The sequence below is a fragment of the Aotus nancymaae genome, unplaced genomic scaffold (genome assembly GCF_030222135.1).
Source record: "Aotus nancymaae isolate 86718 unplaced genomic scaffold, 86718_ANA_hifiasm-v0.15.2.pri h1tg000006l, whole genome shotgun sequence".
Taxonomy (NCBI): domain Eukaryota; kingdom Metazoa; phylum Chordata; class Mammalia; order Primates; family Aotidae; genus Aotus; species Aotus nancymaae.
In genome coordinates, this window is record NW_026988417.1 from 51399398 (window position 1) to 51543576 (window position 144179).

The 144179-nt window shown below is 39.5% G+C and overlaps 1 protein-coding gene across 2 annotated transcripts; it reads left to right on the plus strand.

The window, feature by feature from the left end:
* The first annotated feature begins 5466 nt into the window (after positions 1-5466).
* On the plus strand, positions 5467-88499 carry CEP135 (centrosomal protein 135). 2 transcript variants are annotated; one of them, XM_012441173.3, is made up of 26 exons: positions 5467-5581; positions 8626-8783; positions 9600-9790; positions 11025-11192; positions 14342-14483; positions 17181-17265; positions 20989-21117; positions 22017-22232; positions 26412-26477; positions 28306-28444; positions 31268-31491; positions 37393-37545; positions 38792-38944; positions 43453-43530; positions 48850-49001; positions 53046-53161; positions 53235-53389; positions 61698-61753; positions 65663-65831; positions 67290-67400; positions 67680-67865; positions 73548-73757; positions 75259-75461; positions 77147-77251; positions 80450-80563; positions 86752-88499. In XM_012441173.3, exons 2-25 carry the CDS (start codon positions 8671-8673, stop codon positions 80550-80552), a joined length of 3423 nt encoding a protein of 1140 aa, XP_012296596.2. In that variant the 5' UTR covers positions 5467-5581; positions 8626-8670; the 3' UTR covers positions 80553-80563; positions 86752-88499. The 2 variants fall into 2 exon arrangements, with proteins under 2 accessions (XP_012296596.2, XP_012296597.2); XM_012441174.3 differs by lacking the exon at positions 5467-5581 and adding an exon at positions 6652-6749.
* The last annotated feature ends 55680 nt before the right edge of the window (positions 88500-144179 follow it).

Consider the following 144179-nt stretch of genomic DNA (forward strand, 5'->3'; position numbering starts at 1 on the left):
ACATTTTGTATCCCCTGTCTGTCATGAAATTCAAAACTTTTACAGTATTCTAGTCGGTTGCTTCCTGGGTTGGGCTACACACAGAAGGTCATCTAAATATTGAAGTATGCTTCCATTTTCCAATAGTAAATCTCTTAGATCCATTTACAGGGCTCAAGCAAGGAAATGGGGGCTATCCTGAAAGCCCTGAGGGAGTACTGTCCGTGTGTATTATTTTTCTTTGGTATCTGGATTTTCCCATTCAAAGGCAAAAAGGTACTGAAACTGAAACTCTGGGGCCAGAGGAATGGAAAAGAAGGCATCTTTCAGGTTTAGGACCAAGAACCATTTTGCATCCCCTGGCATCTCATCCAGGACAGTGTATGGTTCTGCCACCAATGGATGGATGGGGATAACAGCTTCCTTGATTGTTCTAAGATCCGGTACTAGCTGATATTCCCCTGAAGTTAAGATGGGTAAAATGGGAGTATTGCAAGGTAAATTGCAAGGCTTTAAAAGTTCATGAGTTAGCAATTCTTGAATTATAGGTTTTCAGCTTGATTGGATACCACTTTCAGTTTGGAAAATAGCTGGAGTCTTTTTAAGCTGTATTTTGCCTGGCTTTGCCATTTTGGCTTTCCCTGGTTTCCCGTTATACCAAGCTAGTGGGTTAACCTTTTTGTTAATGTGGTCTGGGACACTTTACTTACCCAACCATCATCAATCCTGCAATGTTCATATTGTAGTAATTCCTCTATTTTAACCATGACCTCTGCCTTCAACAAGGGGACTCAGCAGCTTGGTATTACTAGAAGCTCCTATTGGAAAATTTGCTTCTCAAATTGACAAGTTAAAGGAGGAGTAAAGGATCTCATTTTTGGCTTCCCCTCCATTCCCATAACATTCATGAACTGGGAGGAAAGTTTTCCTGCATATGCAGTAAGGACAGAGCAATTTGCCCTTATATCAAAGAGAAACTAAATTTGGGTGCCCATGATATCCAGAGTTACCCAGGGCTGCTCAATAGTAATGATGATATTCCTGGACAGGGACAGTAAGGAAGGCTCCAGGTCACTTCAGTCTTCATCTAACTCCTCCTTTTAGACTGCCAGAGTTTTGACCAATTAAGCACCTCGGTGGGAGCAGGGGGAGTCAATTTACCAGTGCCAAGGGTCATGACTGATGCCTTCACATTGATGGCAGAGCACGGTGGGAGCTTAGTATGATCCTTTCCCCAATGCCCAATCCTTTCTCTTTTTTTGCACTTAAAGCAAGAGCCTTTGCTAGCATTATCTTTGTGGCCCTTTGTGTTTCTCTTGGATGCTTTTTGGGCATTCACGGCATCATGAATGACAGCTGCCATAATTCTGGCTTGCTGTTTTTTACTTTGCTCCCCTTTCCCTTCCTCCAGTTCACAATTGTTGTACACCATAAAGGTGGTGTCAAGGAACTGGTTTTGATTAGTCTGGGGTCCCATTTGCAGCTTCTGGAGCTTACATCTAATGTCTGGGGTAGATTGACTAATGAAATACTGTCCCATTAATATCTTGCCTTCAGGAGAAGCAGGATCTAAGTCTGAATATATTTCAAAGGCTTCTTCTAGTCTACTATAAAACATGGGCCAGGTGCAGGGCTCACTCCTGTAATCCCAGCACTTTGGGAGGCTGAGGCTGGCGGATCACGAGGTCAAGAGATCGAGACCATCCTGGCCAACATGGTGAAACCCCGTCTCTACTTAAATACAAAAATTAGCTGGGCATGGTGGCACGCGCCTATAGTCCCAGCTACTTGGGAGGCTGAGGAGGAGAATTGCTCGAACCCAGGAGGCAGAGGTTGCAGTGAGCCGAGATCGCACCACTGCACTCCAGCCTGGCACCTGGCAACGGAGCGAGACTCTGTCTCAAAAAAAAACAAAACAAAAAACCATGGCTGGATTCTCTTCTTTCCCCTGAGTGATCTCCCTAAGCTTATTATAGTTTAATGTACTCCTTTTTTCATTCCCCTCATGGGTGCCTCAAGAAATTTAGTTTGATTATTCATTCTCATGGGGGTATTATATTTCCAGTTGGGTTCAGTAGTGGGGACTGTATCTGCTCCCAGTCTGTTGCCCTGCAGGCTACATGCAAAACAATTCATCAGTGTCCTGGCTAGCAGCCTCAAAAATTAATTCCTTTTCCAGAAGTGTGCAACAGGTGGACAAAATGAATTGCATGTCTCTCCAAGAAAGGTTGCAAGCCAAAGTCAAAGTCTGGAACCCATCAGCAAATTTCTTAGGGTTTTCTGAGTAACTGCCCAGTTTTTCCTTACATTGTTGGATATCAGTTACTAAGAAGGGTACCTATACTTTGTTATGACCCTTGGTTCCTGCCACTTCTCTGAGAGGTAACAGGGCAGGTGGTATCATTGAATATGGTGTTCCTAAGCTAGTATGGGAAGGGTTTGCTAGGACCCTTGACTCTTGTCATTGTTTTGAAGCTTAGGATGTATTTATACCCTATAATCCTGGATTATAGGGAGGTGGCTGTTGTTTGCCCTGAAGATATGTACCCCTTGTAATAGAGGGTTGTCTACAGTGTCCGGCTCAGTTTTAGGAGTTTCTTTCTGTGGAGAAGTATTGGGGACTTTGAAAATAGTGGGCTTTTTAGATATAGGGCCATGAAGGCTTGCACATATGGTATCTCTGACCATTTGCCTTGTCTCTTACAAAATAGATTTAATTGGAGGATGGTGTCATCATTGAGACTTCCATTGACTGGCCATTGCTCTTGACTCCCTAGCTGAAATTGAGGCCAAATGGTGTTACAATAAAATATTAGGCATTTCTTTCACAGGTTTTCAGGGTCAAACTGATTATAATTATTGAGGATGCAGCTGAGAGGGGAGTCAGGCAGGACTGAAGGAGTGGTTCCCATGACTAATCTGTGGAAAAGAAGAAGGGAGTCTCAGTCAGGTGCAGTGGCTCATGCCTGTAATCCCAGCACTTTGGGAGGCTGAGGCGGGCGGATCACGAGGTCAGGAGATCGAGACCATCCTGGCTAACACGGTGAAACCCCATCTCTACTAAAAAAAAAAATTAGCCGGGCGTGGTGGCATGCACCTGTAGTCCCAGCTACTCAGGAGGCTGAGGCAGGAGAATTGCTTGAACTCAGGAGGCAGAGGTTGCAGTGAGCCGAGATCGTGCCATTGCACTCCAGCCTGGGTGACGGAGTGAGACTCCATCTCAAAAATAAAAAAAAAAAAAAAAAGAAGGGAGTCTCATAGGTTCATGAGTTTACATCTAGAGTCTCCCTTTAGGGTGTCCCCTTTTGAAGGATCTGGACTGTAATTTTGGTCCATTGGGGCATCCCCCAAATGGACATGTCTTCTGAGTGCCACACATCTCTAGCCTTAGGTGGGCATCAGTGCCACTTGAAGAAGAATCCTGCCATAATTGATGACCTATGATAAGTTTCCCTTTAGTTCCTGGGTTTAATCTTTGGCTTTTAGCATCCCTGTAGCTGGCCAAAACAGTTTCTTTCCAAATGGTTTCCTTAACTATTGTAGTAACTATAGTTTGAAGGGCAAGGAATTGCAGACTGCCTAGTTTAAATTTGTTATCAGAGACTGGCCTCTCAATAAGGAAGTAGAATGTCCTCTGACTATGTGAGATAAACCAGGCACAGTGATTTCCCCATGGATCCATTGTGCAATTTATGCAATGATCCAAGAGTCTCCACCAGGAGTTTTCTTTTAGCACCAGATCCACTAAACTAAAACAATCTAGATCTGGTCCCTCACAGAAGAAGCAGGGTACTCTCCTTATCCAGGTGGTGGGCCCTAATCGTCAGGCTCATGCTAGCCCTTGGGCTCTTCATAGTCAGTTATCTACTGCCCTGGCCCTTTGGGTTTGGGGTATATCTCTAGTTGGTCTAAACATGTTATCCAAACACAAAAGAAGAAAAGAAAAAAAATCAAAACAAGCAGCAAATAATGTAATATTATAGCCACACAAACATGCACCTCACCATTGCAGGGATTGATCTTACACCCCATGGGACCTATTTGCCCCATTCCCCAGTCAGGTTATCTTGTCACCAAAGTCCTCAAGTGTCCAGCACCTTTTTGGCTATTAACTCCCCAACCCATGCCAGCAAAAGGCAGCTTTAAACCAAAGCAAAAGAGCTGAGGAGAAAAAAAAGGAAAATAAAAACTCCCAGTTCTTCTGGGCTTACCTCCTGACTGGCTCACCAAAACGTTATCGGATTGGAAGTTGGAGTTTCAGGTTCTTAGTGTTATGAACAAAGAATTGGATGAGACACACAAATAACCACTCTGCAAGATTTATTAAGCAAAGGATGTTCCAGAGAAAGGAACGAGCTGATCTTGAAGTTGTACCAGCCCTGGATTAATATAGCATTTGTTCTTTTATACTCACTTCCTACTCTTCCTTGACTCTTAGGGAGGGGATTTCCTGTAATTGTCATATCCGTTTTCTTGTTGTTTTTCTCTCTTAGTGCGCCTGCGCATGTTTGCCATAATTTTAAGTGTAGGTATGATATGCATTTTGTATGTATGAGCTTTAAGGAGCTTATTATAATAAAAGGTTATCGTAAGGACACGTTTTGCCCCGAATGTGCTCCTCTTCCAGGGATTGTCCCATTCCAGCTTATACCAGATTTGTTTACTGCAGAAAGGGTTGGTAAATTGCTTCAGCTTCCCTATCAAGTGGAGCCTTATGCCTATTTTCCTGAGAAGGGGCCACTAGTCAGTCTTCTGACTTCCTTTCCTATTCTCCTGTCTCAGAAGGCCTACTTGGGAGAAAAGTAAACAGGAAAGAATGGAACTCCTGATCATCTGGGAAATTTTTAGGAGAGAAAGGGAATTTTAGGGATTTACTAGGTGTTTTCCATCTGTGCGTGGACTATAAACAGTTTATTTCCACTGACAAATGTTTTGCTGAGTAAAATAGTCTCTGACTCAAGGAATTCACAGTTGGGGGCGGCAGGGAGAGACAGATCAACAAATGATTGTGTTTTGATGTATGAATTCTATGGTTCTACACAGAGCCTCAGGGAGATACGATTGTGGGACAATTAATTGCATTGGGTGGTTGTCAGGAAAAGTTGCAGGGACAACTTGATATCTGCCTTTGGGGATTACGTGGTGAGCAGGTGTTCACCTTGCAGGTGAAGGCTACTCCGCTACAGGGACCAGTAATTGGGCGGCGTTTTCGCCCCGCACGCAGCAGGAGATCCACACATCTGGCCGACAGAAGGAAGAGGATGCCCGCTCAGGCATCAGTTGAGGTGTGGCGTTTGCCGGCCGCGGGCACCGACCTCCAGGGGGCGCCGTGGCCTCGCGCTGTACGGGCGTTGCATTTCCGGGCACCAGGGCGCCGCCACCGTCGCCGCGCGCGTCCCCGCCGCGCGCCGCGTATCGTCCGCCGCTCCCGTTACCGAGGTAACCGCGGCGCCTCCTTCGTGTCGGCCGCGATCGTCCCTCCGCGCCATTCTCAAACTATTCTAGCGTCGGAGCCCGCGGCTGAGTGGAAGGAGCTAGTGGGGAACTCTAGGCCCGAGGGCAATGCAGCTGGAGGCGGAGGGAACGGCGGCTGGAGCTGCCGGTGAGTCCGGCCGCGGAAGCGAGGGGGCCGCCGCCGCCAGTAGTGGCGGCGCCTTTGCCTTCCGGGAGGTCCCCGCGGGCCGGATTCGGGCGCTGCCTGGAGGCCGCGCGGCCGCCAGAGGAAGTGGGGCTGGACCGGGCCCGACCGGGCGGGGAGGGACGCGAGGACTCTTCGCACCGGCCCCGCTTCCACACCCGCTTTCCGTCAACACCCGACGGTAAAGTTGCAAACCGGAGATTGGCCGGGGGAGAGCTTGGGCCCGGCTCGTCACGGAGCGTCAGTGTGGGCCGTGCAGACAGACTTGCTGTTGACCAATGGATCGATTTAAACATTAAAATGCCCTGTCAGCGTAACAATCACCCACTCTCTTTGTAGCAAAAATGTCCCAAAGCATAGAACGACAGCTTTTACTTAATCTTTGCCCAGCTCCTTTGAAGCATCACCGCTGCTTTTCAGCCTTTGAGTTCAATAAGGAAGGACTCCGAGATAACCACAGCTAACGGGTTCCTTTGTTGTCGTTTGGGATTTCTTGTTTATGTTTTTAGCTCCTGTGCACACGTACATACACACAGCAATGTTTTTGTAAAAATTAAATGTACTGGTTTTCAGACATCAACCCCCAGAGTTAAGTAGATGAATACTTCTACACATATATGTATGGGGGATCCCCCCTCCGCAAACCTAACCTTTTATGTTGCTTCTCTGGAAACTTAAGAGTAATAGCCTCCATGTCTGGATGGGGATTATGTGGGAGGACAGTAGTTCATGGGTGAGACTGCCTAACATGTTTTTGTCTGGGAGGATTTTAATCTGTCCTGAGGCCCTGGTATGATTTATTGATTCATATTTATTCTCATTGCCTCCCCGCCAAAGCAGGATATGAGGAGGTATTATCTCTGGGTAACTGGACTTGGTAACAAAGAGGGGAAATGTTTGAGTGGTGCACGCCCTGCAAGTTTACACCCTGCTAGTAATACATATGGATTTGTCAGGTGTATTTCTGATGTCTGCAGGAATTTCCCTGAAAACCCTGCGTCACTTAGGTGTCTCTTGTGGAAAGAACCTAGGAAATCCATGAGGAAGCCATTTAGAAAAAGTTAACAAGAGCAAGGAGAAAGATTTATAGAAAGGAGTAACCAAGGAGAACGACTAATTTAAAAGTGATCTGGTAAGTTGAGGCAGCATGGTACAGAAACCAGGGTGCCGGGCCGGGACTTAGAAGACCTGGTCTCTGATGACCACCCACCTACTTTGTGGCCCCGTGGTTTTGGAAGAGTTAAGTAGGGATGATATCATTGATCTTTCTCCCTCCCAGGGTAGCTGTGGGGTTCGATTTTTACATGTATGCTCATGCATGCAATGTATTTTTTATATATTGTGGAGAACAACAGATATAAAACAAAAGTTTTATGTGGTTTAGAATTATGACTATCATGACTACAGTTAGCAAAGTTTCGAAAGAAATTAGAAAAGAACAAAGTTTCGAAAGAAATTATCTTTGGGCTGAGTATATTGGCTCACACCTGTAAACCCAGCACTTTGGGAGGCAGAGGTGGAGAATAGCTTGAACTGAAGTGTTGGAGACCAGCTTGGGCAACATAGCAAGACCCTGTTTCTAAAAATGTAAAAATTAAAATATATAAAAAAAAGAAATGATCTTTGGAAAAGTCCATTTTAGGGCAGATTGATAGGAATATATTCATAAACATTAAAAAAGACAAAGACAGACTTGTACAGAGGTACTTTTGTCTTTTTTTTAAATTGAAGTGAAATTGACATGGTGAGACAGATCTTAAGTGTACTATTTGAAAAGAACATTATGTAAATGTATACACCTGTGTAATCTCTACCCCAATCAATGTAATATTTTCATTACCCTAAAAGGTACTCTCTTAACTCTGACAATCGCAACCGCTTCACCTCCGCCGGCAACTACTGTTTTAATTTCTGTCCCCATAGTTTAATTTTACTTGTTCATCAACTTCATGTATATGGAGTGATACAGTGTATGTCTGGTTTCTTTTGCTCAAATAATGTTTCTGAGATTCATCCATACCGTTGATGTGTATCAGTAGTTCCTTTTATCCTTTAGTATTGCATTGTGTAAATATAGTTTATCCTTTCTGCTGTTGATGGGGGTTTAGGTTGTTTTCAGTTTGGGTCTACTATGAGTAAAGCTCTTGTGAACATTCTTGTAGAGTCTTTTTTATTTCCATAAATACCTGAGAATAGAATCATAGGGTTACAGCCTAGAAGTATGTTTAACTTTGTAAAAAACTGCCAGACTTTTTCCAAAGTGATTTTATATTCCTTTCAGCAATGTGTGAAGATTCTACTTGCTCTAGATCTTTGTGACATTTGCTATTGTCGGTCCTTATAATTTTAGTCATTCTAGTTTGGGAGAAATTGTACCTTGTTGTTTTAATTTGTATTTCTGTGATGACTACTGTTGAGCACCTTTTCATATGATTATTCCCATTCAGACACCTATGCGAGATGTCTGTTCAAGTCTTTAGCACAACAAAGTTTTAGTTTTAGCCCAAATTAATGTTATTATTGGGATGTTTGTCTTATTATTGAGCTATAAGAGTTCCTTTTATATTCTCTATACAAATTCTTTGTGAGATATTGTGAATATTTTTTCCCACTCTTTGGTTTGCCTTATTTTCTTAATTGAGTATTTTGATGGGCAGACATTTTACATTTTGATGAAGTCTAATTTATCAAATTTATCTTTTATGTTTAGTGCTTTTAAAAGAGGCCTATCCAAGAATTCTCTGCCTACTTCAGGCTTAGGAAAAATCTTTGTTTTCTCCTGGAAGCTTTATTGTTTTAACTTTAACATTTAGTTGTATGAGGAGATATTTATTTTAATCCAGCAACAGAAATATCGTAAGCATCGATTTTAAATCTGAATTTTCCAGAAGGCTGCCTACCTGAAGAAAAACAAAAAATAATTGCTTCATATTAAAAGAATTTTTTCTTCTTATTGTGAAACAACAGTTACAGCTATAATATAACGATGTTTTATTCTTTTCTCTCAGGACTTTAATTTTTGGAAGTGAATACAACTTATTTTGGAAGACAAGATGACTACAGCTGTAGAAAGAAAGTATATTAATATTAGAAAAAGACTGGATCAGCTGGGATACCGCCAGACTCTGACAGTGGAGTGTTTACCTTTGGTAGAAAAACTTTTCAGGTAAAGACAAAAATACAGTTTTAAGATCCCTAATCCACTTACCTTATTTCTGATTGAACTCATGCTTCAGTAAAGAAAAGGGTAGATATTCTAACAGGCTTTAAACCATCTGAAGCTCATCTATTTTTTCACTGTCCTCAGTCCAGACCTTCCACATTGCAGAACTCTAAAGGTCACCACTCATGCTATACTGTTCAAAGTAAACGTTTCTGAGGGTTTTCTCTGTGAATAGAATTATAGTCTTTTGGGTATCTGATATAGTTGAGAGACAATTTTCCCTTAAGTTCTTTTTTTCCCCCTTAAGTTCTATGACTGCTTCACTGGTCTTCAAATACAGTCATGCATAGCTTCATGACGGGGATAGGTTCTGAGAAACGTGTCATTCATTAGGTGATTTTGTCATTGTACCAAATCATAGGGTGTGCTTACACAAATCTAGATAGTTTAGCCTACCACAAACCTAGGCTATATGGTATATATCCTATGGCTCCTAGGCTACAAAGCTGCACAGCATGTTACTACACTGAATATTATAGGCAGTTGTAACACGATGGTACCTATTTGTGTATCTGAACATAGGTAATCATAGAAAAGATACTGTGTTGTGCTACAGTGTTACAATGGCCAGGATATCATGAGGCAATAGAAATTTTTCAGCTCCCCGTTATGAATTTTACAGGACTACTGTCCTTCCTGTATGTGGTCTGTTGTTGACCAAAATGTTATTATGTGGCACATGACTCTTTAGAAATATGTTTTTAGTTGTTAGAAAGTTAATGAAATGTTTCCTGGTATTTAAATTTTCTGTTCTTTTAGTGACTTAGTTCATACAACAGAGAGCCTTCGGCAATCAAAATTATCTGCTGTGAAAGCTGAAAAAGAAAGTGCCAATTTTGATTTTGTTTTGGAACCCTATAAACTTGAAAATGCAAGATTGAGTAGAGAAAATAATGAATTGTACCTAGAGTTAATGAAACTGAGAGAACACTCAGACCAACACATTAAAGGTAAGTGAAAACTTGGTAATTTTTAAAATGCAATGTCTTTGTCCTTTTTGTTTTATATGGAGGAAAGGCTAATATCTAATTTTAAAGCGATCAATTAGAAAATATGGTAGTCCTGCAGCTGGATGCTGTGTGCCTGTAATCCCAGCTACTCGGGAGTCTGAGGTGGGAGGATTGCTTGCGCCCAGGAGTTTGAGACCAGCCTAGGCAACGTAATGAAAACTTGTCTCAAAAAAAAAGAAAAGAAAATATGAATTAACTGAGCGTGGTGGTGCATGCCTGTAATCCCAGCTATTCGGGACGCTGAGGTAGGAGAATTGCTTGATCCCAGGAGGTAGAGGTTGTGGTGAGCCAAGACCACACCACTGCACCTCCAGCCTGGCAACAGAGCGAGACTCTGTCTCAAAAAAAAAAAAAAAAAAAAGAAAATATGATAGTCCTTCTGCTAATATCTCCTGAAATACTGTAGGGTATGTTGAAGAGTTCCTGAGAAGGAAAATAAATGTGCATTTTATAGCTATGATAGTCTTCACTATATGTGGATTAAATTTTTAGAATTAAAATTGCCATAGGGAATATTAAATTGGAATTGAAGAAATGTTCTTGAAACAACTTTTGTTTTTCCCTTACTGAAAATAAAAGTAGTAAATGAGGTGAAAACCATGTATCATGCTGTTTTTGTTTTTGTTTTGTTTTTAAAGATGGGGTTTTATCATGTTGGTCAGGCTGGTCTTGAACTCCCAACCTTAGGTGATCCGCCCACCTTGGCCTCCAAAGTGCTTGGATTACAGGCATGAGCTACCACGCCCGGCTGTATCATGCTGTTTTATAGTCAGTCTTTGAGCTGTCAAGTAGAATAGGATGATTTGAAAGGTAGTAGGGAAAAGGTAATTATATGGTTATCTTAGTATGAATTATTCTTATATTCAGTAGAAAATTTTATCTAATACATGGTGTAAATTCAAAATCCTTTAGCTTCAGACCCAATTTACTGGAGCAAGAGCTGTGATGTACATTAGGCTCAACAGTAGCTGAAAAATGAATTTCTTTTTGTGCTTAGTGAGTTAATTGCAGATTTGTTAATAATAGTAGAAGAAGTAATAGGCTTCAGTTAAAGCATTCATAAGAAGCAGGTGGAGACTTTTAAGTTGATACGACTTTTTGTATTTTGTGAAATGGAAAAACTTCATGGATTTCTTGACCTTTAAAATGGTCTTTGAATCTTTTTCCTTGTAAGAGTTGAAAACTTCATTGAAGAAGTGTGCACGTGAAACATCTGATCTGAAATTTCTAAATAACCAATATGTTCATAAACTCAAACTATTGGAGAAAGAGAGCAAAGCTAAGAATGAAAGAATTCAACAACTTCAAGAAAAGAATTTGCATGCTGTAGTACAAACTCCAGGTAAATTGATTCCTTCTCAAGACACATTGTACACATTTGATCTTTTAAAGATAATAAAACTATTGACTAAAATAGGACTCGGATTAGATTTTCATGCTTAGACTTTAGTGTTTGGAAACATATATTGAATAGACTATAAACTTCTTGATTTACTTCTAATGATCCAGGTAATAGTTTATACATGTGCTTAGAAATGTATGTAGTATTAGCTACTTAGGTACAAGTACTCTGATGCCCAGAGCTTTCTCTAATCAATATTTTAAATTCTTTTTTCTTTTACTATTACCATTATTATTTTAGTTGTAAAAGTAATCCATACTTATTAAAGAATTTGGAAATTATGTACCTTCTTAATTTATTTTATTATTTTTAGCATTATGCTCAGTAGTTATAGAGCAAGTAAAAGAAATGATGGGGCCAGGTGCAATGGCTCACACCTGTAATCCTAGCACTTTGAGAGGCTGAAGTAGGCAGATCATTTGAACCCAAGAGTTCGACACCAGTGTGGGAACATGGTGAAACCCCATCTCTACCAAAAATACAATAATTATCTGGGCATGATGGCACAAGCCTCTGTAGTTCCAGCTACTTGGGAGGCTGAGGTGGGAGGATTGCTTGAGCCTGGGAGGAGGAGTTTGCAGTGAGCTGAGATTGCACTGCTGCACTCCAGCCTGGATGACAGAGTGAGACTGTCTTGAAAAAAGAAAAAGAAATGATGGGCCATATCCAGAGTTGGTGATTGTTCAGCAGGTATGGGTTGGTGGAAGAATCTCCAATATTAGTGACAAAATCATTAAGAATCTGAACCATGGGATCAAAATTATGGAAGTAAGTGAGTCACAGGAGGCTGCTGGATTATGAGACTAGGTCAAGATGGAGAGATTGAGGAGCATGGTGAGGACCAAAAGTAATTTGGTTGCTATGAAGGTTGCAGTCAGAATGGAATTTTGAAGTTGAAAGAACTAGAAGCCAACAGTTCTGAGTGATGACAAAGGCCAAAGTGTTGTCATGTTATTTTGTGCCTGAAGCTGAGTGAAGAGGAGACTTCTGAGAGTGGACAGATTAGAACTGCGAAGCCAGGCTTGGGGAAGACTCAGTGGAGCATGAGATAGTGTAGGAAATGAGCTGGGCACTGGGACTGTGAGCCAAAAGCAGAAGAGATGGAGAAAAGTGGGAGTCAACCTTGGAAGTTACTAGAAGATTAAGGCAAAAAAAAAAAAGGGGGGATAATCAGGTTTCCTGAGGAAAGAATGGGATAGACTCCAGAGAGATTCAAGATGTGTAATCAATATGGTGACTAAATGTAGATTTGGGAAGCACAGGAATTCTCAGACTTCTCTTTCGAGTGAATGAGTAGGTGGAGGATGATACTATTTCTTAAGTTAGAGAATGTGGGAAGCAGAGCAGGAGTCCACTTTTGGATGTGTGGAGTATGCTATACCCATGAGACATTCATGTCTAAATTTTTGGTAAACAGTGTGGGATATGTAGATCTGTTCTCAAAAGTGTGGGCCTGGGCGGAGATGCAAATTTGAGAGTCATTGGAGTCTCATGGTAATCGAAGCTATGTGTGTAGTAAGAATTACCAAGTGAAATTATGTAGACTGAGAAAAGAGGAGACCCAAAGTCAGACCCTAGGGGAATTGGTATTTAAGGGACTGGTAGAAGAAGACGGTTTTTGAAAGAAACTGAGGAGCCACCAAGAAGGAAAACCAGGAGGTAAAGAAAGAAGCAAGTGGTTAGCTTTGTTCAGGTCAAACAGGTTAATTAAATACTTTTGGCCCAGTTTTCTCATCCTTAAAACTAGAGGTAGGAGGGGCCGGGCATGGTGGCTCACACCTGTAATCCCAGCACTTTGGAAGGCCTAGGCTGGCGGATCACGAGGTCAGGGTTTCAAGACCAGCTTGGCCAACATAGTGAAACCCTGTCTCTACTAAAAATACAAAAATCAGTTGGGCGTAGTGGCTCACACCTGTAGACCCAACTGCTTGGGATGCTGAGGCAGGAGAATTGCTTGAACCTGGGCGGCAGAGGTTGTAGTGAACTGAGATCGTGCCACTGCACTCCAGCCTGGGCGACAGAGCGAGATTCCATCTCAAAAACAAACAAACAAACAAACAAAAACTGAGGTAGGAGTATACATAATTTGTTAGAATTTTAATGAGACAAAATTGTGTATTATGTTTGCTCTTCACAAGGATCTGCTAGTTTTTCAAATACATTTCTAATCTTGGCAAAATCCTTAAAAAGATAAATTGTCCATGTATTTTGGCCAAGATAAGATAAATCTAGCCACAAGAAAATATAGTCCTACTATCTGTAATGATTAAGAAAACATTCCCTCCTAATTCAGATTATAGCACAGCTTTATATTACAAATGACATTCCATTCATTATATTCTAACTTTGCTACTTACAATTTCAGTTATCTGCTATGTTGATATTACTTAATAAGCATGTATATTTTAGTTCTCACTGCCAGTTTTCTGCTAGTGATAATTTCTTGAGCTCATAATAGTGAACGCCACAGGCACATTCAGTTTTTAAACTTGCCAAAGTCTGATCCCCATCTAGTGGACAAACATAATAAGCCTGGACATATATGCCAAGCATGCAGGCATATAAAACTTGTTTGAGGCCGGGCGCGGTGGCTCAAGCCTGTAATCCCAGCACTTTGGGAGGCCGAGGCGGGTGGATCCCGAGGTCAAGAGATCGAGACCATCCTGGTCAACATGGTGAAACCCCGTCTCTACTAATACAAAAAATTAGCTGGGCACGGTGGCGCGTGCCTGTAATCCCAGCTACTCAGGAGGCTGAGGCAGGAGAATTGCCTGAACCCAGGAGGCGGAGGTTGCGGTGAGCCAAGATCACGCCATTGCACTCCAGCCTGGGTAACAAGAGCGAAACTCCGTCTCAAAAAAAAAAAAAAAAAAAACTTGTTTGATAACCAGGTCTTGTTGAGGTTTTTAGGAATGCATTGTTTAGTTAAAGATCGGAGTGGATATTTACATATTGATGGAGAAAATATTTTATCAATATGTAATATGAACTGCAGACACACTTTATAACCAAAAGGCTAACCTGGAATATTTAATTCTAAGACATGGTTTTGTTTCTTCTTAATTTTTTAAGACACTCATTCTTTTTAGGTGGCAAAAAAAGAAGTATTGCTTTCAGGCGCCAGCGTATGCAAATTGATGAACCGGTTCCTCCCTCTGAAGTCAGTTCATATCCAGTTCCGCAACCAGATGACCCTTACATTGCAGACCTCCTGCAAGTGGCTGATAACAGGTGCATTAAATAATTCTTTGTTGGCTTGAGTTAATTGAGCACTCAATTAATTAGCTGTATGTTTCTTGATGGGAATGCTTTTTGTCTTGTTAACTATTGTCTCTCCAGTGTCTAGCACAGAACTTTGCACAGGCACTCAGTAAATACTTTCAGATTGACATAAAATGTTTTTACTTGTTTTGAAACTTTGATCAAATAGATCATATATCTAAGATTTCTGTTCATACTGGCTTAAAAATAATTTAATGCCATCAAGGACTTGTTTCAGTAGAGCTGCTTTGACATTTTGTGTCATCTCCAAGTAAGAGGTATCTTTTACAGGAATCTTTATTACTTCAGATTTATGTCAAATGCCAGTTAAATATGAAGAGATTTGTAACTGGATTTGAAATTCACTTTTTTTTAATGGTTTCTCTAGCTCTGCGTTTATATTTCCTTACATTTGCATCAGATATAAATTCCATTTAATTGAAACTTTATTAAGCCTCCTAGGCAAGGCACTGTGTAAGTGTTCTGATGATATAAAGGTTTGAAGAAGATGGGTGTTTTTGCTTTTGAGAAGCTTGTAGCCCAGTACTAGAGATGAGACAAGAGAAGTTCACAAAATGCAATTCAGATAATTATAAGAGGCTCAAAGGAAGGGATGAGTACTAGTCTCCATGGTAATAGCTGGAGAAGCATTTGAAACTATGGAATACACTAATGGAAATAGTTTATGCAGGTAGCTTTTTATTTTTTAAATTATGCAGAGAATGTTCGGGGGGGAGTAATTAATCTCAATAGAGCAATTTAAAAGAGTGCGTTGGGACCAGGTGCAGTGGCTCATGCCTGTTATTTCAGCACTTTGGGAAGCCAAGGCAGGAGGATTGCTTGAACCCATGAGTTTGAGACCAGCCTGGGCAATATAGTGAGACCTTGTCTCTACAGAAAATTTAAAAATTAGCCAAGCATGGTGGCATGCGCCTATAGACCCAGCTACTTAGGAGGCAGATCGTTTGAGCCTAGGAGGCAGAGGTTGCAGTGAACCGACATTGAACCACTGCACTCCAGCTTGGGAGACAGAGTGAGACCCTGTTAAGCTACTGATGATGATCTCTTCACTCAGTTGTCACACAGTATTTTTTTTTTCTCTGAAACAGAGTCTCACTCTGTTGCCCAGACTGGAGTACAGTGGCACGATCTTGGCTCACTGCAACCTCAGCCTCCTGGGTTCAAGCCATTTTCCTGTCTCAGCCTCCTGAGTAGCTGGGACTACAGGCACCTGCTACCACATCTGGCTAATTTTTTGTATTTTTATTAGAGATGAGGTTTTACCATGTTAACCAGGATCACTTGACCTCAAGCGATCCAATTTTTTGTATTTTTAGTAGAGATGAGGTTTTACCATGTTAACCAGGATCACTTGACCTCAAGTGATCCCCCTGCCTTGACCTCCCAAAGTGCTGGGATTACAGCCATAAGCCACTATGCCTGGCCAATATTTTTATATAGTTATTTGACCTTAACAGGGAAGTGTTTCGTTCTTATAATCTGAGACTTCTCAGACAATGTGTTATTATTATTTAGGGAATTATTTGGGATGCGTAAGTGACATTAGTCTCTTTCAACTGTCCTATTTAATTTATATATGCACATTTTGTTTGTATTCAGAGTCATTCATGCATTTATATGAGTGCAGTTGCATACATACTCTTCTCTTAAACCTAGATTAATATAAAATGTTGGTTCCAGTAACAGCAGGTACAGGCCGTATATAGCCTCATTTACTCCACCCCATGGAAAATCTTTTAAAAGCAGACCTGGGGCTGGAAGTGCTGTGGTTATGCCTGTAATCCCAGCACTTTAGGAGGCTGAGGCGGGAGGATTGCTTAAGCCCAGGAGTTTAAGACCAGCCTTGCCAACGTGGAAAAACTGTCTCTACAAAACATGTAAAAATTAGCCAAGTGCGGTGGCATGCGCCTATGGTCCCAGGTACTCGGGAGTCTGAGGTGGGAGGATTGATGGAGCTGTAGAGGTTGAGGCTGTAGTGAGCTGTGATCGGGCCACTAGATTCTAGTCTAGGTGACGAAGGGAGACTCTGTCTCAAAAAAAAAAAAAAAAAAAAAAACACCAGACCTGGCTTCAGACTTTGTCCTTCCAATATGAAAATGGATTGTGTCATATTGTACCTGTACAACTGAAGTAATTTGGACAAAATCTTGATTCTGTTAGAATTAATAAGTTCTAGAAGGAATAGGTTTTTTGCTGTAGTTACACATGATCTTTCTCTCCAGGGTTTCAAAGTAGTATTAGACAATAGAAGGTTAGTTAGGATAAGAAAACACATTTTAGTTTCTTATTTCACTTACTAAGCCTGTAAATTTCGGAGTGAACTCCCAGTTTTCTTAACTTAAGAATTGGCAGCAGTACCTCAAAGCATTTTCCTGGGGATCAAATGCAATAGTGAGGTGTGTCTTGCATGATGTATCTGAGTTTCAAATTATTTACTACTCAGTTTTTAATCTATTCTTAAAAACCAACTCTCCATGATGATGTACTATATTTTATGTTGATTTGAGGACCCTTTGGCACAATACGCTCTATGTCTTAGAGAAGCTGAAAGTATAGAATTTATGAAGGAACACATCTAGTTTCATTTCTTATTATTTTGTATTTCTTCACAAAAGTATATTGGCATTAATTTAAAGTGCTTTTCAGGATTCAAGAACTTCAGCAGGAAGTGCACCAGCTACAAGAAAAGTTAGCAGTGATGGAAAGTGGGGTGAGAGATTATAGCAAGCAGGTAGGATTTTTATTTACTTGCATAGCAGAGATTGAGATAGGTATGCTGTGATTGTAAATAGAATTGGATTATATTTGATATTACCAAAACTGAGTTTTTACACAGCTTTTATCTTTTTCATCAGGTTTGTTAATAGAGTTCATAACTGGAATGGCTTAGGTGGTTTTAGAGCACTTACTTAGTCCATTCCCTTCACTATTCATTGAGGTGAATAGTAGTTTTTTGTTTGTTTTTTCTTTTAGTTGAATCATTTATCTCCCCAAATATAATTTTCTAACCATATTACATTTTTCATCTCAGGAGATATTTTATTGAAGTTTTTATTGCTATAACCATAGCAAGTTTTGTCTTTTCATAATTTCTATTGGTGTCTTGGCTAAATTTTCATCTGAGTAATTACAGGCTTGTTTTCTTAATATGTTTCCTGAAGGTTAATTGGGTAACACGTTTTTCATTTTCTGCATATGACTGCATTTTTATTTATGAGTGATCTGCATGCACAAATATAGATGTAACTTAGATGTTGGTATAACTAAGTCTGTAAAGTGTTTTGAAGATTATTTGGATAAAAATGGAGTTAAAGGAAATTGGCCAGACATGGTGGTTCATGCCTGTAATCCCAGTACTTTGGGAGGTCGAGGTGGGTGGATCACTTGAGGTCAGGAGTTCAAGACCAGCCTGGGCAACATGGTGAAACCCCATCTCTACTGACAAAAATTAGCCGGGGTTGTGGCGTGTACTTGTAATTCCAGCTACTCAGGAGGCTAAGGCAGGAGAATCACTTGAACCTGGGAGGCAGATGTTACAGTGACCCCAGATCGCAACACTGCACTCCAGCCTGATGACAGACCCTGTCTCAAAAAAAAAAAAAGAAAGGAAATCATAATGTCAACCAAAAAACTTACTTCATGAAGAGATGTTGAAAATATCCAATATGCACATGAGTTTAGTATTATTGGCATTTTGCATTTTATAATTACACTTTCATTTATTCTGGGTACTTTATGAACAGAAAGTTTTTACCATCTCTGTGAGGTGGCTGAAGTGTTTGGAGAAAACAGCTTGACCATTCTGATTAAAGCCACCAATTTATTATGGTTCTCAATCTTAGTTGAGCTTACTCTGCTGCCTATCAGTTATTTGTCTTTTTTTGCTTGAGTTTATTCTGTTTTATTCAGCACATATTCCAGGTTTTGCCATTTTTAAGCTGTCTTCCCAACTTATAATACTCATCTTCTGAGAATGTCACCTTGTCTCAGCTTTCTATCTCTACCTTTAAAATGAGCCATATTTGCACTTAGGCTGTCTTAAGACTTAGTGGGCAGGGTATTGTTCTTCTTACTTAAGGCTGAGTTGCCTGTGCTCTTGACCCCACATCCTCTTTTCTCCTTAGGACCTTACTTTAATCAATTGTTCTTTTTTTCTTTACCAAGTAGGTATATAACCACTTTGCGAGCATTAATTAATTTAATCTTCATAGCAATCCTATGAAGAGGTACTACTCTTGTCATAACTAACATCTCTTTTTTTTTTTTTTTTTTTTTTTTTGAGACGGAGTTTCGCTCTCGTTACCCAGGCTGGAGTGCAATGGCGCAATCTCGGCTCACTGCAACCTCCGCCTCCTGGGTTCAGGCAATTCTCCTGCCTCAGCCTCCTGAGTAGCTGGGATTACAGGCACGCGCCACCATGCCCAGCTAATTTTTTTTTTTTTGTATTAGTAGAGACGGGGTTTCACCATGTTGACCAGGATGGTCTCGATCTCTTGACCTCGTGATCCACCCGCCTCGACCTCCCAAAGTGCTGGGATTACAGGCTTGAGCCACCGCGCCCGGCCATAACTAACATCTCTTTAAAAAAAACTCTTTTAACTATCTCTCCCTCTTGAGGATTCCTTCTCCCTCTCCATGCAGACTTCTCCAAAGACTGTCTTACTTGATATCTCCATTTCTGTCTCTGTTTCTCCACCTCTTGTTCACTCCTTAACCTATTGTAGTCTGTCTTCCGCACCCACTACGTGAATTGGTCTAGTTAATGACATCAATAACATTAATTGCTAGATCCAAAAGGATTCTTACAGGCTTTATTTTCTTGACCTACTCTATGGTATTAGATATTATTGATAATTCTTCTTTGAAACTCTTCCATGACTTCATTTTTTTCCAGTTTTCTTTTTTTTCAAGCCTCTTATAACATATTTTTTTGGCTTTTTTTCACCTGTCCACTCCCTGAAATATTATTTTTTTCCTGGATTCTGTTTTTGACCCCTTCTCCTCTTCTGTTTCTCTCCTCAAGTGTTCTCATCTGCTGTCTTGGTTTAAAATATTACTCCTGTATGTTGATGAGTCCTCCATCTCTCTCTGGCTCAGACTTCTCTGCTGAACTCCAGACCCATGTACCCAACTTCACACTGGGCATTTCCACTTGGATGTAGTCTTTCTGTACTCATATGCCTTATACTGAACTTGTTCTCTTCTGGTTTCAACTTCCTATATTCTCTCCTTTGGTTGGTAGCATCAGCATTTGCCCAAGTGCACATTCTGTAGTCTTTCTAGATCTCTTTCTCTTGCCTTCACATACCACTCACCAAGTTCTGTCATTAATCCTGGCTAAATGCTTCTTAAACTGAATTCTTCTGTTCTATCCTCTACCATTGTTTTATTTTAGTCATTAATTGTCTCTTATGTATTCCTGCATTAGGTCTCCCTGCCTCTGGTTTTATTCCTGTCAGTTTCATCTTTTAGTCCAGGGTAATCATAATTAGTTTCCACCTGATTCTTCAGACATCTCCAACTACTAGGTCTGATGTATGTTACATCCACTCATACTGAGCTGTTTATGCGGTCTCAAACATACCATGTTGTTGTTACTTTTTGGTGTGTTTGGAATGTTTGTTTTTTATTTATTTATTTTAAGAAAATCAAAGCTTGGGCCAGGTGTGGTGGCTCACGCCTATAATCTTAGCACCTTGAGAGGCTGAGGCGGGTGGATCACCTGAGATCAGGAGTTCGAGACCAGCCTGACCAACATGGTGAAACCCCATCTCTACTAAAAATACAAAAAAATTAGCCAGGTGACATATGCTTATAGTTCTAGCTACTCAGGAGGCTGAGGCAGGAGAATGGCTTGAACAAGAGGCAGAGATTGCAGTGACCCGAGATCATGCCACTGTACTCCAGATGGGTGACAGTGAGACTCCATCTCAAAAAAAGAAAAAAGCAAAGCTTAAAAGTGTGAGCTTTTCCACATTCTTACATAAATAACAGATAATTAAATCCACCCCAGTTTCCTATTTTTTTTAATATCAAGGTTCAGTAGCAACCTACTTTTCCTAGTATGTTACACTTACTCATTTATTCTATCAGAAACTGAAGTAGTTCAGATTCAGTTCCAGTACTTGAGCATGTATGTAATCTGCTAGGAAATTTCTTTTTATATAAACATTGTTAAATCTTAAGGGAAAAAAAATACAAAAACCTAATTAGGAAGAATCTATGTAGTAAAAATAATATGAAAGATATATTGACAGTACTTCTGTTGACATTTTCTATGTAATTTATTTTTGTTCTGCATATATGCATATAATATATGGACATAAATATGAATGTTAATCTCTTGTATACATCAGAACATAAGAAAATATATCCAAAGAAATGTTTGTTCAGTGTTAATCATTTGTTTACAAACCAGATTATTTGAAATGACAGCATGACTTTATATTTTCAGATTGAGCTAAGAGAACGAGAGATAGAACGATTGTCAGTTGCTTTGGATGGTGGTCGCTCTCCTGATGTCCTCTCTCTGGAGTCTAGAAATAAGACCAATGAAAAGCTTATTGCTCAGTTAAATATTCAGGTAATGGCTTTTATAATTATTTCACTGAATGTATATAATGGTGTTTATAATAAACACTATATGTTTATAATGGTCTATTGGTTTGTAAAAGTGGTAGGAGTTGTTCACTGAGTTATTATTTATAATAGGAAAAATTTGATAGAACCGTGGTATTCAGAAATAGGGTGGAGTTGTTGAAAAATCATGTTTTTAAAGACTATTTAATGAGGCAGTAATTAAGATATACCATAACATTAACAATTTAAAGGAAGAGAATAAACTCTGGGGACGTGATTGTCAATTTGGTTTTAAGAAAATGTATATATGGACTTGGAAAGAGAAAGCAAGCAGAATATACCAAAGTATGCTAACAAACTTATCTTTGTGTGGTGGGATATTCTTCTTTCTGGTTTTCTTCTTTGTTTTTCAAAACTGTTATAAGTATGTATTTCTTTTATAACATTAAAAAATTAAACATGTATATAAAAATTAACTACCTAGCTTTTATCTACTTACATAGTAGATTCCTTTGCCATGCATTTGACCTAAGGCTGAAAGAGCAGCAGAGTTCCATACAGCATGACCCATGAACTTTAGAAATTTTGGTATGACGGAGCTGCCTGGGCCACAGACAGAATTACTATATCATGATATTCTTGTCATATAGAACTCTGTATTGGGAAAAAGTTCACACAAATTTCTTATCCTTTCTATGCTTGAAAATCAAAGCCGATGGATATATACTTTCATCAAATTTCACATGGTTAGTTTTGCAAATAATATAAGTTTGCAAATATAAAATAGCTGTAGTTTTAATCTTCAATATCTCTTAAAATACAGTTTTTTAAAATATTATTTGTAAAGTCGGTGTTTAGGATAATTTTCCAATTTATACACCTTAAATTACAACTCCAATTTAGGTTGACTTTCTTCAACAAGCTAATAAAGACCTGGAGAAGCATATACAAGAGCTCATGGAAACCAAGGAAACAGTGACATCTGAAGTTGTTAATTTAAGTAACAAAAATGAAAAACTCTGCCAAGAATTAACTGAAATAGATCAGTTAGCGCAGCAGTTGGAAAGACATAAAGAAGAAGTGCTTGAGACTGCTGATAAAGAGCTTGGGGAAGCAAAGGTAATGAATGATATGTGTAGGTTGTGAGAGTGTTCAGTAATTCTCCTAGCACACAGTGAGCTTGAGCCCTTTTGATATCTGCATTCAGGTTTTTGGTTTATTTTGTGTGTCTCTTTGTTTTTTTGCTTTGGTAATTTAGGGTTTTCTTAAGTGTTGTTTACACCCTCTAAATGATTGTATTTTTTCTAGTTTGGGTGTCTCTCTGAAGCACACCTATTCTTAGGATGGATCTCCAAACTCTAGTCTGTTTTCCTTCAAGATTTTTATCTCCGTTCTTTTTTGTTTTATTTTTTTTGAAGGAAAATTTGTATGGTTTTAATTATTTTTGTTTACAGAAAACTCTACAGTGGCAAGTTCTTTAGCCTTTGCTTTTTCAAGGCTTGGCAATGCGAGCCACAGACTTGGGACCCAGGACATTGCCTCCCCAGTGATGGTGGATCTCATCATATCTGTCACTGTACTTTGTCCTAATAGCTTCCACCAGCTTAGCCAAAGCGCCTTTGTCTTCCGAGTTAACCTGGGTGAAGGCGACAGTGGTGCAGGTCTTCCTGTGGACTAGATATCCCAGTCTTGCCTTCCCTTTGATAATACAGTAAGGGACTCCCATTTTCCGACACAGGGCAGACAAGAAGACAGTCAGCTCAATGGGATCCATGTCATGTGCAGTCATCACCAGCTGAGCTTTCTTGTTCTCCACCAAGGCAGTGATGGTGTTAACTCTTGCTCGAAGGACAGGTGGTCTCTTAGTGGGGACGTCCCCTTTGCCAGCAGCTTTCTTCTTGGCCCGGGCCAACAGCCTCCACTTCTTCTCTTGCTGTGTCTCTGGCCTATACTTCCGGGCCAGCTTTAGCAGCTCAATAGCTGTTTGGCAGTCCAGGGCCTGGGTGAACTGGTTAATAGCAGGAGGCACTTTCAGCCGCTTATAAAGGATGGCTCTCTGCCACTGCAACCTGATACAGTGGGGCCATTTCACAAAGTGGGTGAGGTCTCTTTTTGGTTGAATGTCCTGTCCAATGCCAAAATTCTCTGGCCTTTTCTCAAACACGGGATTGACCACTTTCTTGGTCTCCTGCTTCTTCACGACAGCAGGGGCCGGAGTCACCTTCTTCCCCTTGGCCTTCTTTCCTTTCGGCATCTTGGGCGGCGGGAAGAGAGCTAATCTCTATCTTTTATCTCCACATTGTGAGAGAGCTTCTGAAGTTTCCCCTCTATGTCATTTTTGCTCAAGAATCTTTTTTTTTTTTTTGAGACATAGTCTCTGTCACTCAGGCTGGAGTGGAGTGCAGTGGCGCGATCTGGGCTCACTGCAACCTCCATCTCCTGGGTTCAAGCAGTTCTCCTGCCTCAGCCTCTGAGTGGCTGGAATTACAGGTGCCTGCAACCATGCCCAGCTAATTTTTGTATTTTTAGTAGAGACTAAAATCTACCATGTGGGCCAGCCTGATCTCGAGCTCCTGACCTCAGGTGATCCACTCACCTCAGCCTCCCAAAATTCTGGGATAACAGGCGTGAGCCACCGCGCCCAGCCTGTCTTTTTTTGAGACATGGTCTTGCTCTATTGACTAGGCTGGAGTGTGGTGGCACAGTCATAGCTCACTGCAGCCTCAACCTCCTCAGGCTTAAGCAATCCTCCCATCTCAGCCTCCTGAGTAGCTGGGACTACAGTTGCATGCCACAAGGCCCAGCTAATTTTTTAATTTTTTGCAGAGACGGGCTCTCACTATGTTGTCCAGGTTGATCTCAAACTCCTGGGTTAAGCAGTCCTCCTGCCTCAGCCTCCCTAAGTGCTGAGATTACAGGCATAAGTCACCATGCCTGGCCACCGAGAATTCTTTAAAAGTATTTTTAAAACTATATATGTCCTTGCACATTTTCAAGTTGGTAATTATAATAACATTTTTCATCTTTTAAGTTTAAATGCAAAGGGTGATATTTCCATTCTATTTTAAATATAATATCTTAAAATATAACTATCAAATTGTTCTTTTAATTATAGCCAGTAAAGTCTAAATGATCCTTTCTCCTTAAAATTTCCACAAAGTTTTATCCTATTTCAACTAGTTTTACACCTGAAAATTTTTTCATGATCACACTATCATATATCTGTGCAATAAAAAGAACAAATTTTAAAAGAATGAATTTTTTAATTTAAAAATATTGTCAGCCTATCTAATGGGGAAAAAAATAAATTTTTAATTTTTAAAAATTTCCCATAACTGTAAGATTCAAGGTGTTAACGTTTTTATCTGAATAGTATTATCATTACAATTATTAGTTATCAGAGTGTTAAAGTGACAAATATACCACAAATGTTGATATTTATGAAATAAAAAAGTAAAATTTTATTGGGAATACATCTATCTCAGAGTGTTAAAGTGACAAATATACCACAAATGTTGATATTTATGAAATAAAAAAGTAAAATTTTATTGGGAATACATCTATCTTTTAATGAAATATAGTGGGAGAAAATAGTGTCTTATTTAAAGCCGTTAGCCAGCCCCAATATTCAGATTATCTTTTGATCTGGTACTCCAAAAGTTTTTTTTATCTTTAGACAGTGCACTTTTGGGGCATGAATGAGATACATGCCCTTCTTTGAACATTGAGAGAAAGGCAGCTATAAAAGAGAGGGTAGGAATGCAGAACTCACATGATACTTGGGCCACAGACAAGTTCTTAAGTAGATCATTTTTAAGAAGCACTGAATATGCAAATTAAAGATTCAGATGCTGATTCCTTAAAACTATGTACATACCATAGTTTTATATAATACTTGGAAAATGTTCATTTTATCCCAGGAGTAAGTATAATCCAGTTTGAAGACCACTGCTTTACATCACCAAATTGATTTTATATAGTGCCATTTCTACTATTTAGTGGACTAGAAAATTACCACAGTATTTAAAAAACCGTATATGAAAGGCCCACAGCAAAGAATCATACTCAGTGGTGAAAAACTGGAAGCTTTTCCTCTAAGATGAAGAACAAGAAAGGATTCCCATTCTTGTCACTGCTGTTCAGCCTAGTACTGGAAGTCCTAGCCAGAGCAGTTAGGCAAGAAAAGGCATACAAATTGCGAAGAAAGAATAAAATTATCTCGATTTACAGATGACATAATTTTATATGTAGAAAGCCTTCGACATTCCCCAAAAACCAGAACTAATAAACCAATTCAGCAAAAATGCAGGATACAATATCAACGCACAAAAATCAGATGTTTTTCTATATACTAAGAATAAACTATCCAAAAAGGGAGTTAAGAAAGTAATCCCATTTGCAATAGCATCAAAAAGAATAAAATACTTGGAAATAAACTTAACCATTGAGATGAAAAACCTGTACACTTGAAAAACTATACAACGTTGCTAAAGAAGTTAAAGAAGACACAAATAAATGGAAAGACATTCCGTGTCAATGGATTGGAAGACTCAGTATTGTTAAAGTGTCCATACCACTCATTTAGTGCAACACCTATCAAAATCCCAGTGGTGTTTTTTTGCAAAAATAGAAAAAACTTCTAAAATGCATATGGATTCTCAAAGGACCCCAGACCACCAACACAATCTTGAAAAAGGACATAATGAGTGCAGTTTAAATTCTGTTTTTGTGGTTTCAGTTTCATTGCAACACTCCTGTATCTCATTTCTCTCTTTTTCCACCACCTTTTGCATCTTCTATGCTTGTACACACAGCATACTAAACACAGCTTCCCATGTCCCATTGCAAATGCTCAGAAATAACAAGTTGGCTCAACAAAATATTCCTATAGGGTCATAATATTTTGATCCTGGCATTCGGCTCTCTCAGTGACAGTATAGATGGGATCCAGGTTGGTAAAAGCAGGTGTGGAGAAAGCAAATAGGAAATTCAGGAAATGACAGTGCCATAAGATTACTCCAAAATCTGAGGCCCAAGGAAGATCCTACAAGATGTTCAAGTGGCCTTCTTCAGATGTTACAGGTAGGCCCCTGTAAACATTCAGGATACCAAAGATTAAAGAGAAGCCGCAATTTTACCTCTTCATTGAAACTGATTGTTAGGGATAAGGCCTCAGATCTCACTGGTAAGAGGGAATGTGAAATACTTGCAAAATGACTTGATCTTATTTGCATTGTGACTTAGTGATAAGTATTCTTAGACTTTTAAGTATATACCTAATAGACTTTTTATTCCTAGAAAGAGATTAAAAGAAAGCTCTCTGAAATGCGGGATCTTGAAGAAACAATGGCAAAACTTCAACTGGTAAGTTTATGTCATGTTGAATTGCCAGCATTATCATTAAGAAACTTTTTATGCCTTATTTTATTGCTCAGCTCTTGATAACCACTAATCTACTTTCTATTTCTATGGATTTGTCTGTTCTGGCCATTCCATATAAAGGGAGTCATATATTTTTGTGTCTGGATTCTTTTACTAAGCATAATGTTTACAAGGTTCTTGCCTGTGGTAGCATGTATGAGCACTTCATTCCTTCTTATGGCTGAGTAATATTCTACTACATGGATGTGCAAGTTTATATTTTTATAGTTCTTTAATCTTATGGATAGTAGGTGCTAAAATTTTACATTCTTGTAACTACTTTATGACTTGACTAGTATTAACACCAGAAATTAATTACTTGAAATATTTGTTGATTATTACAAAAGGCACTCCATCCTCATTTATTTATTTATTTATTTATTTATTAGAGACAGGGTCTTGCCTTGTCACCTAGGCTAGAGTGCAGTGGCATAATCATAGCTCACTGCAGCCTTGACCCACTGTGCTCAAGTGATCCTCCCACCTCAGCCTTCTGCATGGTTAAGACTACAGGCATGCGCCACCGTGCCTAGCATTTTTTTTTAGTAGAAATGAGGTCTTACTATATTGCCCAGGCTGGTGTTAAACTCCTGGGCTCAAGTGATTCTCCTGCCTCAGCCTCCTAAAGTGCTAGGAGTGCAGGCATGAGCCATTGTGCTCAACCCAGTCTTCTTTTAGTAGCTTTTTTGATAATACAAACCATTTTCCTAGTCACATTTCTTGTTCTGGTAGTCTTCAAATGACTAAGGAAGTGGTCATTCCAACAGAAGCCTAAATATAACATACAGAAAAAGCACATAGTCCTAAAGTCTGGAGCTAGCAGAAAGAGTGTCTTGCTTATAGGTAGAAAGCAAGTAGTCGCCCAAATGATTGAGGATTTTTAAAAATATCCTGTTGAATTGGAAGAGTTTTCTCTAAGATTGGAAAGAAAGGTAAATACTAATTTCCAAGTTCTTTCTTTATGTATACTTTTTACACAGTCTAGCTGGAGTGTTCTGGTGGCATATGTCAATTTAAAAGGAAGCATGAGAGCAAGGGATTTTTGCTGTTTGTTCACTGCTAGTTGTATGTGCACTAAATGTTGGATGTGATTCATAACACTTGTCTCAGAACTGTGACCGAGTTTCACTAGTGTTGGCTGACAATAAGAGGTTGCCATGTTGCCATACTTTCTTACTTTTCTTATTTTTTCCAGTAATACAAGATTCTATGTATTTTTAAGATAAGGATGATGATATTGATAGTCAGCATTTATTAAGTACTTACCATAGGGACATACTGGTTACCATCGAAAATACTTCATAACCATAGATTCATCCTTGCCAGTGAATCCTTAGTGTCCTGGTCTTATCCTTGTTGTGCAGATGAGACTGAGAGAATAACCAGTATAGTTACAGATACACTGTATGTGGTGGTCTTAAAAGACTTTGTCTTACTACTGCTCTCTTAACCATGAAAAAGCTCTAATTTTTTAAATCATGTAAGTACATGTTCATTTAGAAAAAAATAGGACGACATGCCAAACTAGAAGAAAATAAAATCTAATAATTCTCCCATCCACAAAGAAACATTATTGATATTTGTGTTTTATGGTACCTTCAGCTGCAAACAATAATTAAGTTTAATTGAAACCATATATTTGACTAATTGTTTGCACACACATGTAAGTTGCTGTTATATAAATATGCTTATAAAAATCTATTTTACTTTTAAGTATGATAGTATTTTATAAAGATGTTAGAAATCTTAATTATGGTATTATAATTTGTAGGAATTGAACTTATGCCATAAAGAAAAGGAGAGACTGAGTGATGAACTCCTTGTAAAATCAGATCTAGAAACTGTTGTTCATCAGCTTGAACAAGAAAAGCAAAGACTTAGCAAAAAAGTCGAAAATTTTGCAGTTACAGGTAAGATGTCAGATTTCGATGACTTAAAAAATGATTGTGATTTCCTCTTGATGTATTGTTTTTCTTAATAATCATTCATTCATTCAGTCATTCATTCAATAAATATTTGTTGAGTGTTTACCATTAGCCAGAAAACATAGTAGATACTGTAGATACAGTAGAAATCTTTCCCTCAAGGACCTTAGAATTTTTATGTTTTGACTAGTTTATACAGGGAACCCTGCTTGAATATTTTCCAATAGAAATGTGTACTTCTTTGAGACAGACTAATAATAGAATTAAATAAGACTAAAGGGAAGGCTATTTTGATAGTGGAAAATTGAAATACAGAATCTTTTCAAGGAAATGCAATTGTGTTATCTTAAAATACACACACACACACACACACACACACACACAATTGAGATAGGCTAACTTTCTGCAGGTACCAGCCCTAAATCACTTGGCATAAGGAACATAAGAATTCATTCATTCATCATTTTGACCAATGTTTATTAATCACCTGCTTTGTGGGTGTGTGCCAGGCCCTGTTTTGACTGCTGGGGTATTTAGTGGCAAACAAAATGCATAAGGGCCCTGCTCTTGCAGAGCCTTTTTTTCTTGTTAGGGAAACAGACTAGTGGCACATAAGTGAAGAAGCTAATTTTAGTTGATAAGAGATATTAAATTAGAATGGGAAGATGTACTAGAGATTGAATGAAGTGTTCAATGACAAGACACCAGCAATATCAAGATAGGGGTCTAATTTTCTATGCAGAGGAAATGACAAGTGCAGAAGCTTGATGCCATCAAACGGTGTGTCTTAGGAAGTGAAAGAAAGCCAATGTACTGTATTAAGAAGAGACTCTATCCTAGGCCATGTGGCTAATCTATTTGACCTCCTCTCTACTTACTAGCTGTGTAGCTTGAACGTGTTACTGAAGCTCTCCGTGCCTCAGTTTCCCTATTTATGGGGCTAATGATGACACCTACCCTGAAAGGTTGTTTTGATCATTAAATGAGTTGATATGTTAAAGTGCTTAGAACCATGTATAAAAGTCTAAAGTATACTTCTTTTGATAGCTATGTGTGGCCTATCATTTGAGCGTAATCCTTTAGCTGTCTCAGACTCTCATTTCCCTGTGTTTTGGGTGCATCCTTCTGCCAGATACTCAGCCATGGATGAGCCAAACAATTAGCCTTCTACACTTTTACACATGGGCAGCTGTTTGAGTGTGCACTAGGCACATTGAGAGCACTGTAAATTAGATGGTCCTGAACCTCAGCAGGACACTCAGTGCCATATCTTACATTATTTCTCTTAGCATTTGATCTTCCATTCTCCATGGGGAATATTTTGAATTGTCAGTAAACTTGTGAGTCCCATTACCCGCCTCATTCTGAGTAGATGATCCTACCTCCAGTTTTCCTAAAAGAAGGGACGCCATTGCAGGCATTCACTCAGTCCTCTGGCCTCAGATTAAAAACCTGTGCATCTTCTTCCTTCCTATTCAGTCAGGAGTGTCCCTCTTAGGAAAGACCAGTGGCTCCATCTATTCTCTGGGTCATAACTTCTCTGATTTTAAAAACCTTACAAATTAATGATCTCCTCTCCATAATTGTAATTTTGTACTGTTTTTTCCCGTTGGCATTCAGACATGCTTACTCTTCATCAATTTCTTGTTTTTTTTTTTTAATTTTTTTTCTTTTCTTTTTTTTTTGTTTTGTTTTTTTCTTTCATCCTATTGAGGAAAGTTCTTCACCAATTTCAATACAAAAACTTTGACTCATTCCTATCCAGCCACTCTTCTCTTCTCCTCATAGCTTCAGCATCTTGAAAGGTCATCCATACTTGCTGTTCTGCTTGATCACCCACTACCCCATAGCTCCTCAGTCCACTCCAGTTGGCTTCTGTTCCCACCTCTTCAACATAATTGCTCTTGTTAAAGTCATCATTCACCTCCGTTTTGCTAAATGCAGTGGATACTTTTCATTCGTTTGCTTATTTGACTGCATTTAACCCAGTTGGCCATTCTTTCCCACTCTCCTACTTTCTTTTTACCTCTCTGGTCATTCCTTCTTGGGACAAATTTGCCAATTCATCCTCGAGTTTGCACTGCACACTATCCTTTTGTAGGTTTTATCCTACTGCAGTTAGAATAGTTGTTCAGCCTTGGCTATGTTTTTCATACTTGTATCCTTAGCTAGTGCTGGGCATATAGTAAATGCTTAATACATATTTGTTGAATGAATGAAAGAAGAGATGGGAGTAAATCAGAATACCTCAGGAAAATCATTCCATGCCTCAGAGTTGCAATGAACATAAATTAAATTAGGTTCAACTATGTGAAATTGCCAGTATTTGGTTACTTTTGACTCACGAAGAGGCAATTTCTGTGGTAAAAGCTAATAATAATATTTATTTGAGTTATTTTACTCTCTTTGTATATGTGTATGCTGTTTTAAATTCAAGCTTAATGTTAAGTTTATATTATGATTGTTTATAGATATATTTTCTTTTAGTGCATTTTCAGATCCCGGGAAAGTACCATGTAGTAATTTATTGCTTCATTTTGTAGTACTGAGTAGTACCTACCTTATAATAAGACAAAAGCAGGGGCACTTGGACCTATTGGACTTTATTTAAACTTTTAATTTTTGCTTTTTTTAAATTTTTTCTTCTGAATATTTACCTCTTCAATAGATTTAGTACTTACAGGTGATACGTAGAACAGTTCATGATTTCTAGTATCTCTCATTCTAAAAGTTATTAATATAATTTACTTGACTAATCAACATTACATATGCAACACTGTTTTAAGAGTTAATCACTTTAATTTGCAGAAAGAGAACTTACTTTGGAAGTTGAGAGGATGAGACTAGAACATGGAATAAAACGTCGAGACAGGTCACCTTCTCGTTTAGATACATTTCTGAAAGGTATAGAAGAAGAACGAGATTATTATAAGAAAGAGCTAGAGAGACTCCAACATATAATACAGCGAAGATCTTGCTCTGCAAATTATAGCGCACGTGAAAAAAGTTCAATATTTAGAACACCAGAAAAGGTAATGTCCCTTTATAAGAGTAAGCGATAAGGCCAGAAAGCATCTTTTTGAATAAACTTAGCTGGTTTATTATTATATTAAATGTAACTTTATTCATTCTTGCTTTGAAAAAGTTCTGATTTTGATTTTTGTTTTCTTGCATGGCCTGTATTTTAGGAACGCAGCATTAATTAGGAAAATTACATAAGAACAAACTATAACATATTGATTACTGGAAATTAAGGAAGGGCTGAATAGCTGAGTTATAGAAGAAGTGTAGTGGCACTGGGCTTCCAGGACTCATTGTTGGATATTCTCTCTCTTTTTAGAGTTTACTTTCTTGTTTTTTTTCTGAGACAGTGTTTCACTCTTCATTGTCCAGGCTGGAGTGTAATGATGTGATCTCGGTTCACTGCAACCTCCACCTCCCAGGTTCAAGTGATTCTCCTGCCTCAGCCTCCCAAGTAGCCGGGATTACAAGTGCATGCCACCACACCCAGCTGATTTTTGTATTTGTAATAGAGATGGAGTTTCACCATGTTGACCAGACTAGTCTCAAACTCCTGACCTTGTGATCTGCCTACCTCGAGCTCCCAAAGTGCTGGGATTACAGATGTGAGCCACTGTGCCCAGGCATAGTTTGCTTTCTATATCAGCTGCATTTTCTCTCTCATAGCAGAGTGGTTTTATATGCATTGCGGACAACATGGTTTCATATCATTTCCAGCCTTGGACCAGTTAGGAAGGTGTGTTACGTTCTGCTGACCAAGCATCTTCTCTATTAACTGTGCTAGGGGAGATAGATAGAAATGACAAGTGGGTGCTGTGCAGATTGTTTTGTACAGATCGATTGTTTTGCAGATTTCTCTGCAACCATATTTGGAAATTGATGATCCAAAAATGTTCACTTTATGTCATTTTCTAGTTGCATCTCCTATTGTGTGTATTAAAGTTGACCATGATTCATGAGAGATTAAAATTTTAGGTCTTAATTATTTTTAGTGTTTTGTGAGTATCATTTGAGTTCTTCAGATATTCCTTCTTTTAAGCTTTGGAGTTCAGGAGTCTTGAAAGGCTTATGTGACTTTACTTTATCTACATACTAGGTAAAATTAGGGGAAATCTGGGAGTGGGGAATAGCCCATTAAAACTCAAAACATTTGGTTTCAGCCTTGGCTGAATTTGCCAGTCTGTCATGTTTTCCCTCAAGCTCTTGTGTCCATTGTCAAACAGTTTTGTCTTCTGATTAGACTTCATTTTTTAACCTCATAAGCTAATGGCTGAATTTTGATTTACAGTTGTCAGTATAAACACTATGCTATATTATCTATTATAAGAATGAGGCCAGGCATGATAGCTCACACTTGTAATTCCAGCACTTTGGGAGGCCAAGGCGGGAGGATCACTTGAGGCCAGGAGTTCAAGACTAGTCTGGTCAACTCAACGAGACTCCTTCTGTACAAAAGAAAAAGTAAAAAATTAGCTGAGCATAGTGTCAGGCACCTCTAGTACCACTTACTGGGAAGGCTAAGAGAAGGAGATTGCTTGAGTCCAGGAGTTCAAGGGTACAGTGATTTACAATCTCGCCACTGCATTCCAGCCTGGGCGACCAAAAAAAAAAAAAATTGGTGGAAAAATGCAAAAAATGCAGTATAAGTTATTAGTAATTTATATGTTGCTGAATTTTTTTTAAATTCCATATGTACTTAGGACTCAGGAAAAGTAAGTGACTGAATTGATCATTTTTGTTTTATAGGGGAATCTCCCACAAAATGATCAGTTTAATCAAGTATGATATACTAAGGAGATAAATATCTCAGAGCTTTTAACCAAAATATTTGATTCAGTTGCTCTGTGTTGGATTCACATTTGAAAGACAAGTGTGTGAGAGATATTGGTAAGGCACTAGTAAAATTAGGTGAAATTTTTCTCCCCCTCAACTTATTTACATTGTCGAAGTTATAATGGTACCTGGTGTAGACAAAGAATTTATTTTCTAGAGTTCAGAAAAGCAGGGTGTTCAGAGCATTTTAGAGTCCCAATAATAAACTGCAGGCATGATAGAGGATAGTGGGTAAATATATGAATGAAATAGGTGGAATGTAAGACAGTTGCGAGTACTGGGAACTAGGAAGTGCATTCCCCACCTAAAATTAGCTATTTTATTTTACTTTATTTATTTATTTATTGAGTCTGTCACCCAGGCTGGAGTGCAGTGGCACGATCTTGGCACACTGTAACCTCTGCCTCCTGGGCTCAAGCCATTTTTCCACCTTAACCTACTGAGTAGCTGGGACTATAGGCACATGCTACCATGCCTGGCTAATTTCTTTTTTTTTTGAAACAGGGTTTTGCCATATTGCCCAAGCTGTTCTCAAACACCTGATCTTAAATGATCTGCCTGCCTTGGCCTCCCAAAGTGCTGGGATTACTAATGTGAGCCATGGTGCCTGCCATAAAATTAGCTGTTTTAAACATGTTGAGGAACATTTGGTTGGCAAACAACAAAGACCATTCTACATCAGGATTTAGTACTAGCTGGGTTTTCAACCCCTGCTTTATGGCAAACTTTTAGGCACAGTTGGTTAGGATTGTAATAACTCAGAAAAAAATTGACACTTTTTAAAAAAAATTTTTTTTTTTTAAGACGAGGTTTCACCATGTTAGCCAGGTTGGTCTCGAACTCCTGACCTCAAGTGATCTGCCTGCCTCGGCCTCCAAGAGTGCTGGGATTACAGGCGTGAGCCACCGCGCCTGGCGACACTTTTTAATATCAATTCTCTATTGCCTGTGTAAGGTGGGTACTGTCCCCCTCACCTTGTATTCACCCTGGTTCCCACTGTGAGTTTTGAGTATGGTGTAGGCAGAAGTGCTTTGCAGTTGGAGCCTAACACAAGTTGCAGCTCCACAAACTGACTTTATGACAATGGAGAAGTTACCTAACTTCATGGAACCCTATTTCCCTCATTTACAGAGTGGGGAAAGTGACTACAACTTCTTGTAAAGACTAAATGAGATAATTTGTTGGTTTTATTTTTAATTGACAAATAATATGTTTATTTATAGAGTACAATTGGATGTTTTGATCTAGTATACATTATAGAAAGATTCAGTCTAGCCAATTAACATGTCTATTTCCTCATCAACTTACTGTTTTTTTGTGGTACGAATGTTAAAAATCTTTTAGCAATTTTGAAGTATACAATACGTTATTATTAACTGGTTACCATACAACGCAATAGGTTACTAAAACATTCCAGCCAGGTGTGGTGGCTCACTCCTGTAATGCCAGCACTTTGGGAGGCCAAGGCAGGTGGATCACGAGGTCAGGAGTTCGAGACCAGCCTGACCAACATGGTGAAACCCCATCTCTACTAAAAATACAAAAAAATTAGTTGGGCGTAGTGGTGCATGCCTGTAATTCCAGCTACTCAGGAGGCTCAGGCAGGAGAGTCATTTGAACTCAGGAGGTGGAGGTTGCAGTGAGCTGAGATCGCACTCCAGCCTGGGTGACAGAGTGAGACTCTGTCTCAAAGAAAAGAAAAATTCCTCCAGTCTAACTGAAACTTTATGCCCTTTAATCAATGAGATAATTTGTATAAGTATCCAGTGTAACACTTGGTTACCAGTGAATGGTTTCTTTCCTTATATTTGCTGGTTCAAAGCAAATCAGTTCTGGTAGAAAATTAGAGTCAGTCAAGAGATAAATACCGAGTGCCTGCTCTGAACGAGACATAGAATACAGAGAATACAGAGGTGAAGAAGACAGTTCCTATCCTTGCAGCCTTCAGCACACACGTGTGTGCATGTGCTTGTGTGTGTTTAGGGGACAGTGAATGGAGTAGTAAAGGGTGTTATTCACAATTATTATACATTAACAATAACAGAAATATGTACACCAGATATACTTAAAGAAGAGTTAGTTTCTGCTTAGGAAGTTCAGTCAATAAATGTTCACGGAACTCCTGTTTTACTGGGTACCATACTGGACACTGAAGAGGTAATGAAAAAGACCAGTTTCCTTCTGTGGCCCTCATAGAGCTTAAATTTTAGTAGTACAGACACACATGAAACACACGATCATGTAAACAACTTTATAACCTCATTTATAATGTGTTTATGAAGAAAGTACAAAAGAGATTAAAAAATACTGTAAGAGTATATAGAAGGAGATCTAAATTAGATTGAAGAATCTAGAAGAATTCATTGGAGAAAGTGACATTTAAGCTGAGACCTAAACAGTAATAAAAAAAATAGACTGTCAAATCTTTATTTATTGAGCTTTCCTTTTCTAGAATCTGTACAGACTCCTTTCTGGAAGATTATTTTGTTTTGCTTTGAGAGAAGGTCTCACTCTGTCCCTTAGGCTAGAGTGCAGTAGTGTGATCATAGCTCACCGTAACCTTGAACTCTTGGGCTCAAGTGATCCTCTTGCCTCAGTCTCCCAAGTAGCTAGAACTACAGATGTGTGCCACTATGCCTGGCAATTGTTTAGTTTTTTGCAGAGGCAAGGTCTCGCTCTTTTGCCTGGGCTGGTCTTGAACTCAAGAACTGGCCTCAAGCAGTCCTCCTGCCTTGGCCTCCCAGAGTGCTAGGATCACAAACATGAACCACCACACCTGGCCGAGACTTTTTAAATGTAGATATGGTTATGTTACACAGTTTCTTTTACGGTTACCTTGGTTAAGTCTCAAAATCCTAATCTGCTTTTGTACTATAAAACGTCTTGTCCTTTAAAGTGTTTAGATAACTAATCCTATCCATCGTGCCTTTGTTTTGCTTGTTTAACCAAGAGATTACTTATTTCCAAATGCAGGTGAGAGGAACCTCACAGATATCTATTATTTACCAAATCTATGTTGTATGTGATATTGGCACAACAGATATTGAATAATAAAGGCCAGGACTCTTTTCAGTGTGTCATATTATTAAATTAGCCCTGCTTGGCACATCTACATTTAGTACTTATAACATTAAGATACCATAGATCCCAAGTCTACATTTATTATCTTTTTTTTAAAATAGGAAAAAGACATACACATTTATTTACACGTGTGTGAGGAGAATCAGAATGCCCTCATCTTTATTTTCTACCACAGTGATGAAGACAGTGACTCTTTTGAATTGTACTAAATTGTGGGCATCTTTTGAATTGTACTAAATTGTAGAAATGTTGGAAGTAGTTGCTTATTCAGTGAATATTCTTAATATACACTGCCTGGTAGAAATATTTACATTCATTTGACTGTATAAATAGGCCTCCTATAGGTCTGAAGCTGAGACAGTTGGGAGTTGGTATACCTGGGGTATTAATTTAGATTCAGTCATAGAAAACACTGAGGAAGGTACTAGGCTGTTACAGTTACCTGTACTGGGTGAGCAGACACACAGATAACTTCCTGGCCCCTTCTCTGTAGAAGATAAACTAACTAGTGGCTCTAAAAAATTACCAGGCATCAGAATCGCTTTGATGGCTTGGTAAAATACAGTTACTTGGCTCTGCTCTGAAGTTTCTGACTGAGTAGGTCTGGGTTGGGCTCCAAGCTCCAAAATTTGCATGTCTAACAAGTTTTTAGATACTGCTGCTGCTTCTGGTCTGGGGATTACACTTTAAGTACCACTAGTATGAACAACTTTGTGAGAATAAAAGTTGAAGCATCTCATGGGATCTGATCAAGTCATACCATTGGTAGCTGAGTCTCTTCTGGGAACTTGAAGGCCAGGAAATTTGCCCCAGTACTGCCAGTACTCTCATCTGCTCTCATCATAGATTTTTAAAACTGTGTTCCTTAATTGCATTAAAGGCACTTGTGTTCTTTTTGTCTGGTAGCATCTTTCAGTCAGTGTCATCATCAGTATCCTGTGACAACCATGTAGTGATGATTATAACATGATAACTTTTGTTTTTTAATTCTATTTCAGGGTGATTACAATTCAGAAATTCATCAGATCACAAGAGAAAGAGATGAACTTCAACATATGCTAGAAAGATTTGAAAAATATATGGAGGATATACAGTGCAATGTTAAATTATTGACAGCAGAAAGAGATAAACTAAGTGTCTTATATAATGAAGTAAGAAACTTATTATAATTAAGCCAATAGATTGTATAGAACCAGTTAACTATAATGGAGCTGGTATATATCCTTCACATTACTATAATATATGGACCTGTGATATTGCCTCAGAATTAAAATTAGCAGTAGTAGTTTCTACTATCATCCTGTTTCTAAAACAGATATTTCTCTTATTTTTCATATTTATTCTTTCCCTTTTCTAGCCTATCTATGTATCAGATCAGTTAGAAAGTCTCCTTTTTTTTAAAACTACCTGGAACAGGTCTCAGCCTGACTCTGAGCCAAATTTATGCTTAGAATTCAGACGTGTGGGGAAATGTCTATCAAAACAGTGGGTAGCACCCACTATTTGCATATTTTGGCTATTTAGGACTTAGTCTGTAAATACTGTACTCTAGGAAGAGGGAATTGGTGTTCAGCTTGGCCCCATTAGCAAAGACGCAGTTGTTAGAGAGCAAGGTAAGTCTGAGCGAAGCATGGTGTCTGTCACTCATATTTATTCACATACCCATCTCCCATGAAATCCTGCTATTTTGAGAAGGGAAGGAGGCATGCAAGTTAAAAGGTCAAGTTGAAAGAGTCACTTTTTTGAGTTTTTTCGGGGGATTTTGCAGTGTCAATTGACCCACTTCTGGGCTTTCCCCATCGCTGGCTTACATTTCAGCTTTCTTGGGTCTGCCTAGTTAATTCTACTTGTCTGTCTGCTGTCTAGTTTCCAACATTTTGTGGCTGGTGCCTCCCTCGATCCCTTTGTCTTTTTTTATAATTCTTACTATTTTAATCCTTTTACTCTCATTTTGTTGGGATTTGGGAAGAGAGTGAAGGTAGCATGTGTTCAGTATGCCTTTTTAAACTGGGAACATAGCCAAAGTATTTTTTATCTGTATCTTTTACCAAAGTGCCCTTTTTTTTTTCTTTTTTTATACAGAGTCTTGCTCTGTCGCCAGACTGGAGTGCAGTGGCGCAATCTCATCTTGGCTCACTGCAACCTCCACCTCCTGGGTTCAAGCGATTCTTCCACCTCATCCTCCCGAGTAACTGGGACCTCAGGCACATGCCACCACAACCGGCTAATTTTTGTATTTTTAGTAAAGACGGGGTTTCACCATGTTGGCCAGGATGGTCTCGATCTCTTGACCTCATGATCTGCCCACCTCAGCATCCCAAAGTGCTAGGATTACAGGTGTGAGCCACTGCGCCCTGCCAAAGTGCCTTTTTGATTTATTTCTTTTAATTCTTTAAGGCTCAGGAAGAATTATCCACCCTAAGACAGGAATCCACCCAAACCACAACATCCCATAATATTGTTAGTCTTCTGGAAAAGGAAAAAGAACTTGCATTATCTGACTTAAGAAGAATTATGACAGAAAAGGAAGCTTTAAAAGAAAAATTAGAGGTAAGAAGATTGACATGTTTTTGAAAGGTAATTTGTTGAGAAGAAGAGGTATTTGTATACATTTTCCTGTGAAGTTACTATTCCAAATCCAGACCACTTTGTTTGTGTATGGCCTTGGGTTAAGAATGGATTTAGAAGAATATTTCATTGTTGATAAAGTGTTACTGGAATACCTTGCTCGATTGTTTATGTATTATCTGTAGCTTCTTTTGTAGTATGACCCAGAAAACCTAAAATATATACTGTCTGGTTTTTTAAAAAGTTTGCCAATCCCTGAACTTAATAGGAAGTTTCTCATATGGGAAGACATTATCTTTGTTTGTTTGTTAGTTTTTTGGTAACAGCTTTATGGAGATATTCACACACTATATAATTCACTCACTTAAAGTATACCAATTCATTGGTTTTGACTTACAATGGGATTACATTCCAGTAAACCCATTGTAAGTAAAAAATGTAATGGGAAGGGAATGCATTTAATACCCCAATAAACCCATTGTAAAGTCTTACATTGAAAAATCTTAAGCCATTGTTAAGTCTACATGCTCCTTAACTTATACAGGGGTTATGTCCTGATAAACCCTGTAAACCAGAGACTAGCTGTATACTCACAGACTTGTGTAACTAACCATCACCACAGTCAATTTTAGAGCATTTTCATTACCACAAAAAGAAACTCTGAAACACAGTAGCCTCACTCCCCATTTCTGCCATCCCCCTCAGCCATAGCTGTCTCTATGGATTTGCCTACTCCGGACATTTCATATAAATTGAATCATTCAATATGTGATTTTTAAATGTCGGACTTCTCTCATTAGCATAATGTTTTCAAGATTCATCCATAAATAATGTTGCTAGGAACTTATATACAGCTTTTTGTGTGGATATATATTTTCATTTCTCTTTGATATATTCCTGGTCATATGATAAGTCAGTCTTTAACCACTGCAACCAAGCTGTTTTTATTCCAACCAGTAGTGAATAAAGTTTCTAATTTCTACATGTTCTCCCCAATACTTGGTACTATATACTTTTATATTACAGTCATTCTGGTGGGTGTGAAGTAGTCTCCATTGTTGCTTTTTTTTTTTGAGCTTGTTTCGCTCTTGTTGCTCTGGCTAGAGTACAATGGCGCAATCTTGGCTCACTGCAACCTCTGCCTCCCGGGTTCAAGCAATTCTCCTGCTGCAGCCTTCCAAGTCACTGGCATTACAAGCATGCCCCACCAAGGCCAGCTAATTTTGTAATTTTAGTAGAGATGGGGTTTCACCATGTTGGCCAGGCTGGTCTCCTACTCCAGACCTCAGGTGATCTGCCGGCCTCGGCCTCCCAAAGTGCTGGGATTACAGGTGTGAGCCACTGCGCCCGGCCCTCCATTGTGGCTTTGATTTGCATTGCCTTGGAGCTAATGATGTTGAGCATCTTTTCATATTCTCATTGGCCATTTTTATATCCTTTTTTAGAGAAACGTCTGCTCAGATTCTTTGCCCATTTTTAAATTGAATTGTCTCATTGAGTTGTAACATTCTTTATATATTCTAGATACAGCCCTTGTCAGATATGTGATTTGCAAATACTTTCATTCTGTGGGTCATTTTTCACTTTCTCAGTGATGTCTTTGAAAAACAAAATTTTTTAATTTGGATGAAGTCCAATTTATCTATTTTTTTCTTTTGTTGCTTATACATTTGGTGCCATATCTAGGGTCAGTACTTTATAGTTTCTTTTATAATCTTCAAAAATATAAGTATATTAATAATATAAAGCACTTAACAATAATTAGCACATTATAAGTACTAAATTCTATTATTATAGAGTCCATAGTTTACTTGCAATCAATATTATTGAATTAATGCTTTGAAAGTAGCAGCTAAAATTAGAAATAAAAACATTTTAGCATTATAAGCATAGTCTTGATGTCACAATGTTCAGTTAAAATTTCACCCTAAATATAACAGTTTAAGAATACTTTTAATTGGAATCTTTTGGAATACTGCCTTCCAGAAAGCATTTTCTTATAAAAATAAGTGTTAGAATTGCCAAATGGGAAACTTCTGTGCAGTATGGCAGCATTCAGCACAAGCTACTGACTTATCCTTTTCCATATCTTTTGAAATGACCAAAGAATGTAAAAATAGGATTTTTAAAATGCAGTAGTACTGAAAGCTTGGAAAAAAACAACATTCATATTACCAGAATCCTTCTGGGTTACAGGAGGCAGGATTTTGTGAGTTTACAACAGATCTTTTACTTAAAAATGTAACTAATCTCAATCCTTAAACCTCTTCCAATGTTTCCCATTATTCCACTGTCTAACCGGTTGTCAAATCCAAGCATCATCTATCACTAAGAGCTCCCTGAAAGCTCATATCTATCTCTCAGTTACCAAGTCCTATAAGTGCTATCTATCTCTTGAATAATATTTAGCATGTATTAAGCCCTTCCCGTGTGAGAGGCTTTGTTCTATTAAGTGCTTTTTACATGGGTTGTCTTAGTAAATCTTCACAATAGCCTTTTTTTTGAGGGGTGGTCTCGCTCTGATTTGTTGCCCAGGCTGGACTGCAGTGGCTCGATCCTGGGTCAGTGCAGTCTCCGCCTCCTGGGTTCAAGTGATTTAGTAGAGACAGGGTTTCATCATGTTGGCTAGCTTGGTCTAACTCCTGACCTCAGGTGATCCGCCCACCTTGGCCTCCCAAAGTGCTAGAATTACAGGCATGAGCCTCTGCACCCAGCCTGTAATAGCCTTTTTTTTTTTTTTTTTTGAGACAGAGTTTCACTCTTGTCACCCAGGCTGGAGTGCAGTGACTCGATCTCAGCTCACTGCAACCTCTGCCTTCCAGGTTAAAGCAGTTGTCCTGCCTCAGCCTCCCAAGTAGCTGGGATTACAGGCATCCGCCACCATGCCCTGCTACTTTTTGTATTTTTAGTAGAGACAGGGGTTTCATCATGTTTGCCAGGCTGATCTCCAACGCCTGACCTCAGGTGATCCACCCGCCTCAGCCTCCCAAAGTGCTGGAATTATAGGCATTAGCCACCTTGCCCAGCTGTATTCAGTCGGTACTGCTTACAGATGAGATCTCAGTTACAGTGAGTTTAAATAACTTGCCCAAGGTCACCCAGCTATGAGTTGCAAGAATCTGGCTTCTGGGCTCATGTTACTTTTCTCTTGAATTTGTTTACTTCTTTCCATTCCCCTGCTTCCATCCTGGTCTGGTCATTGTTCTCTCTCACCTGCATTATTGTATTAATGGTCCCTGTTCTAATCTTGACTCTCTCAAAACTGTATTTTACACTGAAGTCAGAATTATCTTTCAAAGATATTAATCTGATCATATCACTTCCTATTTAAAATCCATTAATTGTTTTTGAGGACTTCAGTGATTGGCCCTTGCCTACCTCAAGGTCTAGCTTCTTTCCCCTAAACTCGTCTACCCTGTTCACAAGACTCCAAGCTTAATGGACTTTTTCTTGCCTCCAACCTTCTACATAGACTATCGAAAGATTCCTTCACACCTTCCAATATTCTTGTCCAGCTAATTTCCATTTATCCTTTAGGTCCAGGTCAAACATCATGTCTTTTGATAGGAAATGAACCCTAGAATCTGGATTCCCTTTTGATATTTTGGCATAAAGTTCCTTTTCCTAGCAGAATATTCATGGATTTTATTTTGAACTCTTACTTAGGTTTTGTCTTTTCTACTGGGCTCCAGTATCTGTGATGTCAGAGATTTTATCTACTTTACTCACTACTGTATTCCTGATACCTTACTTGGTGCTTGGTATAGAGTATATCCTCAATACTAGTTGAGTGATTTCATAAATACATACAGTACAGTGACTCGACCAAATGTGTTGATGAAACATCAGATGTGTCTGTTTCTTTTTAATGAATAACATGGATGGAAATATGAATCCATGCTAGAAAAACTCTCAGTAAACACCAAATTGTATTGTTTATTTTAGACTTGGCAGCAGTAAGTTGGGTAAAGTTACAGAAAAATAGTCCCTGTGTTTATACTGTTGACCAGCCCCTTATTCAAACTCGCATCTCTTACATGGCCCTGTAGTATTCTGTTTCCTGTGTCTTTCTAATCTAGTCTTGTCTTCCTTTGCATTCTGTTTCTCTTACATCTCTTCCTGTGAGGGCATACTCCTGAGCTTTTTATTTAACCTGCTGGTTTTGTCCTTTTATAGTTGTGCTATTATGGATTAATCTGTATAAATCTTTATAAATGAATCCTTACCAATCTGTGTCTTCTATTACAATCACACATGGAGGTAAAGAGTGTAAAAGATGAGAAACCTATTGTGCCTTTTTTAACCAAAAACATCACTTTTGTAAAACATCTAATGACTTTCTTTAGAAAGTAATGTCTTACTTTCTAAAACATTTCTGTGTTTTATGAAAGGACAAATACAACATAATAGAACTGTAGACATGCATTGCTTACTGTGATGGTTTTGTTTTGTTATCTGATACAAATGAACATTTTAACATTCTTTTTCAGCATATTGAGGAAATGGATCTTTATGGAAAATCAGAATTAGAGAAAACTATTGAACATTTGACATGTGTTAATCATCAGGTAATGTATCAAACTGGATTTGGGGTATATTGTGTTCTATAAATAACTATGTCAATTACAGTTTTAATATGCTATTTTTAAGTTTTTATTTTTATTTTTTATTTATTTTTATTTTTTGAGATGGAGTTTTGCTCTTGTTGCCCAGGTTGGAGTGCAGTGGCGTGATCTCAGCTCACTGTAAGCTCCGCCTCCCAGGTTCAAGCGATTCTCCTGCCTCAGCCTCTCGAGTAGCTGGGACTATAGTCGCCTGCTACCATGGCCAGCTGATTTTTTTTTTGTATTTTTAGTAGAGACGGGGTTTCACCATGTTGGCCAGGCTGGTCTCCAACTCCTGACCTCATGATGTGTCTGCCTCAGCCTCACAACATGCTGGGATTACAAGTATGAGCCACCATGCCCAGCCTAATACACTGTTTTATACAATTATAATAGCTGGGGATGGTGGTGCGAACCTGTAGTCCCAGCTACTTGGGAGACTGAGGTGGGAGGATCACTGGAGCCCAAGAGTTAGAGGCTGCAGTGAGCCATGATGATGCTGCTGCACTCCAGCCTGGGCAACAGAGCAAGACTACAACTCCTTACAAAAAAATTACAAAATAGTATGCTAGAAAAGTTGTATAACAGCAGTTAGGAGTGTATACTCTGAAAGCTGATTATTTGGGTTCAGATCTATCTTTGTCTCCTATTACCTGTTGGCAAATTACTTCACCTTTCTGTTCCCTGATTTTTTTATTTGTAAAATAAGAATAGTATTAGTACTTACTTCTTAGGGTTTTGTGAAAATTAAATTAGTTAATACATATAAAGAACTTAGAAGCATTCCTGGTACATTGTAAGCTCTTAGTAGGTATTAGCTATGATTATTGCTATTTTACTCTTAATAAAAAATCATAGGCCAGGCATGGTGGCTCATGCCTATAATCCCTGCACTTTGGGAGGCCAAGATGAGGCAGGTGGATCAATTGAGCCCAGGAGTTTAAGACCAGCCTGGTTAAGACCAGATAGGTCTTACCCATCTCTGCAAAAAATTTACAAATTGGCTAGGCATGGTGGCATGTACCTGTGGTCCCAGCTAGTTGGGAGGATGAAGTAAGAGGATCACTGGAACCCAGGAGTTCAAGACTGCAGTGAGTTGTGATCACACCACTGCATTCCAGTCTGCGTGACAGAGCAAGACCCTGTCTCTTAAAAAAGAAAAAAAAAATCGTATAATACAGACATAGAGTAAAAAGAGAAATTTACTTCCATTTTTTATTACTCTCTCTAGAGATAGGATTTTTTAACAATTTGGTATATTTTTGTTTTTATAATTTCAACTTTTATTTTAGATTCAGGGGTACATGTGGGGTTTGTTATATGGGTATACTGTGTGATGCTATACAATTGATCCCATCACCCATGTAGTGAGCATTGTACCCAATAGTTTGTCAACCTTTGATGTGTTTTGTTTTAGCTAGTTTCTATTACTAAGCCTTCACTGTTTTAATTTATTTGCCTTCTATTTCTGTCATCTGGATTGGTTGATTTGTCACCTCATCCTGGACTATATTTTCCTGTATCTTTGTATGCCTGGTAATTTAATTTTAGATTGGATGTCAACCATTGTGAATCTTACCTTCTTGATTATTAGATAGTTTGTATTACTGTAAATACTCGAGGTTTGTTCTGGGATACAGTTAAATTACATGGAAGTAGCCTGATCCTTTAGTCTTGCCTTTAAGCTTTCTTAGGTGGGATCGAAGTAGCACTTAGTCTTGGACTAATTTTGTTTCACTACTGAGATAAAACCCTTTTGCGTATGCTACCTGTTGCACTATGAATTATGAGGTTTTCAAATGACCGATGGGCACAGGAACTTTTCCTGGCCCTGCATGAGCTCTGAGTATTCCGTCTAATTCATTCATGATTGTTTCCCTGGCCTTGGGTAGTTTTCTCTGTGCTGAGCTCTACTCAGCCAAAGACTCAAAGGGTACCCTTTATAGATCTATGGAGCTCTCACTCTTTGCACCTCTCCTCTAGTATCTGTCCTGCAAACTTGAGGTGCCTTGGCCTTCTTTGACTCTGATGTCTGTCTTCTGAACTTAGGGCAGACCACTGGGTTCCGTGTGGATTCCTTTCTCTGGGCCACAGTCTGGAAATTCTCTAAGCAATAAGCTGGAGCAAGTGTAAAGCTCATCACATTTGTTTCCTGTCTCTCAGAAGTCACTGGTCATCATTGCCTGATGCGTAGTGTCCTGAAAACCATTGTTTCATGTATTTCATCCAACTTTTTAGTTATTTCAGGCAGGAGAGTAAATCTGGTCCCTATCACTCCAGCTTGACCAGAAGCTAAAAACGGTAATTAATAAACTGGAAAATACATCTGAAGAAAGTATTAGAAGTCATTGGAAAGAAACTCAGAAAGTTAAAATGTTGGAGAATAGGGTGAGAAGATCTAATATGCTGACTAATACTTAGAGCTCAAGGAGGATATAATAGAATGTGGGAAAGGCAGTATTTGAAGAGATAATGATTGATGATTTTCTAGATATGAAAACACAGGAACCCTCTGATTTAAAATGAACTTCAAAAGCATGACAAATCCCAAACAAGATAAATAAAAAGAAAATGCATACAATTTTGGTAGTCATGAATAATACAAGATATCTATGGATACATTTACAGAATCTTCATAGGAAACATTATGCAACCATATTGAAAGTCGTTAAAGAAAGCCTAAATAAGTGGAGGATTTTATCAGGTTTATTAAAAAGATTATAAAAATAACATAAATTTTCCCGAACTTGGATCTATAGAGTTGAAGTAGCTCCAGTTGAAATCCCAGGAAGGTTTTGTGGGGGCGAGGGGGAGTAATTGACAATAGATCTTAAAATTTATGTGGAAGCAAAAAGCCAAGCATCACATAGAAAGTTTAAAGAACAACATGGTGCTAGACTTGTCCTCCCAGATGTGAAGCCTTCAGAGTCATAGTAAGACATAATAGGCCAGGTGTGGTGGCTCACACCTGTAATCCTAGCACTTTAGGAGGCTGAGGTGGGAGGATCACTTGAGGTTAGGAGTTCAAGATCGGCCTGGCCAACATGGTGAAACTTCATCTCTACTAAAAATACAGAAATTAGCCAGGCAAGGTGGCATGCACCTGTAGTCCCAGCTACTTGGGAGGCAGAGGCAAGAGAATCACTTGAACCATGGAGGTAGAGGTTGCAGTGAGCTGAGATCGTGCCACTGCACTACAGCCTGGGCGACAGAACGAGACTCTGTCTCAAAAGCAAAAAACAAGCAAAAACCCTATGAGCCAACAGTTCCCTTTCTGTATATGTACTGTTGATGGAGCTCAGCAAAATATGATCTCCAGGGCATATGCAGCTTCCAGTCTGTTTTTGCATCACGGCTTTGCTAGTTTATTTACATATTGTCTGTGGCTGCTTTTGTGATATGATGGAGTTGTGGTAGGGCTGAGAAAACTGCCTTTTTTCTTGTAGATTTTTTTTCCTTAGTTAGTAATCGACTTTGTTTTGGTTTGCTTTGCTTTTTGTTACCTGGTTTTCCTTGAACCTATTGCTAAATTTTGTCAGAGTTCCAATGTCTCTGACTTATGCCTTTAAATATGTTTTTAACGTGAAAACACTAGTTTGAGTTTTTTCATCTAAAAACCTCACTTTCTGAGCTGTGTATTCTTATTCCTGTACTGTCTTTTTAGCAATTCTTTCATAGGGAGGGGAGATAAAATATGTGTGGTCAGTCCACACTTTTAACTGGAAGACTTACATTTATTACTAATATTTGTTTTAAAATTTAAATATAGGTCATTTTTCCATCTAGAATTTATTTTTTATGTAAAATAAAGAAGAAATCCTGCTCCGTTTTTTTCTCGAGTGGTTTGTCCCTACACTTATTTATTTATTTTAAAGAATCAGAACCTTGCTCTGCTGCCTAGGCAGAAGTGCTGTTGTATGATCATAGCTCACTGCTGCCTCTAACTCTGAGGCTCAAGTGATCCTCCTACCTCAGCCTCCCTAGTAGCTAGGACTCCAGGTATACCACCATGCCCGACTGATTTTTTAAAACGTTGTAGAGACAGAATCTTACGATGTTTCCCAGGCTGGTCTCAGACTCCTGACCTCAAGCAATCCTTCTGACCTCAAGTGATCCTCTTGCATTGGCCTCCCAAAGTACTAGGATTACAGGAGTGAGCTACCACACCCAGCTCCCTACTCATTTTTTTAAGTTTATCCTTTTTCCTACTTCCCAAAAACTTGCTGTCTTTTCTAAATTTATATCTGTACGTGATGTTTTTCACTGTTTTCACTTTCATATGTTTGCTTGTGCATTTGTATGTGAAATCTTCATTGTTTTAATTGTAACTTTTTTTTTTTTTTGGAGACAGAGTCTCACTCTGTCACCCGGGCTGGAGTGCAGTGTTCCGATCTCAGCTCACTGCAACCTCTGTCTCCCAGGTTCAAGTGATTCTCCTGCCTCAGCCTCCCTAGTAGCTGGGACTGCAGGTGCACGCCACCACACGTGGCTAATTTTTTGTAGTTTTTTAGTAGAGATGGGGTTTCACCATATTAGCCAGGATGGTCTCAATCTCTTGATCTCGTGATCCACCCACCTCGGCCTCTCATATAATAACTTTATCATTTGTTTTGATATCTTATAAAGCAAGTATACTTGTATTTTTTCCAAAAAGATTTTTGTTTTTTCTTTTTTTTTTGTAAATGAATTAAGAACCAAATCTAGGCCATTCTCCTTTTAAAAAAGGATCTATCAGTATTTTTACTGGAATTCCACTGAATTTACTATTATTTGAGGAAAGTTTAATACGTTTATAATATTGTGCTCCCATCAAGAAACATCATGTGCCGTTACATTATGTCAGGTTATGTTCTGTGCTCTTCAGGAAAATTACTCTGTTTCTTCGCATAAATTTTGCCCACTTTGTGTTTGAGTTACAATGTTTTGTGCTGTTTTTTTTTTTCCCCCTCAATTCAGTCCTATTTACTTATTGTGTTTTAGAAATTCCTCAAAATTTTCACTCTGCTAGTGGTTTCCCTTCTGGTGTTTCATTGCTGTTATAGATATATTCTTTTTTCTTTTTGCTTTTTATTTTTTGTTTGTATCTTTAATAGTAGTGAGGAGAGAGAAATTTTATGCTCTTTCTGACTCCTAGAACCTAAACTGTACACATGACTTATAAAGTTTTTTTAAAAGTAAATATATTTTCTTAGTTTTCTTCCAGAAATATTATTAGAGTGCCTAAGAAAAATATAATTAATATATTAAGATATATACCTATTATTTTTTAAATTTAAATTATAGCTTGAAAGCGAAAAATATGAATTAAAATCTAAAGTGTTAATAATGAAAGAAACAATAGAGTCGTTAGAGAACAAATTAAAAGTCCAAGCTCAAAAATTTAGCCATGTGGCTGGTGACTCATCTCATCAGAAAACGGAGGTGAACTCACTTAGGTAAGTCTGTTCAACATTTTCTAATTTCATTTCTGGCAATGTGTTTGTGGTTATATAAAGTTTATAACCAGGGCATTTTTGACTGGACCTTTGTGCCATAGTTTTGGAAGTTGGTTTGCAGCAGACTCACCTGGGAGCTTTCGAAAAGTATGAATTTAGGGAGCTGATTTCTGGAGGTTCTAATTCACTGAGAATCTACTGGGGTAGGTTTCGGGTATCTGTATTTTTCAAAAGAAATTTCACAGATTAATATGATTGCAGGCAAGGTTTTTCAACCTCCTTCCTTTTGAAATCCTCTTAAATACTTCAGATCATTTGTATTCCATAGTGTAAGATTGCTGAAAATTACAGAATTGTTTATTACCTATGTCATTTTCTTTCTCTTTCTTGCCTCTTTCAAAGAAATGTAAAGTCAGAGAATTTATCTATTTTTAACCTTTTCTGACTTAGAAATTTTTAAGTAGGGAGGTGAGACATATGACTAGTATTCCTTTTAGGAAGCTAACTCTGGTGGAAATACGGAACATGGATTTGAAATCTTAGAGACTGATGGCAAATAAAGACCGAGGATCTGGACTGAAGCAGTGGTAATAAACTCAGAGAACAGAGATCAAATTTAAGAAATGCTTCTTACATAAAATCAAAAGGTTTGGATAATTAATATGGGGCTGAGAAATACAATAAGTAGAAGATTTACCTTAGCATATTGGGTTATTAGTCATTAATTAATTAAGAATACAGAAGACTCAAGGAAACAAAAGACAAACGAAGCTTTTTTCTGGTCAGGGTAGCTGCAATAAGTAAAAGGATACTGAAGGTCGGAAGAAGGGGACCACTCTGAAGAGTCTGAGGAAATACCTCTCTAATTACATTTGCAGTCAGAATTAGAAAAAGATTTTCACATGTCAGTAAGACGTTATATCTGTGAAACAGTCATGAAACAGTGACAACTGGGGATCAGAAAGGATTATAATAATGACACTTTTAAAAAAAGATTAACAAATTAAAACTGAAAAGTTAATGAATGGCATTGGATATTGCAGAAACGTCAGTTGGTGAAATAGAAAACAAACTAATGAAAGTCACCCCAGAACTCCAAAAAACAAAAAGAAATGATGAGAAAAAAGACATAGATCCAATATACAAAAAACTAGGAATCACAAAAGTTTACAGTAAACAGAGTGAATGTGAGAATCAAAGGAATTAGGAAAAGAAAGGTCTGAGGCTGTAGTTCATAAGGGTTCTGATTAGCTAATGACTTAATGAAATAAGACCAAGAGCTGGCTGTGTCTAGTTAATTAAGGAATACTACATTAGTAACTCATAAAGAGCATCTCCAGTTTTGCTCTTTTGCTTTTTTGACTATAGTTTTGATAGGTTAGACCTCAGGAAGATCTAAAGTAGATACTGCTTTTTTCTTTTCTTTTTTATTCAAGAGGAGAGCCAAATGGACTAGTATCTCCTCTGGCTCATGTCTGGATTCAGCTCCAAAGTACAGATAACATGGTATATTCTTGTCATCCAGAATTTCACTTTTGTGTCCAGCTGACTGGATCTAGCATTTAATCCATTTTTGCTTTTCCTTGAGATTGTAGCTGAAACACCTTTTTCCCTCACACGCGGCTTTTTCCAGTCTTAGAAGGCAGAACTCTCATTGCCCTCTCTTGGATAACCTAGGCTATAGCTCCTTTGGAGTTCTATTTCTTGTACTAATACTAATATCCTTTTCTCTTGTGAACTCAGTCTACCTCTTCCTTCACCTAGGAGTAATTCAGTCACTGTGCCATTGTGAGAATTTTTGTCTACCTTTCTACCAGGTTACCTTATATAACCTGGGGATATGGCATTATTTCATAAATTTGTTTTGCTCTAACAGAGAAATATGACTTGTCTCTCAGGAAAGTGTATATCAATCATATTCTCTGTATCAGTAAGTATTGTTAGAACCATGAGTTGAAACCATCGAATCCAAGTCCAAAGCAAAACCAAAGACAAACCATAATAGCCAGCACTCTTGGGAAGCAAAATCATGTTATCCGAACCTCTTGCCACTTTCAACATGATTAATAGAGCTCTTATTACCCCTTTGATGACATCACATTCTCTTTTCCTTGACATAAAGACATTTAAGAAGCTGAGACTTAGGGCCGGGCATGGTGTCTCATGCCTGTAATATCAACACTTTGGGAGGCCAAGGTGGGAGGATTACTTGAGCCCAAGAATTCAAGAGCAGCCTGGGCAACATGGGGATATCTCATCTCTGCAAAAAATAGAAAAATTAGCCTTTGGGAGGCCAAGGTGGGAGGATTACTTGAGCCCAAGAATTCAAGAGCAGCCTGGGCAACATGGGGATATCTCATCTCTGCAAAAAATAGAAAAATTAGCCAAGCATGTTAGCATGTACCTATATCCCCAGCTACCTGAGAGACTGAGGCAGGAGGATTGCTTGAACCTAGGAGTTCAAGGCTACAGTGAGCTGTTATCATGCCACTCTACTCCAGCCTGGGCGACAGAGTGAGACTGTCTCAGGCAGGTAAGGCATATGTTCCTTTCCATTTCCCTGAGGTACCTATCTTCTTTTTCCTTTCCTGCGTCAAGCTTTTTTCACCAAATTACCAACAAACAGACTTTTCTGTATCAACCATAATCTTTAATTCTCCAAATAGAGAATCTTTTGTCTAGGTTCTTTGTCTATTGTCAGAGGACATAATATAAAATCTCATTTTTAACCATGTCTTAAATTATTGTCATTCCCTTTAATTGCGTCGTTTGATGAGATCTGGCATTTTATACCCCGAATCAAAGCTACATAATACTGTAAGAAAGCTTCTGTCTACCCAGGAAGGATAGTTTCCCAGAGCATGCTAGCCAGTCTTTAGAGCTGAGGTCAACAGTCTTTTTTTTGTAAATAGACAAGAGTCAATATTTTAGATCAAACTTATCCAACCCACCGTATTTCGTTGTTATTCTGTTTTGTTTTGTTTTGTTTTAGGCTTTCAGCAGCCTGAAGTCATGGTTTTTAGTTTCTGTCTCTAGTAATAAGCAAAAAAGAGGGATGAGAAAGACTTTACTGGCCCAACCAGAAACAGAACCTAAGAACCCATGACTGTATTACTCCCTTAGACACCCTGAGACTATGCAGGCTACATAGTTTATGCCACACCTACTTAACACTGCCTTTGTAGCCTGAAAGTAGCCCCAGACAGTATATAAAATGAAGTAGTGTGGTTGTGTTCTAATACTTCATTATAGACACTGAATATTTGGATTTCATATAATTTTCATATGTCACAAAATAATAATTTTCTCTTGAAAAAATTTTTTCGTAATTTAAGCATGTAAAAACCATTCATACTACTCAGGCCTTACAGAAATTGCCATCCGGCTGTAGTTTGTCAACCCCTGCTCAAGGAAAAATTTTTTCCAGCCCAGTTGGACAACTCGCTTTTCTCAATCAACCCCTAGTAAACATCCTTATGCCTCACAACTGCCAGCTATGAGGCTCTAAACAGTGAGAATCCTGCAGCTGAAAATACTGTCAGACTGTCTTCAATTCACCTTAATCTTTATCTGTGTATGTTCAAAACCAGAAGGTATACTCTTATCTAGGATCAAATAAATGCTGTAGCAGATTTTCCTGGAAATTACCCATAAACTCTAGCCAATATATATTAGTTGTTTTACTAGGATTTCTTTAGATGTATTCAGAAAACCAAATGTAGTCTCCCATGGGAAGTATTTATTTGTTAAGGTAATTGATAACCATTTTATTTTACTTTACTTATTTTTGAGACAGGGTCTCACTCTGTCAGGCTGGAGTGCAGTGGCACAATCATGGAAGACGGAACCATTTTGAAGAAGATTGGTAGACAGCAGGAAATAATAATATATAATGCCATTGATTATACTGGAAGAGCTTTAATATAAAAAATAACAGAAACTTTAAAAATAAGACCTCAAAATATTTTTAAGACATCTCGTTTTTTTAAAGTGTTTCTACGAGCGATAAAGAATACCATTTGTTTTTGTCCACTGATTCTTTAGGATGGTGAATGAGCAGCTACAACGGTCACTTGATGACTGTCAGCACCGACTTTCCATAAAAAGGAGTGAACTTGACTCAACCCAAGCACAAATTAAAATACTGGAGGAAAAAATAGGTAAATGTTTTAAAATTTTCTTTCTGCAAATCCTAATATACTTTGTCTAACAAACATTTCTTTTCATTTATAGATGAACTAAACCTTAAGATGACTTCACAGGATGAGGAGGCTCATGTAATGAAAAAGACCATTGGTATTATTGATAAAGAAAAAGACTTTCTCCAGGATACTGTAGATGAGAAGACAGAAAAGATCGCAAATTTGCAAGAAAACCTAGCTAATAAAGTATGTGATTGTTTTATATAATTTTCCAGCATCCAAACAGAAAAGGTTATTTTGTTTGTTTGTTTTTGAGATGGGCTCTCACTCTGTCGCCCAGGCTGGAGTGCAGTGGCATGATCACAGCTCACTGTAGCCTCTACCTCTTGGGCTCAAGCGATCCTCCCACCTCAGCCTCCCAAGTAGCTGGAACTATAGGCGTATGCCACTCTGCCTGGCTAATTTAAAAAAAAAAAATTTGTGGAGATGGGGTCTTACTATGTTGCCCAAGATAATCTCAAACTCCTGGACTCAAGCAGTCCTCCCACCTTGACCTCCCAAAGTATTGGAATTATACGCATGAGCCACTACTCTTGGCTAGAAAAGATTATTTTATTTTCATATATGCATTTCTTTTTTTAAAAAGGTTTATTGACTTTTGGTCTAGTGTGGTGGTTCATACCTATAATCCCAGCACTATGGTAGGCCAAGGCAGGAGGATTGCTTGAGCTCAGGAGTTCAAGACAAGCCTGGGCTACATGGTGAGACTCCATCTCTATCAAAAATAAAAAAAATTAGCCAAGCATGGTGGTGTACACCAGCTCTCAGGAGGCCGAGGTGGAAAGATCACTTGAGCCCAGAGGCAGAGGTTGCACTGAGCTGAGATCATGCCACTGCACTCCTGCCTGGTGACACAGCAGGATCCTGCCTCAAAAAAAAAAAAAATTAAATACATAAAAATTTATGTACTTTTATTGGTACATATGAGATATACATATTTTTGGGTTACATATAATAATTTGAGACATATAATCAAATCAGGGTAATTGGGATATTTATCACTTTATTTTTTTCTTTATGCTAGGAATATTTGAATTATTCTTTTCTAGCTGTTTTGAAATGTACGCTGGATTAGTGTTAACTAGTGTCACCCTATTGATATCTTATCGAATACCAGGTCTTATTTCTTCTAAGCATATATTTGGTGCCCATTAATTAACCTCTCTTCACGTCTCCTCCCTCTTCCTTTTACTGGTCTTTGGTAACCACCAGTCTGTTCCCTGTCTTCATGAGATCCACTTTTTAGCACCCACATTTGAGTGAGAACAAGCAATGTTTGTCTTTCTGTGCTTGACACGTTTCACTTAACATAATGATGTCCAGTTCCATCCACGTTGCTGCAAACGGCAGCATTTCATTCATTTTCATGGCTGAATAATATTTCCTGTTTATGTATACCAGGGGCAGATATTTCTTTGATATATTGATTTCCTCTCTTTCAGATGTTTACTCAGTAGTGGAATTTCGGGATTGTATGGTAATTCTGTTTTTAGTTTTTTGAGGAACCGTCATACACTATTTTCCATAGTGACTATACGAATTTACATTCCCACCAGCAGTGTACAAGAGTTCCCATTTCTCCACATCTTCGCCAGCATCTGTTATTCCCCATCTTTTTGGTAAAAGCTATTCTAACTGGGGTGAGATGATATCTCATTGTGGCTTTAATTTGCATTTCTCTGATAATTAGTCATGTTGAGCATTTTTTCACATGCTTTATGGCCATTTGTATGCTTTCTTTTGATAACTGTCTATGAAAATCTTTTGCCCGTTTTTAAATTAGATTATTCAGAGTTTTTTTTGCTATTGAGTTGTTTGAGCTTCTTGTATGTTCTTGATTATTAATCCCTTGTCAAATAGATAGTTTGCAAATATTTTCTCCCATTCTGTGGGTTGTCTCTTTACTTTAATTGTTTCCATTGCTGTGCAGAAGGTTTTTGGCTTGATATAATCCCATTTGTATGTTTTTACTCTTGTTGCCTATGCTTTTAAAGTCTTATACAAACAATATTTGCCCACACCAGTGTCCTGGAGCATTTCCCCAACATTTTTTTCTACTAGTTCCATAGTTTCAGATCATAGATTCAAGTTTTTAATCCACTTTGATTTGATTTTTGTATATGATGTGAGATAGGGGTCCAGTTTCATTATTCTGTATATGGTTATTCAGTTTTCCCAGCACCATTTATTGAAAATACTGCCCTTTCCCTATTGTATGTTCTTGGCATCTTTGTGGAAAATGAGTTGGCTTTAAATGTGTAGATTTATATCTGGGTCCTCTATTCTGTTCCATTGTTCTGTGTGTCTGTTTTTGTGCCAGTACCATGCTGATTAGATAGCTATATGGTATATTTTGAAGTCAGTTAGTGTGATCTCCTGCTTTGTTCTTTTTGCTCAAGATTGCTTTGGCTATTTGGGATCCTTTGTGGTTCCAATTTATTTGAGGATTTTTTTTTTTTTTTTTTTTTTGCTATATCTGTGGGGAATGTTGATTGTATTCTAAAGGGATTACATTGAATCTGTAAATTGCTTTGAGTGGTACAACATTATTACTTCAATCCATGAGTATGGAATGTCCTTTTTTTTTTTATGTCTTCTTCTATTTCTTTTATTAGTGTTTTATAGTTTTCCTTGTATATATCTTTCACATCTTTAGTTAAATTGATTCTTAGTTATTTTATATTATTTGAAGCTATTGTAAATAGAATTGCTTTCTTGAATTCTTTTTCAGATTCCTGTTGGAGTATTAAAATGGTGTTGATTTTTGTAATCTTGATTTTGTATTGTACAGCTTTACTGAATTTGTTCATTACTTCCAACAGTTTTTAGTGGAGTCTTAAGGTTTTTCTAAATACAAGATTGTGTAGTCTGCATACAAAGCTAATTTGACTTATTCTTTTCCAATTGGATGCCCTTTATTTCTTTCTCTCGACTAATTGCTCTGGCTAGGACTTCTGGTATTATGTTGAATAAAAGTGGTGAAAGTGGGCATCCTTGGCTTGTTCCAGATCTTAGAGGAAAGGCTTTCAAGTTTTTCCCATTCTGTATTATATTGGCTCTGGGTTTGTCATATATGACCTTTGTTATTTTGAGGTATTTTCTTTCTGTACCATTTTTTGAGGGTTTTTGCAATAAAGGGATGTTGCAATTTACTGAATGCTTTTCAGCATCTATTGAAATGATATATATGGTTTCTGGCTTCTGTTAATGTATCACATTTTTTGATTGTGCATGTTGAACCATCCTTGCATCCTTGGGATGAATCTTACTTGGTCATGGTGAATGATCTTTTTAATTTCTTTAAAAGGTATTACCAACCCAAATGCCCATCAATGATAGACTGGATATAGAAAATGTGGCACATATACACCATGGAATACTCTGCAGCCATAAAAAAGGATGAGTTCATGTCCTTTGCAGGGACATGGATGAAGCTGGAAACTATCATTCTTAGCAAACTAACACAAGAACAGAAAAACACACTGCATGTTCTCACTCATAAGTGAGAATTGAACAGTGAGAACACATGGACACAGGGAAGGGAACATCACATACTGGGCCCGTCAGGGAATGGGGAGCTAGCGGAGGGATAGCATTAGGAGAAATACCTATTGTAGATGACAGATTGATGGGTGCAGCAAATCACCATGGCACGTGTATACCTATGTAACAAACCTGCATGTTCTGTACATGTATCTCAGAACTTAAAGTATAATAATAATTTTTAAAACACCGTGTTGTACACAATAAACATGTACTAATCAATAAAATAAAATAAAAAATTATTTTTTAAAATGAATAAAAATATTGTTGAATTTAGTTTGCTAGTATTTTGTTGAGGATTTTTACATCTGTGCATCAATGATATTGGCCTGTAGTTTTCATTTTTTGTTGTGTCTTTGTCTGGTTTTGGTATCAGGGTAAAGCTGGTCTTGTAGAATGAATTTGGAAGTATTCCACCCTCTTCAATTTTCTTGAAGAGTTTGAGCAGGAATTGGTATTATTTCTTCTTTAGATGTTCGGTAGAGTTCAGCAGTGAAGCCATTAGGTCTTGGACTTTACTTTTGTAGAAGACTTTTTATTACAGCTTCTATCTTATTACTTGTTACTGGTTTGTTGAAGTTTTCTATTTCTTCATGGTCCAATCTTGGTAGCTTGTAAGTGTCCAGGAATTTATCCATTTCTTCTAGGTTTTATAATTTGTTGGCATATGATTGTAATTGGCTTTCATGATTCCTTGTATTTCTGTGGTCACAGTCATGTCCTCTTTTTTGTTTCTGATTTTATTTGTTGAGTCTTCTCTTTTTTTCTTAGTCAGCCTTAAACGTTTGTTGATTTTTGTTTATCTTTTTTAAAAACCAACTTTCTGGCCGGGCGTGGTGGCTCGTGCCTGTAATCCAAGCACTTTGGAGGCCAAGGCGGGTGGATCACTTGAGGTCGTGAGTTCAAGACTAGCCCAACCAACATGGTGAAACCCCGTCTTTATAAAAAAACAAAAACAAAACCAACTTTCCATTTCATTGATCTTTTGGATTGTTTTTTAGTCTCAATTTCATTTATTTTTGCTCTGATCTTTATTCTTTCTTGCCTTCTACTAATTTGGGGTTTGGTTTATTCTTTTCCAGTTCCTTGACATACACCATCACTAGGTTGTTTTTTGAAGTCTTTTTTTTTTTTTTTGTGACAGGGTCTCACTCTATTGCCCAGGTTGGAGTTCAGTGGCAAGATCATGGCTTATTGGAGCCTTGAACTTTCAGACACAAGCAATTCTCCTACCTCAGCCTCCTGATTAGCTGGTGCTACAGATGTGTGCCACCATGCCCAGCTGATTTTTAATTTTTTTGTAGAGGCGATGTCTTACTGTGTTTCCCATGCTGGTCTCGAACTCCTGGGCTCAAGTAGTCCTCTGGCTCTGCCTCCCAAAGTGCTGGGATTATAGGCAGGAGCCACCATGCCCAGCCTCAACTTTTTTGATACAGACATTTGTTGCTATAAACTTCACTCTTAGCACTGTTTTTGCTGTATTCCATAGATTTTGGTACATTATATTTCCCTTTTCATTTGTTTAAATAATTTTTTATTTAAACAAATGTTTAAATTATTAATTGCTTCTTAATTACTTAATGAGAGGATTGCTTGAGGCCACAAGTTTAACACTAGCCTGGGCAACATAGTGAGACCCTATCTCTACAAAAATAAAAAAAAAATTACCTAGGCATGGTGATACGCACCTGTAGTCCCTGATATTCAGGAACCTGAGGCAGGAGGATCACTGGAGCCCAGGAGTATAAGACTGTAGTGAGCTATAATCACACTATTGTACTTCAAGTCTGGGTGATAGGACAAGACCCAGTCTCTAAAAAACAAACAAACGAAACCAAGCAAAACACCCACAAAGAAAAAGCTCCAAAAAATTCTACACTTTAACTCTGTCTCTCTCGCATTCTGACTTTTAGTTGTTAATTTACAAATTTGTATATTGACTATGTCTTAATAGGTTGCTGTAGCTGTTCTTTTTGGTAGATTAGTTTTTTAGGCTTCATACTAGAATTATAAGTAGATTGTATACCACAGTTATAGTATAAGAGTATTCTGGGGTTGTCTCTGTATTTAATTTTACCAGTGGGTTTTATATCTTCAAATGTTTTCTTTTTGCACATTAGCGAGTTTTTTTCTTTCAAATTAAAGAACTCCCCTAGCATATCTTATAAGACGTGCCTGTTTGTGGTAAATTCTCTTAGCTTTGTTTATCTGGGAAAGACTTTATCTCTTTTTCATATTTGAAGGATACTTTTGCTGGATAACATATTCATGTATGGCAGTTTTTTTCTTTTAGACTTTTGAAAATGATAGTCTACTTCCTCTTGACCTGTATGGTTTCTTTTGAGAAGTCTGTTTCTAGATGAATTGGAGTTCCTTTATATGTTATTTGCTTTTCTCTTTCTACTTTTAGGAACCTATCTTTGTCCTTGGCCTTGGAGAGTTTTTTATATGCCTTGGGGCAGTCTTTTTTTGGATTGAATCTAGTTGGTGTTCTCTGACCTTCCTATACCAGGAAATTTATCTTTCTTAAGTTTTGGAAAGTGTTCTGTTATTATTTCTTTGAATAAACTTTCTACCTCTTGCTCTTGCTCAGCTCCCTTTTGAACACCAGTAATCCTTAGGATTTGTATTTTTCTATATCTTGTAGGCAAGTTTTGGTCCTTTGTATTCTTTTGTTGTTGTTGTTCTCCTTTGACTGCATAATTTCAAATAGCTTGTCTTCAAGCTCACTGATTCCTGCCTCTGCTTGATCCATTCTCCTGTTGAGATCCACCAATCAGTTTTTCAGGTCAGGAAACAGATTTCTCAATTCCAAGATTTGTTTGACGTTTTTTATTATTTCAGTCTCTTTGTTAAATTTCTCTGATATGAGCCAAGTGTGGTGATGTGCACCTGTGGTTCCAACTACGTGGGAGGCTGAGACAGGAGGATCCCTTGAGCCCAGGTGGTCAAGTCTGCAGTGAGCTGTGATTACACCACTGCATTCCAGCCTGGGCAACAGAATGAGACCCTGTCTCAAAAAAAAAATTTTCAAAAAAATTTTTATGATAATTTTCTGAATTTATTTTCTGTGTTATCTTGGAGATCACTGATTTCCTTGATATCTTAATTTTGAATTCTTGGCCAGAGAGCTTAGGTGTCAGTGTCTTGTCAGGATCAGTCACTGGTTCCTTGCTTTGTCCATTTGGAGAGTTCATGGCTCCCTGTTTGCTGTTGTTTCTTGTGGATATATGTCTGTGTCTTTGAAGGATTATTTATTCCAGTCTTCTCTGTCAGGCTTGTTTTTTGTTGTTTTTGTTTTTTTGAGACAGAGTCTTGCTTTGTCACCCAGGCTGTAGTGGAGTGGCGCAATCTCAACTCACCACAACCTCCGTCTCCTGGGTTCAGGTAATTCTCCAGCCTCAGCCTCCTAAGTAGCTGGGATTATAGGCACGTGCCACCATGCCCGGCTAATTTTTCTATTTTCAGTATAGATGGCGTTTCACCATGTTGGCCAGGCTAGTGTCGAACTCCTGACCTCAGGTGATCCATCTGCCTCAGCACTGGCCTGGCTTGATTTTTTGATTTTTTTTTTTTTTTTTTTTGAGATGGAGTCTCACACTGTCACCCAGACTGGAGTACAGTGACGTGAGTTCAGCTCACCACAACCTCCGCCTTCCAGGTTCAAGTGATTATCCTGCCTCAGCCTCCTGACTAGCTGGGACTACAGGCACCTGCCACCATGCCCAGCTAATTTTTTGTATTTTTAGTAGAGACAAGGTTTCACTATGTTGGCCAGGCTGGTCTTGAACGCCTGACCTCATGATCCACCTGCCTCAACCTGCCAAAGTGTTGGGATTACAGGCATGAGCCACCATGCCTGGCCTTGTTTTGGTTTTTATTGGTTATGTTTGCTTAAAGATTCTTCAAACTTTATTGAATTTCTTATACTTTTTTTCCTAGGTCACTCTCCTTTTTGTCACTAGATGGTGGCCTAGACCCCTGCCCATCTGGGATGGGGGAGGTCCCAAAGGGGATGTCTCAGCAGTGTGGAAGGGCTGGCTAAGGGTTTGTGCCCACAGGACCTGTGGAATGTACCTCCTACAGCATGGTGTTACTGAACTAAACTCTGATTTGGTGTTTGGCCAAGTAATAGAGAAGAGTTTCCAGGGATGAGGAGGTGCTCCTGCCTCCCCGCTTTGTCTCTGGCTGTCCTCAGGGATAGGTCTCCCTTCAGGTATCCATGATGTTTCCTGTGTGTTGAATCATGGAACAGGTCTCCTGCCAGATTACCCAAAATAGTAGAGAAAGTGGTTATTCACCTCAATCTCACTTTTTTCAGTGTAGAAACCATGAGTTAGGGGAGATTCTCCATGCACCTGGTGCCAGCAGATTGGGGGAATGGGTGTCACAGATGTGAAAATTTGATTCTCTTACCGTCTGCTCGGAGGTTTTTTACTTCTCTGTGGCCCAGGAACTGACTCATCCTTGTATTTGAGTCCTGGGATAGTGCTGATGATAATGTTAGCATTGTATATTTATTTTTTGTTTCCTTTGTGAGGACTGAGGTCAGCTTGCGACTACACCACCATTTTAGAACCAGAAGTTTCCCAAATATGCAATTATTATTGCCCATGTACAAGTTTCTAAGACCCAGGGCCATGTTTTCTAACATGTTTAAATGTAATTTTTTTCAAATAATATTAATCTTCCAAATGTGATTTTATCTATTTCTAGAATGTGATTTTATCAGAACTCATTAAAGCAAACTCAAGAAAACTATTCAAGGGTAGTCAAAACATGCCAATATGTGAAGTACGACTGGGACATGGAGATGTTTCCTTGGAGCTTTGTTCTAGGAATACTTTATATAATTGAGCGGCATATTTGACTCTGTGAATATGGCAAGTTATATAAATTTAGCTAAAGACATTTTGGTTTAAAATCTGACACATTTTTGTAATTTCTATAGGAAAAAGCTGTTGCTCATATGAAGATAATGGTCTCAGAGTGTGAATCATCTATGAAGTAAGTCATTAATGAAATTACATCCAGCTTCTTAAGAGATTTTCAGTGAATACAGCTTTATCTGTTCAGTAGCAGTTCAGCAATAGGAGAATTGCCCTTTCAGTTTTCCCATTTTTGCCAATGGCAGCATCATTTTCTCCGTCTCCAGCTTGAAAATATGCTATCCTCTTTAACCTCTCGTTTTCTGTCATCCACATCTAAACAGTTATATCTTATTAACTATACTTCTACATACCTACTTATTCCTTATTTTTACTATAATTACCCTACTTGGAGCCTAAGCAGTAAAACTTGAATTACTTTAATAGCCAATCTTGAATTTATTCTCCTTCTAAACCTATCTTGAGCGCTGTCATAAAATTTTACATTTTATATCTAGTCTCTCTAGACAGATTATAAGCCATTTCAAGTAAAAAAGTCACTTGTTATATTTATTTTACATACCCTTAAGATTTTATATAGTTCCAAGATGGCTGATCACTAGCAGCTCAGGATTGTAGCTCTCAGTGAAAGTGCAGAGAACAAGAGGACACCACACTTTCAGATGAATTTTTGTTGCTCACGGACCAGGAGATTCCCAGCGGAGGAGCCCCATGGGTCACCAGAGCAACTCTTGCGGCCAGCGCGGTGGTTTTGCTGGCGCCTTGGCGCAGCAGTTCTTGGTGCAGAGTGAGTGGGACTGGGTCCCTTTTTGGCCGATGTTGTTTGGAGCTCCGGGAAGACAGAGTCGCCTATTCAGCTGATTGAAGGACGGACTCAAGCAGAGAGCTAGACTGGAGATTCCCGGGCAGAAAAGCACCATCAATCTTAACACTGCTCTTTTGGCTGGCGTAGTGGATTGCTCAGATTTCAGCACTGGAAATCAACAAGTTGGACGTCCACTCAGAGACCTAATTTGAAAGTCGGTAATTACAAAGACGACAGGTGGATAAATTTACAATGATGGGAAGAAACCAGCTTAAAAAGGCCGAGAATTCCCAAAATCAGAATGCCTCTCCCTCCACACAGGGAATCACAGTTCCTCATCAGCAACGGAACAAGGCCTGATGGAGAGGGCGTTCCATTAACAGAAGTAGGCTTCGGAAGGTGGATGATAAGCAACTTCTGTGAATTAAAAGAACGTGTTCTAACACAATGCAAAGAAACTAAGAACTTTGAAAAAAAGTTTGATGAAATCCTAACAAGAATAGACAAATTTAGAGAGGAATGTAAGTGAATTAATGGAGCTGAAAAACACAACACGAGAACTTCACGAAGTATGCACAACTCTTAACAGTCGAATTGATCAAGCAGAAGAAAGGATATCAGAGGTCGAAGACCAACTTAATGAAATAAAACAAGAAGTCAAGATTAGAGAAAAAAGGATGAAAAGGAATGAGCAAAGTCTCCAAGAAATATGGGACCATGTGGAAAGACCTAATCTACGTTTGATGGGTGTACCTGAATGTGGCGAAGAGAATGAATCCAAGTTGGAAAATACTCTTCAGGATATTATTCAGGAAAACTCTCCCAACCTAGTAAGGCAGGACAATATTCAACTTCAGGTAATGCAGAGAACACCACAAAGATATTCCTCAAGAAGACCAACCCCAAGGCACATAATCGTTAGATTCACCAGGGTTGAAATAAAGGAGAAAATTCTAAGAGCAGCCAGAGAGAAAGGTCAGGTTACCCACAAAGGGAAGCCTATCAGACTTACAGCAGATCTCTCAGCAAAAACCCTACAAGCCAGAAAAGAGTGGGGGCCAATATTCAACATCCTTAAAGAAAAGAACTTTCAACCCAGAATTTCATATCCAGCCAAACTAAGCTTCAAAAGCGAAGGAAAAATAAAATCTTTTGTGAACAAGCAAGTACTTAGAGATTTCACCATCACCAGGCCTACTTTACAAGAGCTTATGAAAGAAGCACTACACATATAAAGGAGCAACCAGTATCAGCCTTTCCAAAAATATATCAAAAAGTAAACAGCATTAACATAATGAAGAACTTATACCAACTAATGGGCAAAACAGCCAGCTAACATCAAATAGCAGTATTAAACTCATATATATTATTAACTGGATAAAAAGCCAAAACCCATCGGTATGCTGTATCCAGACCCATCTCACATGCAACGATACACAAAGACTCAAAACAAAGGGACAGAGGAAGATTTACCAACCAAACGGAGAGCAAACATAAATAAATAAATAAAAAGCAGGAGTTGCAATTCTCACCTCTGATAAAATAGACTTTAAAGCAACAAAGATCAGAAAAGGCAAAGAAGGACATTACATAATGGTAAAAGGATCGATGCAACAAGAAGAGCTAACGATCCTAAATATACACGCACCCAATACAGGAGCACCCAGATACATAAGACAAGTTCTTAATGACTTATAAAGAGAATTAGCTTCCCACACAATAATAGTGGGAGACTGTAACATCACATTGTCAATATTAGACAGATCAATGAGATAGAAAATTAGTAAGGACATCCAGGACTTGAACTCAGACCCAGAACAAGTAAACTTAGTAAACATTTATAGAACTCTCCACTTCAAATACACAAAACACACATTCTTATCAGTACCATATCACACCTATTCCAAAAGTGACTACATAATTGGAAGTAAATCACTCCTCAGTAACTGCATAGCATTTCATAGGTTTAAATGAAATACTGGTTGGCTGCTTGTTTGTTATTTTCTTTCCTTATTCCTTCTTGTCTCCATTGTTAAGCACAATTATTGGCATAAAAGAGGTTTTCAATTCCCATTTTTAGACTGCATTCTAGCCTGGGCAATAAAGCAATACTCCCATTCTCTCTCCCTCTTTCTCTTCCTCTTCTTCGTTCTTTTTTTTTCTCTTTTTCTTTCTTCCTTTTTTTCTTCTTTAAAAAAAAAAAAGAATGTGTAGCAGCATCCCCGGCTTCTACTCATTAGATGCCAGTAGTAGCCACTGCGTCCCAGTTGTGACAATTAAAAATGTCTCCAGACATTGCCAAATATCCCCTGGTGGGTAAGGTGGGGGGAGCACACATAGTAGCCCCTGGTTGAGAACCACAGTTGAGAGTATACCTGGCACAGAGTCAGCACTATCTAATATTGTCTACTAACTGGCTGACCTTTCGCAGAGTGAGGCCATCTCCGGCTTGCTCAGAATGCCTGCCAAACCAGGACATTGGCACCTGGGTCAGGGCTGAAAATGCCAGAGGAGAGAGCAGAACTTTCAGTCCCCATCCTTAAGATCAGAAGCCAGCACTGTGCAAACATAGGCTGTGGAATCCAGGCTCACTGCTTTGAGAGAGCTGCCAGCCTTCCCCAGCAGGCAGGAGCCACCTGAAAAAAAAAAACAAAACAAAACATTTTATATATAAACATTTAGTAAATATTTGCCAATTGAATCTATGCTTTACTGTTTGTTTGTTTTTGAGACAAGATCTTACCCTGTTGCCTAGGCTGTAGTGTAGTGATATGATCTTGGCTCATGGCAACCTCAGCCTCCCCAGGCTCAGGTAGTCTTCCCACCACAGCTTTCTGAGGAGCTGAGACTACAGGCATGTGCCACCACACTCAGCTAATTTTTAAAAATGTTTCTGTAGAAACAGGGTCTCCCTATATTGCCCAGACTGGTTTCAAACTCCTGGGCTCAAGCTGTTAAACTTTTAACACTTGACAGTTTTCTGTGTTTACTTGACTGTTGGAATAATACATTTTTTTACTTTATTTGCGTATAATTCATTATTGGTAGACCTCTAAAATATCTATTCTACCTAATTAACAAGTATCTTAATGCAGCAGTTACAATTTCTTATAATCACAGTATATTTGTATTCTAAGTATACTTAGACTATAACAGTTTTCTTTTAAATGAACTAGTTTTTTAAAAATTTTCTTCATTATTTCCACATCACTCATTGAACAGCCAGCTAAAGGAAACATTGACTAATCGAGATCGTGAGATAAACAGTCTCCGGCGCCAGCTTGATGCAGCTCACAAAGAACTCGATGAAGTAGGAAGATCTAGAGAAATCGCTTTTAAGGAAAACAGAAGATTGCAAGATGATCTGGTTACAATGGCAAGAGAAAACCAAGTATGAACATAATGCATAGATTTTGGTAGTTTTATGCTATTTAGTCATTGTTTGCTAAATATTAAAACTCTAAACATTTTTTCTAAAATTTAATGATATAAATATAAGTGACATAAGTAATTCATTAAGGACAATGGTGTTTATCAGGGTATTAAAAAATGTAGCTTAGGTCAGGCGCGGTAGATCACACCTGTAATCTTAGCACTTTGGGAGGCTGAGGTAGGTGGATCACTTGAGGTCAGGAGTTCAAGGCTAGCCTGGCCAACACGGTGAAACCCCATCTCTACTAAAAATGCAAAATTAGCCAGGCATGGTGGCATGTGCCTGCAGTCCCAGCTGCCTGAAAGGCTGAGGCTGGAGAATCATCTGCACCTGGGAGGCAGAGGTTGTAGTGAGCCAAGATTGCACTTGGCTCCAAGATTGCACTCCAGCCTGGGCAACAGAGTGAGATGACATCTAAAACAAAAGTAGCTTAGAATGCTGCTAAATATCACAGGGTGTCTAATGGGTGCAACTGGTCTTTTCACAATTTTGTTCTTTGTTGCAAGGAAACGTAAAGCTGGGAGCATGAAATTCTTTATGGCAGAAATCATTGTCACCTTACTGAGTGAGGACATCAGCGTCACTCTCAGAGCAATGTTTCTGTGTTTTGAAGACTTGGGATAGGTTTTAATTATTTGTCTTCTGTCGGCTCTGAAATACACCTGTAGATAAATGAATAAGTGTTTTGAAATGGCAAATACTGAAAGGTATTAGTTATGTTCGTGCTATTTTCTTAAAAGATTGTACTGAGAAAACCAGTGATTTTCCTGTTTTAAATATTTTATGTTTTATAAAAATAATTTTCAGTATTATTCAGCATGAAGCATATTGCTGAAATATGAAGGTTTTTTATTGTCATCCCCTGACTACAGCTAGCCCTTAGTGTAAATGCCAGATATATATGATATATTATGGGAAATGTGTGATAAAGTTTGGTTAAAAAGTCAAGATCAGACCAGACGTGGTAGCTCACGCCTATAATCCTGGCACTTTTGGAGACCAAAGTGGGAGGATTGCTTGAGCCCAGGAGTTTGAGACCAGCCTGGCCATCCTAGTGGCACCTCATCTCAGAAAACTAAAAAAAAAAAATTAGCTGAGCGTGGTGACTTGTGCCTGTGGTCTCAGCTTCTCAGTGGGCTGAGGTGGAAGGATTTCTTGAGCCCAGAAGGTCAAGGCTGCAGTGAGCTATGATCATGCCATTGCACTCCAGCCTGGGTGACAAAATAAGACTGTGTCTGGAAAATTTTTAAAAGTCAAGAGCAGCTAGGGAAAATATGTGAAAATAACGCTTAGGAACAGTTTTCCTTTTTTCCTACTCTATCTTATTCCCCAATTTAAAAGGAATTATTTGAGTATAAATAAAATTCATTTGGTGTGGTGTTCATTTTAGATTGTCTTTAATTTTCTGATTTGTAGGAAATCTCACTGGAATTGGAAGCAGCAGTGCAAGAAAAAGAAGAAATGAAGAGCAGAGTTCATAAATACATAACAGAGGTGTCACGATGGGAGAGCTTAATGGCTGCTAAGGTAAAAAACATTATTTAGGTTGGGTTTAAAACAGGGTTTTTTAACTTTTTCATGTTTATTTATTCTGTCTCTCCAATTAAATATTAAACATTTTAAAGTAGAGATCCTGCCTATTGCCTTTTTCTGTTTCCCCCATAGATCTTAGTGTGGTGCCTGCTCAGATATCTAATGCTTCCTAAATTAGGACAGAATGCTCAGTGTGTATATATGTTTATGACATGGGTGTTCCAGTAAGTGACAATTACTAATTTAGAAACAATTTTATTATGGTTTAACCAGGAAAAAGAAAATCAAGATTTGTTAGACAGATTTCAGATGGTTCATAACCTTGCTGAAGACTGGGAAGTCAAAGCCCATGAAGCTGAGGGAGAAAGCAGCTCAGTTCGACTGGAACTTCTTTCTATTGACACTGAGAGGAGACATCTTCGAGAAAGAGTGGAACTGTTAGAAAAAGAAATTCAAGAGGTAATATATTTATTTGTTTTGTAAAGATATTGTTTAGTGAAACAGAAAACAACAAAGATACTTTTTTTAAAATTTATTTATTTTTTTTGAGACAAAGTCTTGCCCTCTCACCCCAGACTAGAGTGCAATGGCACGATCTCACTGCAACCTCCGTCTCCTAGATTCAAGCAGTTCTCCTGTCTCAGCCTCTTGAGAGGTTGAGATTACAGGCGTGTGCCACCACGCCCCGCTAATTTTTTGTATTATTAGTAGAGACCACCACGTTGGCCAGGCTGATCTCAAACTCCTGACCTTGAGTGATCCACCTGCCTCAGCCTCCGAAAGTGCTAGGATTACAGGCATGAGCCACCGTGCCCGGTCTCAAAGATACTTTATTGACCTGAAGTTGTAAGCATTGATAAAATCAAGTTGTGGTAAATTTCTATCATTCTCATAATTTGCATAGGAGCCCCATTACTTTTTTTTGTAGTAAAAGATAACATACATCAAATTTCCCATTTTAACGCTTTTTAAGTAGACAGTTCTGTGGCATTAGTACACTCACAATGTTATGTAACTATCACCATTATTTGTCACCCTGCTTTCTATCTCTATGAATTTGATTACTCTAGGTACCTCATATAAGGGGAATCACACAATATTTGTCCTTTTGTGACTGACTGATTTCACTTAGCCTTAAGGTTTACTTTACCTCAGGGTTAATCCATGTTGTGTAGCATGTGTCAGAATTTCATTCTTTGTTAAGGCTCAGTAACATTTCCTAGTATGTATGTACCACATTTTTGTTTCGCCATTCATCTGTCAGTGAACATTTGATTTGTTTCCACCTTTTGGCTGTTGTGAATAATGCCACCATAAACATGAGTATACAAATATCTGTTCAGGTGCTTGCTTTCAGGTCTTTTGGATATATACCCAGAAGTGGAACTACTGGATCATATGATAATTCTGTTTAACTTTTTGAGGAATAACCATGTGATTTTTCCATAGGTGCTACACCATTTTACATTTCTACCAGCAATGCAGGAGGGTTCCAGTTGCTCCATATCCTTGCCCATACTTGTAATTTTTTGATTTTTTATTTTATAAGAGCCATCATAATAGGAGTGGAGTGGTATCTCATGGTGGTTCTGATTTGCATTTCCTTAACAGTTCTGATGTAGAACATCTTTTCATTTGTTTATTGATGAGTTGTGTATTTTCTTTGGAGAAATGCTTATTCATATCCTTTGTTCATTTTTTATTCAGAATGTTTTAAATTGTTGTAGAAGTTCTTTATATATTCTGGAGATTAATACCTTAGTGTATATGTGATTTGCAAATATTTTCTCCCATTGTGTGGGTTGCCTTTTCAACAGTTTTTGATGTACAAAAGTTTTTAAGTTAAATGAAGTCCAATTTATTGTTTTTCTTTTGATGTCTATACTTGTGGTGTCATATCCAAGAAATCACTGCTAACTCCAATGTCATAAAGCTTTTCCCCTCTGTTTTCTTCTATGAGTTTTATAATTTTAGCTTATATATGCAGGTCTTTGATCCATTTTGAGTTAATTTTCACAAATAAGCTTTTGTCATAAACACAGTCTGATAAAAATCTCATAATGCAAAATTCAAGTTCAGTTAAAATGTAGGGACCCTGGGTTAAATTGATATACAATAGTTGGCCATTATTGTCATTTTTGTTTTGTTTTGTTTGTATAGTTTCATAATCTTTATCTTTCAGGGGAAAGTATTGACTATCTGTAGCAGATAGAATTATGGCCTCCAAAAAGACATGTAGAGGTACTAACCCCCAGTCTCTTAGTTGGAAAAAAATGTCTTTGCAGATGGAATCAAGTTAAAATGAGGTCATAGTGGATTAGGGTTAGACCCTAAAACCAATGGACTGATGTCTTTATAGGACAATGGATATTTGGACTCAGAAAACACTGGAGAGAACACCATGTGACGATGGAAGCAAAGATTAGAGTGATCCGTGTAGAAGTCAAGGAATGTCAAGGACTGCCAGTAACCATCAGAAACTAGGAGAAAGGCAAAGAACAGATTCTGCTTCAGAATCTCCAGAAGGAACCAAACCTGCCAACACCCGAATTTGGGACTTCTAGCCTCCAGAATTATGAGAGAATAATTTCTATTTTTTTTTAAGCCACAAAATTTGTGGCAATTTGTTACAGCAGCCCTAGGAAACTAATACAGATTATGGCATCAGAAAGTGGGTTGCTGCTGTAACAAACACCTAAAAATAATGAAAGTGGCTTTGGAAAATTGGATGATGAGTAGAGACCGAAAAAGTTTTGAAGTTCTTGACAGAAAAAGCCCAGATTGCCTTGAAGAGATCATTGGTAGAAATATGGACATTAAAGGCAATTGTGATAAGACTCAGAAGAGGGGAGAGCTGTAAAAAAAACTTCTGTCATTTACAGAATACATGTATTATTGTGAATGGATTTTGTGGGGAATACGAATGTTTCCTCTGGTGATGTCTCAGACAGAGTTGAGAAAAATGTTAGTGGACACTGGAGAAAAGATGTTACTTGTTATAAAGTGACAGAGAACTTGGCTAAGTTACAGTCTACTGTTGGGAGAGAAGTAGAACTTGTAAGGGATGAACTTGGACATTTAGCTGAGGAGACTTCTAAGCAAAGTGCGGAAGAGACAGCCTGGTTTCTCCCTGTTATTTATAGTAAAATGTGAGAGGAAAGAGAGAAATGGAGGAAGGAACTGAAAAGTGAAAAAAAAACAAGACTTGAAGCCGGGCATGGTGGCTAGCACCTGTAATCCTAGCATTTTGGGAGGTTGAGGCAGGCAGATCACTCAGGCAGTCCACCTGTGTCCACCAAAAAACTACGGGCAAAACCCCGTCTCTACAAAAAAATTAGCTGAATGTGGTAGCAGGTGCTTGCAGTCCCAGCTCCTTGGAGAGCTGAGTTAGGAGGATCGCTTGAGCCCAGGAGGTCAAGGCTGCAGTGAGTTGAGATTGCACCACTGCGCTCCAGCCTGGGTAACAAAGTAAGACCCTGTCAAAAAAGAAAGAGAGAGAGAAACTAGGACTTGATGATTTTGGAAAATTCTTAGCCTCTCCAGATAGTGTGCTCTGGAGTGCGGCAAGAAAAACTTTTGGTGAAGAGATTAGGTATGTGAGTCATGAATCCAGTTAGTCATCTCAGCAGAATCACTGCCAGCTTTGATTGAAAGAAACAGAAATGGGATGAAATGAAGGAAGGCTGTTGGACTTCTGAGATCTTACTAGCAGAAAACAGACCAACAGAGCTAATTGGCTGCAAGTTCACTTTCAAGAAAAGGACAGAATGACTCTAAGGGTAGCTCGGAGACCAGCAAGGCCACCACAGGCAGCTCAGAGGCCGGTGGGGCTGTAGCTACCACCACAAGCCCAGACATCACAGGTCCAGAAGATGGAGCTACTGTCTGTCTCCTTGGTTTCAGAGGGCAAGGCCACTGCCCATGTGGGACTAGAAGATGGGACCACCCTGGCCAGCTCAGAGGACAGAGCATCAGAGCACCAGAGAGTCAAGGCACAAATGGCTATTCTTGGGTTTTGAAATCTAATGGATTCGGCCTCCTTGGTTGCAGACTTACTTTGGACTAGTAACTCCTTTATTCCTTCTATTTTCTCCCTTTTGCAGTGGGACTGTCTGTTTTATGCCTATCCCACCATTTTATTTTGGAAGCAGTTTACTTGTTTTCCAGTGTCATAGGTCTGTAGATAGAGGAAAATTTTGTCCCAATGTGGTCCATATTCATATTCTCACCCATATGTGGTTCAGATGATGCTTAGATGAGATTTTAGGTTTAGAGTTGATGCTAGAATGTTGGGATGGAGTGAATATATTTTGTATATGAGAAGGACATGAATTTTGGGGGATCAGAGGGTAGGTAGAATTGTGTCCACCAGAAAGACATGTTGAAATCCCAACCCCCAGTATCTGTCAACATGACCTTATTTGGAAACAGGGTTTTTGCAAATGTGAACAAGTTAAGATGAGATTGTGCTGGATTAAGGCAGGCCCTAACCCAGTGAGTGATGGATTACAAAGTCCTTCGAAGTTGAGGGAAATTTAGATACATTATGTACAGAGAAGGCTATGCGAAGATGGAGGCAGAGATTGAAGTGATAGGTCTACAAGTCAGTGAACACCAAGGACTGGCAGCATCCACCAGAAGCTAGGAGAGAGGCATGGGACAGATTCTTCCACAGAAGCTCTAGAAGGAGCCAACTCTGCTAACACCCACATTTTGGACTTCCAGCCTCCAGAACTGTGAAGGGATAAATTTCTGTTTGTTTTTTTTTTAAACACCGCCATTTGTGGTAGTTTGTTATGGCAGCCCTGGGGAACTCATATTCTATCTCTAAAAGTTTTTCTGTTAAGAGGAGTATAATAACTAATTAAAGGAATGCTTTCAACCTTCAAAAGAGTTTTTCAGAAACTATTCTCAACTAATCTTTATTTTGTTCTTTATTATTATTCCTGTTCTTATGTGGTATATGAAATTGGTTTTTACTAAAGTATAAATTGGCTTTTACTAAGTAAAACAATTTCACAATACAATACTGAAGTATTATATTTGTTTAGGGGAGCTTTTATTAATGCACTAAAAAGCTAAATACTTTTCTGCAATTGTTGAAATTGATTAAATCTTCACAGCACAATATTAGATTTTCAATGTGGATCCATGGACCTTTTTTTTTTTTTTTTTTTTTTAGAAACAGGGTCTTGTGTATCGCCCCAGACTGGGGTAGAGTGGCTTGACCATAGCTCACTGCAACCTTGATCTCCTGGGCTCAGGTGATCTCCTGCCTCAGCCTCCCAAGTAGCAAGGACTATAGGCTGTGCCAGCATGCCCAGCTAATTTTTGTATTTTTTTGTAGAGACAGGTTCTCACTGTGTTGCCCAGACTGGTCTCAGACTCCTGGGCTCAAGTGATCCTCCCACCTCAGCCTCCCAGAGTGTTGGAGTTGCAGACGTGAGCAACTGCCCTAGCTGTTGTAATAGCCTGTTGAAATAACTTTATTTTTCAAATGCAGAATTCTTCCCCAAACCTGGAAGTAGAGTTTATATCAGTTTGTATTTATCACTCATAATTCAAATTGTGAGAAATTTCAAATGTGGATTCTTCTAGAAAAAAAATCTTTATCAGTATTTGAAATTTTTTTTATTTCGGTTATTAAAATATCAAAAAGTTATATACTATTTATTTAAGTTAAATTTAAATGACTTCAGGTATTTAGTTTTGAAGTAAACCCCATTTTTGGAATTTAGGATTTAACTAAAGACAGTTGGGGAGTGATATGTGTGTATGTTACTTTTTCTTGAAATGGCATTATTATAACAAAGATACTTTATAAAAGAAAAGTTTAATGCAACTTCAAAAATCCCTCATATTCACAACACCCTGACACAATAATTTTCTTTTTTACATCTTCCAAATATATAAATATATACATGAGGTGCTTAATTATCATGATTAATAATTACACACAATTCTTTTTGTTAAGCATTAAATAGATCATCTTTAAATAGTAGGCAGCTTCCTGAGAGTAGTTTAAAATAAGCAAAAATTGGCTGTCATATTTTTCTAAAGTGGGGTTGTTGTCTGCAATCTCAAGTTCTTAAAATTATTGGGTTATTTTAACTTTTTACTTGTTTCTTTTTATTTTTTCAGCACATAAATGCCCATCATGCTTATGAATCTCAGATCTCATCAATGGCAAAAGCCATGTCTCGATTAGAACAAGAGCTGAGACGTCAAGAAGAGGAAAAAGTGACAGTATTAAATGACTTGTCATCTCTTAGAGAACTTTGCATTAAACTTGATTCAGGCAAAGATGTTATGACCCAGCAACTGAATTCCAAAAACCTTGAGTTTGAAAGGGTAAGAAAGAGAAATTGTCTTGGCAAATTGTTTTATTGAGCCCTACTCTAATTGTTTTACTTTACCATTTACCACACTGTACATATATTTGTTTCCTTTTGGAGTAGTTACTTTTTTTTTTTTGAGATGGAGTTTTGCTCTGTCGCCCAGGCTGGAGTGCAGTGGCATGATCTCGACTCACCACAACCTCCACCTCCTGGGTTCAAGCGATTTCCCTGCCTCAGCATCCCAAGTAGCTGGGATTACAGGCACCTGTTAACACACCTGGCTAATTTTTGTATTTTTTAGTAGAGATAGGGTTTCACCCTGTCGGCCAGGCTGGTCTTGAACTTCCGACCTCAGGTGATCTGCCTACCTCGGCCTCCCAAAGTCCTTGGATTACAGGCATGAGCCACTGTGCCTGGCCTAAAGTAGTTACTTTTGACTACAGGATTTTGACAACCAGATTTGACTACTTGATTTTTTGCCAAGATTTCTGTGGCAAATGTGGTGATGAAAGTGAGTTCTATTTTGGAATAGATGGCTATCTAGGAGATTATGAGTTTTCTGATTATAAGTTAGGAACATATCCTAATACATTCTTTCTTTGTTTGAAAGTAAGACTTGAGGCCAGGCACGATGGCTCATGCCTGTAATCCAAACACTTTGAGAAGCTGAGCAGGCAGATTGCTTAAACTCAGGAGTTCGATACCAGCCTGGGTAGTATGGTGAAACCCCATCTCTACAAAAAATACAAAGAATTAGTCGGGCATGTGGTGTGTGCCTATATAGTCCCAGCTACTTGGGAGGCTGAGGCGGGCAAGGTTCACTTGAGCCTAGGATGTTGAGGCTATAGTGAGCAGAGATTATGCCACTGCACTCCAGCCTGGGCAAAAGAGTAAGACACAGTGTCAAAAAAGGAAAAAAAAAAAGAAAAAAGTAAGACTTGAATGAAGGATTGAACAGTTCAGTGCTTTCAAAGTAGAATATTTTTCTCAATAAAAGATCTCAAGGTATTTAAATCTTACTTAATTAAACAAGTCTATTTAGCTAGAATTTGCCACTCCCAAATGGAGGCATTACTTTAAATAACCGAGTGTGTGTTTTCTAACATGGATGTTTTCAATTTTCATTCATCTAGTAGTATCTTTATTTTCAGGTACTGAGAAGCTACAATACTGACTTTATTATGTAGTCAGAGTAAGCATATTCAACCAGAAGGGTCTCATTGCCCTTATGATTTTATGTTAATGACCTTCTCTTGACAAGGCAGCATGACTGAAAACTATTTGAGGGTTGGAGTAGATTCGATAGCCAAATAAGCCCATAGTAAATATAGCAAAGATTATTTTGAAAATAAAGTGTTTTTCTTATACTTAAAGAAATGGTTCATAATCTTTAACCAATACCCAAAGTGAAACAAGTGATGGATGAATAGTTCCACAGAGCCATATTGTCCGATAATTTTTTCAGAGTAAATTTAAAATTGTACTGAAGTAATCTTACTTTGTTTTTCATATAGGTTATGGTGGAATTGGAAAATGTAAAGTCAGCATCAGACCTGTTGAAAAAACAACTGTCAAATGAGAGACATACAGTTAAAAACCTTGAATCATTGTTGGCTACAAACAGAGATAAAGAATTTCATTCTCACTTAACCTCCCATGAGAAGGATACAGAAATCCAGCTACTTAAGGAGAAATTAACCCTTTCTGAAAGCAAATTGTAAGTGTCTTATGTCAACTTATGCTAAGAAAATTGCTTGTGAAGGACAATTTTTAAGTTTTTTTGAAGTGGAAGAAAGGTTAAGAATATGAAGGGTAGGCCAGGCACAGTGGCTCATGGCTGTAATCTCAGCACTTTGTGGTAGGCCAAGGTGGGTGGATTGCCTGAGCTCAAGAGTTGAGACCAGCCTGGGCAACATGGTAAAACCTCGTCTCTACTAAAAATTCAAAAAAAAAAAGAATAGCTGGGCCTGGTGGCGCACACCTGTAGTCCCAGCTACTCAGGAGGCTGAGGTGCTAGAATTGCTTTAACTGGGAGGTGGAGGTTTCAGTGGGCTGAGATCACACCACTGCACGCCAGCCTGGGTGACAGAGCAAGACTTTGTCTCAAACAAACAAACAAAAGGAATATGAAGGGTAGTACAAAACCAAAATATTTGTGTCGGGGTCACCACCTGTGGGGGTCTGTCCTGCAGACCCTGACTCAATGATAGATGACTAAAGTACACTGACACACAGATATTATGCTTTGCCAGTTCAACTGAGTGTGTCCAGGCAGCTTACGGGCACCCTAGAGAGTGCTGTAAATAGTTGTGACTGCTGGCCTCTCTGGCCTTTATTCAGCACATGTTAAGTGACAAAAACTCTGAGTGAACACCACTAGAGAGAAGATTAAAGGACAGGTTCCAATGCCCAAAGAAAACACCATTAGTGGGTAATATTCCTGATCAACCTTCCCCTGACAGAGTTATCCAGGATGATCAAAGGTTAATGAATAAACAAGTTAGTTAAGTAAACCCCCACATTCCTTTGTTTTACTCTAATTTATTTAACTAAGGGGACAAGGCTGCCTTCAGCTAACAACTATAGAAAAAACCCTTAGGCCTTCCAAAAAGGTTTGAAACTATATTCAGTAACTTTCTCTAATATTTTTCCCTTAATATTTTTACCACCACCCTGAGTGAATCCCCAGTGTTTGGCTTCTATGTCTGCTGCTTTTGGAAATTCAGGAGACTGGCTCGGGAGAAACACTGTGTTGGGACGTGCAGACCTGTGTATCTTCACTACACAGGTGGTATCGTGGGAGTGAATGGGAAGAGAAACGTTAGGAAAGCGCCTACATTTGAGGAATGAACAAAGGAGTCAGTGAAGGAGAGTGCGTTCTCAGGAGAAGAGGTGGCTGTGTCTTCTGCTGTAGATTAGGAAAAAGACTCTTAAAAGGCTGTGAGATTTGACCCACATACGTGTATTGATTACTTTGGGAGAGATTGATGATATCATATCTTTAGAATAGAAAGATTTAGACATATTTATAGGAAGAGAAAAGGAAACCCAGGTTAGAGTACACATGGAAGAATGAGTTTTTGAAAGGTACTAAAAATATTAATATTTCTCTTTCCAAGGCAAGAGTCAAGAAAGAAGACACTTTACATCTTGGTGTTACAGTTTATGTCTCATTCAAATTAGTGTCCTTAGCATTGCTTTAGTGCTTAGTACATAATAGAAGTTCAGTAAATGTTTCATAAACTAAATGAATGAAAACGAAAACGTGACAGAAGCTCTAGAAGTTTAGAGAATTCATGTTGAAAGGTCTTGATCTTCTCTTCATTAATTTTAAAAACCCACAACACTTGACTCTACAAAACACAATATTTATTTCTTGACTTTTTAAAATTTGTTTTTAAGAACTAGTCAAAGCCGGGAAAACACCATGCTTCGAGCTAAAGTGGCACAGTTACAAACAGATTATGATGCTCAGAAAAGACAGATCTCAACTGAGAGATACGAACGGTAAGACAAATTTTGTTTACATTTGACAGTGTTTTTATGTGTTCTCTATCGTACTTCAAAAAGTATTTAATATGGCTTGCAAAAAGCAAACTTTTTTAAAAGCTGATACATAAAGTACATTTCTTTGGTAATTCTTCCTTTTAAAAAAGGCAACAAGTATTGCAGAAGATAACATCCCTACAGCAACTAAAATAGCAAGTATTACATAGTGGATGCTTTATAAATATTTATTGAATAAAATTGTTTAATAATCTGAAAAATAAAGTAAAATAGCAAGTATTGTGTAAATATTTCCTATAGCATTTCGCAGGGCAAAATTAGAGCCCAAAATTATTTCAAAGAATATAAAGAAGGAAGAACAACCCCTACACGGGCTCCAGAATGTATGGTTCAAGTAGGATGCTCCAAATACAAATCATCATAGAGGTAACGCTATTGATGCAGCAGTTAGCAAATGTGGGCCAGACACTACATAAGTGTCTGATTAATCCTACCAGCAAATCTGTTATTATACCTACATTATAGGAAACTGAGATCACATAAATAGTAAATGGTAGGACCAAGATTAAAACCTGTACCCATAACCTCTCCAATATATTCCCTATACAGCTTAGTAATTTTCATATTCACTTATATTTTGGTTCATTTGCTTTATGCTGAAAAATTTAATCCCCAAGCATTACAAACCCGGAATGAGACCTGGTTTAAGAATTAAAACCGAAGTCTAACTTGCAAATCAGTTGCCAAGTTACTTGTCTTCCATTACTCTTTCCTACTATATTAATACCATAAACATCTGCATTCCTGAGATTTCATTCTCAAATAGTGGTCAAATTGCATGTTAGATCAGTTTTTGAGTTATTCTTACCTATTTACATCAAAACTTTTTAGTGATGTGCTATTTGAAGTATAGAGACAATTTGCTATGAAATAAATATTTATGATTTCAAAAAAAGGCCTGGTGTGGTGGCTGGTACCTGCAATCCCAGCACTTTGGGAGGCCAAGGCAGGTGGATTTACTTGAGCCCATGAGTTTGAAATCAGTGTGAGCAACATGGTGAAACACCATCTCTACAAAAAATTTTTGAAAATTAGCTGGGGCGTGGTGATGGGTGCCTCTAGTCTCAGCTACTCAGGAGACTGAGGTGGGAGGATTGATTGAGCTCAGGAGGTCGAGGCGCAATGAGCTGTGATCGTGCCACTGCCATACATCCTGGGTAACAGTGAGACCCTGTCTCAAAAACCAAACAAACAGAAACATAAGTCTTAGATAGCAGCAGTGATGTGAAGCAGGATTGTTAATTTCTTATAATTTAGAAGATTTAGTTTTCTAGTGCTAAACTGTACATATATAATGATTTGTATTTCTTAATGATAACTTAAATTCTCTGCAAATTAAAAGTCCTAAATCAAGCTATTGCCCAGGGTTATAGACCTCTCCACAATTCCTCCCCTTTTTCCTTGCCCCTAGCCCTCAATGAAACCTTGAGCCTCATGACCATGTCTTTCTTGCACCTTACTATCCAACTACATCATGCATTCTCAATGGTGCAATATCACCCCCTGACCTCCAAGGGAAAAAAATATTTCTTGGGGATAGGGGATAGAGGTGGCAAAAAATTTTTGGTAGTTAGTAGAATAGTTTATGTCCCTCCAAAGGGCCACAGGACATAAGGAGTGTATTAAAATTTCACAAGGTGGAGGGATAATCTGAGAAGGCAAAAGTCTTTGAGAGAGTAATAATAAACAAATCTTGAAAAGCACTGAACTAATTAGAAATCCCAGATACTGAATAACTCAAGGCAGAAAGAGTCTAGGCCAGAGACTATGAATAGCCCACAAAGGATATGGCAACATAATCCCCATTCTGGGTGGGGACAGACCCAGACACAGGGAAGGAAAACATGATAGAGAAAATAGATTATTTCCAATCTAACTTTTGAGGCAGAAAGACGGAAGAGGGCAAGATATATGTGCAAGACGATATGGTAGGCCTGGCATGGTGGTTCATGCCTGTAATCCCAGCACTTTGGGAGTCTGAGGCAGGAGGATCACTTGAGGCCTGGAGTTCAAGACCAGCCTGGGCAACATAGTGTGACCCCTATCTCTAAAAATATTTTAAAAATTAGCTGGGCATGAAGGTGCGCACCTGTAGTCCCAGCTCCTCAGGAGGATAAGGTGGGAGGATCGCTTGAGGCCAGGAGTTTGAGCTATGATTGTGCCACTGCACTTGAGTCTTGGGCAACAGAGCAAGCCCCTATTTCCAAAAAAAAGCATAGGAGAAGAACAAGTAAACCTAGCTGTGGGGAACATCAAAGTATAGGCAGGAGAAAAGGATCCAGTAACAGAACTAAGGAGAGGTCATCTAGGTAGAAAGAGAACCAGGAGATGTAGTGTCATGAAAACCAAGGGTGGTTACTAGCACCAAGTCCCATAGAAAGGTCTAGCATGTAGGCATTTAATTAAACAGATTTGTTAGAATTTTTTTAAGGATAGAGAAGAAAATTAAATTTTTCTGTAAGTTCTACCCTCCATAGTCACCATTAGCCTTTTTGAGTTTAACATCTCGCCATCTCGTGTTCGTGTGTGTCTCTATGTGTTCAGTTGGTGTCCTATTTATTTTCACTATATATATATAGTGAATATATATAAATATATAGTGAATATATATAAATATATAGTGAATATATATAAATATATATAGTGAATATATATATAAATATATAGCGAATATATAAATATATATAAATTTTATATATATACACATAAAATTTATGTATATATAGTATATGTATAAATTGTATATAATTTATATATATAAATTTGTATTTATATTTATATAAATATACATATATATTTATATATATGTGTATATATATACACAAATATATGTATACACATATATACACACATATATAGTGAGCATTTTGCTTCTAAGGTATTATTTTAATGACAGCCTGCTATTCTGACATGGTTATAACAAAATTGCTTTGAACAGTCTCTTATAGTACATATGCTTTTAATTGAAATCTTTTGTCCACTACTTAAAAATCGTACAAAGACATAGGATTCAAGTTTAATAGTAATACTAATTAAGTAATTTATAACAAATTAGCTATTAATTCTTATATTTGTATACCACTTTTTGATTTTTCCTGATGCTTCCATATATCTCTCTTGTTTGATCTTTACTAACAGAGAACGAGCAATCCAAGAGATACGTCGACATGGTCTTCCTACACCACCCCTTAGTTCTACTCTGAGGTCTCCTTCACATTCTCCTGAACATATCAATGTGTAGTCATCAGAAAGGTACGTATGTAACACCAAGGACAGGCAAAACTAATCTGTGGTTGTAAAAATTCAGAAAGTAGTTTTCTACATCAGGAAATGAAAGATTGCCTGAAAAGATGTTCAGGAGAACTTCCTGGAGTAATGGAAAAGTTCTATATCTTGGTGATAGTAGTTATGTGGGTTATATACAATTGTAAAAATTCATAAAACTGACCATTTACAGTGTATGCATTTTTTTTTTTAAAACATCGGGTCTCGGCCAGACACAGTGGCCTACACCTGTTATCCCAGCAATTTTGGAGGCTGAGGCTGGAGGATAACCTGAGGCTAGGAGTTTGAAACAAGCCTGGGCAACATAGTGAGACCCCCATCTCTACAAAAAATACAAATATTAGCCAGGCTTGGTGGCACACACCTCTAGTCCCAGCTATCAGCTACTGGCCGGGGGATAGGGCAGATAATGGAGGCAGGAGGATGGCTTGAGCTCCGAAGGTTGAGGCTGCAGTAAGCTATGATTACACCACTACACTCCAGTCTGCATGAGTAAGCAAGCCCCTATCTCCCCCGCAAAAAAAAGACAGGGTTCTCACTATCTTGCCTGGGCTGGCCTCAAACTCGCGGGCTCAAGCAGTCCTCCCACCTCAGCCTCTTGAGTAGCTGGGATTATAGGCTGGGCCATGCATTTTATTGCATGTAAATTATACCCAAATTTAAAAAGAGAAGACAAGGCCGGGCGCGGTGGCTCAAGCCTGTAATCCCAGCACTTTGGGAGGCCGAGGTGGGTGGATCACGAGGTCAAGAGATCAAGACCATCCTGGTCAACATGGTGAAACCCCGTCTCTACTAATACAAAAAATTAGCTGGGCATGGTGGCGCGTGCCTGTAATCCCAGCTACTCAGGAGGCTGAGGCAGGAGAATTGCCCGAACCCAGGAGGCGGAGGTTGCGGTGAGCCGAGATCGTGCCATTGCACTCCAGCCTGGGTAACAAGAGCGAAACTCCGTCTCAAAAAAAAAAAAAAAAAAAGAGAAGACAAGACATCTACAGCATAACGTTAAATGACAATATGAGCTATCACAGGGTTTTTTTTGATGAAGGGCCAAATTCAAGCTGCAAGTAATAGGTAGTCGAAGTGTAGACAAAGCATAGAAACAGGAGTGCACATGGCACAGTAGTCCCAACCTGGCAGGAAGGACAGGTTGTAGGGGAATAATGAGGGAGAAAGAAGTCAAATGGATGGATCACTGGATATACGTATGTTCAAGCTCTAGTAGATATGGCAAAACTGTTTTCCAAAGTAGTTGTAAAGAGCTAGGATGCATTTGACTGAGGAAAGGTCAAAGGGTTGTGCTAATTCACTGGAGTTGGGAATGAATGGGAAAGAAACATGAGTCAGACTCAGGCTTTGACAGGTAGTAACTGTGAAAAATGCATACTCATTGACAGAAATAGTTATGCCAGTCTTGTTTAAATTGATGCATTTCTTTGCTTCTTTTAATAGAAATATATGGAAGATAATTAAACATTTCCTCTGACTCAGAATCCTCATTGTGAACATTAGTTATGTGCTATTCTTTAACATACTGATGCCCTCATGTTTGTAGGGCCTAGGTTTAAATGATTCCTGATTGCTCTGCTTTTGCTTTTGTGTTTGATTAAGGCATTTATTTTTCTCTTTCACTTAGGACCACTTCTCAGTGTTCACTGTAGTCACTGTGTCCTTGAGTTGCTGTGTTATTTTAATGTGATCAAGTGGTGGTTCACCTTCCTGTTATAAAGCCTTGGAAGAGTGACAGACATTTTTTCGTATTTGATTTACAGCTGCAGTTTAGATCAGGGGTTGGTTGGTAAACTAGGATCCGCAAGCCAAATCCATACCACTGCCTATCTGTGTAAATTAAGCTTTATTGGCACACAGCCACACCCATTTGTTAACAGATTGTCTAAGACTGCTTTTCTGCAGTGGCAGAGTTAAGTAGTTGCAATAGACCTTGTGGCCCACAAATCTAAAATATTTACTTCCTGTCTCTTCACATCATGTAGCTCTGGAAAAATTCAACTCTAGACCTGTGAGAAAATAAGAGTGAAAGGCAAAAAATTCCTTGGTTTTATTAAATTAGGCTTGACCTTGTAGAGTCCCTGAAAGAGTATTGGGGGCTCCCAGGGACCCCCAGACCACACTTTAAAAACTGCTGATATAGAACGTAGATTCCAGCAATCCCTGAAGCTGTGATGAATTAGATACTGCTTTTGTTTTTTATTGCATTTTATTTTTTTTAGAGCCAGGGTCTCACTCTGTCACCCACGCTGTAAGGATGTGGCATGATCATAGCTCACTGAAACCTCAAACCCCTGGGCTCAAGCAATCCTCCCGCCTCAGCCTCCTGAAACTGGGACTACAGGCACGCCACCACACCATCACCACTATCTAATTCTAAGATTTTTTTTATCTCCCCAAACAGAAATTCTGTACCCATTAAACAATAACTCTCTAATCTCCAGGCCTCACCTTCCCAGCTCCTAGTAACTTCAAATCTACTTTTCTGATCTCTATGAATTTGCCTATTTTCGATTTTCATATAAGTGAAATCATTTGTTCTTTTGTGTCTGGCTTATTGCACTTAGAGTAATATTTTCCAGGTTCATCCATATTGTAGGATATGCCACATTTTTTAAAATCCTTTCATCAAGACACCTGGGTTGTTTCTACCATATGGTTATTGTGAATAATGCTGCTGTAAGCATTCTTGTGCAAGTATCTGTTTTAGTCCTTATTTTCAAATCTTTTGGTATATACCTAAGACTAGAACTGCTAGGTCATATGGCAATTCTGTCAGACTTTTTGAGGAACTGCCAAACTGTTTTCCACATGCTGTACCATTTTACATTTTCACCAGCAATGCATGAGGGTTCCCATTCTTCATATCCTCACCAACACTTGTTATTTTCCATTTTTGAAAAATACAATGATTCTAGTCCATGCAGAGTAGAAAAGTTTTATAACCATTAACAAACTCATAATTTATAACTTTGTAATAATTTACAATTAATTTTTGAAGTATATTAATGAGATTGTTATTTAATAATCCATTTCCACTCATGTATTCTGAATATTGTCACCAAAACTAATTTTAAGGGATTTCCCTAAGCACTCAGAAATGAATTGCTCAAGGAAAAAAAAAGAATTGCTCAACTATAAAATGGCATCTCAGATTAGTGTTTCTCTGATAGTTAAAATATACAATGCAACTTTTATTCTTTCTTTTTTGACTATTATATCTAATACATGCTATTTGAGACAGGAAAAACCAGAAGTGTGTTTCCGATTCTCATATACCACTCAGCACCACTTCAGACACCAGATTCTCCAGCAGACACCAATTGATCTCAATTTCAACATTTAACTCAATTCTGACATTATCTGCCTGGAGATAGCGTCAGATCCCACAGATTAAGAGTTCAGTCACACAGATCCCTCCCCCTTGATGCTAATCGCAAGCCCCAGGTTGTGATTTGTGCTTCTGACTGAAGAGGTTTCCACAACCCCCTCATCACATTCTGTTAATTTGCTAGAGCAGCTCACAGAACTCAGGGAAACATTTTACATTTACCTGATTATTGAAAAGGCTATTACAAAAGATACAGATTAACAGGCAAATGGAATGGATATGTAGGGCAAATTGTCAGGGAAGCAGCTCAAAGCTTCTGTGCCCTCTTAAGGCACACCACCCTCCAAGCATCACCAAGTGTTAAGCTATCTGGAAGGTTCCCGAACCCAGTTTTTGGAGGTTTTATGCAGGTATCACCAAGTAAGCATGATCAATCAAATTATTAGTCATTGGTGATCAACACAACCTTCAGCCCCTCTCCCTTCCCTGGCAGTTGAGGTGTGAGAATTGAACAGCCCAATTCTCTAGTCAGGCATTGGTCTTTCTGGTGACCAGCCCCCATCCTGAATATATCTAGGGGTCCCTAGCCACCAGTTATCTCATTAACTTGCAAAAGACACACTTAGCACTCTGGAGATTACAAGGAGCTGTATGCCATGAAACAGGGGCAGAAACTCAATATATACAGTCATGCATTGCTTAACAACATGGGATATGTTCTGAGAAATTCGTTTAGGTGATATCATTGTGCAAATGTCATAGAATATATGTACTTATACAAACAAAGATATATAGTCTACTGCATACCCAGGCTATATGGTATAGCCTCTTGCTCCTAGGCTATAAATCTGTACAGTGTGTTACTGTACTGAATACTGTAGGCTGTTGTAACATAATGGTATTTGTGCATCTAAACACAGAAAATGTACAGTAAAAACACAGTTTAAAAGATAACAAATGATACTCCTATATAGGGGACTTACCACAAATGGAGCTTGCAGGACTGGAAGTTGCTCTGGGTGAGTCAGTGAGTAAGTGGTGAGTGAATGTGACGGCCTAGGACATTACTGTTCACTGCTATAGACTTTATAAATGCTGTACACTTAGCTATACTAAATTTATTTTTTAAATTTTTTTAACAATAAATTAACCTTAGCTTACTATAACTTTTTTCCTTTATAAACTTTTTTTTAAACTTTTTGACCCTTTCATAGTTACGCTTAGCTTAAAACACAAACACATTTCATAGCTGTACAGAAATGTTTTTTCTTTATATTCTTATTCTATAAGCTTTTTTCTATTTATAAAAAAAGTTTTTGTTTTACTGTTTAAAGTTATTTGCTAAAAGCAATGATGCAAACACACACATTATCCTAAGCCTACATAGAGTCAGGATCATCAATATCACTGTCTCCTGTCTCTACATTGTGTCCCACTGAAAGATATTCAGGGGCAGTAACCTTACGGAGCTGTCATCTCCTGTGATAACAGTGCCTTCTTCTGGAATACTTCCTGAAGGACCTGCCTGAGGCTGTTTTATAGTTAAACAGAAATTTTCATTTCTATTATAATCTTATGGGACCACAATCTTTTATGCAGTCTGTCATTAACCAAAATATCATTATGGAACATATTTCTGTTTTGTTGTTGTTGTTGTTTTTTTTTTTTTTTGAGACAGAGTTTCACTCTTGTTACCCAGGCTGGAGTGCAATGGCGCGATCTCGGCTCACCGCAACCTCCGCCTCCTGGGTTCAGGCAATTCTCCTGCCTCAGCCTCCTGAGTAGCTGGGACAACAGGCACGCGCCACCATGCCCATCTAATTTTTTTTGTATTAGTGGAGACGGGGTTTCACCGTATTGACCAGGATGGTCTCAATCTCTTGACCTCGTGACCCACCCGCCTCGGCCGTTGTTGTTTTTTTTTAAGAGACAAGGTGTCGCTCTGTTGCCCAGACTGGAGTGGTGCAGTGCACCATCAGAGCTCACTGCAGCCTTGAACTCCTAGGCTCAAGCAGTCTCCCACCTTGGCATACTGAGTAGCTGGGACTACAGGTGTGTGCACCACACCCAGCTAATGTTTGTATTTTTTTACAGATATGGGTCTAATTGTGTTTTCCAGACTGGTCCTGAAGTCCTGGGTTCAAGTGATCCTGCCTCAGCCTCCCAAAGTGCTGGAATTACAGGCATGAGCCACTGCACTCGGCCTGTGTTTCTTATTATAATGCAATATCACACAGACTCACTGAGGAAACATAAAATACAGAGATATATTAATAAGGAAACAAAAATCACTTTTTTAAACAAAAGTACAAACCAGGCAGGGTAGCTCACACCTGTAATCCCAGCATTTTGGGAGGCCACAGTGCAAGGATCACTTGAGCTTAGGAGTCTGAGACTATCCTGAACAACATAGTAAGACTTCATCTCTACTAAATACCAAAAAACTGAGCTGGGCATGGTGATGTGCACCTGTAGCCCCTGATACTCTGGAGGTGGAAGCAGAAGGATCACTTGAACACAGGAGATCAAGACTGCAGTGAACTATGATCACACCACTGCACTCCAGCCTGGGCAACACAGCAAGACCCGGTCTCTAAATAAATAAGTCAATGAATAAAATAAAGTACAATGAATAAAACAGTATTTGAACTTTAAGAAGTAGAACAGTACTTCTTAAATATAACTGGATTTGGGGCACAGAGTTTTATTAGAGTCCATAATTTCATTTAAAACATTATTAAATTTCAGTTTTTTATGAATATGTTGAATAACTTTATCATTTTTCTCTTAACCCACTTTTTAATTTTTCCCCTTTCAGAATAATGGCTTTCAATGAGTTCTTATGTGGATTTTCAAAAGAACAGAACAGTAGTGAAATATTTGAAGTACTTGTTGCTGAAAATCATGAACATGGACACAAATTCTACCTCTGTCAACTTGTATTTAAATCAGTGAATATTTATGTTAAAAAGTTTGATTTAAAAGAACTATATATGTATATTTTCATATATATGACAGAACAAGAATATGTATTAATAGTGCCTAACTCATGTTATATCTATATTTTTATTATTCCTGAATGAAATTACTCAAAGTATGTTTATGCTGTGAATTGATATAATGTATTATTCACATGCTTTAATAATTTGTTTCTTAATAAGCCATGACATATTTATGTAAATATTCTTACAGTACTTGTTTTTAGTTTTCATGCCTATGTTTAACCCATATCTTAATGTATTCACAAAGAATTGTCAACTTCAGTGCTGTGCTGTCATGCTTAACTTTTCCTTCTTAAAATTATTCATAGATTTACTGTCATCAAGGGGAATGTATTCAGGTCTAGTCTTCTTATAATAGCAGAATTCTTGGTAAAATAATGATTACCATATATAATGTGTTATTGCCAACTATAGAAGAACTATGATGAGAAAGATACCTTTATATACTATGTAAAATATTGTTTTAACTATCATCATATGGGCTGTTTACATAACACAGGTTCTATCAAAATCAAACTAAAAGCTTTATGCAGAGTTTTGTATAAAGCAATAAAACAGAAATTTAGGACATTTTTCTAGTAAATAAAATTCCTCAGTTTATTAATCTAAAATTTCAAAGTATAAAAGTATATGGGGTAGGCCAGGCGTGCTAGCTCACGCCTGTAATCCCAGCAGTTTGGGAGGCCAAGGCGGGCGGATCACCTGAGGTCAGGAGTTCGAGACCAGCCTGGCCAACATGGTGAAACCCTGTCTCTACTAAAAATACAAAAATTAGCCAAGCATGGTGGCAGGCACCTGTAATCCCAGCTACTCAGGAGGCTGAGGCAGGAGAATCACTTGAACCCAGGAGGCGGAGGTTATGGTGAGCCAAGATCGCACCATTGCATTCCAGCCTGGGTGACGGAGTGAGACTCGCATCTCAAAAAAAAGTACATGGGGTAAATACAGTAAAACATTTTGTTAAATTACAATATATATTCAGTGATACTACTTTTTTTCTTCTAAACCTGTGTGTTGTAATTTACCAGTTTTCCAGAATGGCATTTTAACACTGAACTGTGGCATATACATGGAAAACAGCTTTTTACAATTAATTTTCACAGTTGTAATTTTAAAGAATTTAGGTGTATACCTATATTAATGAAACAACAGAAGTACAAAATGGAATGTCAGCTACAAAAATTAATCGTGTTTGAACCATAGACATTTGAAAAAAATCCTCTTAACATATTTTGTTGTGATTGAAAACGTAAAAACTAACATAAGAAAGTGAAAGATCAGTTAGTTACTTATGATATATTTTGTTCCCTCTTGTGGTTTAATAAAGCAGAGAGAGAGAAAGAGGGTGTGTGTGTGTGTGTGTGTGTGTGTGTGTGTGTGTACACCTGGGGGTGGGCAGTGCTCTTTTTCTAAAACTAATATGCCTTATCTGAATTATGCCCTTTTTAGTGTGTATTTGGATGTGGGCTGGTTTGCTTTTCTACCACCTTTGTAATTTTATGTATCCCAACTCCCTTGTGTGAATTCATGTATTATAGCGAAATATATGAGACATAGGACTGTTTGCAATACCATATGGAAATCTTTTAATAAATATATGTAAATAAATATTTGTCTCCACCTTTTCCCCCAAAGCAACAGCAAGACATTTTGTTAGATATTTAATTTTAATGTTTTCTATAATTTAAAAATGTATAACCTGCCAAATTGTTGTTTTTATAACCATGGTTTTTTTTGAAAAACAATTTTATCTTAAAATACTGAATGTTCTGACCTTTTATAGATATTTTTAATTTTGTTTCAAATAATTTTAAATTATGGAGCTTGACCTAGATTTGCCAATGAACTTTCTAGTCAATTTATTTTCTCTTTCTTACAAATAAGGTTTTTATAATTTTATATTACCGATATTCTTAAGTCTAAAATTAAATAAAATTTATTCAAATTAAACTTTATCATGGTGGGATATGGGTAAATCCCTGAACATAGGTGCCAGGCACCTTTCTTAACTGACTTTTATTTCCAGTTAGTTCAAAATAGTAACAAATAAAGTCAAAGTTTATTTCTGTTTTCTATCCACAAAATGGTTAAACGTGTGTATGTGTGAATATACGCTCTTCTCACTTGGAAATGCTCTTTGTTGAACACATTACCTCCTATTTAAACTATGGCACCTGTTACCCTACCTTACTGTAATTCATCATACAAGTGGTCTCGTTCTTCTTTCCCCAGTCCTTAGAAGATTTTAGCAAGTGGTTTACTATCTACCATTAATTCTATCATCAGCCTTTTTATGTCAGTATCTTCTTGGGCCAATGGTTATGGACCATACCTGCACATTGTAGTTATCTGGAGAATTTTAATGAAAAACTGATGTCTGAACCTCTACACTAGACCAAATACATCAGAAATTCTGCAGTTGAAGTGTGGTCTTTTTAAAATTTTTTAGACTTTAAAAAAACTGACATAGAATGTACATATTTATGAGGTACGTAGTGATGTTTCAATACATACAATGTATAGTGATCTGATCATTGTAATTACATATCCATCATCTCATTTATCATTTTGTGTTGAGAACATTCAGAATCCTCCTCTTAGACGTTTGAAGCTATATATTAACTAGAGTCATCCTGCAGTGGTAGAGAACACTAGAAACTTCTTCCTCCTATCTAGCTATCATTTTGTATCCTTTAGCAAATCACTCCCTGTCGCTCCCTTCCCCCATCCCCATCCTTCCCAGCCTCTAGTATCCTCTATTCTACCTTTCACTTCTGTGAGATCTTTTTTTAGCTTATACATGAGTGAGAACATGCAGTGTTTAATTTTCTGTTCCTCACTTATTTCACTTAGTTAACAACGTCCTTCAATTCCTTCCATTGTGGCTGACAATGACAGGATGGTAGTTTTGTTTGTTTTTAAGGTCCTCTAGAAGACTAATGTTCAGCAGGGTTAATAATGTTAATTTAAGAAACCGATCCACCAAAGTGGTTTCATGACACACTAATGGGACTTAACTTGTAGTTTTGAAAAACACTGCCTTACATCTTGTCATCAATTCCAAAGTCTCAATTTCTAGCATCCTACTCACCCCTCTTTCTAGGTTACTGTATTGACTATGCCTCTACCAACAATTCTTTGACTCCACTCGGTTCTTTAGACAATTGATTCTATCATCTATCCCTTATCTATAATTTAATCACCCTCACTTTCTTCTTTAGCATAGGCATCATTGTCCTTGCACATCCCCTAAATTATTGTCCTTCTGATCTGAAAACTCCTGTTTATCTCCAGTTACTCCAGCTGCTTGCATCTATACCTACTGACTCTTTTTACTTTAAATTTATGGCCCTGAAAATCAAAGGCCCACAGCACTGTGTGGCAGTCCTTATACACTGCCCTAGTCAATTCACACTTAACCTCCCCCAGCAAGTATTCTCCTCTTTATTCTATCCTCTCACTTTGTTTCCTTTTTTCTATGAGAAAATGAAAACAATAAAACTTTCTCACTCTCCAAATCTATCAACATGTTCTCTATCCAACTAATTTTCTTCCTTCCTATTAGGATATGAACCATCTCTACCCTTTAGCCATTTTGTCTAGTTGTGATCAGTAGCCATCCCTTCTACTAAAAAGACTTCTGCCAGATATGGTGGCTCAGCCCATAATCCCAGCACTTTGGAAGGCTGAGGCAGGAGGAACACTTGAACCCAGCAGTTCGAGACCAGCCTAGGCAACATAGGGAGACCTCATCCAGAAAACTTTAAAAAAATTAGCTGGACATGGTGGCGTGCACCTTTAGTCCCAGCTATTTGGGAGGCTGACGTGGGAAGACCACTTGAGCCCAGGAAGTTGAGGCTGCAGTGAGCTGTGATTGTGCCACTGCACTCTAGCCTGAACACAGAGTGAGAGACCCTGTCTCAAATTAGATTAAAAAAGACCCCACATTCCTGAGTCATTTTTGCTCTATTGACTTGTTCCCACTTGCATATATACCTCCTATTTTTAATCTCCCATTTTAAAACCTTTGCAGGCCCTGCCATTCCATTTTTGTACCCTTTATAGCAAAAATTCCCAGAAAAAGTTATCTAATTCATGTCATCTCCCCCTTAACACCCACCTTTCTTTCTTGAACTACTCCAATCCTGCTTAAACTCCCGTTAACTCCAGTGAAACGGTTCTTACCAAGACACCAACCCCATGTTGTCAAATCTGATGAATCATGATCAGTCTTCTATTTACTCCATTTCTCAGCAGCATTTGACACATTGATTTTTCTATTTTTTAAAACACATTTTCTGCAGCCAGGTGTGGTGGCTCAGGCCTGTAATCCCAACACTTTGGGAGGCCAAGGTGGGCAGATCACCTGAGGTTAGGAGTTCGAGACCAGCCTGGCCAACATAGTGAAACCAAATAAGTTTATAAGAATACAAAAATTAGCCTCACGTGGTGGCAGGCACCTGTAATCCTAGCCACTTGGGAGGCTGAGGCAGGAGAATCACTTAAACCTGGGTGGCAGAGGTTGCAGTGAGTCAAGATCATGCCATTGCACTCCAGCCTGGGCAACGAGAGCAAAACCCTGTCTCCAAAAAAAAAAAAAAGCTGACTGTGGTGGCTCACACCTGTAATCTCAGCACTTTGAGAGGCTGAGGAAGGTGGATCATTTGAGGTCAGGAGTTTGAGACTAGCCTGGCTGACATGGTGAAACCCCTTCTCTACTAAAAATACAAAATTAGCCAGGTGTGGTGGTGCACGCCTGTAGGCCCAGCTACTCGAGGGACTGAGACAGGAGAATTGCTTGAACTTAGGAGACAGAGGCTGCAGTGAGCTGAGATGGCACTACTGCACTCCAGCGTCAGCAAGACGGAGCAAGACTGTTTCAAAAAAAAAACAAAAAGAAAACATACCAAATATCCTGGTTTTTCTACTTACTGGTTTTTCAGTTTCTTTTATCGTATTCGCCAACATTTCCTGACTTTTTTTTTTCACTTGAGTTTTTTTTTTTGTGGTAAACATACCATGCAAATTATCATCTTACCCATTTTTAAATGTACAGTAGTGTTAGTTTTATTCACATGGTTGTGAAATATCTTCTCAACTTTTAAATGTAGATGTATCCTAGGGTCTTAGTTCATCTCTACTTACTCTCTTTTTAACTTTAGAATTTATCTCTTTTGCTTCTGCCTTTTTTTTCTGAATTCTAGACACATATATCTAAGTATCTGCTTTAGTTCTTTCTCACATTGCTATAAGGATACTAACTACCTGAGACTAGGCAGTTTATAAAGAAAGCAGGTTTAATTGACTCACAGTTCCACATGGCTGGGGAGGCCTCAGGAAACTTAGAATTATGGTGGAAGGCAAAGGAGAAGCAAGGCACATCTCACATGGTGACAGTAGCGAGAAAGAGAGCATGAGGGGGGCAGTACCACACACTGTTAAACCATCAGCTTGTGAGAACTCACTATTGTAACAACATGGGGGAAATCTGCCCCCATGATCCAATCACCTCCCACCAGGTCCCTCCTCCATACATGGGGATTACAATTTGAGACGAGATTTGGGTGGGGACACAGCCAAACCATATCACTACGTATTCAATATCTCCACTTAAATAAGCCAAAGTCACACTAAACAGCTAAGTAAATTGTACCACCATTGTATTAGTCTATTCTCAAACTGCTATAAAGAAAAACCTGAGACGGGTAATCCATAAAGAGGTTTGATTGGTCACAGTTCCTGCTGGCCATACAGGAAGCATGGCACTGGCATCCGCTTCTGGGGAGGCTTGAGGGAGCTTTTACTCATGGTGGAAGGGAAAGCAGAGGCCTCTTCCATGGCAGGAGCCGGATTGAGAGACCAGAGAGGTGCTACACACTTTTAAACAGCCAGCTCTCATGAGAACTCACTCACTATACAGAACCAAGGGGTAAACAGTGCTAAACCATTTCTTGGAACTTTGCCCTCATGATCCAGTCACCTCCCACCAGGCTACACCTCCAGCATCAAGAATAAGATTTCAACACCTGCTTAATCCAGTCAACAGGCTAGGACCAAACCTGTTCAATTTGTCTCACACAACATTTAATTAAGGTGAATATCAACAGGATTCCAAGTAGCAAGAAGAGGCCAGCTAGCAGTATTGGCTCATTCGTGCCTTCCAGGAGCCCAGACATAGCCAACTGTGAACACCTACCATGGCGAGAGCAGAGGATTGTATTTTATTCATCCAGGTTGTAGTCTAAAGCCAATCTGTTACCCTTCATGATGCATACAGTTTATACTGACCTGAGAATCTCAGATGCCATTGACAAGTGGACAATAGATAAGCCAGAAAGCAGCACTCATCCGCAGTGGAGAGAAAGTTCATGGCTCTGTCTCCCCCCATGTACAAACATATAACCCAAAAGTCACAAGTCACTCCGGTTTGGATTTTGTGGCTCATGGGTTGGTTAAGACACATGGACTGGCTGGGTACGGTGACTCACGCCTATAATCTCAGCACTTTGGGAGGCCAAGGTGGTTGGATCACCTGAGGTCAGGGGTTCAAGACCAGCCAGACCAACATGGTGAAACCCCATCTCTACCTAAAATATAAAAATTAGCCAGGCATGGTGGTGCATGCCTGTAGTCCCAGCTACTCAAGAGTCTGAGGCAGGAGAATCGCTTGAACTAGGAGGCAGAGGTTGCAGTGAGCCAAGATCACGCCATTACACTCCAGCCTGGGTGACAAGAGCAAAACTCCGTCTCAAAAAAAAAAAAAAGACACATTGACTATGTCTCTGAGTAGTTGCAGCCTTGATAGTCACACATGGCATGACCCAAGGCTGCACAGCAGAGAGGAGATGCATATGAATTTGTATCCATCAGATTGCAAAAAAGCTGTGCCAGTTCCTGTGTCTGTGCGTGGACAAGGTGGAGTCCATGTTTGGGGGCTGCCATTGACAGCAATAGGTACAGCAAAATGGTTCAAGAGCAGCCACACCCACATGAGTTTGTTTTCATAGCACGTGGACAGGGATGACAGCTAGGGCAGCAGGTCAGATTGCCAGCCACTGCAGTTTCTTGCCTCAGGCAGACCATATGATTTGTCGCCAGACTGCAATGTAGGATCTAGGGGACAAAGAGAACATTCATTGCTATTGGTTTGGGCTCTGCTCAAAAAATGCTGATTTGTGGGTTAGCTGATATAAAGGACCAAATAGAATGTCCAAGTGAGACACACTGTCTCCAAAAAAGTCCAGTAGGGAGCTGAGCTTCCTTTTTGGTGTTGGGGACCCAGAGATGAGGGGCTCGATACTGTTTCCTGAGTGTCAGAGGCATCATGAATCTGCCTACGTTATCTCAAGAAACTTCACTAGGCAAGTAGCCCTCCAGGGGCACTGAGACAGGCTTATTTTATTTTATTTTTTAAGAGACAGAGTCTTGGCTGAGCACGGTGGCTCATGCCTATAATCCCAGCACTTTGGGAGGCCATGGTGGGCAGAGGTCAAGAGTTAGCGACCAGCAGGCCAGGTGCAGTGACTCACCAAAATGGTGAAACCCTATCCCTACTAAAAATACAAAAATTAGCCAGGCAGCATGCACCTGTGGTCCCAGCGGCTCAGGAGGCTGAGGCACAAAAATTGCTTGAACCCAGGAGGTGGAGGTTGCAGTGAGCTGAGATCGTGCCATTGCACTCCAGCCTGGGCAACAGAGTGAGATTCTGTCTTTAAAAAGAGACAGAGAAAGAGAAAGAGAGAGAGAGAGAGAGAGAGAGACAGGGTCTTGCTCTATTGCGCAGCCTCTAAATATTCATTAACAGGTAGGACAATTGGGGACTCCTATTTCCTCCCCCTCACCCAACACTTGGGCGATAGCACTCACTACCAGATCTTGCACAATCTTCTCACATCCCCTGACCTTATCCTTTCTCTTCTCAGCAGCAAGTGCTCTGCCAGCAGCCTATCCTTGTTGCCCAAATAGTAAAGAACTGAGATTCTACCCTGCTTGCAAACTATCAAGGTAGCCTGCCACAGGTTCCTGAATGCTAGCAGAAGACAAGAGATTACTGAATCAGAGACAAAGTTCTTTGCTACTGCACAGCAGGTAGCATGAGTTTTGCACCAGTTCCTCATGTCCCCAAATCCCACACGGACAATGAAAGTCAACCTAGATGGATGCTGCCCATACAGTGGGTTTACATCACAGGCTAAAGAACTGGTACTTAGGAAAACTCAGCCTTCTTTCTACAAAGGGTTGCAGGCAAACCTGCCCCAACTTTACCCTGGGAAAAGACAGCAAACAAATCTTCTCCCTGCTTGGGGATGACATTATCTCTTTGTCCTAAAGCTGTTTGCTATACCAATATCCTGGAAAAGACAGTCTAGCAAAAAACTGTCAGAACCTTTGCTCAAAAGATATGTATCAACGAGATTAGCGGAAAATTTTCTCCTTCAAAAATGTTAAATTTTTTGTTTTGGTAAAATATACATAAAACTTACCATTTTAACGATTTTTTAAGTGTACTATTCAGTGGCATTGAGTATATTCACAATGTTGTACACCTATCACCACTATTCATTTCCTGAACTATAATACTATTTTTAATGCACTACTGCTTTTGATTTTCTAGTACTTTATTGAGATTTTAAAAATCTATGTTCAGAAGTGGGACTGACCTATAGTTTCCTGTTGTGTACAAGCAGCATGGTCTGGCTTTGATGTCATAGTATCGTAGCTTCCAAGAATAGATGGTAAAACCTCTTTCTTCCCATGTTCTGGAATTTTTTGCATTACAGGGGACTGACTCAGAAAATCGCCTGGATAAGTGTCTTTTTTAGAGGAAACTATCTGACCACCTTTTGAATTTCTTCTACAAATTAGATTTTCTCCCCCTCCTTAAGTCAGCTTGGTAATTAATTTTTTTTCTGGAAAATCTTCTATTTTATCTACATGTTTAAAAGGTCATCCATACCTTAGTTATCTTTTTCTTGTGAAGTGTTTATTTCTTTTATCTCGTGACTGATAGATCAGAAATCCATCTTTTTTCCTCCCTCTTTCTTTCTTTCCCTTCCTTCCTTCCTTCCTTTCTTTCTCTTACTTTCTTCTTTCTTCTTTCTCTTTCTTTGCTTTCTCTCTTTCTTTTCCTCTCTCCCTCCCTTCCCTCCTCCTCCTTTTCCTTCCTTTCCTTCCCCCACACTTCTCCTTCTCCCTCCCTCCCTCCCTTCCTTCCTCTTTCCCTCTTTCTTTTCTTTTTTCTTTTCTTTTTCTTTTTTTTGGTCTTGCTGTTGCCAGGACGAATGCAGTGGCATGATTATGGCTCCTGCAGCCTTAAACTTTGGGGTCAAGTGATCCTCCCACCTCAACCTCCCCAGCAGCTGAGACTGCAGGTGTATGTCACCACACTTGGCTATTTTTAAAACAAAAATATTGGTAGAGACAGGGTCTCAGTATGTTGCCCAAACTAGTCTCAAACTCCTGGGCTCAAGCAATCCTCCTGCCTCAACCTCCCAAACTGTTGGGATTACAGGCGTGAGCCACCGCACCTGGCCGTGGTTTTCTTCTCCCCCCCTAAGAATCAACTTTTAATTTTGTTGGTAAGATCTGCTGTTTGATTTGTTTTTTATTTCATTAACTTCTGTTTTCATTCCTTCCTTCCTTCTTCCTTCTTTTTCATTTGTTCGCATTCTTGAGTATATGTTCAATTTATTTTTAATCTTCCTTATTTTCTGATTTATGCATTAAAGGCTGCACAATTTCCTCTGAGAACCTCTTGGACTGTACCCCCACCGATTTTTTGGTCATTCGTTTTTGGCATTACTTTCTAAGTAGAGTCCAACTTCAGTTCTGGATTATTCCTTATTGGGGTCACCATGTAACTTATCATCCAAATCGAGACACTTTGAAAAGCAAAATACAGTTATGCATCACTTAACCACAGGAAATTTGTTGTTCTGAGAAATTTGCTTTAGGAGATTTCATCACATGTGAACATCAGAGAGTGTACACAAACCTTGGTGCTATAGCCTACTACACACCTAGGGTACACGGTATAGCCTATTGCTCCTAGGTTACAAATCTGTACAGCATGTTACTGTACAGAATACTATAGGCAAGTATCGTGATATTTGTGTATCTAAACATATCCAAACATAGAAAAGGCACCGTAAACATATAGTATTATAATCTTACGGCACCACTGTTGTATATATGGTTCTTCGTTGGCTAAAATATCACTTTGCAGTACATGACAGTATATGTGTTTTGTCAGGACAATAAGTGTTAACTGAGACTGTCCTGGGGGAACTGGAAGGTATGTTCACCCTATTTTTAACAAAACAGTTATTTATTTAAAAGGAAGTTTTAAAGTTTTTAAGTAGATAGGATTTTGTTATGAATTTCTAATTTATTGAATTTTGATTTAAGAATGTGGCCTGTGTGGATTTAGCTTTTTGAAATTTGTTATTTTTTTGTTTAAAACTTTTGTGATCATTCCAAAAATTTTTGTGTAAAACACATATTTTCTGTTTGTTGGGTAGGCACTTCTTATCTTTTTTTTTGTTTTTTGAGACAGGGTCTTGCTTGGTTGCCCAGGCTGAAATGTGATCATAGCTCACTGCAGCCTCAAACTCCTGGGCTCATAGGATCCTCCCCACTCAGTCTCTTGAGTAACTGGGACTACAGGTGCAAGTCTTGATATCGTTTAGATCAAGTTTGTGAATTCTCTGTATAATTATCTCTGTCTACTTGATATGTTAATTTCCAAGAAAAATTAAAATATCTCTTATCATGAGAGTAGAGTTGTTTACTTTTTCTTTTCAGTTTTTGCCTTAAATATAGAATGCTCCCTGCCTTATGATGGGATTATGTCCTGCTAAACCCACTGTAAATTGAAAATATCCTTAAGTTGAAAATGCACTTACTATCTCTAGCCTTCTGAATATTATAGCTTAGTGTAGCCTACTTTAAACGTCCTCAGAACACTTACGTTAGTTTGACAAAATCATCTAACACAAACCCATTTTATAATAAAGTGTTGACTATCTCATGAAGTTTATTGACTACTGTACTGAAAGTGAAAAACCAAATGGTTTTAGAGCATCATAAAGTTGAAATAACATAAGTTAAATCATCCTAAGATGGGAACTATCTGTAGTTTATTAAGCAATAATTTTATTAACTTTTTTTTTACTATGTAAGGAATTTTAATTAATTAAAGCAAGAATTTTATTTTTATTTATGTATTTTTTACTGTCAGTAACTGAAAATCTCTGTTGTAAGATACATATATTTCAGGACTGTTATATATTTTTTGTTGGCTTGTACCTTTTAGCACTTATACTCTTTACCGTGAAATCTCTTTTACCAGACATTAATATTGCAACTTATTCTGTCTTCTATTTTGTAACAACTTTATTGAGATATAATTTACATGCCATAAAAGTCACCCAATTAAATTATATGATTTGATGACTTTTAGTATATTTACAGAATTCTGCAGCCGTTACTGCAATTTTAGACCATTTTCATCATCACCAAAAGAAACCCTACACTGGTGGGGCACATGCAAGGTTCATACATGTAGCATGTATCTATCAGCCAGTACTTCATTCCTTTCTTTTGCCAAATAATATTCCACTGTATGGATATCCACATTTTGTTTAATACATTCATCAGTTGATGGACATTTGAGTTGTTTCCACTTTTTGGCCATTCTAAATAATGCTGTTATAAACACTCGTATACATTTTTGTGTGGATATGTTTTCATTTCTCTTGGGTATATATCTAGGAGTAGGATTACTAGGTTATTGGTTATTCTATCACCAGAATATATGAAGGTTCCAATTTCTCTACGTCCTCACCAACACTTGTAATTATTTGTCTTTTTCATTATGACCACCCTAGGTGTGAAGTGGTGTTTCATCGTGATTTTGATTTGCATTTCCCTGATGGTTAATGATGTTAAGCATCTTTTCATTTGCTCATTGGTCATTTGTGTATTTTCATTGGAGAAACATCCATTCAATTCCTTTGCCCATCATAAAATTGGGTTATTTGTCGTTTTATTATTGAGTGTTACGAGTTCTTTCTGTATTCCATATACAAGTCCCTTGTTAGATACAATATATGATTTGTAAATGTATTCTCCAATTCCATGTATCATACTTTCACTCTCTTGATGATATCATGTGCAACATACAAGTTTTAAATTTTGACATTGTTTATTTTTCTCTTGCGTTGTTTGTATTTTTGATGTCATATCTTAGAAACCATTATCTAACCTAAGGACATGATTTATGCCTTTGTTTTCTTCTAAGAGTTTTATAGTTTTATCTCTTTAGATCTATGATGCATTTGAGTTAATTTTTTTATATGGTGAGATAGGGGTCCAAATTGATTATTTTGCATATGGATATGCAGTGGTCTCTATGTTTTCTTCTGCTAGTATTTGCCTATTTTATTTTTTCAGACACAATAGTAATGGCAATTTAGAAGTTATGTGAAATAGAACACTTATCCCCAATTCACTAATTTGAGGAAATATCTGAAGTTAATTGAATTATCCAGGACTCATGCTGAGGGATAGAAAGTCATGGAAACGGATGATATGTAGACATGGTGGATTATAGAATGAAGAAGCTTTGGAAGTCTAACTCAGCATTTCTTAATCTTAGCACTATTGTCATTTGGGGCTGGGTAATTCTAGGTTGTGGGGGCTGTCCTGGGCATTGTAGGATTCTTAGCAGCATCTATGGCTTCTACCCAGTAGATGTCCAGCAGTAGCACCTGCCATCCCCAGTGCAGACAAACAAAAATACGTTCAAGACACTGACTGCCAAAATGTCTCCTATAGTGCAAGTATCCCTACAACAGAAACTACCAGTCTAACTAACTATGAAGTTTCTTTCCCACATATTTTCTATAACCCCTAACACATTTCTAAAACCATTAAATAGTTAAGAGTTAAAAAAAAACTAGATGTTCTACTTTTTTTTTTTTTTTTTTTTTTTTTTTTTAGTATGGCCTCTGAAAAATGTTTCAACTGGTAAGCAGTTAGCTATTTAAAAAGTGGAATGGGGGTTAGGGTGCCACACAATCTTGTTATGGCCCTGGATGTAGTCGCTATGAACAAACTAGTTGAAAAGTGAGGGAAAAAAACAGCACCTGTCAAAACTGGTGCCCGATGGTTTCCGATTTCCGAGGCCCATGAGACACTAAGTCTAGTTGTTAGAATGCTCCAACGTGACATCATTTCTTCAGAACTCTGGCAATATTTTGGGGTGTATATGATGAATTGGGGTGCCTTGTCCTACAAAATGAAAAGATAGTAGACCTACACTTGACTTATGAACATTTGAATTTTTATATGGACATCTGAGTGTGTTTTCATGTAGTTGGCAAGACTGTAATACATATCAAAAACAAGATCCCAGCTATATGTTCTGCATAAATTTGATTTTTGGCTTCTAAGAACTTCTTCTTCTTCTTTTTTTGTTTGTTTGTTTGAAACCCCGTCTCTACCAAAAGTACAAAAATGAGCAGGGCATGGTGACGCATGCCTATAATCCCAGTTAGTCGGGAGGCTGAGGCAGGAGGAGAATCGCTTGAACTGGGGAGGCAGAGGTTGCAGTGAGCTGAGATTGCGCCACTGCACTCCAGCCTGGGCAACAAGAGCAAAACTCCGTCTCAAAGAAGAAAAAAAAAGAAAAGAAAAAAAAGAGAAATTACTAGTTCTGTTTTGTCATTTGGGACATTGGCTCAATACTGGGTATATATTAGGGCTATCTTTCGTATTCTGCATCTTTTGTCTAATCATTTTGCTTTGTTTAATAATGATACTCAATTATTTTTAGCATCCTTGCATACATAGTAAACTAAAAAGATCACCAGAAACTGATTTCCAGTAGTTGCATTGACATAGTCATAGCAAAAAGTACGAAGGAAAAGACTTGGTGTTTTCTTCGTTAGCCCACGAAAGAAGATAAGCAATTATTTTCCTTAAAGCATCAAAATCAACATTTAATTTCATTATGGCTAGGGACAATAATCTCCAATGTCTATGTCACTCCGTTCGGATGTACAGCGACTCAACAATGCAATTTCTAGCCTGTTTCTAGGTGGCATTTTCCTACTTCCTCAACTCTCAGGAGTTCCAGTGCCATTTCTTATGGCAGGGACTCTGCAGGGCGAAACTGCCCCGGGGCTCCAGGTATCCCCTATTAGTGTGGCTACTGCGAGTAACAGGGGCCGAATTTGCAACCCCTGGGGTGGTGATTGATGGTCCCACGTTCTTGCCCCAAGCCGGATGCGCCTCGCTGTGAGCCGACCACTGTAACTTCAGACCCCACGCGTTCAGCCCTCCTTCGGGTCATGCTTTGCAGAAGCCAGGAGGGCACTCACTGGTCAACCCCACGCCCCTCCCCGGGGCCCGCTCCGGGTTTCTGGGCACCCCTGGGGAGAGGAGCCGTCCGGTGAGCGCCACTCACGGAGGGCGCGGGAAGGAAGCCGGCGCCTCTCGCTCCGCGGTCCCGGGGCGAAGCCGGGCGGGGCGGCGGCGCGGGTCCGAGCGCCCTAGGCGCCGGCGGAGCATGTGACCACGCCGCGCGGGCCCGGGCGCGCAGTGCCGCGCGGTGGCGGCGGTGGGGAGAGCAATGGAGGCCGCGGCCGCCTGAGAGGCGGGTTCGCTGCTGGTGCTGCTGCCGCGGCGGCTGCTGCTGTGGAGGCTGTCGCGCGCGGTGCCGCCGAGTCCGCCGCCCGACCAGGACCGCCGGTCGTCTGCCAGCGGCTCTGCCAGCAGGAGCGCCAGGCGGGGACCTCAGGTGAGCGCCCGCTCGGCCCGCGGCAGGAGCCAGACAATGGGGACAGGGGCGGACATCTCCCCTCCACTCGCGCTCCTCCGGGCCGGGCCCCCGCGGCGCTCCGGGACTCCGGGGCACCTGGCCCGGGGGGCGTGGGCTCGGCGCAGCTGGCGGTGGACTTCGGGGCGGCGTCCCCGCGTGGGAGGCGCGGACCCTCCCCGAGGAACCTGCGCGTGGGGTGCGCGCTTTGGATCCCCGCAGGGGAACCTGCCGGCGGGCTGCGCCCCGGGAACTTGACGAGAACGTGGGACCTCGCCTGCCTTCTCCCCTTCCCGCGCCTCGGCATCCCGTCCCGGAGTCCCCGGCTCGGTCCCGACCGCAGCGGGGGCCAGAGCCAGACCTAGCCGTCCGGAATCGCGGACGCCGTCCGGGCTCAGCCCTCTCCCCACCGCCCCCAGAGCTGCATTGCTTTGTTTAACCTCTGCCAGACCGTTTCGCACAAACTCTTGTTGCCCCAATTCTGATGAGCCACCAGTTTGAGGCTGAGGCAAGACAAAGGTTTCTCCTGTTAACCGAGGGCCGGGGCCAGGAGACTGCGCGCTGCCGGTGGTGTAAAATGTGTTTTCCTTATCTTCACCCAGGGCTTGTTGCGGTGGTTTTCCTGGCACTATAACCGTCCTTTCTTGCAGAGCTCTGTAGTGGCGAGATTGGACCTCCTCACCCTATGGATACGGTGGGTGGGGTATGGCTTTTTTTTTTTTTCATGATTATCAGTAAACAGAAGCCGACTTTGAATTTTATAATATGTGTTCTTGAATTAGAGATATCGTACTTGTTTTCTGAATTCTGGATTTTAAGTGATAATATATATTTCAAGACACATCGATTCAGTGGAGGGGGAGGGGGAAGAAAACCTAGTAACTACGACCATGTGTTGTGAAATTTTAATATGGTTTTAGGAATAATGGCTGGGAAACTGATCTGGTGTAGGTGAGGGGGAGAGAGAGAGAGAGAGAGAGAGAGAGAGAGTGAGAGAGTGTGTGTGTGTGTGTGTTGGGGGTGGTAAGTGGTGGTGGTGGAGAGGGAGCGGTTAGAATACAAAGGATAAGGCAGTTTTAGAAAAAGATTCTTAGTAAATATCCTGTGGCAAATTTTTGATTCATTAAATCGTGAGTTAAATCAATGTTTCCTTTAAAAATCACCTATAGTAGTTGTGGAATTTTATATAAAATGGCCCACAGTTCTTTGGCATTGTTTGTGACTCAGGAATCTCAATAAAACAGTCAATTTTCAGTAATTTTCAAAAAGTCAACAAAGAGAAGATGCCTTCACTACTGTTTCCTTTATTCTTTAGGAAAAGGGACTTCTTGTTCAGTATATTCAGAAAAAATTGCCTGTATGATAAAAAATTTCAAAGGCAGCTTTGAAAAAGAAACATTTTGAAAAATGTAATATGGTTGCGTTACAGATCACTTCAACTCAGAAGTGGGCAGGGAAAAAAAATCATGCTACTGGATTGCCCTTTTCACTATTGATTATTTAAAATGCATTTTATTCAAAAGCTTAATTTTACAGTCATCTCTAACACATTGAGAAACTTTCACTCTGAAGACTTAGCAGTACTTACAGAGCACTGAATTTGGAGGAGGAAGCTAACACCAACTTGACCACAGGCAATTGGTGTGAGAAACAAAAGCAAGTTCTTCATAAACTACAAAGCACTATGATAAATGGAAGTTACTATTATTGCTGGATGAGGAAGCTGTGTTATACAGTTTTTCTCTTACCCAATTTTAGACCATTAATTGACATTAATCTGAAATTTTCCAGGACAAGAGACAATCTTTTAGTCTTCTTTTGTGGTCCACATTTCTGATCTGGCACACAGTAGGTGTTCAGTATGTAGTCTGGAAAGAATGAATGAATAGGTGAAAAAAATACAAATGGATAAAATGTGTACAGATGGAATTTGTTTACTTCTTTTAATTCAATGAACATTTACTGAAGGCCTACTGTGTGCCGAGAACTGTGCAGAGGTTTTCCACATACAGTTTATGAAAGCTTGGTGACCTTCCTTTTTCAGTTTGTAGTTGATGTGTGTTTCTTCCAAGAATGGGGCCTCTTGGGTGGTTTTTTTCCCATCATGTTTAATCTGCTGTAACTGAGTAGCACAATAGAACATTTCACTTGTTGTATATGCATATAGTTTCTCACAGTTGCCTGTGGGGAGGCAGGGCAGATATTATCATTCCCGTTTTGTAGGTGAGGAAATCCAGACATGGCGAGATTAAATGACCTGCCAGCTCTTTGCCAGCAGTACCAGGGACAGAAGCTGGATCTCACACCCAGAGCTTTCTCCCCCGAATCACTAACTTTCTCTGAGATTTTCCCCAGAAAATCACACTGGAATTAAACCTCATGAAAAAGTCTACCTTTTGGATAACTTTTATATAAAGAAAATGTATATTTTACAACCTAGTACTTACGGAAGTGGTTAAATACTCAAGTTCTTGAGACAGGTGATTGAACTTGAACATTGGCTTTACTGGCTACTAGCTCTGCATCCTTGGCAAGTGATTTAATCTAAGCCTCAGTTTCCTCATCTGTAAAATGGGGGAAGTAATCCTACTTAGAACATTTTTGTGAGGATCAAATAAAATAATGTGGGCATAGCACAATGTCTAGCACAAACTAAGCACTCAGCGTCAGCTACTTTTTATTTTCATTATTTTAATGTAAAGCAATGGCTTTTTTTGTTTGTTTGTTTTTTCTTTTTAAAGCAATGGCTTTTATACTTTTTTTTTTTTTGTTAAGAGACAGGGTCTCACTGTGTTGCCCAGGTTGGTCTCAAACTCTTGGGCTCAAGTGATTCTCCTCCCTTGGCCTCCCAAAATACTGGGATTACAGGTATGAACCACCGTGCCTGGCCTAAACTTTTATTTTTGCACAGTAAGAGATGCATTTTACATTGCCACTCAGTATACAGATACATTATAAATATGTGTAATTAAAAAATTAATAAAGTAATACTTAGACTTTGAATGTGCAATGCATTCTTTTATTTTTTATTCTATTTTATTTAAAAAATGCTGATTGAGATTGCTAAATGATTTCACATCCCATTAACAGGTCAGGGACTATACTTTGAAAACCTCTAATGCAAAGGATAATCAGGTTAAGTGCATTTAATAAAACTCTGTTTTTGAATCCTTACATATTTTTTCTTCAAATGGTTTACAACATCAGTTGGAATTTGATTACTAAATTACACTTAAAATAGATTCTTAAACATTTCTTGGGAATTACAGTCATTTATTGAGTATTTATCATGGTCAGGTTACTGTGTGCTAAGCAGTCTATTTATGTATGTTATCTAATTTAGTTCTCACAACAGCCTTGTAAGTAGGCCTTGTGTTTACATTTGATAATTGAAATTAAGACTCGGAGAGCTTTTTATTAACTTGCCCAAGGTCCTAAATTTAGAGAGGCATGAAGCAAAGATTCAAACTGAGTGGTCTCTGATCCCAAAGCCTGTCTACTGTCTTAACCCCTACAGTTTTCTGATGTTCCCTCACAGTGATTTCTGAAGATGTTTCTTTCCTTCCTTAACATAAATTTGAATGTTGATATTAAGAATTTACCCATTGTGGTACATCTTTTGTAGTTTCCTTTGAAAGGACTCATTTCAAGTCAGTTTTCAACTAGGGAAGTTAAGGAAGAATAATGTAATTCTTTCTGGCTTGAGCTGGTCTTTGATGTAAATATTGTGTAATAGCGTCTCAGGTTTTTGTGATAGTGTCAATTAATTGGTCATTTTTATTGAGCATTCAAAGGTTTGATATATCTTCCTAAGAGACATGAAATAGCTGTGTAACTATAAAAAGACTTCATTACGAATGAATGCCGGCTTTTGTTAATGCACAAGATGAAGACTTACGAGCTACAAAAGAGTACTATATAGTGTATTGATTGGTCTTAAAATCACAAGGCGGTAAAAGTATTTATTTTGTAAAGTACTTTAAGAAACCTACTATCCTATTATCTTGTGTGTGTTTTTTTTTCTGGTTTTTCAATTTTTTTTACATGTTTCTTATGTGTATTTGTAGCAGAATTTTAATTTTAATATTTTGATATATCGGGGACTTCCCTCTTTGAAACATATTGTCAGGAAGAATTAAGGAGTTTTTGAGGAAATATGTTTTATAAATAATACTTAGAATACACAAATAGATGCTTTTATATAAGAAAGTAAAGGCAAATTTCACTTTTTTTCACATTTATATCTTCCAGATTAAAACTCTTATGGTGTCTGGTTTGCATTATTGCTATTACATGTAAGAGTGTAACTCATAAATAAGATGATTACCACGTGCCTAAAAAAATATAAGCATGCCAGTGCGTTTGCATTATAGCTTTGGATACTCCTAGGTGCATGGGGCTTGACACTTTTAATCGTATATTTAAACAGTTTATTTGTTGAATTAAGGTTAGTGTTTTCAAAGCTGACAATTTAAAAATCAATTTGTGTAGATCATGATGACATGTTAGACAAAGAACAGCAGTTTCATGGTTTATGTGGTTTGAATAGCCATGTGTTTCTGTTCATCAGTCATCATTTTTTATTAAGATTTGGTGGATACAAATGTGGATATAGTTGCATTTATTTTTGAACATCAGATTTCATCCTTAGGCTGGCCCTCAAAAAATTACTTTGCAGCTAATGAAATTGTGTACAATTGCAGCAAGCCTGCATTTTATGCTTATTTTATTAATTTTGTCTATTGCTTGACCTTTAGTGAATTGTTATAGTTTTTGCGAGCATCAGGACGTGGCCCACTTATTGAATGGTCATTAATTTGTATGTTCAGGCAGATAGAAAACTTGGCTACCTTTACATTTCGTGTCCTGTTTATTCTGTCTGTCTATCTATCTATCTATCTATCTATCTATCTATCTATCTGTCTAACTATCTATCTATCTGTTGACACAGGGTCTTGCTCTGTCACCCAGGCTGGAGTGCAGTGGTGTAACCATGGCTCACTGCAGCCTCAACCTCCTGGGCTCAAGCGATCCTCCTAGCTCAGCCTCCTGAATAGTTGAGACCACAAGTGCATGCCACCACATCTATTGATTTTTTTGTAGAGATATGGTCTGTGTCTCCTAGGCTGTTCATGAACTCTTGGGCTCAGGTGATCTACCTGCCTTGCCTCAGCCTCCCAAAGTGCTGGGATTATAAGCATGAGCCACCCTTCAGGGGCTCTTCTTTATCTTCTGTGAAGATTCATAGAGATAAGAACAAAATCAGTTTAGATATTTACTTGTACTGGTGGCTTTAAGGCAGATGCATATGCATATTTTAGGTTTACGTAGATGTATGATTTTCAGACATATATGAGAAGTACCAAGTTGCAAACTCTTCTCTAAAGTAGAAAAATACGTATTAAGTAACTGTGGAAATAAAAAAAACTGAATAACAATCCCAAAGAGATGTTTTTATAGTCACATGTTATCAGCCTAATAGTCACATGTTATCACACATATTTAAGAATACAAATGGAACAACCATATGTAAAAGCTTTTATATGTGAAAAAGTGATCCCATTTAAAATGTCAAAAATGGAAAGCATAAATATTTCAGTTAGATTTTAAAGTCTTCACCAGCTCTTTCAGATGTTTTTATTGTTTTTCAAATGGCATACTTTGGGGATTAAGAAGAAATGTCAAAAAACTTGCTTCTGAAACTGGTACTGTATTCAGTATGCAGTGAGGTAAAGACACAGAAACTGTGTCCCAGAAACACTTTGGAAAATATCTAAATCAGAAGTAAATACTTAGCGCACTAGAAACAGGTTGTTAGAGTTTAAGAGCAGGTAGCAGCTGCTAAGAGGCATTAGAAGAAGTTACAAAAAAGGAAGGACAACTTGCTAAGAAGGCATTTTTTTTTTTTTTTTTTTTTTTTGAGACGGAGTTTCGCTCTCGTTACCCAGGCTGGAGTGCAATGGCGCGATCTCGGCTCACCGCAACCTCCGCCTCCCGGGTTCAGGCAATTCTCCTGCCTCAGCCTCCTGAGTAGCTGGGATTACAGGCACGCGCCACCATGCCCAGCTAATTTTTTGTATTAGTAGAGACGGGGTTTCACCATGTTGACCAGGATGGTCTCGATCTCTTGACCTAGTGATCCACCCGCCTCGGCCTCCCAAAGTGCTGGGATTACAGGCTTGAGCCACCGCGCCTGGCCGCATTTTGTTTTTTACCAAGGAAGGTAAGAACGATCTTATCGGGAGGCCACTGGCCTCACCCCACTCACTTGGGGGAGGGATTGGCTGGCAAGAAGGGATAAGGAGACTGGGAGAGGGGAAACAGTTTACCTGAAAACTTGATTATTATTTAAATCTAGGACAAGCCGGATTCAAGGAATAATCTGTGAATATTCTTGTATATAATTGTTAACCCCTTGTTCACAATGGGCTGTTTTCTCTCTTGGGAGAAACAAAGAGGAAAGGCCATATCCCAAGATCACCATCTTTGAAAGAGGAAACATCATTACTCCAAACCCCATTGCCAGTACCATTTATGGTCTCAGGTGGGGGGCCGCAGATAATGTTCTTAGGGAAGCCTGTGACAGATCCAGCAGGGCCGTTAAGACACTGCTGGTGAATTCCAGGCTGCCCTAAATGATTGCAGTCAGGATTTTTCTTCATTTTGAAAAGTTTTTAATACATTTAGAGTGACTTTTTCTCCATCAGCTTGTCATTGTGACAGAGGCAGTGGGCTTTCCTGGCTTTATGTATGATGCAGCTGGGCATGCATGTTTGTGATGGGTTAACTGTCTTCTAGAGTTAATGAGGTCAGGGTCACAGGTTCAATTCTTGGGAAGGCCAGTTAGCTTTGCTTTGTTCTGGGAGCGCATATTGTACTCTTAACCCAGGCCAGCCATCTGGTGAAGGCAGATCATCGATCACAAAGGCATTAATAAGCAAGACAGTGTGGGAGCAGCAGCATGAATCTTTCTCATAGATGCTGAGTAATTAGAGAAACAATTCCAAAAGCATGTGCACATTTGTGTTTTTTGTAGCGTTATCTTGATAGATAGAAGATAGCATGATTATCAAATATTTTTCTTTGCCATTTCTGTTGAACTTTCATCTGAACAGTTGTCTTTTCAAGTTATGATTTTTGAGATGTCTCATTCATTCAGTAGTTATACTTTGTCCTGAGTATTCTTAATCTCTCTGGAGGTTTGTAGGACCTTAGCTATGGCAGTGAGAACAGTCATGCTAAAAGCAGTAGATCGCACCACTTAGCTGTTTACAGATCCAATTCCACTGAATTTTAAAAAATTAAAAAAAAAAAAACACACCATTTTGAATGAGGGTGAACAGACTAAGAATTTTAGGAAAATGCTTTATACTTTTTTCTAAGTAGATTTTGATCTGAAACTCTATCATTCCCTTTATTAAAATAACTTCTAGTGTTAAGAGAAATATCAGAGATCATCTGGGCCTGTGCTGCCCCATACGGTCCGACTGGTCCCATGTGGCTAGTCCAAATGGAAATGGGCTGTCAATTTAAAATACATACTAGGGCTGGCGCTGTGGCTCATATCTGTAATCTCAGCCTTTGGGAGGCCGAGGCCAGGAGTTGCAGACCAGCTGGGCAACATGGCAAAACCCTATCTCTGTCAAAAAAAAAAAAAACCCAACCCCCTGCCCCCAAAAACCAGAGTTAGCTGGGCATGGTGGCGCATGGCTGTGGTTCCAGTTACTTGGGGCTGAGGTGGGAGGATTGCTTGAGCTAGGGAGGTTGAGGCTGCAGTGAGCCTGTCTCAAAAAATAAATAAATAAATAAATAAAATAAATACTAGTGCTGGGCCTGGTGGCTCATACCTATAATCCTAACACTTTGGGAGGCTGAGGCAGGTAGCTCCCTTGAGCCCAGGAATTGGAGACCAGCCTGGGCAACATGATACCCTGTCTCTATTTTCTTTTTTAGAAAACAACATACTGGATTTGAAACATTTGGTGTGAAAAAAGAATGCAAAATATGTCATTAATAGTTGTTTAATGTTGATTACATGTTGAAATAATAGTTTCGACTATGTTGGATTGAATAAAATATTGTTTATATTAATTTTACCTTTTTTTTTTTACTTTTAAAAATGTATCTACTAGGACATTTAAAATTACATATTTGGCTCACATTTATGGCTTGCCTTATGTTTCTCTTGGGCAGTGCTGGTCTAGTCCAACCCTCATTTTACTGATGAGAAGACTAAGGTACAGAGGTTAAGTAACTAAGCTGAATTATTTCCGTTCCCTGTAGTCTCTCCCTGCTAATAGGTTAGGGGCTCAGGAAGGTGGGAACTTTGAACCACTAGAGGACCATTCAGTGTGTGGCAATTGTATATTGCAAGATCTATGCCCAAGTCATTGCTTGTTAGGTGTTTACCAATTGTGTGTATATGTGTATATGCTCTGTACCAGTTGTGTGTGTACATGCATACACAGGGTGGAGGGCCATGTTTGTTTATAATGTTGATGTTTAGGCTTAGTTTTACCTTCCTGTATAGGTCAGAGGTCCTGCATTAAAATATTAGATATTAACAGTTGTGACAGGGTAAGTAACATACGATGCTCATTTAAGTGGGCACTTTCATGGGTAGTTCTTATTACCAAGAGGATTTCAGATAGTTTTTTTGTTTTTGTTTTTGTTTGAGACAGAGTCTCACTCTGTTGCTCAGGCTGGAGTGCAGTGGCGTCATCTCAGCTCACTACAACCTCTGCCTCTCAAGTTCAAGCGATTCTCCTGCCTCAGCCTCCTGAGTACCTAGGATTACAGGTGCATGTCACCACAGCCAGCTAATTTTTTGTATTTTTAGTAGAGATAGGGTTTCGTCATGTTGGTCAGGCTGGTCTTGAACGCGTGATCTCAAGTGATCCATCCCCTCAGCCTCCCAAAGTGCTGATTACAGGTGTGAGCCACAGCGCCCGGCCTCAGATACTTTTGAGTGAGCCTTGATGGACAAAGCAGCAATGCTTTCAGGCTGAATCATTTTTGGAAGGAGGAGAACTGAGATAAAGAGAGGTTGTTTGCCTGTGTTCTGAAGAAAGCCTATGAACTGCAAGTGACTGTTTCTTAACCACAGACGCTCCTGACGTTGCAATCTGGAAAGAATAGCCAGGGTTGTCTGATGCAAAACCCATGGCCTCAGAATGTAGGCTTCCTGTCAGTTTTATGAACATAATGGTCTTTAACTGGCAAAGATAAAAAGGAGGAGAACTTCATGATCAAATTTTTTTGTCTGCTATTTTTAGTTGAGATTTTTATTTCCTAATCAACATGGGCAGCTCAGATGTGACTGTAGTGATTAGCATCTTAAAGATGTTTACTTTATGCAGCTTCTGCTCTGGACTTTCTTTCTGGCTCATGCAGAGTCCCAAGTCACTCAATTTGTTATCAGTGTCCCAGTGACAACTAGTGAACAACAGTTTTGTCAGGGAACCTCCGACACTTCAATTAATTTCATAATCCATACTAGACATTAACCTTTATGAATTTGTCAATTTAGAAGGGCCACTGTGCATCGTGAAGATTGGAGGAATGTTGGTTTATAAAAATATTTACAGATTATAATTTTTCTTTCTTTTTTGTCTGTTACAAACAACCTCAGTTGATCCTAGATATAGACAAATAAAGCAAGACAGCAATCTGAATGATTACCTTCAAGCAGGCGAAATAAGTAACTGTATTCTTTGTTCTGAAGTTTAATGAAGATTTACGGCGAGGCATGGTGGTCCCTGTCTGTAGTCCTAGCTACTCAGGAGGCTGAGGAGGGTGGATCACTAGTTTGAGACCAACCTAGGCAACAAGACCAAACCCTGTCTCTACAAAAACAAACAAACCAACAAACCACCCCCAACCCCGCAAATTAGCTGGGCATGGTGGTGTGCACCTGTGGTCCCAGCTACTTAGGAGGCTAAACTGGGTGGATTGCTTGAGCCTGGAAAGTTGAGGCTGCAATGAGCTGAGATTGTGCCACTGAACTCCAGCCTAGGTGACAGAATGAGACCCTGTCTCAAAAAAAGAAAAGGAAAAAAAACGAAAAGAAAATTTCCATGTCCATCCATATCCCACCCAGCCAGTCCTGGTAAACCCATTTTTTCTCATGTCAACAAACATATACTGAACATACACCATGTATTGAGTGCCATGGGCATAGTATGACAAGAACAGGAGTTGGAGAAGTACAGATTGCTTGAATGTGACAATGGTAGGTCTCGGCCCAAAGTATTTTGTTGTACTTTCTTTTTTGAGACAGAGTCTCACTCTGTAGCCCAGAGTGGAGTGCAGTGGCATGATCTTAGCTTACTGTAACCTCTGCCTCCCGGCTAATTTTTGTATTTTTAGTAGAGATGGGGTTTTGCCATGTTGGCCAGGCTGGTCTCAAACTCTTGGCCTCAAGTGATCCACCTGCCTCAGCCTCCCAAAGTGCTGGGATTATAGGTTTGAGCCACTGCCCCCGGCCTGTAATTTCTAACTGGGGAAAAGAAAATGTGGCATTCTTGCATAGTTGCCGAACAAATACATTATGATGTAGGTTTTTTCAGAGTTCCCTAGCTGATTTCATGGGCTGCCATGTTTAATGACATATCGCCTTTGTAGCAGTATCAGATTTTGTTCCTTTGGATCACTGGGGCGTCAGGTGTTGGGAGTCGTTCTGAACATGGAGGAGGGGCATGTGTCGCCTGTTTTCTTCTCGCCTCCATACTCCAGCTATTGATGCTGGGTACTGTGGAGTTGCTGGAGAATGTAAAAATAAAGAACTCATCGTCCATCAGTAAAGAAGAAAGACAAGGCTAAATTTTAAGTGAACTGTGATGAACAAAACACTGTGAGAGCACGGGGAAGGAGTAAATACTGGTGAGAGGGTAGAATAAGGAAAGATCAGGAGGAAGCTCACAGAGGATGTGATATTTGAGCTGGGTCTTAGAGAAGGAATAGAAATGTAACAGGTGAAAGCGTATTCCCAAGGTAGGGGGCAGAGTGAGCAAAGATGTGGGAAGCATGGTGGCTACGGCCTAGTGAGGTGGGAGGAACATCAGGCACAGAGGGGTGGGGCAGGAGACAAGACTAGAAAGATGGGGCAGGAACAATTTGGAGAGATTTGAAAGGCTAAAGAGTACCACATGAATTGAATGTTTTGTCTCCCCAAAATTCATACCTTGAAATCCTAAACCCCTAGTATTAGGAAGTGGGGCATTTGGGAGATGATTATAATGGTCATGAGGGTGGAATTCTGTTGAATAGGATAAGTGCCCTTATAAAAGAGACACCGGAGAGAGCTCCCTCACCTGTTCAACCATGTGGGACACAGCAAGAAGACACCATCTATAAGCCAGGAAATGGGCCCTCACCAGACATCAAATCTGCCAGCTCCCTGATCTTGGACTTCCCAGCCTCCAGAACTGTGAGAAATAGATTTCTGTTGTTTATAAGCCACTAAGTCAATGACATTTTGTTACAGCAGCCTGTATAAACTAAGACCAGTGCTGACACTTGAGTAATGGGGAGCTGTCAGAGCAGGGAGTGACATAATCACATTGACTTTGAAGGGTGACTTAGGAGTTAAGAGACCTGGCTCGAAGGCCCAGCTTTTTCTCTTATTTGCCTAGTGACCATGGGCAAGTCACTCCACTCTTCTGGGCCTCAAATCTCTCTTTCTCTCTCTCTTTTTTTTTGATACAGAGTCTTGCTCAGTCACCCAGGCTGGAGTGCAGTGGCGCAATTATGGTGAACAGCAGCCTCGACCTCCTGGGCTCAAGGGATTCTCCCACCTCAACCTCCCAAGTAGCTTGGACTATAGGCACATGCCACCATGCCTGCTAGGTTTTTTTTTTTTTTTTGGAGACATAGGGTCTTGTCCCATGTTGCCTAGGCTGAACTCCTGGGCTCAAGTGACCCATCTGCCTTGGCCTCCCAAACTGCTGGGATTATAGACATGAGCACCACCATGCCCATCCCAAATATCTCACATATTAGGTGGAACAGTGTGGCAAGTGTTATCTAGTTGGCCAGTAAACAGATAATAGTAATTTCCATGTTTCTGTTCGTGAGGCACTTTCATGGGTGCTGGGATACAGACAGGGTCCCTGCGCTGTGGAGATGACATTCTGGTGTAAGAGAGAGACAATAAACAGTGCCAAATTGTGTACGTATGCATAAGCATATAATACAACATCAGGTTGTGATAAGTGCTATAAAGTAAAGCCCGATGAGTGGAATAAAAAGTAGTGCTGTTTCTAGACAGAGTAGCCCAGAGTGCTTTGAATAGAATAAACTCAACAAGAATATTAGGAATCTCTTCTTGATCCAGCATTGTAGGTCTAATTAGGTGAAAAACTATGGGAATTCAGTCTCTTCAACATTGATTGAAATCAGTTTCCAAATAGTTGTAGTTCTTACAGTTTTGATTAGTTCCATCAACATGGTTGTTGATGGGCAGAATCTTTTCTGCATTCCATCTTTCAAATAGCCTAAGTACAGCATCATCTCATTTTAAAAAAGTTTCTCCAATGTCATGAAAAAAATGCCACTTGGGTTGGTAATTTGGATCCTGCTTCTTTTTCTCAGCACATTATTCATCCCAAATTTTGAGGCTTGTGGAAGGAGTAAGAGGCTGTCATTTAAGCAACCAGATTTAAGGCAGTTTGTTCAATATATCAAATAGCTCTTCTAAGTTATTTTAATATAAATTAAAATTAAATGGGAGCTCTGGGACAGCCCTGTTTTAATTACAATTGGAATGCATCTTAGGAGACCATTCTGCCTCTTAAAATCATAACAGTGTCATTATGATTTTTATAAGAACTAAAAAGCATCACTAATTAGCCAGGTCTATCCTGAGGTCTTATAGTTTGGTTTATAGATGATTTTTGTTCAATCAAGTGGAAGACCGAGGCATGTGAACATTCATGCTTGGCCCTAAACCTTTTTCTTGGTGATACGAAATAGTTCAGCAGTAATCAGCAGTAGAAAGATATGCTTAAAAACTGGCTTGTTCTTTACGTGAGATACCAGGGTGAGCAAACTGGATTTACCATTGATTGAAGATCATTCACGTGGGCTTTTAGATTGATTTTCTACAAATTCTATCCACATCATTGGGAAGCTAGAGTGGCAGACGGTACTTTTTGAGCTAGCGTAAGATGTGATCTCTGACCTTCTGCTGACATGGAATCCAGGTTATGTTGCTTTGTTTCCTTGGATGAGAGTTCACAGCCAGTGAAACTAGCCCTGCCTGAATTATTTAATTCATCTTCTCCTTGAAGATGGTTGCAAGGAGTTTTTATAGAACCGAATGCCTTACCAATTTGGGGCTTGGAAATGTATTTCTGTTCTTCCTTCATTTTCCCTTTTGCTGAAGATAGAAACACCTCCTGGGTCTTTGGTTCAGCCTGCTGTTGTTTACAGTCCCTGCTGTAGATTACCTCACTCTGCCAGTCCCTGTCGTAATGTGATTTATTTTTTTAAAATTAAATTCTCATGATAATTCCCTTGTGCATCTGTCTTCCTCAGTAGGTTTAGTTATTTCATGTAGAACTTAAGCAAGGAAGGGAAGAAGAAAGGAAAGGAAGGAAGGGAAGAGGGAAAGAAGAAAGGGAGTTCTGTTTGGATACTGTGTTAACTAACAGGTCATATTAATATTGGGGTTGCTTATTAGATCTGCGTTTCCAGTATTCTTGTTTTTTTCCTTCAAATGTTATTTATTTATTTTTTGAAATAGGGTCATGCTCTGTTGCCCAGGCTGGAGTGCTGTGGTGCCATCATGGCTCACTACAGTCTTGACCTCCTGGGCTCAGGTGATCCTCCTGCCTCAGCCTCTCAAGTAGCTAGGATCACAGGTGTGAACCACTGTGTCCAGCCAAAAAATTTTTTTATTGTGTTAAAATATATATCACAAAAATTACCATTTTAAACATTTTTAAGTGGACCGTTCATTGGCATTGAGTGTATTCACAGGGTCAAGCAGGCATCACCACTGTCCATTTCCAGAACTTTTTCATCATCTCAAACAGAAATTCTGTACCCATTAAACAATAGGTCCTCATTTTCTCTAGCCCCTGCTAACCTCTGTTCTACTTTCTGTCTCTATGAATTTGCCTGTTATATAAGTGTGATCTCATGTAAGTGGGATCATAGAATGTTTGTCCTTTTGTGTCTCATTTCAGGTCACATGTTTTTAAGGTTCATCTATGTTGTAGCATTAGATTCCATTTTATAGAGACTCCATCTCTATAAAAAATTTAAAAATTGGCTGAGTATGGTGGTATGTGCCTGTAGTCCCAGCTACTTGGGAAGTTGAGGCAGGAGGATCACTTGTGCCCAGGAGTTCTAGGCTTTATTATGCCATGATTGCACCATTGCACTTCAACCTGGGCACTAGAGTGAGATCCCATCAATTGAAAAAAAAAGCCAGGCCAGGCACAGTGGCTCATGGCTGTAATCCCAGCACTTTGGGCCAAGCTGGTTGGATTACAAGATCAGAAGTTCGAGACCAGCCTGGCCAGCATGGTGAAACCCCGTCTCTACTAAAACTACAAAAATTAGGCAGGCATGGTGGCGCGAACCTGTAATCCCAGCTACTCGGAAGGCTGAGGCAGGAGAATCGCTTGAACCTGGAGGGTGGAGGTTGTAGTGAGCCAAGGTTGTGCCACTGGACTCCAGCTTAGGACAGAGCAAGACTCTGTCTCAAAAAAAAAAAAAGCCATTTCTGTATCTCACCTCAGATTGAAGAGTCTTATAGTATTTTTTGGCTTCCCGCCTTTAGTTACTACGGATGTGTTAGCATGTCCCAGAGCTAAGAATAGTTTAATATTTAATATAAATTTCATACCACCCACCATTCTTGCAATAAGAGAAGAAATAAATAGGAACTTTCCCTTTTTGAATTGATTGAAGCTTTCAGATCCTGGTCTTAGCAGATCTCATTTTGTCCAACCTCTTTAAATATTTTCTCACTGTTTGAATAATAAAAACAATATATGTAGACATTTGAGATTGAGGATTGAACTGTGAACTCACTGGACTCATACTTGCCTACCAGTATGACATCTTGCACAGTATCTTACAAGCTAGAATTTCCCTCTCTGACCAGTCCTTCTGCTCTTCACCTCCACCTCCATCATTTATTCATAGTGATGGTCTTTGTTTTTGACTTTTATTATTACCTTTTTCCCTTTTCACTCCTCCCCATTTTCCCAATGTGTCACTCTCCGGTTTTTTACCAACCCTCATATTCATCTTGACCTCCTTGAGCAAATATTTCAATACTCATCAGTTCTTGCCTTCCTAGCACTCTTTAACACTCTCCTAGAACCCCAGATATTATTGCCAATTTTGGAATGAGTTTCTCTGCCCCCAGCTCTCTTCCCTGGCTCTATTTTACATTTATATTGCCCATTCTCAACAGAGCCATCATAATTGTCAGGACTAAGAGGTCTCCAATAATATACTAATTAAAACTTGCATCAACTTATTATTTTGTTGCTCTTGACTTTTTTTTTTTTTTTTTTAAAGACAGGGTCTCACTTTGTCACCCAGGCTAGAGTACAGTGGTGCAATCATGGCTCACTGTAATCTTGAAATCCCGGGCCCAAGCAGTTGTCCTGCCTCAGCCTCCTATGTAGTTGGGACAACAGGCACAGCCCACCGTGCCTGGCTAATTTTTTATTTTTTTGTAGAGATGGGGTCTGGCTATGTTGCCCAGGCTGGTCTCACACTCCTGAGCTCAAGTCATCCTCCCACCTTGGCCTCCCAAAGCTCTGAGATTACAGACGTGAGCCACTGCATCTGCCCTGCCTTTGACTTTTTTATTTTTTTTGCTACAGAGTCTCACTCTATCACCCAGGCTGGAGTGCAGTGGCACAATCTTGTCTCCCTGCAACCTCTGCCTCCAGGGTTCAAGCAGTTCTCCTGCCTCAGCCTACCCAGTAGCTGGGATTATAGGTGCCCACTACCACGCCCAGCTAATTTTTGTATTTTTAGTAGAGATGGGGTTTCACCATGTTGGCCAGGATGGTCTCGAACTTCTGACCTCAGGTTATCCACCCACCCTGGCCTCCCAAAGTGCTGGGATTACAGGCATGAGCCACCACACTCGGCCTCCCCTTAACTTTTATCAGGTTTTTCAAAGCAGTTATTTCAAAACTTTTCCATACCCTTCAACTCCTCCTTCATTCTTGGATGACTCAGCCTCTTCCTCTTCTCAGGAAATTCAGCATGAAATGCTTCTCTTCCCAACTCTCCTTCTCAAGTATCTCCCATACCCATGTCACTATCTTAGGTTTTCTGTAGGTCTTAGTTATGTTAACAGGTGGTTTTTGCATACCTGCCCTGTTGATATTTGGGAGGTGCTTCATAGTAATACCTTGCATTAGGGTGAACTAGCACACTTTTCAAGGTGCTTTCATATACCTGATCTCATTTCAGGGTTAGCCAACTCTTCTTCCCTACTCCTTCAGAAATTTGCCTTTTTCCAAAGCCAGGCATTCTGCTTTTTCTCTTAACTTTCTTGCCTCCCATCTTCTTGGGAGCTGTGGTCTGAGATTATCTCCTCTCTTCTCACTGTTTCTTTCCCCTTTTTATTATAAATATCCTTAGGCTTGACCTATTGTTAAAAAAATTACTCCTTGATCTTACTCCTTCTTTTTTCTTTCACTCCCTCATACATTTTTCACATCTGTAGCTTCAAGTCTCTACCTTAACTTTTAAATTCTTCACTGATTTTTTGTTTCATTCATTCATTCTCTCATCTTAAACTGAAACTGCTTTTTGCAGATTCACCAAAGTTTCACCCACAGCCCTAAAAATACAGTGTCCTCTTAGTGATCTGTATCTGGACATGGGTGGGTCCCAAATGTCTGCAGTGATTCTTCCCCCTTGAAGATGGCTGAAGTTATCGAGTTTTGGCCTTGTAGCTCGGGATGACCAGCTGTGTTTCCAGGGGAATGGGTGGAGAAAAGCCATGTGCAGCAGGATTAGAACTCTCATAAGTTCCTCTGGAACCCCTTGCCATGCGTCTTTTATTTATTTATTTTTCTGAGACAGAGTCTTGCTCACTGCATCCTCCACCTCCCAGGTTAAAGCAATTCTCCCGTCTCAGCCTCCCGTGTATTTGGGACTACAGGTGCTTGCCACCATGCCTGGCTAATTTTTGCATTTTTAGTAGAGATAGGGTTTCACCATACTAGTCAGACTGGTCTCAAAATCCTGACCTTGGGTGATCCACCTGCCTCAGCCTCCCAAAGTGCTGGGAATAAAGGCATGAGCCACTGTGCCCAGTGCCATGAGTCTTTATGATCACACAGGAACTGTTGCTTTCTGGGATTCACCACCTGCCCTCTGTAGTTACTTGTTTGTTGGGCGGGGCTTCTCGGAGAAGTACCTTAGCCTTTTCTTCATTACTGTATAGGTAAGCCCTGACTCTTTGGTAGTATCTGCAATCCCCAGTGAGGTAAAGTGCAGGCCAGTTCGGCTTCAGCTGAGTGTGCACTGACTGTCTTGGTTCACTTTCTGGGCTCATGGCCAGCTTTTTTGTTGTTGTTGTTGTTATTGTTATTTTTAATTGTGGTGAAATATACATGACATAAACTTCACTATTTTACCCATTTTTAAGTGTACTATTCAGTGGCATTAAGTATGTTCAGTGTTGTCTAACTATTATCACTCTCCAGCCCAGAACTTGTTCATTATCCCAAACTGAAACTCTATACCTGTTCAAGAGTGGGTTTACCCATCATCTCCTCCCCTCAGTTCCTAGCAATCTCTATTCTACTTTCTGTGTTTATGAATTTGCCTATTCTAGGTTCCGTCATGAATGGGTTCATTCAATATGTGTCCTTTTGTATCTGACTGGTTCCACATAGCATCATCTTTTCACGGTTTAGTCACATGGTAGCATGCACTAGAACTTTATTCCTTTTTCATGGCTGAATAGTATTCCATTGTATGGATATGTCACATTTATCCATATTTATCTGATGATGGACATTTGGGTTGTTTCCTGCCTTTTGTCAATTGTGAAGAGTGTTTCAGCTAGCTGGTTCTGAGGATGTCCCCAGGATCTATACATTGCAGGGCAGAGGCTGCCATAACACCCCAAGGCAGCCACTGCAGTTGATTACTTTTGAATACCCCAGCAAGAGATAAGCAATCTCACAACTGTATTATTACTTCTCTCTTTAAGAGTTTTTTTATTTTTTGGAGCATTGCTAACTACATCAAAACTCAGCATTTTACACTAGTTTTTCATCATAGCTTATGGTCAGAAGCTTATCTAAAATCACAGGTGTGGTGGCTCATGGCTATAATCCAAGCTCTTTGAGAGGCTGAGGTGGGAAGGTCACTTGAGCCCAGGAGGTCAAGGCTACGGTGAACTATGTTCATACCACTGCACTCCAGCTTAGGCGACACAATAAGAGCCTGTCTTAAAAATAACTAACGAAATAAACAAATACATGAATAAATAAATAAAATTGTAATTGCAGTCCTCATTTCATCATGTGGGGAAGAGAGGCAGGTGGCGGGTGGAGAATAGTGGTGGTAACTCTCCCTAGTAAACAGGATTGTTCTGCTCTGGCCCTATGTGTCTGCCTGGAACCCTTTAGCCCTCCCCACCACACTATCCAGACAGCACACAAAGTACAGGGAAGGCCTGTGTCAGTGCTGTGCATGTGGAAGAGGCCGTATAAATAGCATGCTGAATCCTGCAGGAAAGAATGAATGAACGCATGTGCATGGGGGTAGGTGGCTATTACATGTGACTAAAAAACAGCCTAGAAGAGAAAAGAAGATGGTGACAGGAGAAAGCAGGGAAAAGTAAATGACTTAAGACAATGGAGAGTAAAGATCAGAGCCAGATGCATTTAAATTAATTAATTGATTCTTTAAATTAATCCTTAATTTTGCAATTTTCCCTCTGAACCCTCTTGGCAAATTCTTTAATTCTTAATTTAAGAATTAAGAATTCTTGGCCGGGCGCGGTGGCTCAAGCCTGTAATCCCAGCACTTTGGGAGGCCGAGGTGGGTGGATCACGAGGTCAAGAGATCAAGACCATCCTGGTCAACATGGTGAAACCCCATCTCTACTAAAAATACAAAAAATTAGCTGGGCATGGTGGCGCGTGCCTGTAATCCCAGCTACTCAGGAGGCTGAGGCAGGAGAATTGCCTGAACCCAGGAGGCGGAGGTTGCGGTGAGCCGAGATCGCGCCATTGCACTCCAGCCTGGGTAACAAGAGCGAAACTCCGTCTCAAAAAAAAAAAAAAAAAGAATTAAGAATTCTTGCATTTTCAGGAAAGAATGGAAGTCTTCATCTAGGTGCCTCTATTCCTTATAGAATATTAGGAATAGAAAATGGGAATCTAGGAGAGAAAGAAAAATTAAGACAAAACTCAGATAGGTGATTCTTCCCCATAGAAAATTCAGAAGAAGGAGAAGAGGATTTATTAGAGATGGCGAAGGTGAGAAAGTCTGAGTATTATTGATAAGGAGCTCTTGTGGGCGGCTAGTGTGACTTTGTGCTGAACAATCTGGCCTGCCCCAAAACATGCTTTGTAATATTCAAATTTCCACTTGATTTACTTATTTGGATCTGGATACCTGTCTCTAAAAGATTCCTCTTAAAAATCTAATTCTTTGCTTGGAGGGATAGCCTGTTATTAGCATGGATTCATGTATTTAATTAGCATTCATCAGCTAACAGAAAAACAGGTCTTGGTTCTGCACCTCATTACATGACAAGTTTAGTTCTCTCCACTTCATTTTTTTTTTTTTTTTTTTTTTTGTGCTGGAGTCTTGCTCTGTCACCTAGGCTGGAGTGTGGTGTCATGATCTTGGCTCAGTGCAACCTTCACCTCCTGGGTTCAGGTGGTTCTCCTGCCTCAGCCTCCATGGTAGCTGGGATTACAGGTGTGTGCCATCACACCCAGATAATTTTTGTATTTTTAGTAGAGATGGGGTTTCACTGTGTTGGCCAGGCTAGTCTCGAACTCCTGACCTCAGGTGATCCACCTGCCTCAGCCTCCCAAAGTGCTGGGATTACAGGTGTGAGTCACCACGCCCAGCCATCTACTTCATTTTTCAGACCAGATGGTTGCATTGTATTCTCTCATTTGTTCAAAAATATTTAGTGAGTGTCTACTATGCGGCCAGAGGTCATTTTAGATCCTGGAGATGTCCTTGCCCTCATGAAGCTCACATTCCATTATGTGTGTGACAGGCAGACAGCAAATGGATAAGAGAGATCTTATTTCAGGTCAGGGCTCAGAGTTGGGGAAAGAAAGGCAGGGAAGAAGGATCAGGCACAGAAGGTTGGGAAGATGGAGGTGGTGGTGGCTTTGGTTAGGATGGTCAGGGACAGCATCTCTAGAAGCTCACATGCGAATGAAGAGATGCAGGCAGTGGAAGAGCAAGAAGTCCTATGGTGATGTGGGGAAAGGCACTTCAGAAGGAAGGAAGAGCACGTGTAACGGGTCAAGGCTGAGCCTGCCTGACAGATCTAAACAGCATGGAGCCACTGCGCCTGCGGGGAGGGAATGGAGGGGGCAGCAGGAGAGGTCTGAGGAAACCAGGATCAGACTCTATAGGACCTGGAGGGCCGTCAGAAGGACTTTGGCTCTTACTCCAGATGAGACAGGCATACTTTGGAGGGTTTTAAGCATCAGAGTGACATGATCTGGCATATTTTCAAAGGATCAGTCTATCATTGAAAATGGACTTTAGGGGAAGGAACGTAAAAGCAGGGAGACTGTTTACTTAGAAGGATACTGGCAGCTTGGACCAGAGTGACAGTGATGGAGAAGGGTCAGATTCTGGACATATTTTGGAGTTACAGCCAATAGGATTTGCTTGCAGTTTGGATGTGGTGTGTAAGAGAATGAGGAATCAAGGATGATGCCAAGGTTTTTGCCCTGACTGAGGTGGTAAGACTACAGCAGGGGATAGATTTTGTGCATAAAGATCTGGAGTTTGATTTTAGACAGTTTAAGTGCTATGGTGGGCTGAATACTAACAGCCTTCCCTCCCCACCCCGAGACTCATGTCCACTTGGAACTTTAGAATATGGCTATATTTGGAGGTAGGGTCTTTGCAGATGTAATTGGTTAAAGATCTTAAGATGAGAAATCATCCTGGATTTAGGGTGGGTCCTAAATCCAATGACTGGTGACCCTGTAAAAGGAGACGAGGACACAGACATACAAGGGAGAAGGTTGTGTGGAGACAGAGGCAGGGATGGCAGTGATGCTGCCGTAAGCCAAGGAATGCCAGGAGCCATGGATGTGGAAGAGGCAAGGAAGACTCCTCCCCTAGATCCTTTGGAGGAAGCATGGTCCCGACACCTCAATTTTGGACCTTTGGCCTCCAGAACTGTGAGAGAATAAGCCTGTGTTGTTTAAGACACCCAGTTTGTGGTCATGTATTATTGCAGCCCTAGGACACTAATAGAGATACCTGTTAGACACTGGCGTGTCAATGTTGAAATGACAAGTGAGCTTGGATTTCGTGGAAAAGATGAGGGCTGGGGATACAAATTTGAGAGTGTTTAGTTTAGAGGTGGTGTTTAAAGCAATGAGAAAGGCTGAAATCCTCAGGGTCAGTGTCTAGAGAAGATAGTAAGTTTGTGGACACAGTCCTGGGACTCTCTTGACTGCAGAGATTGGGCCAGTGAGAAGGGAAGACCAGCCAGTGAGCTCATCCTGGCATATGTCTGGTGGAAAGCACTGAATCTTTCTCCCTTTCTGAGTATCAAGGGGAAAAATTAGGTATGGGTTTAGAGAGCTCCTACTTTTAAGGCGCTCTGTTAGCTTTCGTTCTAAACTAACCTCAGATGACTCCCCCCCAGGGAACATTATAAATCAGGGGGAAAAGAAAGGATAGGGAGGATCCTTTGTCCTGTTCAATAATGAGCAATAGAAAGCTGCCAGGATAGTCCAGGAGCAGCAGAGAAGCTGTCTCAGTCTTTCTCTTCCCCTGCTCCAAAAGAGAACCTATACCAGATCAAAGGAGGAATGAGAATCAATTAGAGAGATGAACCCTTTCAAATAGTCATAGCAGATTGGAACTAGAAGGGGCTTAATTAAATGTGATAATGTTTCTACAAGCTTAGCCTACAGCTCTGCATATAATGGGTGAGCAACTTCTATAATTATTATTGGTTAATAACTGGTTTTTAATCCTAAATTTTCATTGTACAGATAAGGAAACTGAGAGTCAGATGTTCAGGAGCCAACAGTGATTCCCTTCAGCTCCACAAAAAGAAAGAAAAACCAGGGGCAAGTCCGTAGCTTGGCACTTAAGGCCTTCTTTGCTGGTTCACACTGCATTTCTGGTCAGTGCTCTTCACCCAGCACTCTCTGGTGTGACCTCCGCTGAGGGTGGCCAGCCCCGTCCCTCTCCTCTCCTCCCGGTTCCATGCCTTCTCCACGTTGTGCTTTGCCTACACTCCTTCCACTTCCTCTCTCCCTATCTGAGTCCTTGCCCGTTTTCTCAGCGCCAGCACCACCTGAGAATTCTCTCCTCATTCTTCTAGCAACACAGCTCTCTTCGAAATTCTCCAGCGTGATTCCCAGAACACTGGGAGCTACAGCTGCTCTGCTGGGGGTGGTGTTGGGGGTCAAACACTTTTAGCTTCCAGCCCCCCTGCCGTTTCTGCAGACTTTTCCTACCTGTGTAACAGGAGGAGCCTTCTGGGGAAATACTGCAGGAATGCCAGGGGCTGCGCTGTGTGTGTGTGTGTGTCCCCACAGGCAGATACACCTTTTTGGGTTCTCAGGGGGAGAGACAGAGAACTGTCATTTTTGCCTAGCAGTCGCCCTGGTAAAACCCTGCTGACAGAGGTTGTGTGTTGTGTCTGGCATGGGCTCTTTGACATTTTGCCATCATTGACTACCTTGTCGTAAAAAACCCTTGTAAGCCTTTTAAAGTTGGATCCTTCTCATAATGTTATCTGAAATAAAGTAGCTGGCATAATAGCCCTATTTGTACTGACAACTTTTAAGAATCAAATAACTTACTTTTGGTAAGACTTTTATTCTCCTAAAGTTTTTGCACTAGGATAAACTTAAGATAAACCAGGAAGAAAGCAAACTGATTCCTTGCAAGAAAGACAGTGGTAACAGTGAAGTGTACCTGCAGTAACCAGTATCTGTTCAGATAGATGCTTTCTTACTTCATGGGCAAAAAAGCATCAATTTCTTGTGGTGAGAGTAATGGATGATCATTCTTCTTGTTTTTATCTCAGCTCTGTCTAAAACTGTATTTACCTTGTCAATGGGAGATCTACAGTGTGTCCGCTACCTTAATATGTTGTGATGTTAACAATTACTGTTAGCACAGATTGTATTTCTTTCTTCTTTTTTTTTGGAGATGGAGTCTCACTCTGTCGCCTAGGCTGGAGTACAGTGGTGCGATCACAGCTCACTGCAACCTTTGCCTCCCAGGTTTAAGCAGTTTTCTTCCTGCATCAGCCTCCGGAGTAGCTGGTATTGCAGATATGTGCCACCACACTTGGCTAATTTTTTGTATTTTTAGTACAGATGGGGTTTCACCATATTGACCAGGCTAGTCTCAAACTCCCAACCTCAGGCGATCCACCCACCTCAGCCTCCCAAAGTACTGGAATTACAGGCATGAGCCACCGCACCCGGCCAATTTCTTTTATACTTATAAAAGTTTCAGAATTGGGACATTTGGGCCCAAATAAAGTGTGAACTCTAGCTAAGGTTCATAGTATGAGAAATATAAATTATCTTTTGTTTATCCTTATACTCTCATAAATTCTTTTTACATAAGGCTTTCTATCTTTTCTGCTATAAAGGTGTTCATTAAAACTGAGTGAATGAATAGATACCTACACTAGTGAAAGATGGTTTATGGCAATGCAGACTGATTCGCTTTGTCAGGGTTGCTTCATATCTGGTAATGAGTAAGAATAGAGACAAAAATTTGCTTTAGTTCCATCATGTTTCTTCTATTTTTCTCCTTTCAAAAACACAGTCATATTGAGATACAGTTCACACACCATAAAATTCGCCCTCTACAGTACAGGTGGTTTTTAGTATATTTGCAGAGTTGTGCAGCCATCACCACTATCTAATTCTAGATCATTTTCTTTCTTTTTTTGTTATACTTTTTAAAATTTTACTTTAAGTTCTGGGATACATGTGCAGAACGTGCAGGTTTTTTACACAGGTATACATGTGCCATGGTGGTTTGCTGCACCCATCAACCCGTCATCTATATTAAGCATTTCTCTTAATGCTATCCCTTCTCTTGCCACACTGTCTTCCACAATGATTGAACTAATTTACAGTCCCACCAACAGTGTAAAAGCATTCCTGTTTCTCCACAGCCTCTCTAGTATCTGTTGTTTCCTGTCTTTTTAATGGTTGCTATTCTAACTGGTGTGAGACGGTATCTCATTGTGGTTTTGATTTGCATTTCTCTAATGACCAGTGATGATGAGCTTTTTTTTCATATGTTTGTTGATCACATAAATGTCTTCTTTTGCAAAGTGTCTGTTCTATCCTTTTTTATGGGTTTTTTTTCTTGTAAATTTAAGTTCCTAGTGGATTTTGGATATTAGCACCTTGTCAGATGGATAGATTGCAAAAATTTTCTCCCATTCTGTAGGTTGCCTGTTCACTCTGATGATAGTTTCTTTTGCTGTGCAGAAACTGTTTAGTTTAATTAGATCCCATTTGTCTATTTTGGCATTTATTGTGCTTTCGGTGTTTTAGTCATGAAGTCTTTGCCTATGCCTATGTCCTGAATGGTACTGCCTAGGTTTTCTTCTAGGGTTTTTACGGTTTTAGGTCTTACATTTAAATCTTTAATCCATCTTGAGTTAATTTTTGTATAAGGTGTAAGGAAGAGGTCCAGTTTCAGTTTTCTGCATATGGCTAGCCAGTTTTCCCAACACCATTTACTAAAAAGGGAGTCCTTTTTCCATTGCTTGTTTTTGTCAGATTTGTCAAAAATCAGATGGTTGTAAATGTGTGGTGGTATTTCTGAGGCCTCTGTTCTGTTCCATTGGTCTATATCTCTGTTTTGGTACCAGTACCATGCTGTTTTGGTTACGGTAGCCTTGTATAGTTTGAAGTCAGGTAGCATGATGCCTCCAGCTTTGTTCCTTTTGCTTAGGATTGTCTTGGCTATACGGGCTCTTTTTTGTTTCCATATGAAATTTAAGGTAGTTTTTTCTAATTCTGTGAAGAAAGTCAATGGTAGCTGGATGGGACAAGCATTGAATCAATAAATTGCTTTGGGCAGTATGTCCATTTTCATGATATTGAGTTTTTCTATCCATGAGCATGGAATGTTTTCCATTTTTTTGTGTCCTCTCTTATTTTCTTGAGTAGTGGTTTGTAGTTCTCCTTGAAGAGGTCCTTCACGTCCCTTGTAAGTTTTATTCCTAGGCATTTTATTCTATTTGTAGCAATTGTGAATGGGAGTTCACTTATGATTTGGCTCTCTGTTTGTCTATTACTGGTGTATAGGAATGCTTGTGATTTTTGCACATTGATTTTGTATCCTGAGACTTTGCTGAAGTTGCTTATCAGCTTAAGGAGATTTTAGGCTAAGATGATGGGGTTTTCTAAATATACAGAGACAATTTGACTTTCTCTCTTCCTATTTGAATACCCTTTATTTCTTTCTCTTGACTGATTGCCCTGGTCAGAACTTCCAATACTGTGTTGAATAGGAGTGGTAAGAGAGGGCATCCTTGTCTTATGCCAGTTTTCAAAGGGAATGCTTCTAGCTTTTGCCCATTCAGTATGATATTGGCTGTGGGTTTGCCATAAATTGCTCTTATTATTTTGAGCTACGTTCCATCAATACCTAATTTATTCAGTGTTTTTAGCATGAAGGGATGTTGAATTTTATGGAAATACTTTTCTGCATTTATTAAGATAATCCTGTGGTTTTTGTCATTGGTTCTGTTTCTGTGATAGATTATGTTTTTTGATTTGCATATGTTGAACCAGCCTTGCATCCCAGGGATGAAGCTGACTTCATTGTGGTGGATAAGCTTTTTGATGTGCTCTGGATTCGATTTGCCAGTATTTTATCCAGGATTTTTGCATTGGTGTTCATCAGGGATATGGCCTGAAATTTTCTTTTTTTGTTGTGTCTCTGCCAGATTTTGGTATCAGGATGATGCTGGCCTCATAAAATGAATTGGAAAGGATTCCCTCTTTTTCTATTGTTTGGAATAGTTTTAGAAGGAATAGTACCACCTCCTCTTTGTACCTCTGGTAGAATTTTGCTGTGAATCCATTTGGTCTTGGGGTTTTTTTGGTTGGTAGGCTATTAATTACTGCCTCCATTTGAGAACTTGTTATTGGTCTATTCAAGGATTCTACTTCTTCCTGGTTTAGTCTTGGGAGGGTGTATGTGTCCAGGAATTTATCTGTTTCTTCTAGTTTATTTGCTTAGAGGTGTTTATGATATTCTCTGATGGTAGTTTGTGTTTCTGTGGGGTCAGTAGTGTTATCCTCTTTATCATTTTTTATTGTGAATTCTAGTCCATTTTCATCACCGCAAAAAGAAACCATTAGCTTTTGGGGTTTCTTTTCATCACCCCAAAAAGAAACCGTTAGCTTTTGGAGTCACTCCCGGTTACTCCCTCCCCCAAGCCCCTAGCAACCAAATCCCCTAGCAATCACTAATCTGCTTCTTGTCTTTATGGAATTTGCCTATTCTGGACATATTATATAAATGGAATCGTATAATATCTCAATATGAGGTCTTTTATGTCCATGGGCTCCTTCCACTTAGCGTGTTTTCAAGTGCCACCTATGTTGTAGCATATGTTAGTGCCTCATTCCTTTTTATGGCTGCATAATATTCCATCATATGGGTATACCCACTGTAGGTATCCATTCACATTTTGCTGAGTTTCTGTATGTTCATTGTGACTGTGATCAGACTTACTAAAACCCCAAACAGAGATTTAATCTTCATTGGGAAGGGAGTTAATTAGGAAAAAAAAAAGTCTAAAAAGCTTCCTTTGTTAGAGGGAATGTTTCCCTTCAAATTCGTATGTTGAAATCCTAACCCCAAGTACCTCAGAATGTGACTGTATTTGGAGACAGGGATTTTAAAGAGATCATTAAAATTAAATGAGGTCATATGGGCAGACCCTAATCCAATATAACTGGTTTCCTTATAAGAGGAAATTTGGACACAGACACACACAGAATGATAGACCACATGAAGTTAAAGGGAGCCACGCTTAGCAGAAAGGCCTCAGATGAAAGCAACCCTGCCTGGCACCTTGATCTCAGACTGTGACCTTCAGAACTCAGACAATACATTTCTGTTGTTGAAGCCACCCCGTCCGTGGCACTTTGTTATGGCAGCCCTTGTAAACTAATAAGGGGTGATACGGAAAAAACGCTGAGAAACCCTGAAGTAGAGTAACTGCCTTATGTTCTTTTTACTTCAGGTCTACTTTCTGATTCTCTGAATTATTGAAGACTTGCAAAACTGGTTTTCAATGTTAAAGTCTTATGAATAAGTACCATTTGCAAAGGAATTTACCCTTCCAATCAACATCCAATTTGAACCCCAGAATTGCTCTGTAAGGTGATTAGACAGGATTCCTATTCTATACATGCTGCTGGGCCTTTATGCATGTCGTTCCCTCTGCCTAGAAAGACAGTTCCCTACTCCTGCATGCCACCTTTTTTCCTTTGCTAAATTCTTTCAGGACTTCGCTTCCTCCAGGAGGCTTCTCTGGCCCTCTGGTGTGCTTTCTTAGCACTCAGTATTTCCCTACCAGAGTGCCAGCCATACTGCACTGTGATTACCTGTTTTTTTGTGTTTCCTCTGTCAGACTGGCAGCTTTGTGACGGGGACTCTATCTTTCATCACTGAATTTCCAGCATCCAGCAGAGTGCACAAATGTTTTCTTGATGGACAAATAATATCATATAACTAATAACTTGAACATAGGTTTTTTTAAAACACCTAAATTCAGTTATCTCTCAACTCTACATGATGCTTCTTAATTCATCCGAATTACTTGTCCTAATAGACGTGGTTTTATCTCTGAGTATAATAGCATGCTAGTGGGATCTGCTCCCTGCCTTGTGCTGTAGGCCCCTTCACATTTGGACAATGTGATATTAATCCATTCTCACACTGCTATAAATGTGCTACCCAAGACTGGGTGATTAATAAAGAAAAGAGGTTTAATTGAGTCAGTTCTACATGGCGGGAGAGGCCTCAGGAAACTTACAATCATGGCAGGAGAGAGTGAATGCCAGCAGGTGAAGTGCCAGATGCTTATAAAACCATCAGATCTCGTGAGAACTCACTCATTATCACAAAAAAAGCATGGGGGAACTGCCCCCATGATTCAGTTACTTCCCATGGGTCCCTCCTATGACATGTGGGCATTATGGGGGTTACAATTCAAGATGAGATTTGGGTGGAGACACAGCCAAGCCATATCATTATGTAGATGTGTATGTGTGTGTGTGTGTAATTGGCTCACACCTTGACTTGTTACCAAAGGATTTAATGCTGCCTATCAAAAACCTCATGTAAGTCCAAGTCTTCTGTAGTTTCCTAGTAACCTCTTACTGGAGACTGTGATGCAAACCAATTTCTTCTTCCTTCTAGAAGTTAGTGGAGATGGGTAATAGATAATGTTTTTGATATAACATGAACTTAAAGCTGAATCCAATGGGGTTTTTTTTTGTGTGTGTGTGTGATGGAGTCTTGCTCTGTCATGCAGGCTGGAGTGCTTTGGCGTGATCTCAGCTCACTGCAACCTCTGCCTCCCGGGTTCAAGCAATTCTCCTGCCTTAGCCTCCCAAGTAGCTAGGACTACAGGCATATGCCACCACGCTAGGCAAAGTTTTGTATTTTTAGTAGAGATGGGGTTTCACCATATTGTCCAGGCTGGTCTCAAACCCTTGACCTTATGATTTACCTGCCTTGGTCTCCCAAAGTGCTGGGATTACAAACATGAGCCACTGCACCCAGCCCAGAATCCAGATTTTATGTGTACCATGATCATAATTGTTTAATTCCTTCTCTGCATATAGACTCAGCAGCTAATATGTCAGGTCCTGCGGATATAGAGGTGAATAAAGAAAGATTTTTACTCCCATGGAGCGTGAAATTTGTCAGAGAATAGTCATGAACACAGATCAATTATACCACAAAAGGGTTACTACTGCAACAGAGTTATGAACAGAATGCTGTGAGACCTTAAGAGCTCAGCAGCTGCTCTGCCTGCAGGTGTTTGGGGAAGGCATCATATTTGAATTGGGTTTTGAACGGAGTGCAGGAATTTGCCTGATAAAAAGTGGGAAAGGAGTATATAAAGGCACCAAATTATAAAAAGATCTTGTCTCATAATTAATATGTATATGATAAAAGAATGAAAAGGAGTATCCCCAAATCAATAGTTGATGTTTTAAAAAATAATTATTTTTTTTAATTTACAGATAATAATTGTATATATTCATATGGTACATTGGTGTTTTACGGTTGTAGAATTGTGGATACCTTTTTTTCTTTTTAAGAATTTCCTGCTGGGCATGGTGGCTCACACCTGTAATCTCAGCACTTTGGGAGGCTGAGGAGGGTGGATCATGAGGTCAGGAGTTCAGGACCAGCCTGGCCAAGATAGTGAAACCCCGTCTCTACTAAAAATACAAAAATTAGGTGGGTGCAGTGGCAGGCGCCTATAATATCAGCTACTCAGGAGTCTGAGGCAGGAGAATCACTTGAACCCAGGAGAAGGAGGTTGCAATGAGCCGAGATTGCACCACTGCATTCTAGCCTGGACAACAGAGCAAGACTCCATCTCAAAAAAAAAAAAAAAAAAAAAGAATTGCCTTGAATGTTGTTGTTTTATTGGTTTCATTACTCAGTAACATGAAATAGGAGCCTGTGACTGTTGAATCAGGACATGAAAGTGAATTTTTTCTCTTTCTTTTTTTTTTTTGAGTTGGAGTCTCGCACTGTCGCCCGGGCTGCTGCAACCTCCGCCTCCTGGGTTCAAGCGATTCTCCTGCCTCAGCCTCCCAAGTAACTGGAATTACAGGTGCCCACCACCATGCCCTGCTAATTTTTTGTGTTTTTAGTAGAGACAGGGTTTCACTATGTTGGCCAGGCTGGTCTTGATCTCCTGACCTTGTGATCCGCCCACCTTGGCCTCCCAAAGTTCTGGGATTACAGGTGTGAGCCACCACGCCTAGCTAAAGTGAGTTAATTTATTTTTATTGCTTATGTTTGTACTTAATTTAACATCTAGATTAAAACACATGTATTGACTGATTTACTAAATTGTTACTAGGTTTTTAGGAAAAGGTACAGAAGAAGATACCATTTGGTCCCTTTTTTCCTTTCTTTTTGAGACAGAGTCCTACTCTGTCACCCAGGCTAGAGAGCAGTGGTGTGATCATAGCTCACTGCAGCCTCAATCTCTTGGGCTCAAGCAGTCCTCTTGCCTCAGCCTCCTGAATAGGTGGCACTATAGGCATGCACCACCGTGCCTGGCTAATTGTTTTTTCTTTTTAGTAGAGAGGGTCTCACTATGTTGCTCAGGCTGATTTTGAACTCCTAAACTCAAGCAATCCTCCTGCCTTGGCCTCCCAAAGTGCTAGAAGTACAGGTGTGAGCCACTGCACCTGGACCTTTTATTCATAAACGGACTCCAAGTTTCCCTTTTCCTTTGAATCTCCATTGACCGGATCTCATCTGGGAGATCAGGATAGGCCTGGTGGGGTTACCCTTGGCTGAAATATATGGAGAAAGGGTGTCTCTTAGCCTAGTTGAGCAGAGAGAGTTCACCCTGGAGGCAGTTAGTGGAGTGGGAAAGGAGTACATAAAGGCACCAGGAAGTGCTCAGCCAAGAAGGCTACACCGAAGGGTGGCTGGGAGGGATCTGGGAGAGGCTGGATTATTTATCAGGCCAAAGTTATAAGGGAATAATCCACAAATGGAGCTCTCAGAGGGCACTGCAGGTCCAGAGAACAGAGCAAGAAATGCTGAGACAAAGTCTGCAGACACTTGGCTGGTGGTGGAAGGTGCCTTTTATGTGGAATCCAACATGTCCTGCCAGGGCAGGGGAGGCCATTTAAAGGCACCTTGTTGTCCCAGACACTAGGCTCTGGAGGTTTTCCCCAAACACTTTAGAGTGAGGTCAAATAGGCTTTTCATTTCACTGTGTATACCAAAGGTTATGACTGACTCTAAAGGTATCTATGTAAAGATGTCTCCTTTCTGGTTTTATTTCTGGAAGGAAGATTTCAAAAAAATTTTAATTGCTTCATGTTTGAACCATTATTCTTGTAAGTTTTCCCGCCAAGGGATGTTAATTTTATCAGGGTCAAAACCAAACTTATTTCTAGCATCCTCCTAGTAATTTTTTCTCCTTTTCTATTTTTTTGAGATGGAGTTTTGTTCTGTCATCCAGGCTGAAGTGCAGTGGCGTGATCTTGGCTCACTGTAAACTCTGCCTCCCAGGTTCAAACCATTCTTGTGCCTCAGCTTCCTGGGTAGGTGGGACTACAGGCATGCACCATCATGCCTGTCTAACCTTGGATTTTAATAGAGATGGGGTTTCACCATGTTGTCAAAGCTGGTCTTGAATTTCTGACCTCAAGTGATCCACCCACCCAGCCTCAGCCTCCCAAAGTGCCAAAGTGCTGGGATTACAGGCATGAGCCGCTGTGCCTGACATAGTAATTTTTTTCTTTTAACCTTTTTCATCTTTAAAATTGTAAAAATCTCAATGAAATCCATGCAGTAGCAGATTTGTCTTTTTTTCCAACAACAGAAGGCATGTGTAGGTTTACCACTGGACCAGTTTAATAATTTGAATGATGAGAACATGAGCACTATAAGAATGGCTTGAGGGGGGGATATATGTGACAGGATAAGGAAGATCGCAACATAGAAATACTGCTTTCTAATGGCTTACAATTTGGGTTATTTTCTGAGCATTTCACATATTAGAATACCTGTCAGAACGATGTTAAAAAAATGGTGGTGGCAGGTGTGGTGGCTCATGCCCATAGTCCCAGCTACTTGGGAGACAGAGGTGGCAGGATCGCTTGAGGCCAGGAGTTCAAGTCCAGCCTGGGTAAAAGTGAGAGCCTGTCTCTAAAAATAAATATACAAATGAAAATAAATAAATAAAGTTTTCTAAAAGGAAATGGTGGTAAAAACAAAACAAAACAAAACTGAACTGTAAGGGGTTATCTCAAAATGGTGGTGTTTGCTTACCTCTGGAAAGACGATCATGTGTTCTGGCCCATAAAATGGTATTTTTTCCAGAGATGATTTAAACAATTCTAAATTTGATGTCCATAAACCATTTTATATTCTGTATAAGCAACAAAGTATTAAATATTAATTGCACCAGATTTTTACTTCTTTTAAGGGTGTTTTATGATGCAAGTCCAAAGATCAGATGTCCCGTCTGCCAGGAAGTGCTACATAAGTTTTACTTTTTCTGTTACAGCACATGCATATGCTACTGCATGGGCAATTAAGAATTCTTGTTTTGTTTATCAGATAGGCTCTGATTATAAACTGAAGAGTGGCTCCCACTTTTATGGAACCTACTTTGAACTTGAGTATTGTATGTGCTGTGGTAAATGATGATAACTTGCCAACTCATTAGGAAGGTCAGTTTTCTAAAAGATAGAGTTACAAAATAAAGGTCCCTCTTCCTTCAACAGATTGTTTCAGTGGCAAAGCAAGGTGAGGAGACCTAAAATATTCATTACTTTTAGAGACACCCACCCTTTAGTGACCAGCAAACAGGACACCAGACCCTTATTAACAAAAGCAACTGATATGTTTAGAGAAGCAATGCCTTTCTCCCTAAATACAAAATTCTAAATAGTATCGCTTCTCAAGCTATATCAGATCTATCTACTTACTTTCTCTTTTACTCCAGTTGTACCTTAGATTAAATGAAATACCTGTATGACTGTCTTTTGTTTATTTGTTAGTAAATTTTTTTTAATAGCGATGGGGTCTCACTATGTTGCTCAGGCTGGTCTTGAACTCCTGGCCTCAAGCAGTCCTCCTATCTTGGCCACCCAAAGTGTGGGGATTACAGGCATGAGCCCCTGCTCCTGGCCCTGTCTTTTGTTCAAATTATTTCATATCAACAACAATTTGCATGTAGTACTACTTTGCCTAAGACCCACCTGGATGTTCTATGGAGAACGTATCACAAGTAGTTTTATTTTTAACCATCTGGGCAGCTGTACAATATGACACCCAGAAATACAAGGATCCCATTGAGGTAGAGCGCTCAGGTAAATGGGCTAATACATTTTTTTGATAAAAGCATTTCTGTGTGTGTGTGTTGTCTGCCCTTATTCATTCAACTCTAGGAGGTACGTATTTAATATTTGTGGTTGGTGGTGATGTCATGAAATGTTAGATAATATTTAAAGCAGCTATGAGCTGTGTAAGAGATGTTGCAAGACATTAAAAGTAAAATTAATGCTGCACATTTGTAAAGCAAAATTATCATTGTAGGGTAGATTGGTAAGGGAAGACTGTGGGATTTTCATTCATCCATTCATTTATCAAATGTTTTAAGTTCCCGGAACCTCTTTGGTTATTGGACATGAGGTAGTACATAAAATAACACAGGTTGGCTGGGCATGGTAGCTCATACCTATAATCCTGACACTTTGGGAGGCTGAGATGTTTGGATTGCTTGAGATTAGGAGTTCAAGATCAGCCTGGCCAATATGGCAAAACTCCATCTCTACTAAAAATACAAAAATTAGCCAGATGTAGTGGCATGCACCTGTAATCCCAGCTACTCGGGAGGCTGAGGCAGGAGAATTGCTTGAACCTGGGAGGCGAAGATTGTAGTCAGCCGAGATTGCGCCATTGCACTGCAGCCTGAGTGACAAAGCCAGACTATCTCAAAAAAAAAAGAGAGAGGCTGGGTTTCTGCTTTCAAGGTGCTTACATTCTTTTTGGAGAAAGAGGCAATAGAAAAGTTTATTTAACAAGAAATATTTGATAGTGGCTCTGCAGAACCTTAGTAAAGGGTGCATTATAGAGTTGCCTTTAGAGACTGCCTTAGATTGTAAGTTAACGTAGGCTGCTGTGAAGAGGTGATATTTAAGCCGACACCTGAATGATCATAAGAAACCAACCACACAGTGATCTGGGCATTCTGGATAGTGCCCAGGGCCAAAAGCAGAAAGGAGCTTGACATGTTTGTGGAACAAAAAGATGAGATCAGAAAGATGAGTGGGGACCAGATTGTATAGGAGTTTGGATTAGATGCTAATTGCAGTGGTAAGCCATGGGAGGCCTTTAAGCTAAGGAGGACCAGGAGTTTATGTTTTCAGATTTTATTCTGGCTACTGTGCAAGGGAGGCAACAGTGGAAGCAATGGTACTAAGAAGGTGACTGCAGAAGGGATGTCAAGAAGTATGAAGTGACTGCAGAAAAGATTCTGGTGCCTTTAATGAGGCAGATGGTAGGGTAGATGGAGTGAAGTGGATAGATTCGGGGTATGTTTTGGGTTGATAGCCTACAGGTCTGCCAATGGATTTGAAATGGACATAAACGAAACAGAACTCAAAGATGACTTCTAAGTTTCTGGCTCACGCAGCTGGGTAAATGATGGTGAACTTTGAAGAAAGGATGGGATTTGGAGAAAAGGAGTCAAGAATTTCAGTTATAGAGCTGGGACTAGATATGGCTTATGGAAAATGTGTTTAAGATTTGGCAAAAACGAAAAGCTTTTATTCAGTGCTCCCAAGAACAGAGGACATCAAATTCTGCTTAGTAAATTAAAAAAAGTTTTGTAAATGTATAGTTGTTTCCATAAGAAGGGCCCATCAGGAGAAAAAGTACAGCAGAAAGGTTGGGGAATTGAATGAGTAGAAAATAGAAACAGGAGGAATAAGCAAGTCAGAGAAAGACACAGATAAAGATATAAAAAGAGAAAATATAGATGAAAAAGAGACAGATGTACAGAATTAGAGAGAGAAGAGGGAAGCATGCTCACACAGACTCTCCACTCCATTCTACACTTGGAGCCAGAGAGAAACGCTATAGGCAGTTGTAAGATCAAAATGATTTTTTCTTTATTATAATTAACTACAGAAATATAACAAAACAGACCAAAAGCAAATAGGACCAAATCTTTATCTGAAACAGGAAAGTTGTCTTTATTCTGTTGTTTGTTATTAGAGTGGGTCTTCTGCCCTGAAATATTTCCAGGATGAAAATCGGTTTTACAGTTTATTAGCTAAGCAGCAAGTTGAGTAATGGCCAGAAAAATATATTAGTGGCTTTGCACAATTACTCACTTTTGTAAAGATAAAAGGCTCTCAAAAGAGGTTCTTTCTCTTCAATGAAAAGAGTGAGAAATTAACTGGTTAAATTGAGCTTTGGGAATAAACCCCACAAACAAATGCACAATCCATTCATCCATCCACACCACACCACACCACGCCACGCCACGCCACGCCACACCACACCACACCACACCACACCACACCATACCACACCATACCACACCACACTCTACCCTGCCCTACACCTACCTAAACTTCTTGATGTCATAAATAGGCTCTATTTAGAATAGAAAAACACTTTACATTTTTACATTTGTTAGATTTTTGTAAATAATATCTATAGTCACCCTAGACTAATTGTTAATTTTCTTAAAATTGGTTATTGGTTAAAAATATGTTGCCTAGGCTGGGTATGGTGGCTCATGCCTATAATCCCAACACTTTGGGAGGTTGAAGCAGGTGGATCACTTGAGCCCATGAGTTCGAGACCAGCCTGGGCAGCATAGCGAAACCCCATCTTTACCAAAAAAAAGAAAGAAAGAAAAAATTAGCTGGGCGTGGTGGTGCACATCTGCAGTCCCAGCTACTCTGGAGGCTGAGGCAGAAGGATCACCTGAGACCAGGAGGTCTAGGCTGTGGTGAGCCTGTGATTGTGCCACTGCACTCCAGCCTGGGCGACAGAGTAAGACCTTGTCTCAAAAAATGTATGTATGTATTTACTAGAAATCCACAAGAACCTACAAATGAATTGATTCAATAGTGAGGTATGAGGAACAAGGTTTTTGGTAAGTGCATTATTAGAAGGCCAAGAAACATGCCTTGGATCACCCCAAAAGACCAGTGAAACTCTATAACAAATAACAAAAATAATACTACATAGTTTAAAAGCTGTGAAACAACATTGGGCTGAAAAGTCATGAACTACATTTGGCTGAGACTTTTTCTTATTATTTCACCCTTCTTCCTTTTCTTCTTCCCTCCTGCCTTCTCTTCATTTCTAAAAAAAATTCTTATATGATTTTTCCTCAAGAGGACATAGAAGGGGCTGGGCATGGTGGCTCATGCCTGTAGTTCCAGCAGTTTGGGAGGCTGAGGTGGGCGGATCACCTGAGGTCAGGAGTTCAGTACCAGCCTAGCCAACATGGTAAAACTCCGTCTCTACCAAAAATGCAAAAATTAGCTGGGTGTGGTGGCAGGTGCCTATAATCCCAGCTACTCAGGAGGCTGAGGCAGGAGAATCATTTGAACCCGGGAGGTAGAGGTTACAGTGAGCTGAGATTGAAACTCTGTCTCAAAAAAAAAAAAAGGACATAGAAGGAACACTCAATAAAGATATTTTACCTGGCTTTCGTTATTTAAGATTATGTCTTGGTAGGTCTGTGAAAAAAAGTGAAAAAAACTAAACTAGGTTTCTAAAATCTATTTTAATATAACATTCTAAAATAATATTTAATGTGAAATTTGTATTTATTTTGACTCCTTGCCTTTTAGGATATTAATGATGTTAATAATATCCTTACAGTTGGGGTCAGCGCCAGCCAGCTCCAAGACAGAACAAGGCCGTGGGCACTGAGCTATGTCTGATGAGATGACAGGAAATGTGTTGTGATTTACAAAGACAGATGAATTATCACTGCCCTTTCCTAGTAAATGATATTCAGTATCTGCCACAAGAGGAGTTTTTTTTAATGAATGATCATTCAGAGTAGAGAGCTAACATGGAGAATAGTCTGGTTACTATGGGAAGTTCTATGCAGGGGTTATTACCATTTGAATTTTCCTTGGAAGTTTGGAGGTGAGTTTTGTTGAGGGCATATAACTTCATCAAAGGTTAGGTGATTGAATTGCATATAAAACTGCTTTAAGTATTAAAATAGACACATTTGACTTGGATTACCAGTTAAACCATTTTGGGCATAGTCTTAACTGTAGGTGGTGTGATTGAGATGTCTGGGTTGCCAGGTGACTCCACAGTTTGCTTTTATATGTGTGATTGTGAGTGTGTAGGGTGGAGTACGGGCACTTGGTATGAACAAATCATGCTTCCTGACATCTCTTCTCCACAAGCATTCTTTTCCAGATGACAGAGACTAGAACAGATTTCAGGAGGCATTTTACGAGTGAAAGGTGAGAGGAGAAAGGGACAGTTGAGAGATGTGTGCTGCACCTATTTCCTTCCCGTTTGATGTTACTCTCCTGGGAATCCTTAAAAAAATATTAGTAGCGGCCGGGTGGGTGACTCATGCCTGTAATCCCAGCACTTTGGGAGGCCAATCATGAGGCGAGCAGATCACAAGGTCAGGAGATCGAGACCAGCCTGACCAACATGGTGAAACACTCTCTCTACTAAAAAAACAAAAATTATCCCAGCTTGGTGGCACGTGCCTATAATCACAGCTACTCAGGAGGCTAAGGTAGGAGAATTGCTTGAACCTAGGAGGCGGAGGTTGCAGTGAGCTGAGATCATGCCACTGCACTCCAGCCTGGGTGACAGAGTGAGACTTTGCCTCAAAAAAAAAAATTAGTAGAATCTTTATTTTAAAGTTTATTTATGTGGGTCTTATGGAAGCCTTAAAGGCTCCCTTTATTTATTTATTTATTTATTTGACCTTCAAGTGGAAATTATATCACATCTATGTTTGATGTGGTGGTAGGGAGAGCACCCTGGACTTAGAGCCAAGATAAACGGATTCTTGTCTGAGCTTTGCTGCTCAATAGCTGTGTGGGCTCAAAAATGTCTCTGCTGTTCAAGACCAGCTTGGCCAGCATGGTGAAATCCCTTCTCTACTAAAAAAAATACTAAAAGTTAACCGGGCATGGTGGTGCGTGCCTGTAATCCCAGCTACTGGGGAGGCTGAGGCAGGAGAACTGCTTGCACCCTGGAGGTGGAGGTTGCAGTGAGCCGAGATTGTGGCACTGCACTCCAGCCTTGGTGACAGAGCAAGATTCCATCTCAAAAAAAAAAACTAAAAAAAGTCTCTGCCTTACTGGGCACCAGAATCTTAGAGGCTGGCAAAGTTGTCCTGTAATGGGCCAGATAGCAAATTAATTTAGGTTTCCCAGGTTACATGCAGTCTCTGTTGAGTATTTTACCTTGGTTTTATTTGTTATAATCCTTTAAAAGCGTAAAAACCATTCTTAGCTCCTGGGCCACACAAAAGCAGGTCATGGACTGCATCTGCCCCCTTGTCTTCATTGGCTGACCCCTGATCTGCATGAAAGAAAAGGAGGGGAAGAAATGAAAAAGAAGGAGCTTAGGGCTGGTTGTGGTGGCTCTCACCTTTAATCCCAGCACTTTGGGAGACTGAGGCAGGCAGATCATGAGGTCACGAGTTCAAGACCAGCCTGGCTAATGTGGTGAAACCCCGTCACTACTAAAAAATACAAAAATTAGCTGGGTGTGGTGGTGCGCGCCTGTAGTCCCAGCTACTCTGGAGGCTGAGGCAGGAGAATCACTGGAACCCAGGAGGCGGAGGTTGCGGTGAGCCAAGATTGTGCCACTGCACTCCAGCCTGGGTGACAGAGAGAGACTCTGTCTCAAAAAAAAAAAGGAGCTTGAACTGACAATTTTTAGATACAGTGATCTGATATGTTCTGAGGAGCACCAGGCTAAAGAATAGATTCTGGAAACAAGAGTTATTATTTATTTTTTTCCCTTAGGTTTTTAATATTATGTATTTATTCATGGTATAGTTTCTCTTTTGTAATTTCCTCAGTTTAAATTAGATTTCACTCCTATTTCCTATTCTTCAACTCTCCCTCCGTATTACTATTTATCATTCCTAGCACTCCCCAGATTTCTTATTGCATACGCATTCCTAGAGAAGCAAACAGATGAGAGGAATGGCTTTCTTTGCAGATGGAGACAGGACCTTTCATTTACAAAAAGGGAAGCAGCCACTTGATTGCCCCCGGAGACCTAAGCAGGGTTGTGAGTGCTAAGCAGGCAGAGCCCAGCAACTCCAAATCCTGGGAGGGAGCCAGGAATGGCAGGGGGTCGGGGAATGCATGCTAATAAAAACCTGCATCCTTCCTTTCTGATAGTGTTTGTTTGTTTGTTGAGACAGGGTCTCACTGTGTCATCCAGGCTGGAGTATAGTGTCACAATCATAGCTCATTGCAGCCTTGACCTCCTGGCCTCAAGTGATCCTCCTACCTCAGCCTCCTAAAAGTGTTGAGATTACAGGTGGTGAGCCACCGAGCTTAGCCCATTCTATAGTGTTGAATCCTATTACTCATACTGAACCAACAATCTGAAGTTCTATCTGAAGTGTCCCCGTAGCTCATGTTGGAATGTGCTGACCTTTTTGTTTCCTGAAGGACCCCAGACACCTCCTTCACTTTCCTTTCTCCTCTTCCCCCATCTAATCCATGCAAATCCAGTGTCCTTTTCTATTTTAATCCTCTTCCCTAACCCTCCTATCTGATTTCCACAGCAGTCAGGAAGTGTCCAGCCGCATCATTTTCCTGGCATTGCCTAGTGAGTTTCCTCTCACTGTTTCTCCACTGAGGTTGTTGGCTGGTGGCAGTTGGTGAATCAGCCTGGCCCCTATCAATGCCACATGGTCTTATGGCCGACTTGGGGGCTTTGATCCTAGAACCACTCTGAACACGTTTCGTCTATTTTCAGGCAGGCACGTTTAAGAAAGTAACTATCACCGTGCCCCCTTTTCACCTTCCCTTCACTTCTCTACCACAGTTGTTGGGTATCAGCCCTGCCGCACCACCCAAATGCTCTTTCTCCCTATTCTTCCTTTTTGAAGGAGTACTAGTGATTTTTTTTTTTTTTAGAGATGGAGTCTCACTTTGTCACCCAGGCTGGAGTGTGGTGGCTCAATCTCTGCTCACTGCAACCTCCGCCTCCCGGGTTCAAGTAATTCTCCCTACCTGAGCCTCCGGAGTAGCTGGGATTTCAGGAGCCCATCACTATTCCTGGCTAATTTTGTATTTTTAATAGAGATGGGGTTTTGCCATGTTGACTGGGCTGGTCTTGAACTTCTGACCTTAGGTGATCCACCCACCTTGGCCTTTCAAAGTGCTGGGATTACAGGCATGAGCCACTGTACCCGGTGTATTGTTCCCTTCTTTGTGTCCATATATACTCAGTGTTTAGCTCCCACTTACAAGTGGGAACACATGGTATTTGGTTTTCTGTTCCTGTGTTAATTCACTTAGGACAATGGCCTTCCAGGTCCATCCATGTTGCTGCACATGGTGTGATTTCATTCTTTCTTCAGGCTGCATAGTATTCCATGGTGTGTATGTACCACATTTTTCTAATCCAGTCCACTGTTAATGGGCATTTATGTTGATTTCATGTCTTTGCTATTGTGAATAGTGCTGTGATGAACACACACATGCATGTGTCTTTATGGTAGAACAACCCAGAAATGAGATTGTTGGGTTGAATGGTAATTCTAAGTTTTTTGAGAAATTTCCAGACTGCTTTCCACAGGGGTTGAACTAATTTACATTCCCACCAGCAGTGTAAAAGCATTCCCTTTTCTCTATAACCTCACCAGCGTCTATGTTTTGACTTTTTAGTAATAGCCATCCTGACTGGTGTGAGATGGTGTCTCATTGTGGTTTTGACTTATATTTTCCTCAGTGATGTTGAGCGTTTTTTCCTATGCTTGTTGGACATGCGTATCTCTTCTTTTTAGAAGTGTCTGTTCGTGATTGTTGCCCATTTTTTAATGGAGTTACCTGTTTTGTTTGTTGATTTAAGTTTCTTATAGATTCTGGATGTTAGACCTTTGTCAGATGCACAGTTTGGAAATATTTTCTCCCATTCTGTAGGTTGCCTGTTTACTCTGTTGGTAATTTCTTTTGCTGTGCAGAAGCTCTGTAGTTTAATTAGGTCCCACTTGTCACTTTTTGTTTTGTTGCAATTGGTTTTGGAGTCTTTATCATGAAGTCTTTCCTGGTTTTTCTTCTAGGGTTTTTATAGCTTTCAGTTTTACAATTAAGTCTTTAATTCACCTTGAGCTTATTTTTGTATGTGGTGAAAGATATAGGGGCCCAATTTAAATCTTCTGCATATGGCTAACTAGTTATCCCAAGAACCTTTCTTGACATTCTTTGTCTACTCTCTGTTCTAGTAATCCCACATTCTTGGAATTTCTGGAGCAGGGTATGCCTTTTTCCTGTCTCTGTACCTTCTGTCCTGGCTGACTCTCTATCTGTATCTCAAAACAGCTCAGATTTGTTTCTGTCCTATACACTCCTCTCTCTTACCACACCTGTTGAAGCTATTTGTCAATATCTTTGTCTCCTTCATGGACTGTGCACTTTTTCAAGACAGCAGAATCTCATTTGTTCCTTGCTGAATCTCAGCGCCTCCCTCTCATTTAATCCTTATGACAACCCTGTGCAGTTGACATTATCATACTCATTCTATGGATAAAGAAACTAAATCTCAAGGATGCTAAATATCTTGCACAATATCACGTACTTGGTACATAGGAGAGTTGGGATTTTGTCAATATTTATACACACTAGTAAGCATTCAGAATGAAACAGAAACTTGAAGTCATTATACATTTAAGAAATACTTACTTTTAACCGGACGCAGTGGCTCATGCCTGTAATCCCAACGCTTTGGGAGGCCAAGGTGGGCGGATCACAAGGTTAAGAGATCGAGACCATCCTGGCCAACATGGTGAAACCCCGACCCTACTAAAAATTCAAAAATTAGCTGGGCATGGTGGCACGTGCCTGTAGTCCCAGCTACTTGGGAGGCTGAGGCAGGAGAATTGCTTGAACCCAGGAGGTGGAGGTTGCAGTGAGCCAAGAGTGCCACTGTACTCCAGCCTGGTGCCTGGTGACAGAGTGAGACTGTCTCAAAGGAAAAACAAAGAAATACTTTAACCAAAATTATCTGGTTTCTTAGGCAGTAGGAAGAATAATGGATTTAGTATTAAAGACCTCAGTTGAAGTATTCTTTTAGCCATTTCTAGGTAAACTGATTTGTGCCAAGTTACTTACTGCCTCTGAGGCTCTCATTTTTAAAATGGGCACACTACTAATAATAATTGAATAATTGAACAAATTATATACTGTACTTTTTTTTTTTAGGCAGAGTCTCACT

Bases quoted from the DNA above. Each gene is read 5' to 3' on its own strand.
- CEP135 (XM_012441173.3), top strand. From the start codon at position 8,671: ATGACTACAGCTGTAGAAAGAAAGTATATTAATATTAGAAAAAGACTG. The intron at 22,233-26,411 runs GTAATGAATGAT...TTTTATTCCTAG, and splicing joins AAGAGCTTGGGGAAGCAAAG to AAAGAGATTAAAAGAAAGCT. The intron at 75,462-77,146 runs GTAAGTGTCTTA...TTTGTTTTTAAG, and splicing joins ACCCTTTCTGAAAGCAAATT to AACTAGTCAAAGCCGGGAAA.